At 43.0% G+C, this 103440-nt stretch overlaps 1 protein-coding gene across 4 annotated transcripts; it reads right to left on the bottom strand.

Annotated features, from left to right (window-relative positions):
- Window positions 1-9083: 9083 nt before the first annotated feature.
- Window positions 9084-103238, bottom strand: PLEKHM3 (pleckstrin homology domain containing M3). 4 transcript variants are annotated; one of them, XM_068685981.1, is made up of 10 exons: window positions 103113-103238; window positions 102034-102265; window positions 87587-88400; window positions 78306-79241; window positions 64136-64281; window positions 58188-58381; window positions 46068-46131; window positions 28966-29123; window positions 12362-15657; window positions 9084-12308 (listed from the first exon to the last, which is right to left on the bottom strand). In XM_068685981.1, the coding sequence occupies exons 3-9, from the start codon at window positions 88188-88190 to the stop codon at window positions 15480-15482; spliced, it is 2280 nt and encodes a 759-aa protein (XP_068542082.1). In that variant the 5' UTR covers window positions 88191-88400; window positions 102034-102265; window positions 103113-103238; the 3' UTR covers window positions 9084-12308; window positions 12362-15479. The 4 variants fall into 4 exon arrangements, with proteins under 4 accessions (XP_068542082.1, XP_068542084.1, XP_068542083.1 ...); XM_068685983.1 differs by lacking the exons at window positions 102034-102265; window positions 103113-103238 and adding exons at window positions 89987-90118; window positions 90698-92700; XM_068685982.1 differs by lacking the exons at window positions 102034-102265; window positions 103113-103238 and adding an exon at window positions 97388-97543.
- Window positions 103239-103440: the final 202 nt, after the last annotated feature.

The following is a 103440-nucleotide window of genomic DNA, read 5'->3' on the forward strand; positions in this document are numbered from 1 at the left end:
AACATGCAATCCGCAGATGCTGATCTTAAAAAGCAACAGCTTCAGCAGGGACTAGTGTTATGGAACTGGAGCACATCAAGAGATTTGCAGGGCGAAAAAAGGCATGTGTTATCTAAATCCTGTACCTCTCTGCAATGTGCAGTACTGCTTGGGATATATACTGGTGATACGAAAAAGTGCACCAACACATTTTCAATCCTTACACAAGTGCTGGAAAAGTGTTGCCAAAAATCTTTGATGACCAGGTTGTCTAGTCCTCTTACAGGCTTCTTTTTTTTTCTGAACAGATGCAATCAAATGGATTTTATATAAGTGACATCCTGACAAAAAAAAAGGTAGCACAAGATCTACAAAGACAGGGTTTGGTCCACACAGACCAGCACCTTTCTTATGGCATAAAACCAGTGGAGTAGCTTGGTTCAGCATTTTGCTCAGAGAGGTCTGTGTGTCTGCAGCAAAATTCACTCTGGGTGTATTTCTCTCACGGTGGTGAAATGAACTGTTCCGCTATCTAGGGCAAAGCAGTGGCTGAGCCCTTCTCCAAGCCTGCCACAGGCTGGCACTGCCAGACCCCCTGCAGTCATGCCACCACGAGGCAGACAGGACCCCGCTGGGTGCACACGGAAAAGTTACTGTGCAAGCTTCCACCACACAACTTTATTATTTGCCCCTCACAGTGCCAGGTGCTCAATGTACCTGCAGTACAAACAGCTCGCAGGCTGAGCAGCCAAGGAACAAAAAACAGGAGAAAGGACAGACAATTCTCCTGCTTTTAAAGACAGAAAAATTCTGTGATTTACCACACAGAGCTGGGAAATCAGCCGTTTGGGCCTAAGCTGGAAAAAGAAGTCTCTGGCTCCCGCTTCAGACACTGCTCTGTTTCCCTTCCCCTAGAGCACGTTACGCTGACAACCTCCGGCACCGCACCGCAGGGTTGTGAGGCTGGGTGTCCATTCGGTCAGGACAGACTGTCCTGGAGACAAAATCCCTTTCTGAAAGAATTGCGTTCTGGAGGGGAATGAGACCACCTCCTTACCTGGGCCTGCCTGGCAGCATCTCTCCAGGACTAAACATCCCCCCTTGGGTGAGGAAGGGGCAGGACAAGGTGAGAAGACAGTTTAATCCTTTCAGCTGAGACTCTGCCAGGGATGTTGCTAATTAGCAGAGTGAGGATGTGTTGTGGCTGGTGTGAGACAGACACGTTCTGCATTGCGAGACAGTGCCTTCAACCAGCCCTATCTGTGAGACACATACACTGTGAGCTCCCCGACCATGTTTACCTTGCAGGGGCCATCCTGGCAATGCCAGCCAAGTCCTTGATGCCTGCTGTGCTACCCTCAGCTTCCTGTGAAACCCATGATGGGATTTTGGATGGACAGGGAATCTTGGTTGTGAATCCTGTTTGCACTGTCCTGATACAATCAAACTGATTTTGCATAGACATACAGAGTAGCTATGGCTTCCAGCTTGTGGGAAAAAAAGACTGGTACTGGGGAAGCAGCTGCATTTCCCAGGTATGCTTGGGCATCTTAGAGAGAAGAGAGGGTCTGCCTGGTTGCATCCCTCCAAGACTAAACACTTCCCCTTAGGCAAGGAGCAGGACAAGGTGAGAAGACAGTTAGCTGCAGTTGCTGCAGATAACAGAGGAAACTGGGAGTTATTTCCAGCCTCTACATGAAGAAAAGTAGTGGACCAGAATTGTACATGTGTGCGTATCTCCCTCATGCACTGTGGTTCAGGAACATTTCCAGCAGAGACGGCTAAATTTGGTTGGTTGGTGTCTTGTCCAATTTATACTGAGCTGAATCCACAAGAGCACAGCTAAGTTTTATGGGATTGTGTGCAGCTGTGCTCAAGATCAGAACCTGCTCCAGCACTCCTACATCCAAAGAAAAATGAGATGCACTGCCATTAGCTAAACTAAGCACTGTGCCCTGCAGCTTTCTTCCATGGATTTTCCTTAGAACATAAAAGGAATAGTTCCTAATTTTGTGTCTCAGTTTAAGCTAGGATGCCCTGAATTCCTCCTCAATACTTAAGAATATTTATGTGAGGTCAAACCTGCCTTATGGATCTTTTAATTTGGAATATACCTGAGATGCAGCTAAGTGTGAGGCGTGTAAGCTCTTGACTAAAGCTAGCATGAGCAGTTCAGGGGATGAGCTGAGAATGACAACAGCAACAAGCTGATCTCTACAGAAGTAGAGATTAAATGTGTTTAGCTGTGTACTAATGCAGTTACCCAAGACAAGCTCAAGCAATGCTGGGCCAAAATGTGCTTGAAGAAATTCTGTACCAATGCAGACCTTACAGTGGCTGAGATCTGGCACAGAAATGAGGGGAAAAGGATGGATGCAGGCGTTGTTCACAATGTGCAGGCTTTCATGGAGAAGAGATGGTGAGGTCTGGTGCTCAGCCTGAACAGATTCTTCATAGCTACTAAGCCTACAGAGCTGCTTTGCCTAAATATATATGCACATCCATTAGCTGAGAACAGCAAATAAACTAATCACTGTCCTGCAGCTTTCTTCCATGGATTTTCTTTAAAAAAATAAATACAGAGATCATAAAATCATATACAGATGATTATTTTATGAGTAAAGAGGGAAATAAGAACAGTAGGCATCTCTGAGGTTTTGCTGGGGGAAGAGGACCAGGCTGTGGACAAATGCAGCGCAGCTGCAAGGTGCATTGGTGCCAGGCAGCAAAAGGGAACAGGACTGTTTTAAAGGTCCTTGAAACAGTTGTGATTCTGAAACCATTCCCTACATCCTGCTCTGCCTGCAAAACACCTCCTGCATTTGGCTGTGAGCTTTAGAATGACACTCGATTTACCTGCCACAAAGAAGCGCTGGATGGGGCCTCCCCAGAGCGTGGTGGGTAGAGGAGGACGGGGCCAGTTCCCATCCCTGAGCTGCTCCCCTCCCGGCTGGATCCGCAGGGAAGGGGGAAGGGGAAGCGGTGGCAGTAAGCAGTTCGCTGGAGAGCCACGGTGCTCTTTGCAGTTTGCCCACTAATTACTATTAAGCCCTGGTTCCTTTTTGTGTTCCAAGGGGCGTCTTCAATGTGGCACTGCTTCTTGGGCCTTTCATGCGGCTGGGCTAACCCCTGAATAGCAGACTTCCCCCCCCCCCCCCCCCCCCCTCCTCTTGCTACCTCTCTCTCCCTCTCGCTTTTTCTTTCCCCCTTTTGCTTTTCTGATAGTATTTTCTGTCCATGTTGTGTAAGGCCCTAAATGAATCTTGACTGCCCCTACGGCCGACTGGAGACGCACAAAAGCGTCCCATTCCAGTGGCCACAGCGCCATTGTGTGCCCTAACAATGCACTAATTGGCGGTGACAATTGTGCGGCCGGGGAGGAAGAGGGGGCCGTGGGGGGGACATGGGTCTTTTCCAATCAGTGAGCTGGGTCAATAAAAAGAAGAGAAGGAGTGTGAGGAGTGCGAGACACGCTCAGCTCTCTGCCTCTCCCGCATGTACGCCCCTACAGTTCGGTCCAAGGTCCCCTCCAAATTCCTACAGAGAAAAGTGAAGCTAGTAATTTTAATGGGTGGCTATGCAGAGCAAGAGATGTACAAACTAAAAGGGTCTCCTCAATCTCCGAGGCCTTCTCACCACCCCAGGGGCTGAAGAGTTCATGTGCTGAGGACACCACTGAGATATTCATGGGAAAAGATCACACACAAAGCCAGGGGGACGCCGATGCCACAGCCTGCTCCTCTGGGCACATGTGCGAGGGAGCGTTCACTTCTCAACAAACTGAGCTTAAAATCCCTCACTGCTGCCCACGTGGGAAGCAAGGGCAGGTCCTAAAGTTCTCTGCCAGGCTGCGTAGCAGACCTGTGGACTGGGAGCCTGCAGTATTGTTGGGAGTAAGGGAACGCACCTGGACCACATCTTTGGCACCAGCTGAGCCGAGAGCTGGAGAACTGAAAGGGACACCAAGTGTCACGGGACTGAGGCTATTTATTGCCACAGTGACACATTCCAGGACTCTAAGGAGAGACCAGCTCCAATCTCACAGATTCAGCTGGAGTGAGCCATGGAGTAAGCACTTTGAGAGCTGCTCCAGTGTGGTCAGCCCTAGGGTTTGGAGGCTGATATAACTGATGTATGAGAGACAAATTTCAGCCCTACTTACATGCTTTTGAGACACCATCTGGGACAGGAACTGGCATGTGTCAGGCTTCTGACACAGGCCATGACAAGAAGTATGGTCATGGAGAGGAAAGCTCATTCATCTAGTTGCCTAGGCAGAAAATTAACTCAGCAGGTGAGACACATGGGGTCAGATGTTGAAGGGCTCTACACCTACCAACCCATGTTCTACAAACTGCCTGTGCCAGCTCTCCCACAGAACAGCGGAGCACTTTGGTTTTCAGCAGGGAAAGCAAGTTTATGAAGGGCTTTGAAAGCTCCTTTTTCAACAGAGGCATTTCTCTTTTTTATAGCTGCCTGATTTTTGAGAAGCATTGTCCAGAGGAGAGTCAGGATGCAGGCTCTCCCAGCCCTTGGCAAGAGAGCTATGAGACTGCCATAGGGGAAACAATTCTGCTAAATGGTTTGGTGGAAAATAATTATTTCCTTCATTTGGAAAGAGGCAGCACAATGCCTTCCCATGCAGTAGCATCTAACCAGGAAACCACCCCTAGTAGAAGAGCAATACCTCTCTGCAGCAATAATTTTCTGCAGCAAGGCTACCAAGTCCCAGGTATCAGCATGGCTTGGAAAGTAAGTGTTACCACAACCTCACCAAGGGCAGAGGCAATGAGTAGGGCATACAAACTGGAGTAGGGCACACAAACTGCAGATATGGACCCAAGGACAGGCAGGCATTGTGACTGGATCCAAACTCCCCAGTGCTCTGACTGATTGGCACTGACATTTCAGTTTTCCACTACATATAAACACTGAGTTCAGCTGCAAAATCTGGTCCTGCAGCCAAAATGTTGAGGGGATGCCTACTGTGAGCCTACTGTGAGAAATGGAGCTGCAAAAGCCCAAAGCTGAAAGTGTGCTGAGGCCAGGATGCCTGGTGCAGAAGCCCAGGGACACGGGACTCTTCTTGCCCTTTTGGCCTCCCAGCCACATTGAGCACAGCATTTTTTTAATGTCATCTTTCAGCTTTTGTGTGTCCTTGTCAGCACTTCTATAAACACAAAAAGATAATTCAGTTCAGATACATCCCTGCTTTGAGGAGGAACCCTCATCTCCACTGACTACAAGGCAGACTCATCCTGCATCCTGAAACTGGGTGGTAGTAATATCCTCCCGGGGACAAAACCACTGGTTACCTGCTCTAAACATAGCAAACATGCCACTTCTGCTTGCCTTCCCCTAGCAGGCCTCCATGCAGCTTCTGCTGACAGCTAGGGAAACATTCCCATGGATTACCACCGGAGCTGGAGAAGGGCCTTATATAGCGAGACTTCTTTGTCTCCCCTTTGCCCTAAGCCCTTCACAGAAGTACTTTATTATTTTATGACAGCGCAGTAACACTTGACATAAATCTCTAAGCATGGCTAACAATGTCAATACTGTGTAAATACCTGCAGTAGAGACTCATGCTTTTATTATACTTTCACCCTTTTTTACCTGCTATCACCCAGGGTTAACTCTGTGCTGAATGCACGTGCAGTCACTTCATTTTCATTTTACAAGGAATCTGCCAATTTTATAAACTGCTACAGCTCATGTCTCTGAACACTGAGAGCCCAGCTCTGGTTCTTTTATGCAGCTTTCATTTAAATCAGCAGAACTTGTATCTGCTTAAAGGATCGATCATGCTGTTTGTTAAATCATAAATGAATGCGCTTCAAAAGTGCAGAGTCCAAGCTGGAACAGGACATTTTGCAATAAGTACACAAAAAACAACATCCACCAGTGTCCCAAGCAATTGCATGCCAACGCCAGCTGACAGAATGGTGCTGGGGTCTCAGTTCTTCCACCCTGACCTTGCTTCCCCAGGTGTCTGTGAACAAGGGATTCACAGAAATCAGTGGAATTACTTGCAGGGCAAGGCACAAGTCAGTAGAGAGACACTCATCTTGTTTCATGCCTTCATCACTGTATTTCAAGTACCTGCCTGTAGTGTAAGTCACAGCTCAGACTTATTTATAACCTTTCATGTTATGAATACCGTTTGGTCTGAACTGTTCTACGCACACCGAGTGCATCTATTCTTTTTGTACACAGAATCAGTAACTTGCACTTTCTTACATTTAAACAATGTTTAGCATTACTAACAATTCCTTCCTGTTCACCTCTAAATACATCATACTGTATCTATGTGATAAACACCTGAAACTTTCAAGTCAATGTAAAGTCCAGCCCTTAATGCAAGCTCTTATCTGACTTCCTTGCTTTCCAGATGAACTTGACAACTTCATTTTTAATATCTGAGGCTAACACCTCAGACTCAATTATAGAAAATCAAGAGTCACTTACTATAAACAGTGGACCAGCTTTTTAGCATGTTTGCAGCCTCAATGCCAAAGTTTATATTTGTCAATGCTTTAAATGGCTGGAATTTACTCCTACTTGCCTTGGAGACTTTGTCTGGTTTTACTTGTGACACCTGATTATCTGAGATGCTTTTCATCACCTTCTCACAGTGGTAATGCTCAGACCTTTAGATGGAACCACTACTTTGGAGAGTATTTAGTTAAATGAGAACTATTTTAAAAAGACCAGAGCTATGCACACACACTCCCAGGATATTTTCATTTGCCCTCAGCATGTCTTTCACTGAAAAGCTCTGGTGACCCTTAGACCTAGAAGGCCCCTCTCTGTCCCTAAAGAAAGGAGGAGGAAGCTAGTTCCATTTGGGTTGTTCTGTTGTTCTACTGTAATTGGGATTGTATCATACACATGCATTTAATGCAATGCATTTAATGTGCAAAGAGAACACGAAAGAACAAAATCCAAAACACTCACTGCTAGACCTAAGGGGTTATGATATTTGCCTATGATCTGACATTCCCAAGCATATAAGCTGATACAAGACACTGACTGTCCCACCAGCATAAGGGGTGTCAATCAGGAAGAAAACAAACTGGGTGGATACTCTGTGGGTGCCAATTTGTCCCCATTGCTCAGCATCAGAAGCAAACACCAGTTTTGCTACTGCTTCCCACAGGACCTGGAGGGCACGCTCCAATTCACAGTCTGACTGGTATTTTCAGTGGCCTGCTGAGCTAATGGCTAGTTGATAAATTAACACAAAAGGCTAACAGAAGGTTAACAGAACTACCCAAAAAGCTTGGCTTTTGTGGGGGAGAGGAGCGTGCAGGGGTTAAGAACAGGGCTGCCAATGTAAGGTTTTGCTGGCAGAGCTGCAGTTCACTGGAGGGCACAGCTCTCATGTAATGATAATGTACAACAGAGAGAAAAATGCCAGCATTTCAGCTCCTGACCAAAACCAAAAGCAATGATTCTTGTAACTCCAGCCCCGAGTCGTCTGCGACAGCTATTGGGGTATGTCCTTTCAGCAACACATTTCAGTGATGAGCTCATACACTGAAACAGAGCACAACAGGGAGCCTAGGAAGGGGCAAGAAGGAGAGAAGCTGTGTAAATACAACCACAGGCAGACCAAATAAAAACAAAACAAAACACCAAAAAAAAAACACAACCAAACTGCTGTGTTAAGCTGAGGGAGGGGAAGTTGAGGCTGGACATCAGAAAGATGTTCTTCACCGAGAGGGTGGTTGCACACTGGAACAGGCTCCCCAGGGACGCAGTCACTGCACCGAGCCTGTCTGAATTTAAGAAGCGATTGGACTGGGCACTTAGTCACATGGTCTAAAAATCTGGGCAGACCTGTGTGGTGCCAGGAATTGGACTTGATGATCGTTATGGGTCCCTTCCAACTCAGGATATTCCATGACTCTATGATTCTATGCTCCTTCCAGGGCTCCCTAGACCCCACGGTCTCTGCTCTATGTTGATGCTTCCTTCACAGCATCTCTGAGCGTGAAGTGAGGAGGGGACGTGGCAGTGAAAGGGGAAAGAGGCGTGTGTCATAACAGAACTGGCTCACCTTGTAAAGCAAATCAGGAGGAAGAAGGTCTTGCACATGGCTTTTCCGTGCAGCTTGTGTGGTCCTGATCAAACATTAACCCACTGCTTGCAGCCATTTCATCAAGGGGATGAAGTCCAAAGGTGCCTGCAGGAGAAAGGATTGACATTCCTGGTGGAACTCTGCTCTTTCTGAGGAATGGCAGGGGGGCAGAGAGGGAGTGGGTATGTCCTTCTTTGAAAGCCAGGAGAGATTTCCCTGGGGGCCCTCACACAGGGGACATAGGTCGGTGAGCTTCACCATAGCTCAGCACCAAATCCACAGCCCTTGGGAGCTGCTGTTCCTCACCTGGTGCACTGGGAAAAGCAGTACAGGAGAGCAGGAATCACACCTGCTCCTATGTCTGTCGGATGGAGAGCTGTCTGAGCAAGACAGCCCTTACACTGTGAGCAAAACTCGACCCTCCCAGCCCTTCAGTGGGCCTTGCAGTGAGCTAGGAGGTGCCTCCCTGACTTAGGATCCACGGTCCTTTAACCTGGAGCCTGCTGGCAGAGGTCCACATGGCAGCCATGCAGTGGGGAGCAGCCTTCCCCCAGCTCCTATGTGCCTCCCAGGAGCTCCGTACCCAAAAGTGCCTGACAACAACAGCTTCCAATAAGCTCTCCTGGGAACTGTTGGGGCTCAGCACCTTCAAAAATCTGGACATTTGTGGCTATCAAATACACCTAACAGATTTAACTGTGAATCCAAACATGCAAATCCTGATGCAGTCATTGACAGAATTTCCAAAGACCTCCTGGCTCAGAACTGAGAAAAATATCACAATTTGCTTAGATTTGAAAGACTTTCACCAACGGATTAGTATTTATAAGAAAACTAGCACTCTTTCAAAACTTGTCCTACACATGGTGCAGTATCAGCAGAAGGCAAATTCAAAAGGACGAGTAATTTTTTTGTAGTGTTTATTGACAGTTGCCTTTATACAGAAGGGACTGGTGCTCTGATGGTGTCACAAGTGAACCCAAGTAAACCCTGCTCAAGTGTCAACAGGCAATTCAACTCATTGAATTTAAATGATAAATTTATTACATATCAATAATAAATTAAGACTATTGCCTAGTAGTTGCAGATAATTTAAAAAAAATCCTTGTCAAAAGTAAAAAACAACCCCCCCAAAACAAAACAAAAAATAACACAAAACAAATACAAGAACAATGACACACACATAAGTTAACAGACAGAGTAGCACACACACATACTGGATTCCAAAAAACTCAGGGTGCGCTACCATTAATACTAAAATCCATTGCAAGTGCTGCAGGCGAGCTGGTGCTCTGCTGGGAAGGGAAGCCTGGGCTGCCAGGGACAGCACCAAACCTCGTGCTCTGCTGATCACACCCGGCTTACCCCAGCCTCAAACTGCCTCGACTCAGCTAATGTTGATTTGGAAGCTGCCTTTATCACTTCAAGCCCTTCCAACACCCATTTTGCTCATGAATTCGTACTTCTGACAAGTACAGAAGGGCCTGGTGTAAGTCAACCTGGTATCACAGGTATCAGTGCCACTCAGAATCAGTCTGAAAACACTTCAGTTAAAGCAAGATTGACTTTGCTGACAAATACATAAGCAAAACTAAAATAAATCCTTTTTCCACCAAAACAGCACTATGTACTCAAGGATTTACATTGGTTTAATGCACAGATTGGATACAAATAAGTAATTGAGCCACTGACAATTGTGTATGTAGACAGAGCCTACTACACTTTGGTCCTAGGCAGTTAATTGCCTTTCAGGCCTGAACTTCTCCATCACTGCCCACAAGTGGCATCTCTAATTTAGATCAATGCCCTAGGGGATCTGGAGGAAACTTGCATTTTAAGAAAAGACCCAAGGGAGTGTGTGCACACCAGGGCTTTCAAGTAAAGGACTTTGCGCATTATTTATTGTCCAGGCTGTCTACTCACTACACTATTAAAGTGCAGTGAAAGCTCTGCTGTTGTCAAATAGGGTTCCTACTACTTGGGGTCAAAAATGGACTTAAAAGATTCCAGTCAGCATGGACACGTGCCCAGGACTGACAGACGCAGGAAGGGTTAGCTGCAGACGTTAGCAAATAATGCTAAAAATTAAGCAGGCTAACCCTCTCTAACATAATGCCGACCAAACCCCAGTGGGTTAGCCTTCAGGGAATCAGGCTGTGTTGAAATTAAACTTTGAGGAAAAGCCATCACTGCCACAGCCCTGCATCCAGCTTTACCGTGTGGGACTCCCTCCCCACGTGGCACAGGCTGGCCACTGGTTCCAGCAGGAGCAAAGCTGCGCGTGACCTGATCCTGCTTTAATGTCCAGTGCTTGCCATTGTTACAGATCCACAGCTTCTGAAGCTCTCACTTCAGGGGAACCTCATTTCTGTCTGAAAAGAAGCTCAGCTAGTCTCCAAAATGTAGGTAATAAAAAACAAAGCCATCTCCATGCAATCTTTTCTCATATTTCCCTTTCAAAGCACAGATCGTAAACAAATTTTATGGTCATCACTCCTAGCAAGATGGAAACTGCCATGAGCAAGGGTTTAGAGCTCCAATGCCAAACACGTTGCAGCATGGCAGAGCATTCCTGACAAAACTCTTCATTTTTGAAAATTTAAGGCACCAAATTAAGCAAAAGTGAGGGATTTCCATGCACCTTGGCATCTTCAGAGCTGGTATTTGCAGCCTGTAGAGCCCACTTCATGGGGACAGAACAAGCAAACTGATTTACTAAGCTGCTCCTGCAAAAGAGCATGTGTAGCCACAGGAGACTTTCAGTTTGAGCCCACAAGTTAATCAAACAGCAGATTCAATCAGGAAATCCAAAACAGGAAGATAGACACTAATATACAGTACTGTAAGGCACTCCTACTGGGAAGGGAAAATTGGAAGGCAAATTATGAAGGAGAGAATGATCAGACTCAACTGGTTCAGAAGCAACACGATCAGCTATGAAGCTCAAAGCCTAGCTGTAGGCTCAGCACTGTGAGCCAAGACAGGGACAGAGACAGCGAGGAGAGAGAGAGGACTGGCTTGCAGCTGAGCAACAGAAAACAAGAGATAAGATTATGATGATTACTCAATTACATTTCTTTTACACAGATCAACAGTCGGCTGCAATCCAGACCATGACCTTGGAAAGCCCTGGAAACTTGATGGCTTCTGTTGCTACAGGGAAAAAGCAAAATACAACCAGGCAGCTTCCCCATTTCATTGTAATCAGACATCCTCATTTTGTTGTTGTTTTTTTGTTTGTTTTTTAAAGCTTTTCAGGACATTATCATCCACCCATAACAATGCACACAGTATCCTTGTATTAATTATTAAGAGAAGTCTTGACAAGAGAAGCTCTTGAAGTACCCTGATGATTCCCTCCTAGCAGGGCTATCAGGATATTGTGAAGAATTCCTCACCTAAAAGTGTGTTTCCTCACTTATTTAAGAAACCCTCACAACTGTCAGTTCCTATCAACCCAGCAATGAGCTCCTATGTGCATGTTGGTACGTGCCAATCCGGACATTGCATCACACTGCATGAACATTTTTCACCACCTAAGAAAGATGAAGAAAAGAGAAAGATTTCTGCCTAAGAGATCCAAATTTCTCTTTCTGTAGGTTGATAATATCAAAAAAGCTGCATTTTACATCCCCTAGGTAGGTCCTTGTCTACGTAAAAGAAAAGCTAGAGGGTTTGGGTAGAGAGGAAAAGAACTGAATTAGTTAATCTACAGTGTCCTGGGTTAAATAATCTCAGACTAACTAAACTGAGAAGTTTCTAAGTAGTTGTAAAGTCAGGCTACAGTCCCTTGCAGTGAAGCACCCTATTTCTACAGTGATTATAAGTTCTGTACAAGCTAGTAAGAGCAGTAACTGGACCTACAGATCTATTCCTCCTCCGTTAGCAAAGAAAGCACCTTCTTTGTGAAGGAGACAAACAGCGCATTTTATTTTTGATTCACAGCGAAATATTATTGTTCAAACTTACTTCATATTTATATCATGTGTGGGTAGGATGGAACCAGAAGTACTAATACACATATTCTACTTGTGGGTGTGTGTAGGGAGGAGAGATGTGCACAATCTGGAAAGACCTCAGGTACTTTTCCAGCTGATGCCCACCCAGCCATCTGCAGAGCAGAACATGTGCAGGCTCCAGGCTGCAGAATGGGAAAACAGTAGCACTGGGGACCAGTGTGCAGCACTATCTTAGTACAGCAGAGACAACCACACAAGGGTACAGTGTTGTCCAAAACCCAAATCACCTTCAGAAGTATGAGCACCTCTCATATGAGCACCTCTCTCAGAAGTAAATCACCTTCAGAAGTAGGAGAAGTATCTCCTACTAGCAGGTGGCTCTTGCATGAAAACCATCCTTTTAAAGTCAGATCTTTCGAGAGTTAGTAACATGAGCAGTAGTTTCTGTTTATTCTTCTATCTTGCAGTGCTAAAAAAATGATCAGGGCTCATTCCTACTGTATCCACAATTCTTGAGGGCAGGATCAGACCTTGAATTATATTTTTGAAAGGCAGAGATAGAAGACTGCATCCTACCCATCCATATGGAATAACTGTTTATGGACAGGAGCTAGGCATCCCTGAGAGGAAAGCATCTTCCACAATACAGCCAGCTCCTGTAGCTACAAGAATAAGCTATATTACTTTTTCAAGGTGGAAAAATCGCATCCGATTTAGGAACTGGCTTATTTACAGCTACACTGGATAAAAAAAAAAAAAAAAAAAAAAAGAATCTGATCTGTATTGTACATTATCCTTTCACAAAAAGCTTTGGGTGCTGCCAGCATATTGTAAAAACATGCTTTTGCTCTTTGCCTTTAGGAATGGCAGTGGTTCCAGACCCACCACTAATTCCAACAGGTTTGTTGACAACATATTCTTTTTTTCCTGTAAATCTCAGTTAACAAAGAAACTCTGTTCTGTAATACCTGCACAAATCTAGAGTAACTCCAAATTTGCCTGTTGTTATTCCAGAATTTAACTAGAATATCTAACCACCCACATCACTGGCACTTTGGAGATCAGGGCATCTGACAAAGTTACCAATACCTTGCAATGCCTGAACCTTGATTTCTTGATGCCTTAGGGTACTTGACAGTGCACACAAGCACCTTTCTATAAACTGGGCTGGATGTGAACTAATGCTGTAAGATATCTTAAATTCCAAAGCATTATGATATGGAAAATGTCACTTATTTTTTTCTTTCATGACCCACCCCCCATGTTTGAGCTAATTCAAAATAGTACCTGCCAGATTCTGACAGTTTCAGAGCTACTGGCTTTGCCACAGGGCTGGTTGTAGTGACACATGCTGAAAAATATGGGAGTGTACTGTTTATTCAGCCAGTACCACTGCAGTTCCTGTTTGCATGACTAATTCCACAAGACTTCCCTTGTGTTTGCATATGTGAACGTGCAGGGAGTTCTTCGCATGGGAATGGACTTTAAAGGAACATTATATCCTTAAGGATGATAGCTGAAAGCAACTGATTTCATATGAAAAACAGTGAGCTGAATGAAACATAGATGCCCCTGTGTAGGGGAAATACTAACTTTAGTGACAAAGGTGCATGATTCACCAACTTCATTAAACATGGGAATCCCTATACTACTTTGCCAAGAACATGGAAAACCCCCTACTTTCTTCCAAAAAAATCCCAATGGGAGAAGGACTTCTGGAAAAGAAAGGCACTGGTTGTCTAATGAATATAGATATAAACATGCTTCTATATATATATATACACATAAAGTTGCGCTCAAATTTGGGAAAGCTCAGATTCAGCTACTTTCTTTGACTGGAGGCTGGAAAAGCAACCATCTGTACTCCAATACAAGTCCATTGTGTGACTTTCTGCCCTTTAATGCAAGCACGATGTACCCTGTTCTTTTATTTAAAATACTTAGCAATTAGTGAGCTGCTTCAATGATCAAGACTGCTTTCTGCCTTGAATATAATAACAGCCTGCATATTATATAGAAAGCAAAGATCAGTAGTCTGCATTTTAACAAACCTACATGAGAGAAGGAAAATGCACATGCGACTGGCTTTTTTCTTCTGAAATCATATTTGCTTGCTGTATATATATATGTGTATATAAATATGAATGTATTCATATGCATGTAATACACATATTACTGCAGGGTCTGGAGAAAAAGTTTAAAATGTGGACTGGAGTGAGGAGGATCCCTAAGTGCTCACTGGAGGTAAAACCACAATGAACAGAACACTGTTAGTGATGACACACATCTCTCCAGTCATATCTTTCACAATATATGTAATTTACCATGTTTAGTACTTCCCTATGTTCCAGGTTTGAGAGGCAGAACCATACCTTGAGAAGTTTGCTCTCCACCACATGAATCACTAGAGATGTATAGAATCCTCTAGTGCTCCCAGAGAACTCAGGACACAAATTGCACATGAACACAGCAAACTAATGTTTCACAATTTTGAGGGTATTTTCTAGCGAAATTGGGCAAGATCACTTTCCCAACTATTGGTCTACCAGGATCAGGTTAGAAAAACATGTAAAGTAAACTGCACACAACAAAAACAAAACCAGTGTAGACAGTTGAAATGTCTTCAAGCCTAGCAGGAGATTTGAAAGTCATGTTACTGGAGATGAGGATGTGACCCCACATAGATCAAGTAGCGTAAAGCAGAATGGACTTTAGTGACAGAGCTTGACAGATACACCCAGCCTGAATAAGAACAGCAGCAAGTACCCTGCTTATCTGCTTATGTAATATTCCACTGGGGTGGTTATAAATAAGCACAGCTAAAGGAATTATTCTGCATCTTATGCTTGCAAACATCCTGAATAAGGTTTGATGGGAGATACTTTTCTTTCCTCGGGGAGGAGTGACATGTAAATGTGCTGATCCTTTAGAAATAGCTCTGGAAACATGAGGAAGTGAAAACATGTCCATGTCAAAAGTAGCAGGTAGGCTTAATATCATTTCTGCCTTATGAGGTTCTGTGAAACAAACACCTTACCAGAACCTTTGCCAAGGCTAATAATAAATAATACACATAAATAAGTAGATGATTCATCAATTCTAAATGAACAACATCAAAAATAGTGTGTTCATGGCAGCAAATATTTTCTGTCTTGAGGAAGTCTTCTCCAGAGGTGGAAAAGAAAAAGTTGGGTGCTCAGTTAGCTAGACCTAAAGCATTTCAAGTAAAACACATTTTGTATAAGAGCTAGCGGCTGGACTTCAATGCAAAATGCAGTTGAGCCATTGTTATTTCAAAGCCAACAAGGCTTTATGGCCACTTTGGCAGCTGCTATTCACAGATGAAGAAGATCAGATATTATTTTGCAAAAAGATTTCTGCCTGGCTAAGCTGAGAGGTTGCTTGACCTGGCAGCTGGGGAAGAGGCTCTCTTCAGGCTGGCCACTGCCTTAAGGAACTCATGTGTTCTGATATGACAACTCAAACATGTTGCAAGACTCTTCGAAGTTTTCATCCATATTCAGTCGCCTCCAGAAGGATTTCTGCTTCTTCTGCAATTCTTTACGCACGCACCTGGGGCATGGTACAGCCTTCACTTTGCATTCAGAGTGGAAGACAGCACCACAGCTTTCACACCTGCAAACACAAAGTAGTGTCAAAATTGAATGACAAAATTGGATGAGAGCATGCAATGGACTTCACATGGACTGTGGACAGTAGACAATCCTTCAAACAGTTCTGGTAGCTCAAAATGCTACATTTCAAAAGAGTGGAATATCAAAAGGCAGTGGCTTGTCCACACCTCTGCTGGTGTAAAACCACTCAGGACTAGCAAAATCTTGCATCCTTATGCACTTGCTGAGAATCTATCACAGCGCTTCTGCCTCAAAGACAGACATTGTTACAAGGATTAATAGTTATGTCTTCTTATTAATTAGCTTTAAGGTCTATCACAGAACAGATATAATTTTTGTTTTATGAAAGACAAGTTTGCTCCTTTGATCTGTAAATGAAGAATAATGGCATTCATTTCCAATAAGATATATTTCAATATTTGGAACAGTCAAGATATGACAGTTTGGGCAATGAAGTTCCAGTGTTGCGGTCAGCTGTTCTGGAAAAAGTAAAGCAGGAAAGCTCATTTCAAAAGCAGGAAAATAAGTAATTCCACAAAGTAAAAATGAAACACAGAATGGTAGACAGACATTCTGTCTGTCGCCCGTGAAAGACCAAGCTAGATGGTGATGGATGTAATGTCATAGTAGATCAAGCATCCAATTCTAGATGGTGGTGGAGCAGTGAAACATCTGGTTATGATGGAGTGGGCTAGAGCTGAACATTCAGACATTCTCAGCCTTTCAATATAAATGACTGTATAGCAGGACAGTAAGTCACTGTCTTACTGCAGTTCTGTAACCAAAAGGAAAAAAAAAAAAAAAAAGGTTGACAGTGTCAGGAATATGAGGTCTTAGATTACAGCTGTGTAATCAAATAATGAAAGCAACAAAAAAACAAACTTCAGAGCAGTTTTTAAGTATAAATGAAGAATGCTGGTCAGTTGGTGATTTTGTAGAAAGTCTTACAATGCCTCACACTTTCTTTATTTGCAGTTATTGTAGTCCCATGACCATACGAGAATCCTAGAGCCCACTGTTATCCTTACTTTTTGTTTGTTTGGGTGTTTTTCCTCCTTTCTTTCTTTCTTTCTTTTTTTTTTTTTTTTTGATTAGAAATAGGGTTGCAGTCTTCAAGATTGTGAAGAAAAATTGAAATCATGAAGCAACAAGCCCTAAACCCTGAGAAGCCATAAGGCAAATAAAAGTCACCTTTAAAACAAATTGTATATTTTGGCATGCAGTCTGGCAACACTGAGAGAAGTCCATAACACAACGTGTTTCATTAACTATGGTAGCTGCATCTGCATCTTACCTATAACTTTTAAAAAGCAGTTCTTGAGCAGGCTTTAGCTTTTATGCCTGGTTCTGAACGACCAAAGATGATCTGAATTTTAATAACTGCAGAGCTTTGAGAAGGCTATGCAGAAGTTCAGGGGCAGATTTCTAGCTGGCTGAATTTGACAGAACTCAACAAATAAAATAAGTAGGGTTAAAGAAGCTAAGTTAAGCAAAATGCTCTGTCGGCCAACTGCTATGTTCTGTAGCACCAGAACTTGACAGATTCTTTTTTTTTTTTTTTTTTATCGTCCAGCTAGTGAGTCTGAAACTGTTTTTGAATCAAGAAACTGACTCACAGAGATATTTATCATTTGTGTGCTCAAAAAAAGAATTGGTATTCTGGCCTTGATCCAGTGAAGCACATAAATACATACTTAGGACTAGTATCCCAGTGATTTCCTTGGGATTACTGATCTGCCTAAAATTAAACATGTGCTTACGTGCTTTGCTGGACTGGGATCTCTATGAACAGACGCACTAATGGATGAAGGAGAGACAGAGAAGACAGCCGTGTCTTTAAAACTTTACATCATTCTGACCTGACACTAATGGTGATTTTATCAAACTAATTCTCTCTTGTTAGTCAGCAATTTGCAGTGCCCTGGAAGTTGCTAGAGGGTAATGATTGATGAGGAGTGTAATTTTGTGCTCTCGTACTGCCACTCCCTATGCTCACTCAATATTTCTCCACAGTACTCAATGAGGTGACAAAACTTATCAAAAATTGCTGCTAAAATGGATGCCAGCAGGATGAGAGAGGAGCCAGCACACCTGTTCCTCCCAGTGAAAGGCTATCAACAGAGAAAGCAAAGATTTATTGTGATTAAATTAATATGAATTCATGTATCAGAAATAAGCTCACTGGAAAAAAAATATTTTTTCTCATATTGCTCAAATCCAAGAGAGACAAAATATGTCTGCACTGTTATTTATTAGTGGTGGTACAACAGCTGAAACTCTGACCGGGATCCCACGCTGTGAGGCTCTAACCATGGCAGTGCAAACAGCAAGCCCTGGATCTCACAGCCCCGCAGCACCGCTTCAGTACGGGAACAGCCCTGGCAAAACTTGCAGCCATCCAGACCATTCTGGGTCCATTCTGGTGCCTCAGCTACTGACTGCACCTCTGAAGGATCTGTTTTGTCCTGTGAAGGAGGATGTACTCCCAGTTCCAGCCACGGTGTGCAGATGATGACAAAACAGCAGCCTAAAGACGACTGCTCTGAGTTGGAGTGCAAAGCTGCCTCTTGCTCTCCGCAGGGACAGGCAGAGAGGATGTCGGGGTCAGCCTTCACTGCATGCTTCTATCTCCACACTGCTAAAGGAACTCAGCCACGTGTGGGCTAATGCTGATCCTGCTCTGTATTTGTGTAAATGGTAAGTTACTCCTTTCAACAGCGATGGAGCTATACTAGCTCAAGCCAGCTATGCCTTTGCTTTTCATTATATTGATACAGTCTTAACTGATCCTGAAAATGTCAACTGGTTGACCATTCCTAATCTCATTGGGAGAAATCTTCCAGTGATAACAAAGAAAAACCCACTAAAATTACATTCCATTTTAGAATATTGCAAACAGATTGCTTCTTATTTAATCCTGATGTATAATTTTATCTTCACTGTAGCATCAAAAATGGAAGGGCTGTTAGTGCTGAGAACACCGGCCTACTGTTCCTGCTTCTTCATGTGTTCTGAAGTCGTTTCCTTGTCATTAAGAACTTGGACAGACAGACATGGCTCTTCAAATAATGCATTTGTGTATTTAACAGGACAAAGATCTCTCCATATGATATGAAACAGAGACTGAAGGACAACGCAACCTAGAAAAGCTGCAATGAGGTCTCTCACCCAAATGATTTGATGTAAAATGCAAACTTGCAAGGTCAGATGGTTAAACATTGCCAGAATGTCCCTCTTGGTGCAGGAACCTGCACTCCATAAGGATTACCAGGCACTAAAGTGCACGTTAGTGCTGTGCTGTGCTTCAGGTGTTGATCCCATACTCAGTTCTGCATCACCACCTTTGTAGCTGCAGAGCTTACTCTTGAAGGCATTCTTGAGCTCTGTCTCTGTGATTAGACTGTCTTTTCCTCACTGTATTTGAAGCTCCAAGGAAGCCCCTCTTTGATGCTGTTGGTGCTATTACATATGTTAAATTCAAATAACAAGTGCAACAACTTAATTGCTTAAATTGCCTTTCTGCTAAAATGCTATCAAGAAGCCATAGGTACAACGATGGGGAGAGCAACACAACAGTGAACAGAACTGACCTGACCTTGAACTGGGTTTTAAAAGTAAAACCCAACTTATAAACATTGGAAATTACAAGGCTCTGATTGATCTGTCAAAGACAGCTGCATATATGTAACTCAGTCCATACCACAATACAGCCAAGACAATACAGTTGTCTTCCTCACCCAGTACATCTCCCTGGCAAAAATGGACATCCAGGAGCTGTATTAGCAGCAGCTGTGTTTTGTGAAGGCAACAGCAACACCTGTGTTAGGAAAAAGGGTGTTCCATGTGCACTTCTAAATTGATATTCCCTTTTGAAAACTGATCTCACAGAGCTATTTCTAAGGCTTCCTTCAGATCTTTTTGCAGAGCTTCTGACAAACAAAACAGTATGTTTTTTTGTACTGACAAACAAAAAAAAAGACAAGAACTACCTTTGCTACTTTTCAAGAAGGTAGAGCACAAAATATATATTAAAAAAAAAAAAAAGAAAAAAGTTTTTTTCAGGCTGCCAAACAGGGTATCTAAGCAACTGTGTGTACCTATATAGCTGACTGCTTTCCTGCTGAAGGATGGAGGACAATGCCAGTCTTTCTGCCTGTAACTGCTAGCCAGTTTTGTCTTCCTTGATAGGCTCCATCAAAATGCCTTACAGAGGCCACTACCAAGAACTGTTCTCTAAAACCGTCCTCCACATGTGAGTTTCAGAGTTTTCTTTACTGCTGTTTTCATGCCTCAGTATTCCCAAATGTTTTTCTTTCCATGGGAGAAAAAATTACATTTTGTAGTCTACAAAAGGCTCGTGTAAATTACTACACTTAGTCATTTTTTCCTTAATTCTCATTGTCATAGGTAATTTACAGTTCAGGTACTACTTCTGAATCCCAACTTCTTCTTTGGCTAGAGGTCAAGAAGTATCTGCATCTTTTGTGAGATTTCTATATATCATTGTTAATAAGCTCATGAGTCCATTGCCATTCAGGCTTTTCAGGTTTCCTTCTGTAATGAATGATGCTATGATACAGCATATTAACAGCACCTTGCTATTTTTCAAACCTTATTTGAAGAAGAACACCACATGTTGTTTTCCTACTGACTTTCAGCCTTCTTGGCATCTGAAATAGCATCCTCTATTTTGGTGTTTTCTCTATTTTTTCTTTCTTGACCAATTCAATTTCTCTTGAGATTAAAGAGGGTGTTTCATGTTTTAAGGATGTTTTACATGATTGAAAACTGGAGTAATAGAAATATAGAGAATTATTCAATACTCTAAATAATTTCTATTGCATTGAAAAGCGTGTGAGAGAAAGGCCAAAGCTCTCCACAGCCTGACACACTAGACAGGCATTAGAATGCTCTTATTACTTTTATTACAAATTACAAAAGAAAAGTCTTTCTACAATAAAAGCACAAAACCATTCATTATCTGCTGAAGAAATGCCAACATAACTATCTCTCACCAAGTGTGGGCATTTGAAAAATATGCATGTCAATGCTTGGTAAACTCTAAATTCTGGTAAACAGGTTGGCAGGCTGCCCAGAGTGACTGTGCTGGGATGAAGCTGCTGGGACCAGCAAGGTTTATTAGGACAGCTTCAGTACCACACACATGGGCTGCACCTGTCTGGCTTCCAAACACCAAGCTGGGAATTGAAGTGGACCATGGCTATGCCGTTCATTCCTGGAATGAACAAACAGTGGATGACAGGTATACCACAATTCCTGCTTCACAAATGGGAAACGAGGTGAACTGACTTGCCCAAGGTCAGCCAGAAGCAATGAGAAGAGATGAGAAGGGTAAAGAGCTCTCTCTTGTCTCACTGCAGTGCCATATTCACCTGCCATCATTTATTTTGTAGTTTTATAAACTTTTTTTTTTTTATACATACAGAACCACTTCCTCTGTGCCAGGCCTTGCACACATTTGCTCAAGTAAGTAATCCCTTCAAAAGGAATGTCAATAAGGATTTGATGTAGGACCTAGCCCTTCATTACCTAAAACTCTTCAGATTATTATTTTTCTTCCCTCCTGCAGAGTAAAAACAAAGGAAAACAGTGTTGTTCATTATACTTTCTTTAGATAATGCTATACATTCATTAAGCACCTGAAATACTAATCCACCTGTAACTTGGTTACTAAAAAACAGCCCAGGGAACAAACCACAGCAGCTTAAGGAAGGCTTGCCTAGGGATTTCAGCATGATCACCATCCCATGCTATGCACACGTGCATGTCTGCAAGTATTTCTGAATTACTCAGCTGTGAGTATCACAGATGTGCCCTTCAAAACTATGAGAGACTTTAGCAGAACACAAAGAAAAAAGAAAACGGACTGGCTTGTGTTCACTTACAACACAAAAAAAGCCTCAAAGGCAATCAATGCCTGACACATGCGTGCAGCAATATTATTACAGTTGCCTAGGAACCAACGCAAGGAGCCTGCCTAGGGCCGGACACTGATGTAGTAAATGAATGGAAGAAAGTTGGCACTGATATGGCATTGATTTGTCCCTACAAGGAGCTTGCTAGGATAATTCCTTTTATGACACACTTACAGTCCACCCAGCCCCTGAAATCGCTACATGTCTGGAAATTCACTCTAAACAATTAATTCAGTGCTCAGGGAGCTGGCACAAGTAGAAATGTGATTCAAAGCATAATCATAGTTTTCATTTCTAAATACCCCCTTGTCAGAGGGTTACTCTTGGCATGCTAACAGAGCTTGAAGGTGCTCCTCATTTATAAAGGAATGGCTGGGTCCTGGTCTGGCTCAGGAGCACACAGAAAGAGCATCAACAACTGTAACTGCCAACCATCAGCACAGTTTGTGTGTTGTGGGAGCCAGTGCTGGTTACAGGCAGCAGCTAGCAAGGGGTGTACAGTGATCACCAGCCTGCATGGACAGGGCTCAATGAGGACACCACGCATGTAACAGCTACACAAACAGCCCTGACCACAGCCTGACACAGTGTCTGTGCCCAAAAGTGCTGCTGCTGCTCTAGTAATGCCATGCTGGGATGGCTGAAGGACATGCTACCCAGTGTCCCTACATGAAAACTCTAAGACCAGTGTCGATGCTCCCTTATACCCAGCACGGGTCAGACTCAGCCCCTGGTGGAGTGCCCCAAGCAGGAGGGAAAGTGAATGAATGAGTCCCTGTCTGGCTCGGCTGCCCAGGGCTCACCCTGGGTATTCACATGCTGTCAGATCAGCACACACTATCAAGGACATCACCTTGGATGTCAAATACATCCAACTGATGTTCAAGATAGTCAGAAATATTAAAGCCCTATAAATTAAAAAAAGCAGACAGCTCACTGGAGGGGACAGAAGAGCACCAGTGCTCCACTGGTAGTGTGGGGAGCCTCAGCACCAACTTCTTTACCAGACCCAGAGAAATCACAGACAGAAGAGAAAATGCCAAGCAGGCCTTCATATTGGGTGCTCACAGAACAATTTGCTACAGGCCAGGTCTGAACACGAACAGTTTGATTTAACCACCTGCTATCCTCCCATGGCAGTTGTGTGCACAGGCTTACTGAAATGAAGCGCAGCAGTGGGGTCAAGCAGGAGCAAAGAGATCCTGCAGGTCTCAGACACCTCTCTGCAGAGCTCTGTCACTCCCGATTAAGGAGGGAAGTGTGTCCTCAGCTTGTCTTCAGCTGTGGCTGCAGGGATTTATACTACTTATCTATGTATATTTCCAGACTTGCGGCAAGCAGGAGAATTAAGGACTGACTGTCCACCTCAGCATCGCACTTCGTGAGTAGTCTAAGTTCAAAGATCCTAAACCAAACAATGTGGCCTGTACACAGCAATTCACTAGAAATCTGTAAAGGAACAGTAAAATCAGACATTTAATCTGAAGCCGTGATTACACTTTAGCCAGTGGAGGCAAGTAATCTTGGAAAGGAGAAAAGCCCTACGCATGCACTACTTGCAAACCACTAAAGGGGCTGAGATGCCACAGCGATTTAAGTGTTTACATTGCTCAGTCCTATATACCCTCTGCCTCTGCCAGATGCCATACCATGATCTGGAACCTCTCTACTTCTTCTATTATTAATGCATTGTATTCACAAAGTGGTGGTTGAAAGCCTAAAAGCAGAGTCAGGCAATACTATTAACAGTTGTAACACATTGCCCTCAAAGACCGTAATTTTATTGTATGACTCCTCTATTTTGCATTTTTCTGTAAGTCTTGAGTCTTGGAATCTTGTGATTAAGTTAGAACTTTTGCTGTTAATAAGAGGAAGGCAAATGCACTTAGATTTCATAGCTCTGCTGTAATGCTGAAGACATGACTGCTTGGACCCTTGAAGGAAAAAAAAAGAAAAAAAAATGAACTTAATGTTTAAAAAATAAAGTGCATAAATAACAAGGTTCTTAAGATAATCTTAGGATTTCTGACCACTTAAGAGTTGTGTTGGCTTTCAGGGACATTTGAAAAGCTGTTATCTAGTCTACAAGGAACTGCACTTGTGAGATGGTGAAGGTCCATCTTAAAAAGGGATTTTGCATGAGAAAGTAGTAGTGGGAAACTAAAAGGTCTTGACAGACAAGTGAGATACCTAGAGTGAGGAAGAAGGCACAGGAGAGAAGCCATAAAATAGAAACTGGAAGTGAGATGGCGGCCACGTTCAGCCAAGGGGAAAGAGCATGAGGCAGCACTGAAGAGACCTTCCAGCTTGAAATAAGTATCTGCCTTTATATAGAACCTTCTAATCAACACCAATCTGATATGAGGCAGGTAAAAATGATCTCTAAAGGTAATCCAGTTCCAAAATACAATGACTGATGAAAAGCCAGTATATTCTCTTTCTTTTTATGTGTTCTAGATGAAATTATTGCAATGACCTGCGCAGACAAAAATCAGATTTGGTACAGAAAATTTTGACCAGTTTTGACAGATTCAGGTGAAATTAGATCATCAAGAGAAGTTAGCTTCTACTTAGGTGTCTACATTTCTTTAAAGAAAGTGCTGAGCAGATCCCTCCAGGGTGCTTCAAATGAGCTTTTCAAACTATCAACATCCGATAAGCTTGGCTCTTTCAAAAATTAAGTACTGAAATACTAGCACAGCTCGGGGCAGCTGGATGTGGGGAAGGGCTGTCTAACACAAAACAAACCAATCAAAGTGATAGGGAAAATGATGTACTTTGAGTGATGCCTTTCACTTCTGCCAAGGTATTTTCTGGAAATGCTCTATGTTATGTATTTCAGTCTCTCCACCTAGTATCTATCTTTAACATTCTCCCAAATGCTCTGAGCTGTTTTTATCCAATGACACACCATCTATAATACAGAGAGCTGTAATTTTGCGAAGACTTTGGCATGTGCATAAAGCTAAGCACAGCCTCAGAGCCCTTAGTAAAACTTCTTGCTATGTGTAAAGTTAAGTGCATTCATAGGTCTTATCAGGATGGTGGCCAAAGATTATAGAGGCATCCAAGCTGCTTGATATAGTCAAGCCTGTTCTGTGGCATGTCTATTTTAAACGTGGGTCTTCTGGTTTGTATCTTTAAAGGTCTACATGTCTTAACTGATCTGCAGAACAAATTAACTTCACAAAGTGAAAAGAGTTTAGCCTTGATAAATGAATACAAACACAAAAGAACTACTCTCCTTGGTTCACACACAACTACAGTAACAACATAAAAGGCAAGGGATCAACTCTCCAGGTCTTAACCAAGCGCGTAAGCTTTACCAGAGAAACACAACAAATTATCTGTGAGAGTAGGTACTCAGATACCAACACTTGGGCAAGATCAAGACATTATTAACTGGGTAGCATGCAATAATCTTAACATTAACTATAATTACTTATCTAATTAAACAAAATCATTTTAATGAATAATTCCATTCTCTCTCCAATGGTATTTTTCCCAGTATTCCTTAAGATGTAAAACTTGTTAGAAATTGTTCTAAATCATAAAACAAATGGGATCATATATCATGGATGACTGTATCACTACACAGAATTTCTTTCTCTTTTTTCACTTCTGCTATTATTTTTTATTTTGGGAGAAAAAAGCAAACTTTTCACCATGTTAACGAAGAACAAGCAATGGCAGAACAACTGAAGGGGCAGTGCCTGGCTGCTAATAAGCAGGCAAGGATAGCTCTAACAAGCCAGTTTATAGCCAGAGATATTTAAGCTCATTTCACAGCACTTGTAAAAATAAAATTAGCAATATAATAGGATAATTTTATATGTTTATTTGGTAAATTTAAGCCTGAGGCAAATTTAGTTCAAGAAATTGAACAGGAGGTTGATGTGCAGGTTGTTTAAGTTGCCAGAGCTCCAGTAAAAGCAGAGCTGTGAGAGTTTACATTAGCAGGCAATTTGCTCCCTGAAATGTGTAATTAACTCAGTAGGCTTTAAAAAGAGTCTTCATGATTTAAAGACCTTCGAAAAGATGCAGAATTTGTGAAATTTAGATGAACTCATATAAATACGTGAAAGAAAGATGTAAGGGAGGAAAATGGGGGACAGAGGAATCAAATTGGGAGAGGCATCCAAAAGGATGAGCCAATTAAAAAAAAATGTTTAACTACTGAATCATGGCTTTCATTAAGCTCTGTGCAGAATAACCACCTCCCAAGAAAAGCCACAGAAAGGAAATATCATTAGAAAGCTTATGACTTTGTGAGCCCACCCTTACATTCAAGGCAGCAAACTGTTGCGCTGTATTGTTGAGCAGGATGTAAAGAGTCTGCCAAGCACAGCCCACAGACCCGCTAATTAAGTGAACTGATTGTGTTTGTTTTGGAACCGTTTGCCAACAAAGGAATGTGTCACGCTGATTAGTGAGAGAAGGGTATGTAATATATGTGTATTCAAACCCTGAGGAGCACATAACCCAGGTATTCACTCTGTTTGCTCAAGGACTGACGAAAATGACTCTTAAGCAAATAACCTGACCAAAGAGAAACTCCAGCCTTCAAGAGGGGCCCCCCTTTTCTCTCAGATAGATATATCTGAAGACCACCCATCCTTCATAAATTCCTACTGAAGACTGCTCTAGAAGCTGCTGGGAAGATTTCAGAGAGAAACGATCTCTCAAAGCTGACCTAAGAGACTGCAAGGATGGAAAGGTAACAGCCAGCTGAGAACCACCCTGGAATTGTAACGGCCTCTATGACAGATGTCACTCTTCTCTCCAAAGAGCAAGAAAGGTCAGGGAGGTAGCCAGAAAAACAAGTGCCAGCTCAACACAGACACACACACACAGCCCAAACAGACTTCACTTTTCAAACATTCAACAGAGAGGTGACGTTTGCAAAAGCTGCCATGCACCCACTTTCAAATATTCTCAACCTAAGAGCCCAGTTGGCTGGTAGAATTAATAGCATGCTCAAAAGTGAAAGAGAATGTGAGAACAAGGAAAGACAGGAAGCAGTTTTCAGAGCTCAGCTGCTTTTCTTTCTTAACTCAGCAGCTACAGTCAGGGTACTTCAATGTCTAGGCGGCCCCCAAGTACAAAATGGGAGTCCTACGTTGTAGACATCAGTTTCAGAAAACCAAGATGGAGAAATGGAGTTGTAGTCAATTCTCACCGCACTCTTGGGACTCAGAACAGTACAACTAAATCACAACTTGGAGCTAACTGTTTATCCAGAGCTCGGTACAATACTTAACTAATAGCAAAGCTGGACACATGTCATCAGAAATTTCAGATATAATTGCAAGACGTCATATAAACCTTTTGTCATTTGCCGTTCCATCTGCTACAGGTTACTCTGTACATGTGCCTACGTCTAAGCAGCCTCCTCACCTTATACCTGTCATTGTAGTGGTCAGAATACCAACTGCAGAATCCCTCAGATCTGTATTCAATAGCAACAAATGTCAAAAACCTCTACCTGGCCTTTTCCCTCAGAGTTTTGCAGCTGATGGGAGTTGCTCAGTAAAACACACAAGTTCTCCTATTGGCACGACTAGTCTCCAGCATGAAAATGGAAAAGAATAAAAATATGGAACTGGAAGAATCTGGTTAGCTTCACAGGTGCATGTGCCCACACGAGTAGTAATGAGATGAGAAAACTATCAAGAAAGGGAAATGGAAAATGCTGGTGACAAAAGCTACAATTAGTGATAAGGAGTACAAAAGGAGCAAGCATAATGACCTCTGACAAAATAAGAAAGAGAAATATTGGAGAACTATTCATGCTGATTGTGTTTTCATTAAAATTGCTAACAAAGACCACTATCTTTGGCATGACATCAACCACGACTTCACATTTGTGAAACATGAACAAAAGTCCTTTCTGGCTTCTAACTCACACAAAAACAGGAGCTAGAGCACCTTCTTTTGGCTTTCATTGAACTACTGACAAATACTATTTGATTCCAGAAGCTTTTAAACTCTGTGTAATTGCAAGGTATGTCTGATCTCAGATGAAGGGTAAGGGAACAATATACATCCAAAATGTTCTTGTGAACACATTTCCCCCAGGCAAATCAAACACACAGACCTTTAGGTAAACTTGTCTTCCCAAATGCTCTTACATTTGCTCATCAGTGTTTTGGGAAGATCTTCAATTGCCTTTTATACAATCTCAATGTATCTTAGGCTTCGTGTCATCTTTTTAACTCTGCCCACATCACCACACACCCTACATACATTCTTTCTTGAAAACTGTTTATAGATCTCAGCTGCACACTTTGTTTAGCTTATGTCCTCTGCTTTGTCAATGCACTTTCTAGAACAAGAATCTAGAGAAAGAATGTGCAAAACAGTCACTGAAAGCCAAGTTAGGCTGAAAAACCCCAAAGCGGAGTTCTTGGTTACTTGTAATTTAACATCTTTGTACACACAGGGGAATTGGATTCTTAATGAAGCTCTTTTAACAGGCTGTTCCTGGTTGTTTCTAAAGGTGGCTCTTCAATTGTTTTCCTTTCAGTGGAATTTTTTGGAGAACAAATTAAAATGACTATATTTGAAACAGCCAAAAAGTATTTATCTATGGAGGAATGCTGTGCTGTCGGATACACTGTCTTTCTGTTGAGTTTAAAAAAAAAAAATCCCCTTTATTCAAAATTCAAGACATTTTTGTAAAAGTGTATTAACACTGCTGTGTTGCCAAGTCTATTCTGGTTTCTGCATTTTGCTTTTAGGTTTTCCATGCAACTCCTATCCCTGATTTGGCACCCAGAACTCCATATCATAAGAAATAAGTGTTCTTGGGTTTAACTCAGGGCTGGTCATATATTTATTACATAGCCATGTGAGAATATCAGTCATTAAAAGAAGAAAAAAACCACCAAACTTGCCTACATATGCAGAGGAGTATGCACAGAGAAAATGGAGAATTACCCATAGCATTCCATAGGGAAAAAAAATCAGAATAGATGGTTATTGCTTTGCAATGTACTGTTCCAGTACATCAAGTGTCAAGTGACATCAGAGACTGAAAAGATGACTGTGATCACTCCAGAGAATCTGTCTGGCGTTTTAGAACACTTTGCAAACTCAGAAAAACTTTGAATAAATCACATAATGAGATTCTCCTAGGTACTTTTCCCATTTTAAGCAGCTGTTCTGAGACTTACAACTACTCTGGGAAGTAGTTCCTCTGGTTTACTTCCAAGCCTGCTCATGGTGGCCACCCTGGGCGAGGAATCTTGTGTAGCTGCCCAGGAATATGTATTAGTCAAATCCAGTCTGCAGTTATTTAAATAATAAGAGGTCGCGAGGCTGGGAATCCAGCAAGACGTTAAATGAGTCAAATGTTAATTTTATTACAGTACCTGCTTGTAGAAATGTCCTCAAAGGGATAAAGGATTTCTCCATTGTTGCAAATCTCACAGATGAAACCCTTTTGACTACAAAGACTGCAGCTATACACATGAGAAGTGGCAAACTTGATCACCTTCCCCAAGAAAGGAGCCAACTTTCCTTCAATAACCTGAAATGAGAAAATGACATGGAATGAACCCATAAAAAATTACCACTACTCCCTGCAAGACTGAAAAAATATAAATACGGATATGCAGCTATGCACAGCTGGTTAAAATAACAGGAAATTAACCTCCCAACAGTAATAGCTCCATGAAATCACAAGTGGTAATAGTGGCCATTGAACTGATAACGATCAAAATGTGGAGAAAAAAAAGTTACAATTTCTATAAATCCCTAGTGACACATAAGATTGGCGTTCATTTAAAGTAAAACAATACATTCATATATTGAGGCACAGAAGAGCAAACAGGATAAGAGTTCGGGGCATCTGTATTATCATTTAAACTAACAACCATGGATACTGCCTTACACTTACAGTTTTCATTTCTTGCTAATTTTTATGCACAAATCAGTTTTGTCTTTGTTCTTTTTCCTACAAAGCAGAGGATGTTTTATTTTTTTTTTTTGCATATTTTTCATGAACAGAATCCTGCCTTACCTGCTTTAGTAATATTGCATTTCCCATTAAAAACCATTAAAATACATTATTTCCCTCATTGCCAAAGTGAATAAATTCTCAGAAAAACTCTTGAATAGGAACTGTTTTTTTTCCTTCAGTGTCCAGCTCTCAAATCAAGAAGTCTCTCACTGCCAGACAACCCTGATAGACCATTAGAAGTGATTAGCACTGCCTGTGTTGGTGTGAAAAAACTGCCATGTAGTATAGATTAAACTGCCAGCCACAACACTCATCTAAATTTGTGATTCAGTGACAATGTCTCAATAAGGGGTGCTATTCAGGCAAAATACTTTCCATTCAGATTGAACTTTCAGAGACTTTAAGGAATTCTGCTGGGGTATGGAATAATGAAGATGGAATAAGGCCCCAAGTGTATATTCTCTCCTGGACTTCCTGTGGTCTGAATGGCAGCCTGCCAGATTAGTGATAGAAATGTGTCGTGAGATTTGATAGTGACCTCCCATAAAAAAGCAAAAAGAATGTAGTAATTGCTGTTTGAAGACTTATACAGGGCTGTGCCCTGAAACCTGAGAGTGGGGAGATTTACACTTAAATGTGTGCCAGATTCAGTTCAGGCACCCCTTCCCTCCATATCTCGCTTGTAAATGGCTTTAGTGTAAACCAATCTGGAGAAAGCAAAGGTCAAGGCAAAGAACGACCAAGGTTTCAGTTCTTCCCTGTGTAAAGCAGAAAGGAAATAAACTTGTGTTCTAGGGCAACATCCTGTCCACTAGCTGAGATACCCACTGTTAAAGAAGAGAAAAAAGGATAGGTAGCAAACACATAGGTAGCATTGATCTTGATGGCACTGAATGGCATGGGCTGAAATGGTCCTCCTCTGCTTTCAGCTCTAGCCTGCTAACAGCATCTGCAACAACAGGAAGCGGCAGTGTTATTGCTAGTACTGCAGATAGGACATCTGCTCATGTTAGAGGAAAAATGACGTTCCTATTACATCCTGGTATAGGAAGATCCCCTTCAAGCAGAATATAAACAGTGCAAAGAGGCTGCTGCAAATGAAGCCGCAGTTCAAGGTAGTGATATTTCTAACCTTCTGCCAGATGGCCAGACACTAGTTTAGCTCCCCTTGGCGGGGTTTTGTTTTTCACTGAAAAGGAAGAATTTTTTTTGCTTGCAGACTTCAGGGCTACAGAGGGTCTGAAAACCAAACAATCTGGGAGTAGGGGAAAGATACAAAAGTTGATGGTATTCAGGAGACAGATGGAAAGAAACTGTGTAGTTGCCCAGCTCGTGACACTGCTACAACACATTTAGCAGTAATGGATGAAATATGCATACAATGATAACAAGTAAATCATGATACATACATATTTTCCATAGCACTTTCATGCTATCGCAACCACCTCTGACAGGCTGCAAAAGCTCCGTTAAAATGCCAGGCTGAAGACACAGATGCAAACAAATTCTGTAAATCTGTACTATTGTCACTGTCAGCAAGGACTTAAGAGTTAAGTCTCTGAATTAAAAACACATTTTATACAATGTGATGCACAAAATTAACATAATCTATTACCATCTTAAGCACCAGGGGTGAATTTAAGTCTGTACAAGGCACAAAAGATTTCCTGTGCTGAAGAACTCGCAAACTAACCAAGACAGATTGATAGCCCCCAAGGAGATGGTGTTATTCATCCCTATTTATTTATTTGTATGGCTCACCATATCACTGTAGTGGGTTGACTTGCAACTCTGGCCACTGCAGACATACACTGAAGATTGTATCTTCAAAGAACTATGCATGCCAATTTTGCAATGTGAATTACAGGCCATTTTACTGTATTATAGGAGGAAGACGAAATGCAACATCAAACTGATGTTATCACTATTTTTAGCATCTGCAAATTTTATGTCATTTTACTTCATCAGAGACCTCAAGGCTGTGCACAGGAAACAACTTTCCTTGCAGCCTTCTCTCATTCGTGTTTCTACCTAATAAGAGTAAAATCCTCATCGCCATTTACCCCAGCAAGCAAAAAGGGATACTTCTGCTTGCTGCACACAAAAGGAATTTCATGGTAACACTTCCACAGTGATTATTTTATGGCTCTGGGAATGGGAGCTTGGGACATAACCTACAGTGTCAAAGCTTACCCTGTGACTAAACACTCGTGACAGCCGGATGTCAGTCAGTTAAGACATCCCAGAATCACAATGACAGAGTTCCATGATGTTCTCTCAGTTGATGCTAGAATCAGGTCTTGAGTTTCAAGGAAACACAAGTGATCAAAGAATAAAAATGTCTTACAACTAGCTAGGTATCAGGAAAATCAAAAGGAAAAAACCCTCAGAAGGCTGTCTTGGCACATCCATCAACGTCTATGTTATTTTTTACAGTTAAATCTGTTACCAACATCTTTCAGTGACAGATTCCACAGCCTCTTTACAGTGCGTATCTGTTCTCAGTGTTCGGTCACTCCTAAGCTTTAACCTGAACATTTCAGTTTACAGAAGAAGCTGAAATTTCAACCTACTTGTTCCATAAGCAGAGCACAGAGAAAAACCCTTCTAAATCCAAGGAAACAAGCAATGTTTTAAATGTCACATGTCAAACAAATCTCAAATCAGACCTGTGGACCTGCAGGAGGTAGGTAACATTCAGTTGTCCAGCTCTCATGCACATTCAGATAAATTGAGTCACTGGGGTGAAAACACAGGTGGCTCCCTGTAACTCAACTCAGTTCTCAGGTGGAAGCTGAGACCTGAAGACTCTTAATGCAACACGAGTCACTGGCAGGCCTAGCTGGCAGGTTCAGCAGCGGGTAAGTCTCTTAGAGTACACTAAAAGAATGAAAACTAAAAATTTCACCACTGACTTATCCTTGTATCATAGTGCAGCCTCAAGATGAACCTGTAAAGACTGAAAAGTAAATTCCCATCTATAAAAGAAAAAAAAAAAGAGCATCAAGCTTAAACCAAATTAAAATTCTGTAATCCTGAGAATCTGAGTTCAGATTCTCTTCCACCTACAGATGCTGCAGCACACATGAAGAACAAGGTCTATTTTCTAATCCTAATTCTTTATGGTGCAAGCAACTGTTTCATTGTCCAAAATTAAGGGTGAAAGAGGATGATGGCATCCTGGTCAATCAATCAATGAAGGGTACAATGCAGCTTTCCCTCCCTAAACTGGTCAAGGAACCCATCCCAGAAGGATTCTGGACACTGGGCCATACTCATACAGTTAGCTTATCACTGCTACAACTGTCATATTTCTTGGTCTGCTGCTTGGTGACAATGGGTGCAGACTACTTCTGTTTGGAGGTCTAAAGCAGGTTGTCTCTCTGAAGAGTCCCAGTATTCAGATCAGAGTTACTGTCCACCTCTGTGGATCTGGAAAAAACCTCTAAGCTATCACTGTGGCTTTGCACATTGCAGCTCCCGACTGTCTCACGTGATATGAATTGTATGAAAATACACACCCACGTGTACATAAAAGACGGGCCCTGCCCTCAAAGCACTTACAATTTAAACCAGCAAATCAGCACTGCTTTTTACACCAACTGCCACTTACTCTCACCCTAAATGGGACAATCTTCCGGGAGTAAATGGGACAACTTTCAGGAGTAGCAAGTGTTGCCCAGGTGACTCTCACCGGGATCCCTGTCCCCCACCTTCACAATACATTTCTGCGCACATGAGCCTGCCCTGCACAAGAGCAGAGGCAGTCGCCTCACCCCCAGTACGTGCTGAGCTACAACTCTGTCCTGAACACATCTCTCATCCAAGCTCTCCAGGTGGAGCACAGCACCAGTAGAAATCTATCTCTGAAGGCCCCTGCTCCCCAAACCCTAGCTTTGTCCTTAACTCTCCTGGTGCCCTGCAGTACAGTAGAGGGGAGCCAAAAGAAAAGCTCATTACACACAGCAGAGAGAAGTCAAGTCACTGTGTCTTCCCTCGTATGAGAACATACTTAGCAGCATGAAGGAGGGTTGCACAAACTAATCCTGCAGCAGAGCTATGTAGAAAGCACAATGTTGCAATATATGAATGCTTTCATAGTTAAAAAACAAACTGGAAAAGTGGATGGCTACAGTACGGTGGCAGATCTCTTCTGTGTTTAGAGTCCTTCTAACTCAGAAAGATGGCAAACTAAACTTAGTTTTTGAACTCTGAAAAACAGAACAAGATAAAAAATACATCCAAAAAGGTCTATTGCAAAATTATTTGTAAGAGTTTCTTCTACTCCATGAGTGACAGTTATTCAAATTAGAGAAGACGTAATAGCAGCCTCTGACTGGGTGTCACAGGAAAGCAATCAAACATGGATTAGATGAAATAAGGATGGAAGTCCCCTCCAAACTCAGGCTGTTTTATTCCCAAAGAGGTAATATTAGAAGGCGTTACGGGGAACTAGAGGCAGGGAGGGGAGAGAAGAAAGAAAAAGAACATAAAGAAAAATAAGTCATCTCTAAGCCACTATCGCTTCAAGTAATGCCTCCATAGCCTTCTGCCCACTTACTAGTCTAGGACCACAGAAGTACCCAACTCTTGCATCATCAACGCATAAATCTTCACTGAAATCTATCAGACATGTGATAAACCTTCCGGACAGGAGAGAAAAAAAACAGTACAGTTTTCAGACATTTCTCAGGGAAGTGTGTGTTTGCTTTGAGGGCAGGGCACCTTTCAGCTATGCTAGCTAAGAAGTAACAGGTAAGGAGGAAGACCTCCATCCCTGCAGGAGTCTGTATATCATTCATTTCTGCAAGGGTCATCAAACCTCCTACTCTGTCTGTGCATTTATCTACCATCTACTTTAAAAAAAAATGCAGTAAATGCTTACATAGCACAGAGATCATAGGAATCTTCAGTCACCTACATAAAGATTGTCAAGACAGGTGGTAGAGAGGATATAGCTTGCTGAGCTTTCAGATACACTGTTGTGCTTGGTATGTAACGCTACAAAGGCCAAGAAGTCCAAATTCTGAAAAGTGTTAGGGTTTGTTAGACCACACCAAGAGTTTCAGTATTAAAGTAACTGTTTAAATTTTTTAGTCTAAGTAGTTCCAACATATGATAATGAAATTAAAATTGTACATTGTTAAAAAAAAAAAAAAAAAAAAAAAAAAAAAAAAACTTTTGTTAATATCTAAGTTAATGGAGAATCAACAAATACAGGATATTTTAACAAAGGATTTCCACAGTGTTTGAGAAAGAAGGGAAACCACACATCTATAATATTCTGTAATATTCTGTGAGCTTGGACACAAGGATCAGCCAACGTGTCACAGCCTGTCTAGGAACAGTCACTTCACTGTGGCTTAGTGGTCAGGGAGTAAACACTGAAAAAGGAAGTAGAAATGCCCCCAACTCTCCTGAACTCTCAGAACTGGACCCGTAGTTTTCTCATGTACAAGAAGCACAGGAGGAAGCCCTGGTTATTATTCTTATAGAGGAGTATCTGCTGCTACTGTGCTGCTTAAAGAGTGCTTCCACCAGGATTAAATATTCCAAGTAAAGTGGTGAAAACACTGTAACACTCAGATCTCGCTGCCACTGTGAGACGAGCTAAATTTGCCATATGGCTTTGTGACCCCACCCTTGTAAATCAGCTCGTTAATCATTATCGTCATAGAGGTGATAAAGCTGTTTTATAAGCCTACACTGAAGCAGTAACATTAACTACTTATGTAGAGGCTGGTGTATTTCTCTGCAGATAAGATTTATTGGAAGGCCCTCTCTTTAAAGACACAGGTTTGCCTCATAACCCTCCTCTGGAGCTCCAGCAATCCGTTCCACTTCTTCCTCCAGTCTGATTTACATGTCAGACACAAGTGATGCCCGGAGGGGATGGGTTAAGTGATATGAAATCCCTAGAACACCTTGAACTATAGGTTCAAATCTCAACTGGATTGTCCCAGCCTCTTTTCCTGACAGAATAAAATTTATGATTATTTCTCAAGGCCAGACACACTTGCCTCTGTCTGAGATACAGACAAAATTTGCTAGGAGGCACTTACGCAATGCAGGAGAGACATGAAAAGGCCAAGAGGCACTGAGAAAACAGAAGGGGTAGTAGACATGAAGTTCATTCACCACTCCCAGTTGTATACATGGAGGGGTTAGAAAGTCCTTTTAATTACTGGGATTAGTGTCATAAACATGCTGGGAAGAAGGAAGCTATCTGAAGGAGCAGTCAACAACAGTACACAGCTCTCCACCATCTTCTGAATTCAAGGCTTCTGCGTCCTCCTGGTAGTTTTCTTTCTAACACTGGAAACAGCTAGTTTGAATCCAGCCAAGCCAATCACTAACAAGCTCAGAAGTAAGCTTCAGCTATGCCTGGACTTTGGAGTATCACCGAGAGTGTACTTCCTGCACTGAATGAAAAGGAAAAAAAAAATCTCCTTCTGAACAGGCTGGCTTAGCTTCATCACTGTGCCCATCACCCTCCAAGTTCCACTGATTGGAATTTTGTGGAGGAAGACCAAACACCTAGCAATCTTTCTTCACCTCCAGGACAGATGAGAAGTATTATTTTGAAAGAACTATTCATAATTTAAGAAAATTAGGCTGGATAAAACACCTCAAGAAACCTCCAGTTTATCCCTCAGCCTACAGCCCAACCGACAGACTTGCTTAAAAACTTCTTGTCACAGGGATTCCCCAACTCTCCAGTGCTCGCAACATCTAGAAAGCTTTTCCTAATACTCCTCTTAGATCTCTTTTGCTGCAGTAAACTTTGTTTCACGCTCTATCTCCTATCCTTACATTGTGCAATATGTTTCAGAAAGCATTTTCTGTTGAATTCACTTCTCTCACAAGTGATCTCTGTTGCACATGTGGAAGAGCACAAGCAGAACAGGGTGCAGGAAGGCTACAAAGGTTGCCTAATCTATCTGCTAATTGCAGAACACGCAGGTATTTTACACGTGGAGATCAGGCATTAAAATGCAAAGGGTAAAATGGAATCTCCACCCTGTGACAGATTTCAGTGGGGTCAGAATTTCTGGCGTGAAAACATTGACTTGGAGACAAGCGCTAAAATATGCTTAGCTAAGTATAATGCAAACTGCAGAGCAGAGAAAGGGAAAACACATTCCCTGGCTGGGAAGTTCCTAGTCATTTACATCTAGGGAACAGACAATGCTCCTGGACTGTTCATTTCCTTGAGGATTTTTTCCCTTCCGTTCAACAGATTCTTAACTCTGTGAATTCTTGTTACAATTTCAATGCACAATTAATCTTCAGTTCAGAGGAAAGGGAAATGGAAGGAGGAAGGATGACCATGAGGCAAAAGCCCCAGAGAAGCAGTTATCAGATCTCAGCTCTGCCCCATCTTTTATGCAATATACTGGTCTGATCTGCTTTTCCTTGCTCCACTCTGACTTCCAGTCACCTATTTCAGATTGCTTGCCTTGTTTATTTAAATTGCAGGTGACTTAAGGGAAGAATGATTTCTTAATATTTGTGTGCATGCAAACCAGAGTCACTACATGCTGCTGTAAAAGAAATAAAAACAGAACACAACAGTAACTTAGCACAGCTCTGTACTTAGGCCCTGCTTGTGTTTGTGCTGAACACAACAGGGGCTGGCCAGCTGCATGGGGAGGAGAAATGTGGTGCTTTGGTGGAGGACAGATGCAGCTTGACTGATCTGGGCTAACTGAAAGACTGAAAGCACTTTTTTTTTTTTCACTGTGGCCACACTAAGGGCCACAACCCTAGCTCCCAACACAAAGCGTGATTCCACCCTACCTTTTCTTTCCCCTTTGCAGCCTTTGCAGATCCCTGGCTGTCCCAAGGGCCTGTTTGGTCAGAGGTACAAGTGGTAGCAAGGTGGATGGGAGCAGGTGAGGCCAGGGACTCTGTTCGCCAGCTGCTGACACCAGTGAAAGGTGCTGGCTCTGACACACCTGCCGCCATTTTGCCACTGCTGGCCTTGACACAGACAAAGCGACATTGCGCAGCCACGCATTGTGCCGTGCTAACTCATCGCCCACACAGGGCAGAGAACATCCCGAAAGGAAACCTGGGGATAAACACTGCGAGGAAAAAAACAAAAAACAAAATCCAAACAAATCAAACCACAGCAGAAATGAGTGAGAATGTGAATAAACAGAAATCACTGACTCTTTTTGACCTCCCTACACTGGCAGTCCACGCTGAGGGCAGAGACATTTGCTATTCACGGTCCTTCCGAAAGGGACCATTTAAAATGCTGCACTTTAATTTTGCGTTAAAGTGATATAAGCCACTGTAACTCTTCGAGGTATGGGGAAGAGGAAAATAAAAACAAATTCAAGAGCAAATGCTGTTAATCTCTGGCAAGCACACCTAGCGACAGGGTACAAGCAAAGACGGATTTACATTGGCTGGGGGGGGAGGAACAAACTGGGTATATATTCAGGGTTTATACTTCAGTCCAAGTGAATTTATAGCAGGAGGCAGAGAGGATGACAAGGTCTCTCCAAGCCCTCTTCCATTTCTCTCATGGAAAGGAAGAAAAGCCTGAAAATTCAGTGGATCTCCCAGTTTGAGCTGACACAAGTGCGAAAGCCAGAATTGTCTCAGTATAAGCAATACACTGGAAAATCACTGGTGCCGGCTCTACAACCAGCCCTGTAAAGAAACTTTGGCCCTGCAGATTCTGCCTTTGCACTCATGGCATTTTAGTCCTCTTCCCTCCTTTCTCCTTCCCCCAAGGTTTCCAGGCAGCTACATGTCAATTGTGTCACACCCTGAGTTCTCCTAATCTTGTCGCAGGGATGAATTATAGGTTGTTTTAAGAAACAGGTATTCAAGCAAAGGTTAAAGGCTATTTTAATCAAACAAGGTTGAAAGAGTAGCAGGAATTTGGCTGGTAGAGAACAGAAAGCACTTTCCTCAGCTTAAAAACTGTATGCAACTCTGTATACTCAACACAAGTAAATATGCATTCAGGCAGAGAGTGTATGTACTCCTTTCTCTCTCTCTCTCTCTGTTTTAAGACTAAGCAGGCAATTGCATGCTGAGACATTAACTTAATCTACATGCCTCCTGAGTAAGACATTATTTCATGAGTGACATCACAAAGGTAGAAACGCTTCTGCCTTGCACAGGACTGGATCGGTGCATTTTAAGGAGGAGTCTGCTGAGGGCTTTAGAGCAAGAAAGCAACATACCAGGAAAATGGCTAGGGTTACTCTGAAAAAACTCTGTGAGAGCAAAGTATTTTTAGTTTTTTTTTTTAACCCCTTTTTGATCCAAGCAGGTAATCCTGAGACAGTATTTTGTTTCTTTGGGAAATTCTGTTTCTTGGGATGTTAAGTCCTGGGAGATGGCCAGCTGCCTCTCCTGAACAGACATTGTATGGGAAGTGCAGCAATGAGGTTAGCACCCAGCTTTTCACACAGCTAACCCTAATCTCCAGTTCTGGGCCTTTCATGATGCACAACAACAAAGAAAAAAAATCATGGTTAGCACGAAGTAGTAGAAAAGGGGTAGCTTATATTACTACTGAAGATAGTAGCAATATTAACTTGGGGGGCTCAAAAAACTTTAGATGATCTCTTCAGATCTCAGAAGCTCTTGTGACCCACTGGCACCACTGCTGAGCTGTTTTAAACAGTTTCACACTAGAAAGCTACACCCACCAGAAGTGGCCCAGGTTTCATATTCATGTGGAAAAGCACCACGTGTATTTAACAAGGCCTGTTGAAAACTCCGGTTTTGAGCAGATGCAAACCCAGTCCTGCTGTTAAAAGCATTTATTAACAAACTTGCTATATCTCCACACTTCTCCTCCAAGACTTTAACACATCTAATTAAACTCAGATGAACTTGTCTTCCTGGCTGCCACCTGCCAAAACACTCCTGGCCGGCTCTGCTGTGCTCTCCACATGACCATGAGCCATTCTCAATGACAACAACTCCTTTCCCCAGCAGAGCTGTGGTAAAAAGGAAACGCCAGTAAAATCCTTGCCATTACCACTAATTGGAAGGTGAGCTGTCAGCAGTTTGGGGAATTATACACACACCTGGAATATCAGCTAACCTGAAGAGTTTCCTGTTCTGCTGAAAGACATCTCAGTGCTAGCATACTCCAGGGAGTGACAGAAATGAGTGATAAAGGAGCCACAGCGAAGTATACAAACTGTTTAATTGCTCTTTTGGTATCAGACCTTTTAATATTTATGAAAATACATGTTGTGTATCTTTTCCCATCCTAGAATTATTTTCATAGTTTTCTGCTAATGCAACTACCATAGTTGTAAATACACAGGACTTAACAAAAGGATGTAAAGATAGCTACTAACATTATGCTGTTATAGTCCCATCATAGAATGGCCTGGGTTGGAAAGGACCTTAAAGATCATCTAGTTCCAACCCCCCTGACATAAGGGGGTCCAAGATGCATTCATTTGCACAGAACTAAGTGCTTCACAACCTTCACACATTTAAACTGCACAATGCGTTTGCTGTAATGCCAACAACTGACTCTTAAGACTTACATCTGAACTAACTGGTCACCCCCAGACCCTTCACTTGCAACAGAGAAGCAGGCTGCTTCCCTCCTAAAATACATTTAAAATAGGTGAGAAGGACTATCCAGCCAAAATGCTGCTTTCCTTACTTTGACTTTTATCATGTCCTGGATGACTGTTTTAAATATACACATAGTAAAGTGGGACCCATTTTACCTTAGTCCCATTACAAATGACTTGTCCTCTGTCTCCGAGAAAGCCTGCAGCGGAGCTGTGAAGAGAGTCCAGATCTCCTGTGCCTTAGGCTGAGAACTGGACCAATGTGCAGATGAACTTGACCCATGTGTATGTTTCTCACCTCCCCACACAGACATCTGTCTCTGTCTCCACCCCAGCAAATATTTAAGAGCAGGGGCTGTACCTGACACATCAATTAAAACCCATCACTGCTTTAAACCAGTTCTACTTTGAGGATTGTCTTCCTCCCATCCTGTGGTCAGCTGAATACTGATAGTAACGCATCTCAGGACTTGCACCTGTCCCACATGACAGCTTGCCTGGGAGGCTGGAGATGTAAATCAATGTTTTCACTACCATGCTGGATCGTGAACTGTGGCAGCTATGAAAGAGGTGCCTTGCATTTTGCTGCCCTTGCTGAGCTCAGTGAACTCCTGCAGAAAATTGTGACAGACAAATTTTCAGCCATCTCAGCAGGATTTCACAGCCAGGCCTGCCAAAACTCTAATTCTCCTTCTCATCTGCCACCTCCTGCCCCTCAAGCAAAATAAGGGCTTGTCTAAACTTAAAAGGATCTGCTAGTACAGCTACATGGGTAAACCTCTTTAGTAAATAAATGTTTAAGCTGATACAGCTTATATTGATTCACTGAATGAAACAAATGATGCCAGCAAGAGACCTTCTTATTTACGTAACTGAGTTTGCACTAATGCTTGTACAGGGACAGCTATATCCATTAAGAGTGTGTGTTGTGTTGGTTTTGTTTGTTTTTATCACGCACCTATGCCAGTAACACTTCTAACCTTAGACAAAGTCCAAAGTGTTTTAGCCAAAACCGAGCTTTGTCAGTCCATATAGCCACATGCACACCACTGGCTTTCACCAGCACAGGAACGTGGGATAGATGCCACATCCCATCACTTCCCTGACAGACACTGCTGCGTTACCAGAAGTTTGTGGCACAGACCTGGCTCCTAACAAGAAAACAAAGAGTGAGATTTTTTTTGGAAAGTATGTCCTAGCACAGTATTCTGTGATGAACTCACATCCTCAGTGAGAGTTAGTATCATTCAGAGTCCACTGAGAAAGGTCTCTGATTCTTTTATACCTCAGTACTCAAATGCAAAAGTAAAGACAGGAGGAAATTAGAAAGCCAATTATAATGCCAGCAGCACCTCCCATCAAATGAGGATCGTGCAGTTTGCATATATCTACTTGGGGGAGTGTTTTTATGAGTCAAGAAAAGAATACTGCTGAGCAAGGACAACACCACTGATAGATCTGGAAGTCATCATGCAGTATGTTTTAAATCAAAGCCAAGCACTTCCCAGTGACTGTACGAGGACCAAATGATCAGAAAACAGGTTTTAAATACGAAAAAAAAAAAAAAAAAACACCAAGCAAGTCAAGAGCAAAATTCCCGTATCTCTTCGCAGTCGTTGATATTGTCAGGACTCATGAAGCAGGTTGTCTAAATCAACCTGAACTTTTTGCACCTGCAAAAGTTTTTTGCATCAGCAAAAATGCTAGACAGACCATCTCCAATTGCCTCCATCTCAGCCTAGGAAAATACAGAGAGGACATATTTGCCACTGGAAAAGGAGGTATGAAAAAAGTACAGGAAAGATTAAAAGCTTGGAAAAGTGAACCAGCCATAACCACTTTGTTTTTCTAAGGCTTCTTAATCCTGGTCTAACGATGTAACAGGCTCAAATTAGGTGCAACTTAGGCTTCACTTGAAGTTCATTCTTCTTTCCCCCATTTCTTTTAGGGAACATTACATGTATAAATTAAGATTTTCAAATTGGGAATGCTTCTGCTAAACCAATTTTTCATGTAGTCAAAAATCCTATCAGATGCTGTAATCAGTACTAAATGTGTCAGAGGAAGATGAAATCATTGATCTGTCTGTCAATAGGGAACACATCTCCCTAATCCCCTCAGTAAGTAATGTGTCTATTCTGAAACCTTATAATCTCTTTATTTTGTGTAGTGTAACTGTGGACATTCTCATTATGGATACTTAATCCTCTCAAATATGATAAACTTCTGGCCTCAGTAATATTACTATGGCATTAAGTTCCTCACGCTCACTGTGTGTTCCTCAAAAAAGAACTTCCATTAAGGATTTTTATGCATATTTCATATTCACTATATGACCTGTGCTATAGCACCGTGAGAATGGGGCTGTCCTGTCTACCCTTTCTCTCCATGGTTCTGCACACTGTCTGTAGGTTCATCTACAGGTAGATAGTCAGGAAAGTTGATCTGAATTAAATGGATGTTTTAATTAAATGTTAATGGATTATTATCTACAATGTAAAAATGGATAAATTAAATCCATTTCATTACACCCCTGTATGGATATAAAAATTCACAATGAAAATGGCTTTAATACAAGTTAGCTCATGTTGCTTCCAAAGTAAATGGACGTAAACCAGAGAAAAACCACTTATATTTTGAACACTGTTTTGAATAACAGTGTTTACAGCGGTTAAATATAGTTCAACCGATAATTTAAAATTCCCATAGTTTGTCTCTACAAACATTTTTTCCTGAGTATTCACATGTAAACAAATCTTCAGACTGTCATCTTTTTAAATCTCCTATCTCACTCAACATTTCCATCCTTGACATCCAGTTATTTTTGCTGTTACATTGCTCCTTTTTATTTTACCGTATGTTTTCAAGGTAGTGCAACCAGGATGAAATAATTTCCATAATTAAGAGTGTTTCTACAGGAAAGAACATCACTGAATTAATCTTTGCACACTTGCATATACTGCTATTTAACATAAAATCCAGGCAAGATATTAATTGTTCTGTGTGGATTAAGCACCTGAATGTCAAGCTTGTCGCAATAGCCACTTCAAGTCTGTTACTCGTAAAGCTCCTGTTAATCTAGAATCTAGTTAAGTAGCAAGAATCATTTTTCCTACGAAATGCAAGATTCTTGTCTAAGTCAGCTTCTATACAAACCAATGTTTACCAGCGTAAAAGCTATTAGTCTCACCAAAAGCAGCTCCACAGTCACAGAAAATTAATAGCTATTTTGAACTCCAACTTGCATGACCTGTGTCCACATGTCCACAAAAACAGTGGACATGAGTAATAGCAGCAGAGAACAAGTTCACACCTCCACTAAGTTCATGGTGATGCTACCCTTGACTTTGACTGTATCATCAGGAACTATACAGCACATGAATAAGAGGAATTGCTTTTTCCAGTGCACAACGTATGCTTAAAACAGTACTTGCAAAAGTGAATACTTGCTTCCTAACAAGTAGAGGTTGTCCTTCTTAAAGCTTTAGATGCCTGGAATAGCTCTGGAGAAACTAGCTAACAGAGGAGCAACAGCATTTTAATGGAAGGCTCAATGGTGATGCAGGACACATTACTCACGTGAGCACTATTAGGAAAAGTACCTTCTCACTGAAAGTTTAGCAAGTTTCCACAACTAATGACATTTTTGTCATTTTTTTGTCTATTTTTTTCCCCCTTTGCTTTGAACCTCAATGAAGGTCTTCTCCAACAGAGCCCTCTCCAAATTGATCCAAGTGACAACCATCCCTAAGATCATCAGACACCTCAAATATCTGTTCAGCCACACCCATTAGGTCTAGGCATGGAGATTTGTTGAACTTGGAAAGAGGTTTAAATTGCATTTCTTTTTAAAATAGTATTGTATGCTGCTTCATCTTGTGGCTAACAGGCATTTTTTTTTATTTTTTTTTTCCCACCTGAGAAGAGACATTTACAGAACATTTCTAAAATCCAGTTGCTTGGTAGAAAATGATTCCTTGTTTTCTAGGATCTTTAAAGAGTACTTGGCTTGGAAACAAATCAGAATTGAGCTGTGACTAACCAGGGTAAAGGTTGCTTATATCTGCAGATTACCCCTCTCTGCTTTTCTAATTCACTCACCATGTCTTATCTTTCCATTAATCTTTAATAAACCTTTTAGTTAATTCCCCAAACACACACAATATACATGACAGCAGGATACAGTGCAAAAGCAGCCCATGGATATGAAAAAATAGGCAGTAGAAGAATCAAAAAGAGGGGAAACTTTTAGGATTAAAAAACACCCAAACTGCAGGCCAGTGGAAAATGATGAGCAATCAGGAAAAAGCAGTGGTACTGGAAAACTGGGGAGATCACCGTGCCTTTTAAGGGTGTTAGTGTTTCTCTGGCTGTGGGATACATTATCCTACCAGGGCCCTCCACCCCCTTCCAATCTGGTTACACTTTGACAAAACAGGCAATCCAGTTCAAACTTGGAGCCTCCAAAATGTGGAAAACCCTCCCTAGGCTGACAACAAGGATATGGCTAGATTAAAAGGTAAATCCAATTTAACCGACCCCAGCAGAAATGGTAATCAAATTATACTGCCTCTAAATATGATAAATTTGGGGCTGGGGCCCTCAGGGGAAGAGAAGGTGTCTTGCAAACACACAAACACAAAGAAACATGCTAAATGGAACTGCTAAATCAATGGATGAATTGTGACTTCTACCCTCCCTTCTTCCCTCCCACAGGGTGCTTGATAAGCTGCTGATTGCTTTTAAAACATCTACTACCAATGTTAGGAACTGATTATGCAGCTTACAAATCACTGGAGGCTAATAGACAGGCCCACCAGGGAGACTGCAGCTCTGGAGTTAAGTAGCTTGCTATTTCATGGCTTGATTATTAGAGATGAGATAGCAGAACATGCGGAAAAGATGTGGAAACTGTTTTAGACCTCAGATTTTTATTTTATATATGGAATCATTTCCATTCTGTCACTTCACTAGCCAACAAAAGCCATTTTTTTCTTGTGGTTCTGTAGCTTCCAGCTCTGAGAGAAATCTGAACTACCTCAGCTTAAGGTGTCAAGTGAACATCCTGAACTGACTATGCTGCCTGCTACCTTACAGAAAAGACATGGTTGGACAAGGAAAACATCAGTGGAAGAAGCTTAAAATAAAGTGTTTTACTTATTGACAATAGCATGAGAGCATGAACACAGATGGTGCCTAGGTCAGCTAGCACATCTTACCTCCTTGCTTCCTTCACTGTGCATCTAAGTACTGAAGCATGTTCACCCTGAATTCTCTTTCCTTTCTTTTCAGCTCTTTTTGCCAAATTCTTCTTGTTTAATCTTGTATGCAATAAAACTGCTGTTCAGGCAGATACATTGCAAGGTGTTCACTTAGCTCAATCAACACCAACACAAAGAGACATTTTTGCTGGCACATTCTCTCTTCCATGGCCATGTCTGTCACACCAGCATTGTGTGGCGTAACTTTGTGTAGCATGCTTGTTGAGCTTTTGCTTTTTCTTTTTTCTTTTTTTTTTTAATTTTTGTATGGCTAACAGACTTAGTTAATAAGCATGTTGCACCAGGGACTGTACAAACCCGAATTCCTGAAGAACAGTTCTTTCAAGCAAAAAAGTAAATACTGCTTGTCACTACTTGTCTAAGGTCGAGCCTTAGACAAGCCTTCACTGCTCAGATAAACATTTCTCCCAGCAATGTTCTGTTTGCAGCCCACAGTTTTCTTTCACAAGCTCTTTCCAGCCCCATTTCAACATTGCAGCTCTAGGTTCTTACTCTTTCAACACTAAGTGATGGCCCCATTAACCCATTTTTATACCAAACCATAAACCTGAGATGGCTTGGAAGTAAGGCTACTTATGTTTTGGTTAGCTAGAAGGAAGAATGTACGGTTAGCATTGAAGATATTTAGTAAGAGAAAAATAGGATTAGTTGAAGAAACTTACCTGCTGGAGGTCTGCCAGAGAATAAAGATGGATTTGCTGGAGAAGATACTCTCTGGGAAAGATCCTGAAAAAGAGAAGAGTGGATGCACTGACATGCTTCCAAAGGATGGCTTTTTGACTGGGAAACTCAAAGATTTCCTCTCTTCCCCAAAAGACTGCAGAACAATATTAGAGAAGGAGCTTGTCAGAAACTGGAATTACATTCCTTGAACCATCAGCAACTATTTAACATTCCTCAAGGACACAACAACTCCACAATTTCCACAATGAAAATGAATGTCATGCAGGGGCAACTGTAGGTAAGCACGTACCACAACATTTCCAGTTGTCAAAAGGTCGTCCAGAGCACAGAAGGTGTTTCTTTTAAAGAATTAACCCAGTAATAACAAGTAATTCAAAGTACACATCATAAGTATTTCTGATGGGTTTTAGCCAAAGATTCCTGGCCTCTTAAAAAGCTGTAACTCAGCATCAAGTGCAATTTCTGTTTTGTTTTGTGGTTTTCTTTTTTTTTTTTTTTTTTTAAACTGAAATAAATACATTGGGAAACATGTACATGCAGATTTTAGTTCAACATCTAGTTTACTGATATCAATTCCATTTTGTATACAGAAAATCTGTTTTGGTATAGATTTCATAATGCTCCGTGTGATGAATATGTATTTTCCTTACATAAAACACAGTTTCAGGCAACACCATTGATTATCTTCTGACAGACCTGTGCTGTAAAGCTAAATTACGGAAACTGGAATAAAGAAGAGATGTCCTTAGGATGATTTGCAGTACAATGAACAACAGGGTTAAAGTAAAATTATAGAGAAAAATGGACTTTGTGAAGTTAAATGGATATTAGCAAGAAAAGTTTATGAAAACCTATGCATCTGCCATAAAGATACTGGGAAGAGAGAAAGTGCATCTAACTAAAATGTCTATCTTTGTGTAAACACACAGAGACACAACCAGCCAAACAGTTTTTTGTTTGTTTGTTTGTTTTTTCTCCACCTGCATAGAACAAACTTAGCACCATGCTCTGGTATCCTACACAGAAGAGAATTACATCAGTCCTAGGGAAAAAAAAAATAACAAAAAAAATAGTATGTAAAGATGAGCAACTATTTTACAATCCATGTTGCTTAGAGGAGAAACTGTGAATTCAGTTCCTATATTACCATCATGCAGTTTCAAGGTAAAGCAAACAAAATTCATGATCTTACTAAACATATGAACAAAGCTTTGATGAACATCAGTTTGTAAAGGTAGAACTGAATGAAAAGACAGACTACTGGACAGGTACAAAAACACCTTACGATACTGAAGGGTTGATTTGAACTTATATGATGATAATATGAGATTAATGAGAAACTACAGAGGAAATCAAAAAATTTTAGAAGCTGGGACAACATTAATTAGCTAAACCACAGATCAGCAGGGCCAATAATATCAACTGCAATCTTTGACAAAACACCGAATCTAAGAAATAATGGAAGCAACCTGGTTCATTCTGCTCTTAGCAGTTTTCTTAACTATTTTAAGCTGATGCTTTCAAAGTTGTCTTGGAGGGACTTTTCACTGCTGTTAAAGTGAGTGGTGCAAAGCCCCATCCTCCTTTTTGTACTTTTGAAAAAAACTCAGCTTTATCAGGCTGGGAGAGGAAGAGTCCTGCAAGCAAGGCACTCTCAACTGGGCACTGCCAATTTCATGGCACTCTTCTGGAGCAACACTATGCCCCTGCTCCTTCTGACACACCAAGCACATCTGCCCTACCCACCCAATTCTCAGCTGCAGTCTCACTGGGATACTGCATTTTCCCCCTTCAGTTCCGTACGCTATGCCATTGCTCCATTAGAGGTGATTGTGTTGCATTAGCTCTGCTGCATCATGCCTTCACAATACATTTGGCACAATGTCAAAGACAGCTAGAAAACAGTCAAAACCCAGGTATCAGACAACATGTGACATTGAGCTTCCTCATTTGCACATAGAAAATTATTAAAATTGATTGCTAAGGAGTCAACTCTGAACAGCATTTTGAAGCTATTAGCATTTTTCAGCTGTGATAGAATTTATCTCATTAAAATTTCCCCATCATTCCCTCCTGATCACACAGGCAGGCACTAAACAGCATGGTAGCTTTGCCAGGAACTCTATTATTTGCTGACGCCCTTGCAGCACTATTAAGGAAAATAATTAGCTAATGAAAGATTTCCTTTTTCAGGCTACAGAAAGTCTGTAGCCTGAATAGCCTATAAGGCAGAAACTGTAAATGACTAATATCAATGACTAATATCACGTTCCCCTGCCTTCAAGGACTGCATTTTATTTGCCGCCAGTTCTAACTCCTAAAAAGTGCACCGATGAAGAGCAAACCCAGGACCAGGCAACCACCTTTGTCACGGAGGTCTCAGCCAGCACAGGCCCTGCTGACAGTCTTGCTCTCCCTGTATCCACCTCTCTGGCCCTGAAAGATGTTAGCTTGCAGTAGCAGTTCTGCAGACCCAGCATCCAATATTCCTCCTCCCTTCTAAATCTATTTCCAGGAAAAGAAGTCGGCACCGCCTGCCCAGGCTTATGTAAGGCACAGACACACACACGGACGGATGGCACTCCAGTGAGAGGAGCACCTATTTGTATTGCTATGGAAACTGAGGCATGAAAAGACCCTTAGTAAGTAAGGGGCTTCAGATTTGCCATCCTTTCATTGACCCAAAAATTACAATATTTTGGTTGTGGTGGGCCACAGAAAAACAGCTGAGCAGCTAGAACTTGCATCAATAACAGCGCTTGCAAAATTTGTCATGAAGCAACTGGACTAGTCCCTGTGCAGAACTTGTGAAGCCACCTTCCCAAAATGGATCTGCTTATCACCAGTGTTATCAGCCTCTAGTGGGTGGGGAGCAAGAGCACAAAAGGCAGCAGCATATCAGGCTCAAATGCATATATATTAAAAAAAAAAAAAAAAAAAAAAAAAAAAAAAGCACACTATAAACCAGAAGTAAATCAGTTGGGGCAGGAAATCCATGCAGACTAAGCAGTCCAGTGAACAAGAAAATGAACACCACCTGGTTTCTACTGCCTTGCCTGTTCATACAGGTTCTCTGAAACTCCTGCAGTGATGGTGTATATAAAATATTTTTCAGTAGGGGCACACAGGAATAATTCAATGTCTCTTGCTTCTTGATTCAAGACACCTTTTCTTATGTAGCTGGTAGGAACTTGAAGTCTTTGCCATCTCCACCCTCTGCTAATAGCGATTGAAACTGGCCATAGGAAACCAAAGACAGAGCACAACAGGTAAGACAGGGTTCTCACAACCACTGTGCTACTGCATTAGCATCTGGACAAAGTACTACACGGCAATCAAATCAACTTAAAAACACTTTTTTACCTAAAAAATATAACATAGACTGCAGAGCAGGCTGGGATAACTATACTTATAAACAATTCACTAGAAAATATATCTTTACTTTTTGCATGAGAAGGAGCTTTGAACATGCTAGTGCTAATTTAAGGCCTTTATCCAAAAAGACTAACACATGTGCTTGCATTTGGTGCTCTAAGTTTTCCCCTTGATATAAAGGTCCTTTACAAACACCAAATGGGAAACCTCTGATAAGTCATTTAAAAGCAAAATAAAAGATGTCAGTTTTGTAAATCTTTTGATTGATGCTCTATAAGGAACTGGATTTTTTTTTAAGTTGGTCAGTTAGAAGCATTCAATAAACAGTGTCCTTTCAGTCAAATCTTAAAGTACAGAAAAAAAAATGGAGTGAGCTAAGCAGAGGTCAAATGCAAGATGTTAGGACTCATCACAATAAAAACTCAAACTTGTGATGCTTCAGAATGTGACCTGTGACCCCTGAGAGGCAAATGGTATCGAGCACACGTCCCACTAAAAGCACCTCCTAAGCTTTCACGAGGTCTGGAAACTCCCAGCCCAGTTTCATCATTGATGCAGAACAGAACAGTTGTGAGTCACACAACTGCTGTGCTGTAAACCCTGGCTACCAGTCAGATTTAAGTCTGCAGTGAACAAACTAAGTTCAATGCTAACCAGCCCTTTAGCTTTGCCAACTCCCATAAACAATGAAATCCAAAGTCCTAATGGCTAAAGGTCTCTAAATTGCTTTATTGGAGTGTGCTAGAAAGACAGCAATCTATGCGAGCAGGAAAGAAACCCACCATCTGAGACTCTGGGTCCAACTAAAACAGAGAATTGAACATTCTCAGTTTGTGATTATTTTTTCTTGTTTGATATACATTGTAGTCTAAAGCACAACTTTCAGGCAAGATAGAGCCAGAAATTTCATCCGTTCCCTTTCAGAAGATCTTATCAGGTAAGTATTTGCACAAACAAAGGTTATCTTTTAGTGTCCTCCTGCAAACAGAATCACTGATAAGACTTTGCTTTTTGCATTTGGACAAAGTGTGTAGTCATGGTGCTTTGTTAGCACTAAGTAATTGCTCTGCATTTAAAACCTGTTTATCATCAGCTTGGGTAATTTTTCTCCGATGGGTTAAATACCCTGACAGCTCTGCTAAGGCTACAACCAATTAATCTGCCCGAGCCTGACACTATAACCAAAGTACAAACGTGATAAGCAAAGCGAACTCTTCTTTTTGCACCACAATCAAAAGAAATCAAGTTAGCTGGCAGGTGGGCACAATCAAGTCTCTTGTACCACAAAGCCTGTTAAAAATGGTGACGGGGGTGGGGAGGGAAGGGGAAGCTGGCACCACGATTTCATGTGCCAGCCAGGAGTGTCTTGTTTGACCAGGTTGAGAATTGTATGACTGAGCTCTGACTCATGGGAGATGCAGATGCACTGGCCTAGCACACAGCCATAGTCAGATGTCCTCTCCACCCCTTTGCAGGAAGCTGCTACACCCATAGCTGGCACAGCACCACAGATACCAAGTCCATTTCCTCAGCCAGCACAGTTCATATCTTGGCACTGCAACTTACACCACCACCAACTTACTTTTAAGCTACTGCACCAGCTGACAGGCAAGCACATGCTGCTTTCCACTGTTCCCGCTAGACTGAACACATTTTTTTTTTTACCCCTAAACGAGAGGTAACAGAACCTCTCAAATTCCTGCAGCGTGCACTGCCAACAGCTGTGGTTGTGTGTGTAGCGCACAGGAGGAGCAGCACACACTGTGATCTCGTTGACAGCATCTCAGTTTTTTCAGAGTTACTATTTGATTTTTAAGAAGTAGAGAGGGATTTAAGTGACTTGCCAGTAATCCTGAATATATGTGGCAGGGTAACAACATCTCTTGCTAGGTTTTCTCTTGCAATTCACTTGACATTAATTTCAGTTAGAGAACAGCAAAACAGATGAGGGGAAGAAGGTAGGATTCTTTTCCAGTGTTTCTAATTCATATACTTTGATTCAGGCTTTTGATATACCAAGCTCCTGAAAGGTGGGAGAGGAAAACTCCAACATTCCAGTCAAATCAAAAACTTACTCAGGGAAGTGGAGCCCTGGGAAACCTGGTGATTCAGAAGTCAAAAGGTAATAGTACATTAATAAAATTTTAAAAAGGCACCACTTATTTAATTCTTGAAGTGTTTACACCAGATGAATGATTTTTTCCCCCTAATTCTAGCCATTTGGTAAAAAAGCATTTGTGAACCATTTCACTTTTGTGAGGTATGAACACTTTTCTGGTTATGTTCTGGGAGCAGCCCTTCCCTGAATAACTTCAGCCCACACTAAGTGCTAGATTTATAACCAAGCATGTCCAGGTAAAGTACTGTTTCATGCCATTACGAAATGCCCAATGAGCATCCCTAAAACAGTTACTCTCATCATTCATCAGCAATCCTGAACCAGGATATAAACTTCCAACTAAAATACAGGGCACTAAATCTCTCTCTATTCTGAAATTACTTCTGTAAGTTTATGTAACATTGTGAAAGGCAAGAATTACTACAAATCAAACTCAGAAATCAAGTAGCACTGACACTAAAAGCAGTATGCATAAAATTAGTTAGAGACACACAGTTTCATCTTGAAATCAAAATAGCTTAGATCCCTCAATTAACTTTAAATGAAATGAAGATGAAGAAAATGTTCTCTGTTCTTGTCAGGTATACTTCTGAATCCTTGCAGTTTGCTGCTGCAAGTTCTAATATAAAAACATGGGAATAAAAATGGTAATATTTAATAGTAGCATTCATAGGTAATATTTTATGTGACATCTACAATTAATAGGAACCTTTTTAATCAGTGTACTGTTTTTAGAAGTAACCCAGCCTCAAAAAAAGACTGAAAACTACCATTTTGACAGATGTCTAATACTACTGATTTATTTGACAAGGAGGTGCAGATGTGCCCCTAGACCAAAAAATGCTAACACGAACCTGAAGACCCACTGGAAAACCTATCACATATGCCCTGGCATGCTCCTCATCTGGATGCTTCCCGTGGTAGAACACTGGCTTGTGTGCTCTAAGCTACCCTTGGCTTAAACACACTGTAGAGTACTGCCTCCACCCATGGCTGCTCTGGCACACTCGTTGCTTCAGCTGTTACCTCTAGTTGAAATGAAAGCTCAAAGAGGGCTCAGGAGCCCTCTATAGTTTTAGCCAAGTGCTTTTTATGATTTTAACTTGGAAGGAGCCTGAAAATGCAGTCACTTCTTCAAAAATACAAGAATTGAAGCAAAGAGGTGCTGTGTTTTTAAGAGCTCCACAAACAGGACATGCTTGATGTTAGCTAGCGCAATGACCACATCGATGCAGTATCAATATAAAACAACAAGTGGCACATGCATACTTTTCTGCATTTGTTTTCTCACCTTTCTTCTCTTCTAGGTGTTGTTTGGTCTTAAGACCAGATCTTCTCAGGATATCCAGATATCCTCTTTAAATGCAATTCTTTCCCTCCTTTCCAATTACCCGTGCAACACATTTTCTTTTTTGTTGTTGTTGGTCTCTCTTAACTCAAGAACCCTGTGCTATTAAATCACATCATTCTTTTCCTCTCCTGCTCTAACTTTCTTTGTACAGTCTACTGCTTTCACAAGCTGTGTCTTTGTTCTCTTGCTTTGGGATTTTCCACTCTTCAAATTGCCTACCCATTGCACAGAAAATGTAGAAAAACACTCCTTTGGCAGTCTGAATATGACTTAATGACCTTCTGTTGTCCTTGGCCTGAAAGATGACCTGCCATAGCCCCAGCTTCACATATGTGAGGTATTTGGTGGTATAGTGATTGCATAAGATCAATCGGGAATCCTGTGATGTGTTTAGACAGGTTCCCCAATTGCCACACAAATATTTTGAAAGTAATCTACCCCTGTGTCAGAAGTGATATGTCTAAGGCCACACTGTAGGAAGTGACAGGACTCTATTGTTCAGCATAACTGAATTTGGGCTTGTTCTGCTTTGTTCTGACAGACCAGCAGGCTCAGCCAGGACCACACTTCTGCAGCACTAAAAGTGTACCTTTAACTTCCTCCTGCAACAGAAAGCTCTAATTTGGTCTTTTTTTAACACACTAAGAAATGCATCCAGCACTGGAGTCCTGCTAGGCAGGACCAACACATTGCTGTTCTGGAGATGACAGGAGCCAACAAGTAACGTCTATGGGAAGTTTCTCATCACTGTACAGAATGTCTGCTTACAGAGAAAGGGCACTGTGATGAGCGCTTATGTACAGGGGAATCTGTTGCAGAGTATCTTACCTCATGCCACTGCTATCTGTCTGTAATACCTGGGCTAGCAACACTTAAACTGCAAGTTTAGGTCAGTAACTGAGAGAGCAGAGAGCCCCGACAGAGCTCCAAGGTTAACCTAAGTTACCCTACACTACAGTAGACATGGAAATACCTTGAATGTTTCCTCAAAAAAACACTCTGGCACTACTTTGACCTGAAAAGCCTTCAACCATGGCAAGAACAGATGAAGACAGACTACGGCATAGGAACACATTGTTAGTGTGTCTCATGCCTTGAGACTAAAGGGAGAGAGCAAAACCAGAGTAAGACTTGCACCATTCTTCACAGCTTCATGGAATAACCTAATCAATCATTTAGTGGACTTAGTGATTCTTGCTTCCTTTCCTAGCTATCAATTTTAATGACTCAATCTTGGTTCCTTGTGCTATTCAGTCATTAGTCTTCAATCAGCAGGCTGAGGTGGGATTTGCACAGCTCCACTTGTATTAATTCTATGTTGGCTCTAGGTTTCGGTTTTGTATGCTTCAGTCTGAACAGCATCCACATAAGCAAGACAACCAGAACAAGAGAGAACTTGTCGAGTAAAGACATTTGAGGCAAATTACATCTGTTGCAATGTTGAAGTGACAGCCACAGCAAACTAGGCATAACAACATCCCTTGTAAAACAGGGTGCTCACCAACAGGCTCAGTCTTAACTGGCCAATCTCTGTAAAATGCTGCCGATATGCACCGGTGGAGGGCCTTGTTTTTCTTCTCAGCCACCTTTATTTTTTGTAAATATGAAGAGTTTAGAATCCAGTGGAGCAGTAGGTGAAAACTAATCATTATAACTGATGAAGACCACTTTTATTGTAAGCCTTCTAGCTACTTTTAGGATTTCTTTCACTTCTTTTCTTCCTTCCTTTTTTCTTCCTTTCTTTCTAGTCACTTGCTTCTTTGAAGTTCACACTGTGGTTCAGCCCCAAGTTCCCTGCTAGATGCCAAGTTTCATGAAGTTCCCAAAGTACCTATCTGTGCACACCAGGCATTATAAATAACATTTCCACATTTAAACCAACTGGATCCTGAGCTAACCTGGTTTATAGCCATCTGGAATTCTTCAGAAAAAGGGACTTGTAAGCACTGTAAACAGTTTTGTCTTCCCAGAGGACACCAAGAGTTTCCAACTTCATTGCCATCTTCGTTTTGTGATCTGGGTTCAAGAGCAAGGTATAGATTTAAAGATGATGATAATGCAAATAGTATTAATAAAAGAAACCTCAGAGTGATCTGCTTTTCCCAAATAAGGCAGGCTCTATCAGTGTCCCAAAGGCAGCAAGGTGCCAATACAATTAATCAGTCTGTTTTTAGTTCTCCCTAGACAGCAATATTAACAGTTTGTTTCAGTCTGTTTATATGGGTCTGACAGGTCTTCAAGATGCTGTGTTCACTTGCTTGTGATTAATAGTCATTCACATACTAAGGTGAAGACCAAGCAGAAAAAGAATGTTTTTAGAGCTGGACAGATAACTGCATTCTCTCCCCCCGCCTTTCATTTCTAACTCGGAAACAGTACTAAATTTAGGAATGCTGTCTCACCATATTGTTTCTAAACTCCTCCTTCTCTTGCAACTTGCCCATGTGAGAACCGAAGGGAATTTTAGGTCCTTTATTTTCTTCATTTGTCAGTTGTGCTCTGTAAGGCCATTACATTTATAGTGAGGGTCTGAATGCTGTGATACTACACATATAAAGAGAAGCCATTGGGATCAGTCTAGAGCAAGGAATAATTGCTTCTTAGAAAAGGCCTTTTCTTCTCTTCCATCTCTGCAAACCTCTTTCAGGAGATCCGGGGAATCAACTGAGCACCAAAACTCACTCCCATAGAATTTACAGTCTGAGAATAAGCTGGACTCTAAGGTGCATTTTGTGCTTTTAAAACATTCCTTCATTGCCTTTTACAGCACTTTTAACAAGTCCAACCAATGTGAAGATGCTTTCCTTGCACAAAATCAATGCCTCAACATTCTCACCCTTCTTGAGCTGGGGTCCTTCTCTCTACCACAGAGTTTTAATTTGAGACAGCGCAAAGGAACCTTTAGATAAGAAAAGGAAGAATCATCTTGCTTCATCTCCCCTCCTGGCATTTTGGGTGTTTGTTTCTGATACAGAGAGCAAGCCTCCAGTAGCACCCAGCCAACACATCAGTAAATGCAACCACCCAGCTACAGCCACCAAACAGGAGGAAGAATTGGACTTGATGAACCTTGTTGGTCCCTTCCAACTTAGGATATTCTATGATTTTCACTCAGAGGGCGGTGAGGCACTGGAACAGCTTGTCCAGAGAGGTTGTGGATGCCCCATCCCTGGAGGTGTTCAAGACCAGGTTAGATGATCCCCTAGTGTGTGGCATCCCTGCCCATGGCAGGGGGGTTGAAACTAAATGATCTTTAGGGTCCCTTTCAACCCGAACCATTGATTCTATGATATTTGCACACACTGATACTACTTCTCTCTTTTTTTCCTAAGCAGAGGTGGTGTTAAATGCTTACCATAATATTTTAATGATTTTTCTCTCTCTCTCCACCAAGTCTACCACTTCAAGAAAAAAATCACATGCAGATTTCTCTGCTAATTTTTGTCTGTTCTCTCTTCTGTCCATTTCCTGAGCATTTGTCATCTCTCCTTTTTGGAGGGTAATTTCTGGGATCCTTCTTTGTCTTGGTTTCTTTATTAAGTCTTCATTTCTTGATATCCCTTCCCTATCATCTCCTTCCCTCAGCTCTAGCTCTTCAAGTCTCCTCCTTCTTCTGGCTTTCTGTCATCCCTTTGTCTCTAGTTCATTGATTTCTCTGTTTAGACCTCCTTTGATCTTTTTTCTTTCATTCTCATACCGAAGTCCCTTCAGTCTCTTCTGCCTCCTCCTGTCTATTTTAATCAGGGCATTCTTTTCTTCAGCCTTAATCAGAAGACTTAATTCTTTTTCTGCCACTTTTCCTGACCAGCAGCATTCACAAATCTTGTTCTCCTTTTAGTTTTATTGCAGTCAAAGAGGATGGCATAGGATAAATTATTATAGCTGAAGAGCAAGACAGCTCTGCATGATAATACTATTTTCTTCAGTAACAGAAAAAGCATCCTAATTTTTAAAATGCTGCTAGCTGCCCTGTCGAGTAATAGGAACTGAGCAGTAAGACACACAAACATATACTGACAACCCAGCAGGTCTGATACAAGAACTCAGTAGTGCTCTCTCCAGAAACCTGCTGCTACATCCTCCTCTTCGTTGTTTTTGAGGTAGTTACTCAAAGCAATGACACAGGTTATCCGCTGAATAGCAGACTTCACCTCACTCCTTACCTGGGATAATAGTTCAGTCTCCTGTTCCTCTCAGAGAATTCAGGTTCCCCAACCCTAAAACATCATGTTCAAAACACAGTCACTGATGCCACCTGCTTTCTTGTCCTTTGGCAGCTCATAATTCCAAAACACAGGCTTTCCCGTTTGTGGACTTGTCTTACAAAAGCTTACAGATGCATTAACGACTGAGTCAAATGCATGCACGTGGAAACACTCACCTCACAGCATTGTATAGGCAGAGCTATCTCCCCAACTCTTTAGCAGAACTATGCAAAAGTAACTTGGCTTTTTTTAAGGTCAGAGTCATGGCTTGATGGTCTTAAGAAGATTGTTCATTTTTATCTTGTTAGAGGAATGCTGCAGCAGCTGAACAGACTTCCAAAATGAAGTGCACTTTTTATGAAACTCTGCTTCCACTGAGGAAAACTTGTAACTCAATAGGAAACACCTTCTGTTGTGTTGTGACTGTGTATTTTCCAATAAAAAACCCACTTAGCACAGCCATGCAATGGATGGAAAAGATGGTGGCTGGGCAAGAACATGACTGCTCTAGTACCACGTAATTCACAAGTTGGGTCACTCACTAGGGGACTCCGTCACCCTCTACGTTTCTGTGACATATTATCACAGAGAAGAGCAGAATTGCTGAAAAGCTGTTTGATCCCAGCCTCTCTCATGCTTTGACATACTGTGAGCTAGTTCAAAGGTGCTGACAGCAGCTGCTATACTGTGAGTACTTGGAAGCCAGATGTTGTGGCAAGAAGCATGAGGTATCATATCTGACTAAAAATACTCAGGCACAGTCAAGAAACCTAAGCAGCAGTAAAAGATACTCTCCACAATGTATGGCCTCTGAGGTAACGGTGGTCAAGAACAACTGTATAGGCCCTATAAAATCTACTAGAACCATTTTTTTTTTTTGCAGTGGATATTTTCAGCTGCCCAGGGAAGTCCAATACAAGCCATACATGCACAACGTCTTTCTAAATGGGTAATGTCTTAAGGACTAGATATTGAGAATAAAAAAAAAAGAGTGACAAGGAAACTACATTCTTGTACTGCATGTTGTCTATGGTTCTGCGGTTCTTACCTTCTACGCAAATCTTCAGCCACTGCTGCTCTGCAGCTGAACAAATAGGCTCGCAGAGATTTTAGCTGCTGTCTCAGGCGGACAATGGTTGCCAGAGGTTCAGCGTGCTTATACAACATGGGATTTTCCTGCTGAATATCAATCAATGGCTCCTCATACACATATTCCAAGAACTCTTTGGCTTGCTTTGATACCTGAAAAACAAAACAACCAATTTAGATGGGCACTCCTCCCAAATCTTTTTAAGCGGATCTTCCCTTCTGTGATTCATCATCCACTTTCTGCATTTGCAATCTTATTCCATTACCAACTGCAGATGAAAACAGAACTGAAAGAAAGCCAACTGTCCCTGCTCATAGCCAATTCAAACTTCATCAAGCCCATCAAAGTTGAGTGCATGAGATAATTGATTACTTACCCAAAGTACAGTGATATTTGCAGCCACATATTTTCACTTCAGAGTAACATGCTTACCCGATTTTATTTTTCTATGTCTAAAAACTGTAATCATAAAGTTTCTTCCCTGTTAATATTTTTGCGTTTGTGTGCTGCTTTCTTTTTGGCAAGAAACAAGTGATTGAGTAAGTGCCAAGGCACAACACTGGAAAAGGAAACAGGTATACTGCAAATCCAGTCACTGTGCTGTCACAGGATACAGAATTCCAGTACAAAGTTCTATACCCATTTTTTCATGCTCAGCCAATATGGTTAAAATAATGAAATAATGTAAAAAGAAAATAAACAGAAACACATCTATATATCAAGGTTTTATTTGTTTGTTTGTTTGTTTTTAAATACAGATAAATACAGTTGGGTTTTACTGGCATTACTCATTTGCAATGTTTCATCTGCAAGAAATTCTTCTTATGCCATTTTCATCATAGTGCTCTGTTCTTTCTCTACCTGCAAAGAGCTACCGTAATCCTGATAAACTAGTGGGACTCTTATTCCCACTAGAAAAGATGTTCCTATTTTCTGAGGTGAGATGACCAAATTCCCTCTCATTCCTAATTTCTGCATTTCATCACAGCTGGAAAAGAGATGGTGGGATTATCTGAAATGAGCTGTAAATCACTTGAAACCATGCTATAGAAATACTGTGTGTTCCACAATTCAGTTAGTCCTGCTGGACCTGTAAGCAAGTATTTACACTGAGTTGAGGGCAAGATTAACTGGGTTAACTTTACTGCTTTTTATGAAGCTAACAAAGAGAGAAAGGGCACATCATAGCCTCTTGAGATGTAGGATGTCATTTCCTTTCTGGTGGTGTAAGGTAGGAAGTAGGCAAAAGCAATATGCATCCTTATAAATAGCACCGCTTCCAGTAACAGCACGGGTCACAGGGGAAGCTAGCCCTATATGTAACCTTTCCACAACACATAAATTAACATACAATAAATAATGTCAAGGACTGACTTACCACCAATAACTACACAGATTATAAGTTGTGTAATTTTAAATACAGCAGACCATAACACCACAGATTTCCCAGGTCCTGATGCTGTATTAAACAGCTCACTCCTTCCTATAAAACATTCCACTCATTTCTTTTTCTTTTCCCAAAACAATGCACATACAAGGAATTGTGCAGCTTGAATGGACACACAGGTGACATGCTGTGTAAGGAGTAGCACAGGCAACTTGAATTTTATAGACCCAAAACCTATAAACTCCAAATATGTCACATTTTTGAACAGTGGCAATGTTGAAGTTTTATTAGAAATGCTAATTGAAGTGCACAAGTCAAACAACTACTTTCAAACTGCTTTTATAATAATTAAAACTCTTTGGCTGCTATATCTCAGCCATCTCCTGATAACCATGGCATCTACAGTAAATATTATTCATCTTTCCCTGATTAGAAAAATTAAACTACATATCCAGTGATTCCCTAGGAGGCACATGAAAGCTCGGTACAGCAAGTACCACCTCCCACCAGGAAGAGCAGGTGCTCAGCATAGCCTGGGTAGTCTTAGAGATGGGCTCCTCAGGCACCTGCCCTGCTGCCTCAGGAAGCAGCGAGAGGGGATTACCGTCTCAGTGCTACACCCATGCCTGTGCACACTTGTACCCCTCTACAGGAGAATTCTCCTGAGGCTGCAGTGTACTGAAAAAAAACAACTAGCCAGAACTGCAGACACCTGAGTGACTCTGCAGTACATATGCACTACAATTTTTTTCCCTTCACAAGTGCTCTGCTTTATATTAGTGCAGAGGCCGGACAAAGAGCAGCTCCTCTCCATCACTCAGTGTGTAGCCCCAAGTGCTTTTTACTGGGCAAACAGAAATCCCATAGGACAAACTGTTACTGTTCAGCTCTGGTGCTGAGTAACCTGAGGGACGGGGAGAGAAGTGAACCTTTTTCCTTGTCAACACAATGTACCTGCAGAGTTTGATTACAGGAAAAGCAGCTTTGCCCAGCATCACTGGCTGACAGATAGGTGTTGGCTTCACTCTGCAGGCCTGATACAGGTACATAGCTCATGTAAAACATTAACTCACGCTACCAAGCCTAGAAAAGTTCCAAGATGCTGAAATGCAATCTTATAATGGGACTGGTCAGGCAGTCATAATAATGCAGGTTGCTATCAGCCAGTAACACTAGTATGTGTATTAGCATCCTCACACTCCCTCAGTTTTATTAGGCAGACTGACAACACTATTAAAAATGCCAACACAAATGAGAAGATGCAAACTGCAAGAGGGTTTTAGCTTTAAATGTCAAACAAGGATGGATGCTACCGTTTTCAGACCTTTCTCTTCCAGAGGCTGTGAATTTACTGCTCAGAACTCAATTTTACCAGAGTCAGCTTCCCTTGAAGCTTTTGGCACCAGGAGTTCATTTCCTGCTATGTTTGTCTGGTATTTTACACAGGCTGGAATCTACCTGAACCAAACTGCAGAACTTTCGTGTTTTTGTGTGTGCAGAACTTTTGCTGGTTTTGTGTGTGAGCAGAGAAAACAGTTGGCATAAGTAAAAGGAAGAAGGGATGTTCAAAAGATTACCTCCTTTCTTTTTTCTTCACACAAACATGAAAAACACAAATAGGAAAACAGTAGGGAGACAGGAGAAGAAAAAAAATAAGAACTACTTGGGAGTGAACAGCTGCTTTGGTTATGACAGAAGACCCACGTTTAACTGCCAAGTGCTTTCAAAGAGCTTTTATTGCAACCAAGGGGATTTTTCTTTTCTTATCCACATGCTTTCAGGTGTTAAGTGCATTGTTTTTCAACACAGTATGATAAGACAACTCTACAGATTTCTATTGCTTCTGTTTTTTCATGTCCTGTCTTGCCAAAAGCACACAAGAGCCTCTCCATTTACAAAGCTTAATTGATGCAAGATACAACTCAGGTGTGCAGGACTTCACAAAACACTGCAGAGAAACATGCCTGATTACATTATATCACCATAAAAGTCCTTGTCCCTGTGTGCTGTGGTGCTTGTTTTGCCTGAGACAGATATGACAGACCCCAGCAACCCCAGCAGAGGGGAAAGAAAAAAGCAGTGGGAAGGCATGGGAAGTAGTGCAGTTTTTCAAACTCTTCATTTACTTTCCTTCCATTTAGTGAACCAACAGGTCCATCTTAGACTGTGCAAAATACACAAGTTTTTCAAGACTGGAGGTCTCTTTCAGCTCTGACTATCGAACACAGTGCATGCTTAATGCATTCACTTCCTGCAGGCCCTCTCTGGGATATGCTACAAGAGAGGGAGAGTCACCCACTGCAGCAGCTTCACTTTCAGACATCACTGCACTGCCTGAGAGCTACAGGGCTGCGTGTTTAGGAGAAACGCTGTTGCTTAGCTTCGTTTTGGGACATTGCTGCATGGTTTTATGTGGGCACATCAGTCAATTACAGGAGATGAAATGCTGATAAATTAAGTGACCTTCCTTTGAAAACGAGCCGAAAGGAAATTAATACTACCAAGATCACCTCGAGGAAGTGGGACAAGATATCTATCTGTCTTTGCCAAATCAGCACATTTAATCAATACACTGCTAAGGAATCAAGGCAGTTTCATTACCAATATTAAATGTGGCAGCCAGCACTAAATTGCTTTTTAGACCATACAGAAGAAATGAATATCAAACCTTATCTCTGAATGGCAAAAGGAGATATGAATGTAAAAGTGCAGGTAATACATGGTCTACCTCAGAAAAGCACTGCTCAGTTGACACGGGCATAGGGCAAGGACAAAGTAAAAGCACGCATATGCAGAATTGAACAGAAAAGGAAAAAAATATTTAAAAAAAAAAAAGAAAAGATTTCATAAAAGTAACAACAACTACTTGTTACTTTAGTCCTATACATGGATGGGACAGAGTTGAGGAGATCCAACTGATGATCTCAGCTCAGTTGCGACACTGCCACTGTGGTACATGATGTCCCCTTGACCTTCCCTCCCTGTCTCAGTTCCCACTCTAATAGGCGGGGATGCTGAACTGTTTTTCAAACTGAGCAATGGTGTTCCTTACTTAAATCCACCTCTCTCAGTGCTTTGGCAGAGAGACTGGCACAGAATTTGGTGTGTTCCCATGCCACCTCACAACTGTTCTGCCTGTCAACAAAAAGTGAAAATTAATTTCTCGCTGCAAGAGTTGCAGTAGGTTAGATTTTCAATTAAAGCTTAAGCTTAAAAGTCCCGTTTCATTTTTTCGCTCAGCTGCTTATATCTAAGACCACAGGAAACAGAGCATAGAGCATTTTTTATCCTGCAGGCTTAGAAACCAAAATAGTTTATTTTCTTGGCAGTATCACTGACACCTTGATATAAAGTCTCTTCATCTTACCGTCCACTTGCTCCATATGAGGGCTACCTGTAATGCTCTGGAGTAGCAAGCTTAGTCCTTAGCAAAACCATCCAAAGAAAGAACTCTTAAATATTTATTCCTAGCTTCTAGGAAATTCTAGGAAAGGGAGTCATTTTTTGTCTCCACATGTAGGAGGTTTGTAACTCTAAAAAAACTTGCATTTCATGGCTCAAGACTATCATTTTCCTGATGGCAGGCTCTGGCTACCTTTTAATAATCTCCTCTTCTGACAAATTTTCTTCCTCAAGAGAGCTGCTTTTCCTCTAATAGGGCACTTACCAGTTATTTTTTTCCTTTTCAAATAACCCATAATAATAATATTCGCAGACACAAAACATCAAACAGCTTCTGCTAACAGTGTCTGCTAGGTCTGAAGCTATAGTATGATCTGGTTTCCTTATGAGTTCATTGTTGCTTCAGCATATGCCCTCTGTGATGGCAAAACAACAATGCTACCATGTTTGTTGGCATAACACTTCAAGGCATGTAATCCGTTTCCACTATGTAGCAACCAGCCACTGAGGTAGCAGCAACAGCAGATCGCTGAAGTTTTACAAAACTGCTTGTGTGGCAAGTGAACAATGATAGAAATTTTACTCTATGTTATTTTTGACTATCTGGCCCAAACACATGCTGTAACAATTTCCTCGTGTTCTGGAAATGTTTGTGCCAAAAGATGGGACATACTGGCCTTTTGCAAGTAACATGTTTGGGTTATGCTGGTTTCCAATGGGCATTTTCACAATTTTAGCATTCGTCGCTACACGGCATCAATCCGTGGTCCCAACTGCTCATGAAACAATCATTGTTCAAGGGACAAATAATTGCAGAAGTTAGAAGTTTCAGTGTTCTATCCCTCTATCTCTATAACAACTAGATATGCAAGGATGGAAAAAATGCCACCAAAAGGAGGATTACAGCTGCTCCTGTGGAGAAGTGCCTTAGGTGTGGCTAAGGAAATTGGGATTAGAACATCCATCTTGTTGACAGCACATGGATTCATTAGGCCAGGCTCACTCTGGCAAGAGGGACACAGCAGACAGTATTAGCAGACAGTGCCATTAACCCTGTGTTTCTATCTAAGCAGCAATTCCACTCACTTGCTAGCAAACCGACCATCAGGGAGATTACCTTGTACTTGGAAGTATCCCAGTTATGAACCAGCCGTGCAGGGATGAGGAAGCTGTCATCCACATGGCAGGTACTGCAGTAATACCATCCACTGTAGCTGCACACCTTGGCCTTCCCATTGGACAAGCCTATGGGGCGCTGACAGCCTGGAGAAGGGAGAGGAAAAAAGACTGTGTTTGTACAATATGCCAGAGATGCACACTCAGGATACAATAGGAAAAGTAATTATTCCCTCATCTGAGGTCTTCTTAAACAAACAAACAAACAAAAAACAACAAATCTCCACAGTCATTCTCTTTTCTTAAAAATAGATAAACAAATATCTTTCTTCTTGGACTAGTGCTGAAAAAAAACATACACTAACTTGGGCATCTGAGACAAGGACAGTTCAGAAAGCAGTCACAGGGTACTTAGCACCTCTTAAGAAACAAAGGCAGAAAACCAGCTGTGAGAGGATGGGCATTTAAAAGCCACCAGCATCTGAGAAACATGACCTGAAGTCCGGGCAGATAATACCAGACCACACTCCATTTCCCCCCCAGCAGAACGGCCAGCACTCACAGCCTGGGGGAGCGCAAGCCAGCCCCTGCTGACAGCCAGACGGGATGCTGACTTGGCAGGTAGGACTTCACCACAGAGCTGGCACGGACATGGCAAAGCACAGCCAGATCGTGAATATTAACTGCGAGCAACAGTCACATTGACAAGTACTCCATGACCTCTAGTAGTGGGGCAGACCAGTCCTCTGCATTAACTAAGGAAGAAGAAATAATTAAGACCTTTTCTTCAGCTAACCACCTGTTTTCAGAAAACACATATAAAGCCACTGTATTTGACACTCTACCCTTTCTCTCCACTGTCTAAAATGGGCAAACAGGCTCAAATAATAAATATTGAAGTGGAGGGCTGGAAGACAGATGGCACAGTCACATTAAACTACCTGTTCAGGAAGCGAGGCTAAAAATGTTTGCGTAAGGCATAATGAGATGTCTGTGGTTGTTATTAACACCTCTTTCACACAGCACATGATGGTATTTCTGCTTTTCCTTCACTGCTCGTGTCCTCATGTGACATTTAGAGCTCTAGGCACAATTAGCACCAGAGCCTCTCTCTGGTACATGCTGTAGGCTGAGAGTTTCTGCTGAAGCTGGTTAGTAATGCTGATTAGCAGAATCCTTGCACATTACTTTTACAGTAAAAATACTGGTTAAAGTTTCACAAGCAGAAGTAAACTGACTGGCTGCTTTTGTCACTATACCTGATTTAACGGTTGGACTTTTGGACTTGGTGATCTTAGAGGTCTTTTCCAACCTAAATGATTCTATGATTTTGTTTATTCTAATTATGCAACTTGTCTTAGAGAAAAAGCATTTATTTATTTATTTTCCCCCATAGAAGTTATTATTATTTGGGGAGAGCTTGCATCTCCAATACTCTAGGCATAAATTGAACTCCTTATCCTCATTAGCTCATGCTACCATGTCCTCTCTGCTCTAATCAAAATCATTAGAATAACCTGACCAACACAATTAGTTCACTTCCTCCACTTCCACACTCCAGAGCCATTTGGCTACTGACTCTGCAATACACACTATCAAATAAACCAGTGTGGGACATGTCCTCTCTTTCTATCCACCTCCCTTTTTTTCCCCCTGAATTGAAGGTATGCAGTTTCTTATAAAATGCAAACATGAACAGAATTCGGTTGATGACATAAATACTTGAGCTAATATTTTCTTTTTTACCATTCATAAAATGAGAGTGTTAAGCATAAGCACATATCAAGTGATATTACTCAAGATACATAATGCAAAAATGTGATCTCATCTGAGCTAATTATTAAAGAGAAAAGCCAAATATTATGACTGTAGATTGTTGTCATTATAGAAATATTTTTGCGTACAGTACAGAGTGGCAGCACTTTTTGCAAGGCAGTATTTTTTAGGGCAGAAATGTGATGCAGATGTGCCTCTACATGGGTAAAGTCAAAACAAATAATTCAGCAATGTGTTACAAAACAAGATGACCTATGATTGTGGCTTGGGATCAGAATGTAGAAGCTAACAATCTCCTAGAGAGGCAGTTAATACCCGAAGCCTGTCAGTGTTCAAGAAGTGGACAGTACTCTCATTAATATGCTTTAACTTTTAGTTAGCCCTGAGGTGATCGGGCAGTTGGACCAAATGATCTTTGAAGGTCCCTTCCAGCTGAACTATTTGATTCTTTTCTAACAACTTTGTACTTCTCTCAGTGAAAAGCAAGCATTTTTCCTGTCCTTTCTTTTCTGTTCTGTACTTTTTAAAGAAATGCAATTTCCAGACTAGTCATTTGAAAGAATTCCTGTGCAGTCCTGCTCCACAATGCTGTTATGCATAAAGTCAGCAGGCACGCCTGGTAGTAAGCTCAGTATCAGTACTCCATAGTGCATATAGAACTTTTCTTTTTATTTTTAAAATGCCTTAGTACATCAAGGCGAAGGTTTTGAACAGCTGAACAGACATGAAAAAAACAGTCCGGCTCATCTAACAAGATATTTGTCTATTAGCTCTGGAAGATGCTTGCAGAAGGTACTCACACTGTTGCTATGGAGCCCATGTTTTTAAGAGCGCAACAGAGGTAAATCCTGCTCCTCTGGAAGGGAAGCAGAAAAATATGAGCCCTCCTCTGCTCATGGAGCAAGATGAAGGAATATATAAAAGAGAGCATTCCTTGCCCTTTTGAAAGCTAAATAGGATCAAGCCCTCAGAAAGGATAATGTTTGTGTTAGCACTATCTCGGTACAGCATGCTCTTCTGTGCCAGCATGGCTGAAAGAAGTGGCGAGGGATCTAAATCCTTCTCTTCACAAGATGCCTCTGAATTTGGTATCACAGAAAAGCAATGTAGCGTCAGTTTTGATGCCTCAACTGACTCCAGTTGTAGTGTTCATTACATACAGCAATCCCGTCACACTGGATGAACGGAGGCTGCTAAATGACATGCGGAGTTTTTTTAGTTCAATGTGTTTGGGCCAGCTGATGCAGTACAAGTGGTAAAGCTGGGGATGAATGTGACTGATGTCTCCTAACTCAATGCCATTAAAACCTTTACAAACATTCCTCACTAGCCAATGCCTACCTTTCCGGGGGGCGAGGATGACAATGGGACGGGACACCCCATTCACCTAACCGCTAGTGCACTCCCTGCCACTGCACAAGCTGCTGGTTCGTCTTAGCACCCTCGCTCCCCTCAGTTAGACTGATGGCAACAATATGCTAGCTCCAATTTCTTAGCTTTGAGTTGTCACCATCCTAAATTAAAATGTTTGTAGCTGAGAAGGCCCCATTGTAAGGCCCAGTACCCTGCCATCTCCTAGAGCCAGAAACTTGTTCCAGTCTATGACGAGAGCTTCCTCCGGTCATGACTGACAAAGCGCAGAAGTGCTGGGGGCCTCCCCTCCTCCTCCTGCCCACAGAGGGCTACATGCAGCACATAACCACTGAAGGTCTCTGAGGTGAGGAGGGTCTCAGTAGGCAAGCATGGCTTTATATAGAGGAGGAAGTGGAGGAAGTTTCCACTCAAGCAGCATGCATTGCTTTCTCCCTTATTCCAGTACTTCTCTGAGACCATGCTTCTGTTTCTCAGAAATGCATTTTTACACAGAGTATGTCCCTCTGTATGAAGGATGGTGCTTCATATCCTCGAGTAAACCATATTCTGCAAAGCTGCATAACAATTGTAAAGTACGGGTATTTTAGATGGGAATGTGGCACAGGTGCCTACATTTTCCCTTAACTTAGAAGCACTGCTGTTGGAAAATCACCATCCTTTCCATCCCTATCTGTTGTGATTCATAATGATGGCTATTTCTACAATTCTTTCAAATCAAGTTATCAAAGCACTGATTTTCTTTGATGTTATGCAGTTCAAAGTGATGTAGTGTGACAAACATATTTCCATGGCATAGACCACTTATGCTACTTTGTGTTTTTTTTTTAAGATGGGTAAAAAATGAGCAAGAAGAGAAAAAGAGGAGGAGGAAGGAATAGCACATGCTTTAACATCCTTGAAAATCCTGCACCTGGCCATTCAGGTACATAAACTTGCCATCACGTTTACCAGAAGCAAAACTAGTACAGATTCCTGGCTTTAAACTCTTTAGCATCTTCCCTGCAAGGCAGTCAGATATAGCCAACCACCTCAGAGATCAGTAACACAACTCAGCTTTTCTTGGGGGGAAGGGACCATTTTGTGTTTGTAGAAAAAACACTTGCCTGTAACTAGACAAAGCAGCTTCCACAGGATGGGGGAAAAAGCAACACTACTTTCACCAATCTTCTCTCACCTATTCCTAATGCTCATACAGATTATTATCCACATAACATCTGTACAGAGGTCTGGCAAACCCCAAGCCTAGAGTGAGAAGAATACTCTAAAATTTACTATTACCCCAAAATCATCCCTACCTTAAGGATGTTATAGAGCAAGCTACAGATGGAAGAAGCGTGGCTGTCGGTATACTGTTAGCAAAGTGAGGGAAGGAATAATCCCAAACCTTTCATCACAGAAAATATAACAAAACAGCACTAGAATCAAGCAGAGAAAAGAGGGGTTAGAAAAAATAGCAGCAAGAAAGTGCTGCTGGGCACAGATGAAATCTCTCTCAACGATACATCTGTGAGCAGAGCAGGAGTATCAACACCAAGAGGCTCATCTCCAAATATTAAGACTTTAGGAAGAAAGAATTACAGGAAGACAAGCTAAAATATGTATATATATATATATATATATATATATATATATATATATATACACACACCACTTCTGCCACTTTCAGGGTGATGCAGAACTCTTACGGTCACGGCTGACGCAGAAAACTTCTTTATCCACATATCTTTTCCTTTATCTGTCTAGCAGGAAAATACTGGAGCAAGCTACAGACTGAAACAGAGAATGTGGAAGACCAAACTAGAATTAAGTACACAACTGTTTTCCTTATTCAATAAAGTTCCTTGCTTGGTATCAGGAAAAAGCAACTCCCTCATGATTGTGTACCATAATTAAATCTGTGACAGATTAGCTTAGAAGCTAATTCATTTAGAAACAACATACAATATGAAGAAAAGAAAATCACCCACGGACTTCAAAAGGCTTTCAGCTTGATTAAGCCATAGAGCAGACTAAGCAGAAGGTGCACAGCAACAAATTTTCTAAGTGTTAGAACAGACATACAACATTGCTGCTTTGCACAAACAGAAAGAGAAGGTGAGAATTATACTTTAGTTGCTGGCCTCATGTTTCTGTGCATCTGCCCTAATTCACTCCACCATGGGAACACTCAAAATCACAAGAAAGACAGAGATACAATCTTAGCTCCCCCTGTGCCTACCCAGGTTTGAATTTGCATCTACACTTTGTCCTTTTCAGAGCATTATTTTTTTTCTCACAGCAATTCTATTTCTAAAGAGATAATCAAAACTCCTAAACCTCTAAGCAAACTCTGATCTTCTATTCACCTTGCCTACTATTGTCTGATCTTACTGACTTTCTCAAAAAAAGCTGAAAGATTAAAGGCAGAAATTTTTCCCTGCTGAAGCCATGTGGGTTTGACCCTTATCCAGTTACAATTACCTAAGCAGAGTATAAATCCCACGTTATTTACTTCAGCACTATACAAACTCTGCTTTAATTATAATCCATATCAGCTTCTCCAGAAATAAGAATGGGTTCATTAGTCCCCAGTTCCCAAATTTTATTTTTTTTTAAATAGATAGACTCCAAAGGCCTCCTGAGTCTATGGAAACCCTGACCATTAGTTGGAGCTTAAAACTAAGCCCTAAATTAACAGGCTTCCCAGCTTTATCAGCGCCACTTAAAGATATAATGCATAGCTCCGTTCCCCACAATCTCCAAGACAGATGGGATGGATCAGCCTCTAGGCACTGAGACCTTCTTCCCAGCAGTGACAACTGGTTTAGGTAGTCATGCGATATTTAGACTGCTAGGGTTAGGTGTAGTAAACAACATCCTTTACGTCAGTCATGTTGAACACACAGGTCTGTGACCCTCTCCAAGAAGATGAGCAATCAAAGAAACAACCACTGGAGGAAAAAAGCCAGGTGACAGCACGCACAGGTGCACACCCAACATTCCGTACCTATCATCCTTATGCACTGCAGAAGACAGCATACAATCACACTGCAGGTTACACAGCTGAATTCCCCCTTCCCAACAAAACTAATAGTAATTAAGCCCTCCAATAAAACAGAAAAAAAAAAAAAAAAACAACCATGAATGTCAAAGCCTAAGCTCGGACTTTGCAGTATGCAAGTCAAGATTAAGACTTCAACAAACCACGACCCAAAATACCAGCTGTGTTTCTAGTGGCTGCAATGAAACTTCACTTTTAGAAACTGGCTTTTTATTTGCTTGGATCTCCCCACTTGAATCTCAAGAGAATACAGGTTTTTTCACCTTTAGCATCAAATGCTAAGGAGGGCCAAGATGCCATTTTTCCCAAATAACTTGTTCTGAGAGAATTTGAAGCAGTGATAAAGACATGCTTCACACACAGCTGTGGCTTGTGACTCCTTTAACAGATGCCCAGTTTGCATTCTCCCTGGTGCTTTGAAAAATGTCTTTCTTGTCATTCTGAGGATCACAGCACTGACGAAGAATAGCACACACCTCAAGTAATTTGGCTTCTTTCCCCGTGTCCCTACAGGATTATTCTCCGCAATATGTGGTGCTTTGCTGAGATTCTGATGCACGCCCTGACAGAAGGGGATCGGAGTACCCGTGGAGTGACTTAGTGGCAGGAGCTGGTCATTCACCAGCTCTTTAGTCAGGGATGACTCAACACACTCTCTGGGCCAGCTCTTGAAGCCTGTCAGCTAGGAGTAAGCTGATGATTTGAGGGTAATTAATAATGGTATTCCTAATCCTACAACTCATCACACTCATGCTTTGTTTTCAATGCTGAAAAAGCAGACGAGAATACAGCAAAGAGCAGGCTAGCCATTTGTGTGATCAGAGCTGGTGCCAGTGTCCACAGCTGCTGCCAGGTCATTTAGCAAAAAGAGTCTCTACTTAACTCAGTTTTCATTCCTGCTCTGCAGTTAGTTTGAATACCACTTAACCCTGCACTGTTCACTCATTTACTTGCACTGAAGTTGGTTTTGCAGAGCTCCATTTACTTGATACAGTGACTATTAACAAACCTAGAAATCATCAGCCCTGTTTCTGTTCAAATACACAGCTGCTTTTGTACCTCCTTTTAGCATGAGCAGTAGCTGTGAATTGAGTGTGGCTACATACTCTTCACCAATGTTAGCTGAATTTCTTCTTGGTTGCACATCACTACCACAGCACTACCTTGAGCACACGCAGCACGGCTCAGACTGATGCAGCTCAGGTACATGCCAGAGTGTGACAGTGCAGAAGGCCATACACAGAACCTGGAACCCTCCCAGCAGCTGGCCTCTGGTTTATTCTCTCTCTACCTTCTTTTACATTCCTTCTGATCTCATGAACATGTAATAGTTTTGCCAATAATACACTGCTTTGGCATGTGAGCTGCCTTGATTGATTTTAAAGCTGCTAACCCAACAAATGAGGTCTCTTGTGACATGATCCATATGGAACCTCTGGGATCTCCAGAGAAGAATTTGCAGAGTTTGGACCTTTCAGGGCTGAAAACACTGCCACTTGTCCGGATGTAGCTTCTACCATCCTGACACGGATGAGACTTAGACATTCAGACTTCCTGTTTTTGATATTCTCTTGTTTCAGCTTTACACTAACACATTCATCAAGACATACAGGTGGACTGCTTTCACAGGACAAATGGACCAAAAAAAAAAGTCAAAAGTTCCTTGGGGGCAGTGGAATTAATACTTAGCACCCACAAGCCTGGAGGAAACAAGGCACAGCAAAGGAGAAACACAGAGCTTATGCTAAGAGTAGGTAAATGCTCACGTACAAAAGAACTGAGCTCGTTCTCCTAGCACTATGGGTAACAGTAAAATAAAAACCCACATATTTTATGTTGGAAACAAACAAACACCACCAACAACTTGCTGAAAACCTGCAGAGTTGTTCACGGACAGATTAGATTTATAGGGTCACCTACCCCAATACTTGGAGTACCCTTTCAACTTTCCAGGACAAATACACATGTTTATCAGCCAAACCCCTGTTCCAGCTTTTCTGCCTGCAGGGCTGAGGCAAAGAAGTTAGTACAACACCAGTAGAGGACTGCAAAGTGTATGTAAGGGTGCAGGACCAGCACTAAACTGGCCAGGTACTCATCTAACCTGTCCTCGTAGGCAGCACCAGGCCAACTTCAAGCCAAGGTGCCAGGAAGGAGGTGAAGGACCTAACTGCTACAGGCTGAGACAAAAGCTAAATGTTTTCACTGCCATTTCCCCACAGGCAAGCCATTTTAAAACTGCACTGAAGAGCTCACTTACCTTACCCTCTGAAAATTAAATGGCTTCTGTGATCATAACTGATCAACAATAAGAGATCTAATCAACTCAAACAAGCAAGAGACACCATGCATCGTCTTCTGATCCCTGCCCAAATGAGCTGTCACATGATCAAAGGCACTGTGGACCAACAACTTCATGTTCTGAAACACAAAGGGTCCACTGTAAATGAGGTACTCCCTGCTACACAAATTCAAGTCACCCTTGCCTAGAAACATTCTTCCCACCCCTTCTAACAAGTCAGTGGCCTTGTTTAGACAGTGTATTTTCCAAACACTACTTTAGCCATAGACAAGGGTTTCTTTTTGCTCAGCTGGTTTTGGCGTAACTATGAAGAAAATCAGAGTTTAGAAAACACCACTGTTAGCAGTTGCAGTCTTACTTCTGAATCAATAGGAACAGGCCCTGGAAGTGACATAGAAGACCGGAAGACTGTGGTCTAAACTAAAGCTATTTAAATAATAAAACCTTTACAATACAAAACACATTCTTAGGGGACATTACAAAGTCTCAAGGCAAAGAACAGCTAAAGACTTGGAACAAAGAGATCAACTGAAATGAAAACAAGCACAATGTACTTGCAGCACTTCGAAAGCACAATCCTAAAAGCCCTGGACAGGTGAGGACAATTGTTATTTGGAACTAAACAAGTGCAGAGAGTGCTGACAGCTTTCCAAAGGACCTTCTGGTATTTTATTATTGTGCTATGTTTGCTAAGATTTGTCCCCTACTATATCTAATCTAGCAACTTGCTGCTATCTAATAGGTGCTGTGTGTGATGATGGTTCACAAGGCATCTGCTAAATTCAAGAAAGAAGCACCCTTACTTTTCAACTACTTTTTTTCTGGGGGAAGTTGAACTAAGCCAACACTGCATCTGACTATTTTTTTTTAATCACACTTGCTGGCTTGCAAACTACTAGGAAAATACTTTATTTGTATTAAGAAAAACAAAACCAAAAGAAGTTTAATTTTACCCTACTAGGAGCTGGTTTTAGACCACAAGAGTGAGCAAGAGTAGACACTGCACGATCTGGCATGATAATGTTATGTTGCACTGAGCTCTCCCCATCTACTCACAGGATCACAGCACTAGAGGCAGAGCGACTCCTTGAAAGCCAACAGCTTTCCACCTGCTGCTCAGTCTGACAGGGCTGCAAGCTCAGGAAATAGCCCATTTACTAACCTTGGCTTCTCTGCTCCTGGTATTCAGTTCAGCCAGCCAAGTCAGCGGTGCCATAATAGCAGTATTTATCCTTTTGGCAAGTGAGGAGACAGAGAGAAAGCAGGGAAAAAAAGACAGAAGGCACCCCAGAACAGGAGTGAGGAAAGCCACATAGAGAGACAAAAGAGTGTAGAGCACATTTCGCAGAAGGCAGGACTCCCGCATCCATTAGGACTTGCTGTCAAAGCAACAGGCATTCCTGGCAGACGCAACTGACCACTGAAAAAATGTTTGTTTGTTTTAATAAAGAACAGAGAGGGAAAAAATAAAAGGTGAAAAAGAGGAGAGACCTTAAAAGAACAGGAGCTATGCAAAAACAAACAAACAAACAAAAAAACAGGAGGCAGGGATAGATGCTGTTTGTCTTCCTCATCTATAGAAAAGTGAAGGCACAAGACAAGGGAGAAGCAATAGCACAGGCTGCTGGGGAAGTCTGCTCCTGACAGACCTTCAGAGAAGTTCCTCTGGGACAGACAGCTGCCCTTCCCCGGGAGCCCGTAGGTAGCCCAACAGGGAGACAGCTGCCACTGAGTACCTGCCACCTCTGCCTGCAAGATGCTGCACCTGCCAAACACATGTTTTGATGGAATCTCACCCCAAATTTGTAATGTGAAGTTTGGGGATTTCTCTTGATTCCGGTTGAAATAAAGGAATAAAAAGTAAACCCAAACAAGAGATCATCCTAACAAGATGTGTCTCATTAGCTACATTACTAAAAACCAAATCATAAAGCCTAATATTTACAAGCTTGAACGTAGAACCAACTTTGACTTCATGCCCATTTGAGGACATGAGTTAGGTCCCTCTAAAGTCTCACCTGAGCACATCAGTGCTCATAAATGTCCCTGTTGCTCAGAGCCCCTAACACTTCCCACGGGAACACTGGTAATACTCCACACAACAGCCTCAAAGCAAGATCAAGCCTGCAGTTTTGTGACCATATGAAGTACAGAGGGGGCTGCCATTCCGGTGCCAGCAGTTTCTAGCTAACTCAACTTTCCAAAACGTATTGCTGTTCAATGCCAAAAATATGAACAATCGCAGCAAAGGTAAAAGAGCCTATAAAAACACGTCTCAACGTCTCACCGCTGTTAATCAGTAGCCTGGTAGTTCATTTTCTGATATTATGAGGAATAATGTCCTGCCTTCCACAGTTAAGAGAAAATTAAAATATACAGAAAGGCTTTTGTATCTGCTGACCAAGCAAAAGACAACTTTTTCTCAGGCTACCCCGCTGACTCGTGTATCAACAGTTTGTCCCCCTGCCCCATGACTACATCTGACACCACCGCCCTGGCTTATATCACGAGTTGAAAAGTGCTAGTCAGACTCCAAGATAAACTTGTCAATAGTGAGGTGCAGACATTCTTCCCTACCTGCTTGTGAGTGTCAGCTGTTTGTCGGGGAGCAGTCCCTTGAAAAGGTTTTACTAAAGGAGAAAGGGAAAGGGGGATGCAGAGGGCAATTCAAACAGAAAAGAGAAAAAAAAAAAACGCAGAGGGGAACCCCACAAAAACTGCAAAGAGGAGAGAAAAAAAAAGAAAAAAACAACACCCTGTCCCCATCAGGTCCTCCCAACAACCTTCTTTATCAGAGGTTCATTGTCAATCAATTAGCCAAGGCAGCAGGGGTCTGTAGGAAGGGGGGTAGCTTGAGAGACAATGGTCTGCCCTGTTGTATTACTATTTAATCACTTTTCCTAAATAAATAAAGCAGCCCTGAGGCGCTGTCATGTCAAGGGAATTTATAACAAAAAACCCTTCATTTTTCATTGGTCATTACTTTTCCTTCCCTCCCACCCCTGCAGGACTAGAGAGGGTTATTACTGTAGCCTTAAGTTCCATCTTTGTGTTGCTTGCCTTTGATTCCCACTCGGACCTTGCCACTTTCTGGCACTAATTTGTCAGGCCGAACAAAGGAGGGATTTGTACCTCCTGTAAGGTCTCAATTAGGAAAGGCTTCTGCTGTATTATGTGCCATTGGGACAGGACACAAAGACGGTAATTACAGGAATTTGCACTAAATGGCTGAAGAATTCACAGCAAAACTTTTCTTCCTCCCCCCTCCTCATCCTTTTCCAAGCTTACCCCTCCCAGTAGCCCTGGGGAAAACTGCTCTCAATGCCTGCAAGATGTAATTACCAACAGCAGGCCCCTTAGGTTAAACAGCAGCCCACGCAGGGGAACAGCACAAACTGCCTGCAGGGAGCAAGGTACAAGCACAGAGCCTCAGCTTGCTGGTGTGCCTCCAACGTCTCCTCAGCACAAGCTCTTCTGAACCAGACAAGACTTCCCAGTTTCTCCCAGTTATAATTACAAGTATTCATTTCTTTGTGCTGTGGTAACAGCTAGAAGTTCCAGCTGACACTTAAAGACCAACTCTGAGGGTCTCTGGGCACACAGCAAAGGCATGCTCCCAAAATGCTGTGTATCCCGAGCCTCTGGTACAGGTAGTCCCACTGGCCTGCTTCTCACAGACTCAGCACAATGTATATTTTTCTGAACAAGCACTTTTGTTCGGTTCTGCAGACTAAAAGGAGCCCACACGAGCATTGGGAATGCCTAATGTATGTCAGGAAAAGACTCCATGCAACCCTGGCCTAGTCAGAGCACTTTATTTTTGTGGGGAACTCAAGTGTTCCATATTTGGGAGTGAAAATCCACTTTTTTCTACAGAAAAGTCTCCTCCTCTACCATATAAAGCAACACTAAAACCTATTTCACATTATAAACACAAACTGTGTTGTCATCCTGGGACCTGATCCTGTTGGAAATCATCCCTGGATCACTGGAAATGTCCATCTGAAACTCTCCTGAGCCTCAGTCAGAAGATGAAACAAAATGACAAAATCTTCCTCTACTGAGCTTTGAATGAACAGAAACAAGAAGAAAGGGGTAAAGTTTGAATATAATCTCGGAGACTGTCTTAAAAAGGAGCTGTTAATTCTGCAGTCTTCTTGGCTTTCACAAGGCCTGTCTGCTGGGTAACACAACAGGTTGGATCCATCCCAGGGATGCTTATTTGTCCCAGAACGCCCCTGCAGCTTTCATTCTCACAACTGTCTCTAAAAGGTAAAACATCTCTGTTGTCTCTATTTTAGAGGTAGTAGATTTTTTTTAAGCTCTTAGGTACCCAGTGGAGTTCAGTTATTCTAGTACCTGGGCACCTTTAGTTTCAGCAGGAGTTTGGCACATAGAACAAGGAAAACAAGACATGAAGTCAGAGAGAGAGTTTGTAGCCAAGAACAGAATTAAAATCAGACAGAAGCCCCAAAGACATGACCAAACTGGTAACTGCAGTGAGGCCTACTGGTAACTGCAGTGAGGCCTACCTTCACCATGCTCCTGCTACCAAAGAAGTAGCATACACTGTGGAGTGCTAAGCAGGAGGCACATATGCAGGTGACCACTATGGAGCTGCAAAACCAGATACACCCATAGCCAGCTCTGAGGGCACCTCCATGTTTCTGTGCCTCAGGTCTCCCTTGGCAGGGATTCAGGCCGGCCAGCTGGCCCGGGGCCTGCACAGACCCCCACCCAGAGTCATGTGTGGTTCCAGACCAACAGGAGACCCCCACATCACACAGCTCCCCACCCTGGGGCAAATGCAGCACCTTAGCAGCTTCCCTAACAAAAGAGGAAAACCCTCCTGAAAAGCTGTTTTCTGATGCAGCTGGCAGTATAACTAAACTTAGTCACAGAGCTCAATTTTGGCACAAGGTTCTCAAATTTGCTCCGCAAAGGTGCCTTTACTAAAGTAAAAGGACAATGAACTGCATTCACATGAGTTCCCTCTCTTTCCCTTTCACTCCCAAACAGGATAAAATCATGCTCTTGCCTAGGACTAGAGTCAGCATTCAGATGATCTGAGATTTACAATTAGATGAAGAGGCTTAAGGTCATGTTTTCAACTTTGCTTCAGGAGAAGAACGGAGCAGGTAAGTTCATGCCTGAACCCCAGAGTATGTGTCTATAGAACGTGTTGCTAAAAGATATGGTATGTCAGGGAAAGCACAAGCATTGCTTGGAGAAGTGTCCCCAAAAGGTTCAGAACTGAAATGGAGTTCCAAAAACAAATTGAAGGAGACACAGTAATAAAAAGAAACACAACTGCTTGATGCTGGACACGTGTTCTATCCAGAATTCTGACCCCTTTAATTCTGGACCACCTTTCCAGACTCCTGAAGCAAGAAAACAGCTCAACGGCCCTGTAAAGAAGCCCTGGCCCACCTATGTATGTCATGCGTGCATGGTCTAACACTTCAGAACTCATCAAATGCTGGTGAATCCCTGTATATCTTAGAGGTTTTTCTCCACATTTTAGAGAGCAAAGAAACATTAACACAACAAAGTGTCTATGGCTGCAGTAAGAGGCAGGAGCAGCTGTATGCTGCTAAAACAAATACAAGCTCTATCAATTGACTTTTTTTTCCCCTGCAGAAGGTGAGTGGGTGCAGATGCTGCAGTCTGGTTGCTTACCTGCACACTTGAAGCTCTGAACTGTGAGCCCTCTCTCTAGAGACAGCGTGGTCAGGATGCTCAGGAAGCTGGTGGTCACAGACTGGCGCTTACTCTTTCTAAAGTCATTTCCAAAGGGCCGACCTCCAGGTTTGTTCCGAAGCGTGACCTGCAGGTTCTGACCTAAACTTCTAGTGGCATTGGCTGCTGCTTTCAGTGCCTCCATCCACTCCAAGGCCCTCTGACGGGTCTCTGCTCGCAGGCGGAGGACATCTTGAGGAAAAATGACCTGAAAGCAAGAGTCACAGCCATCCTGAGTATCTGTCTGGACCGATAGGCACACATCGATATTGTAGCTCAGCAGAGGATCTTCATCAAGCCTACCCGGTTGGAATGCCATGAGATAAGACCTGTTCAAGACAAAAGTAAATGCCTTCCAGTTATTCTGGACGGTTAACCTGTAAAGAGTCCCTGATTTGAGAACATTTTGGTACTCTTTATTATTTTCAGTCAAATTCATGGACAGCAAAAGTTCCATGGGCTTCTCTACCAATCCATTTGTTTGAGGAAGGTCACTGCTATTGTCAGGCTTTGGCACATTCTCCAGTTTCTCCTGCTGTCTTGTGAAAGTAGACACAGACGCACGCACCGCTTCCCAGAGTTTCCGTCCCCAGTCCAAAGCCTCCCATGGGGACTCTGCCTTCAGCTGTAGCTGAGAGCTGTCTGACAGGGCAGCATCCACCACCTTGGCTTCAATGCTACCAGTAACAGTGACCCTTTGAAAATGCATGAGCGGATACATGGTGGGAAAAGTCTGGTTGCCACTGCTGTCCAGGCAATACAGGTACAGCTTGTACGGGGAGAGCTCAGCATAGCAGCTTTGCCAGTAGCTGTCATTGTTTCTTCTAATTTCTAAGTATCCCTTCTTCAGAATATTTGGAAACGTTGTCTTGTGTTCTGGAGGAAACAGAAATAGAACATTACCATTAATTCTTTCATTTCACTTTGCTTACACATCTCTCCTGTTATGAACATATTCTGAGACTAAGATCATGGAAATAGCCTTAACTCAGTAGCCTGTAATTATCAAACACAAGCACTGACTACCGAAAATACAGCATTTCCTTCCCCAGAGATGCTAAAACACTTTACAGAAAGGGGATGGGGAAACAGTGACAGACACCAAGTAATTTTCCATGTCCGGCAGGGGGCAGCCCCGGCCTCACCTCATGGCCTCACCGGGCACTCCGCACCCAGCCTCACACCAGAGACAGCCATGGACAGTGATTTTTTGGGGGCTTTTTGGCGTGACCTGGGACCAGGATGTTTTGTGTTGCTCTTTTTACCAGAAAGGAGTTATGTTGATTTATGAGAATCAGGCTTGGGGCAAGAAGTTGTGACCAAAACTGAAAAATAATAGGCTGTCCAGGCTCAAAGCCACATATATAAATGTCTTGGTACTGCTGATGTTTGGATCGGACCCTTTCAAAAATCCTGGCCCAAGGCAAAGTCAAGGGGAGCTTGCTTTATCCTGAGAAAACCAGCCAGCATGGGCACCAAAGGAATACAAATTTAGGAGTTATCTAAAGCATTGCTGAGTTTTAAAACAGGTTTCAGTGCAAAATTTGTTCCAATCTGACACACCCTGCTTCAGCCACTGTCAACACTTGTGAGCATCGTTACTTGATGGTCTATGCAAGTTTTGTTGGTTCCTGTACAAATGCAGCAGAGTTCACTGTTACATTCTAATGCCAACATTTGGCATCCTGAAGCAACACAGGGAACAAACTCTTGCTCTATTTGGCTTGTACTTCACCTTTCCAGTAACCTATGATGGGTCTTGGCTTTCAGTGGCAGAATTAAGAGACAGATGATGAGGTTTCTGCCTCCGGTTGCCCATCTCCCTTGGAGGTTTCTGTTCCCAAAGCAGGAGCAAGGAAACCACTTGGGAACAGCTGCCTGGCACAATTAGGCCAAAAAAATACCCAGCATCAATTGACCTTAATGCAAAGTGTTAGGAACCACAGTGAGAAGGAGCTCCTTCACTAGCAGTTTGTACCCTCAGGCTGTGAGCTTTCAAAGAGTGATGGGGCAGGCAGCTGGAGGCAGAAAAAATTTTCAACATCTCAGCTTAACCACTTACCACTCAAGTTAACAGCCCACACTCCAACAAGTTTTAAACGTGATCACCTGAGAGTATGCCTAGTATGTCTTCAATGCAGAGCTCAGACAGCAGAAGCACCTGGGTTTGACAGAGGCCAAGATAATCCTGTATATAAAGTACTGCATCCCCACTGTTCTGGGTTTCCCAGGATGGCTGGCAAAACAAGTTCTCAGTAAAGACCAACTTTAAATGTTTATAAGGATTCAGTAAAAAAGCTTCAACCTTAATGAATATCCATGAGAATTAATTGGCTTAATATACTTAATGTGAGTATGCAAACCTAAGACAGTTAAAAATGAGGGAAGGATGCTACCTCCTATCTACACTAACAAAATAGGACACGCTTAGGTTTTGCTTTGCCAGCTCAGCCTCAGCTTCCCCTCGTAACCCACATACTCTGAATGGAGATGGCGTTTAACACCGTGTTCAAAGCACTCTACACTTTACCTGGAAAGATTTTCTGCATATATGATAGAAGTCATAACAATTTTTAAAAAATCATTACTTTGGCACTGTCTGAAATGGTAGAAAACAATATAACTGTATCTTGCAGACATATGCTACTGGAGAATATTTCAGTTAAATATGAAAACTGAAAACCCAATCTAAAACTTAAAATGGTAGAGAAAAAGCACACTTTCATAACCCCAAATGGATACACGCGTGCACGCACACACACTAAAAGAGAACCAATTTAGTTCACCATACATCTCTGGCCCTGACATTCATTAGTATTTCTGCGCTAACTCAAAAGCCATTAATTTCTCTGAAACCCACACTAATCCCTTTGTAGTGCAGATAATGGGCAGCCATTCTAGAGTCATCTTCCCTTTCTATTAATCCAATCAGGGAAGCAGCGCTTCTGCTTCTGCAGCTCCAACTGCAATCTCTCTCGCTTCCATCAAGTACAGATGACAGTTCAAGCTTCTCTGTAATAAGACAAATCGTAACCTTCCCCCAGCCACCCCTCCTTCATCTGCACACAGGTTTGCTTGTCTTTTGTTGAGTTACAGAAAGGCTATCTCTCCCTGCCTTTCACAGAGGCACTCCCTCTCCCTCCTTCATCCCACTCTTTCCCTCAAGCCCCTGTAAATCAGCTCCACTGGCTCTTGCCCTAACTGAGACAAAATCAGCAGCCAACTTGATTAACATTCAAATGCCTCCTATAGTTAATGTTAGGGCAGTAGATGCTGGCAGAGACAGGCACACACACCCCTTAAAGCCCTCTGCTCCTTTGTCACCTCCATGCACATTGTGCTAGGTAATACCTTGCTTTTTGGAGAGCAAATGCTACCACCTCTCCATCCACCTTCCAAACAAAAACTGCATTTCTTTTCCTCCCCAAGGAGACAGGAAGAGTAAATTGAGGAAGAGTTAAAGAAAAAAAAAAAAAAAAGTGGAAATAATCACAGTAAATTGCCCATGTCTAAGCCATTTGGAGTTCCAATTTCAAGATAAGAGGGGGAAGGAGGCAGAAGGAAACAAAGAGAGACTCAGCAGCTGAGGACAGGGCAATAGGCTCCTCAGCATCTCTCCTCTTCTTTGGGAACTCCCACCTCATTCCAGCTGGGCACTCTGCGCCACGCACACATCTGCTGCTTTCCGTGTCTGGGAGCCTGAGAGGGAGCCCAAACGTTGTCTCAGCACACCCAGGAGATTTATGTTCCTGAACAACTGACCGTACTTGAGTCTCTGCTGGTAAGGCACAAAAACATGCCCTGCTCTGCACTACTGAAGCATTTCTGATTACAGCAACACCAAGGAAAAGAGCAGAAGCAGAGATGCTTGGTTTCTGAGGGACTTGCCTCTTACGTGGTACTGCTCTCTGGATTCTCTAATGCTTAGTATGAGATGAGCACAAGTTACAGAGCTTTTGTCAGTGGTCCTCCTCTCAGATTCCCATAGTACTCAGCAGATGCCTTTGTGACCTAAAATGCTCCCTCAGGTCACTGTGTTGCTGCATTACAAGCTCCATAGTTTTTAGAGATGGCACTGCCAGACATGGTTGGAGAGTACAACTGCAAAAACCTGTGGAAGACACCTTAAATATCAAAACACTTTTCTCCAACAATTTCTCAATTCAAACACAGTTTTAGCATGGCAGTCTCAGCCAGAGATACAAGCTAGGAAAGAGGCCTCCTGCAGGTGAAGTTGGCCAGCTCAGCTTACTTGTACTTTTTGTCTACCTCAATTTTGCACATCATTTCCCACACTCCCTCCTGTAAGCTGCAGCATTTCTCCCCATCAGGAAAACAATTCACTCTTTTCATCTTCCTTAGGCTTAGGGAAAGCAAAACATGCTTTGAAAATGTTGAATTTGGCAACTTCTTAATTTTAGATTTGTGCATTCGCTGGTGGGGTTGGCTTAGCTGTTCAGCAAAATACGCTGAATGAAGTGTCTAAAGATATGAATAAAGAACCTAGACAAATTATTATTTATATATTTCCTTTCGGGTGTGTTATTTTATGTTCTTTTAAACTATATGAAACTACTGAAGTGTACATGATCCCTACTGCCCAGCCACTCCATCCAAACCTTTTCGTTCCCCAGCAGCAAGTCAAACACTTGTGAAGTGCTTACTAAGTAGACCACCAGGACCCTGTGCCTACTGACACAGAGCCTGTGCTGGGGGGCAGTAAAGAAGGTGGTTGGATTCAGTCAAAGGGACAGAAAGGTGCAAGGCCAACCCTGAACAGCTCTGGAACGAACAGAAGTATATATAATGTGCAGAAAGAGATAGTTACCTACCACCAACTAGGAGATGCACAAAGCAGCAGCACTTGCAAAAGAAGTGAGAATATTAAATGAAAATGCATTTGCTGATCTTTGTATAAGTTCACTGAATTCAGCTTCAAAAAGAAGAAGGGGGATAAAGTGATTGACAAAGCCATGAAAACAGGGTCGATTCACATTAGGGGAGTTAACTGACACCACTAAAGGAGAAGTCTTATATAGTGTAATAGCAACTAACCTGAAAATTCAGTTATGAAAGTCATCGCGACATGACTGGAAGCAATCAGCACTGCCCCAGGAGATGAAAACTCAGTTCATTAGCTTTACAGAGTGCTGTAACTCCAGAGCAAGAATCTGCACAGAACATAACCCTCCCAACCAGCATGGCCTCACAACCAAACTCATTGGTGTTGCTTGCTGCAACCCTCCTGCAGTGTGAAGTTCCTGACTGTACGCGAGCCCCTCCCATTGCCTCCCACTGCACTCCCCTCACCATGCCTCTGTGCCCTCGCATGGCCTCCCAGGCAGGGCAGGGGAGCCAGGCACGCTTCCCTCCATCTGACACAGCTGCCCAGCCTGGCCCCCTCTGCCACCGCTCTCCGCCAGCCCCCTGTGGCCCTTCCAGCTCGCAGGGTGCCCGTGCCCAAGAGGCAATCAGGTGTAAGCTGGAAGGGAACAACTGCAGCACACCCCGAGATAGCTGGCGGTGTTAGAGGAGAAGTATTATCTAGCAGATGAGATGAGGTGATCCAAATTACACTCCCATGTGAACCCATTCAAAGCACCTCACCTCTCTTTGTCCCTGTCACCCTCCCTATCTTTACTGTGTGGTTTATTTAAGCTGCAACCTCCTGGGAGAAGGGGCTGTCTCTTGCTAGATGGACTGACAGTCCCTGGCACTTACGGACCCAGCTCAGTGGAGGGCATCCAACTACTTCCAACTGGCACTGGATTTCAAACAACAATTTTGCCTCCTCAAATCTTGAAAGGCTCCAAACCTCTGCAGTACAGCTAACTATTTCTCAACTACCTTTTAATGCTGAAAATAGATTGGCCACAGGGGGCACCGGCTCTCCAACTGGCTTGATACTTCTGGGATTATTTCCAAGTAGTTTGAGGCTTCCTGCTCTCCAGAGAGGAAGGTGCAGAAGTGTTGTTTCCGCACATCTGCCTCTCGGATGGCAGCACCATTATCTTCTGCACAATACCACACAGCTATAACGTTCTGCCATCCCGGTGGCAATTAGCAGCATATTGGTCTGCCCTGGCTGCGTGACTGCTACTTACCACTGACAAAAGATAGTGCTATACGAGTGGTTTTGCAAAACCACAAATGGCAATTAGACTTCAGAAACCTCCCTGAGAGACCAGTGAGGAGCTAGGCTTTACGCAGAGGGGCACTGTGAGGGCTCCGCAACTCCACAAGTCACACCTTCAACATCTCACACTGCTCAGGATCTCTGACCACTTTCGCCTCTGCAGCAGCTCCGTTACCTACCACAACACCTCACTGTTCCAAATAACTGTCTTTGCAGCTCCTTCCTGAGGAGGTGAAAAGATGTGAAGAGAGGGAAAAAATGGTAAATCAGTCAGCAGAGAGAAACAAGTGAAATCCTGGCCCCAATCGGAGTCGACTTTCGCCTTGTTAACCAGTTCTAGAGCAGTCACCTTTCTCTGACATGCCTCTTTTGCCATGCCACAGTGCTGCAACCAATCCATACATGCAGCATGCTGGCAAAGCATACTGCTGAAATCAATGGGGCTGGCTGAATATGGGCAAAGCTCCTTGTTGGTGAAAGCTCTGCAGTTCCCTGAGCTCACACGCATGGCAGGCACAACAAGCAGCTACCCAGGAAAAATACTGTAGCACCCACACTCTTAGGAGTGGTTGTGTTTGAATGAAAACATCCACATGACTGTCAAAGATAACTGCTCACACATTGTGTTTTAATGATCTAAGCAAGCTTTCGCAGGATACTACAGAAGCAGTATTCTCCCTTTGTTTGCCAGGCCACATGCCCAGAAACACAAAAGCCTGCCTTGAATTTGCTTACAACTTTCTTCTTTGCTAGCTCCACTTACTGCTTGACACTGGTCTGTAGTACAAACAGCGCTCATTTCTAGTGTACTAGCTGTTTTGCCAGCAGGCCTTAGAGATACAGACCCAAAAGGCACAGCTTCTTTTCAGAGCCTTTTCTTTCACAGCACATGGAAAGGATCCAGTTTCATTTTATTTGTATTATGAAAAAGCAAGCAGCAGGAACAGATAAGCTCATAGAAATAAATATACTATGAAGATAAAAAAAAATAATTGTGAAGAGCTAATCTATGCAGCAACTCAGCCAGCCCAGAAGGACTGGGAGACCTCTGCAGGCTCTAGAGGAAAGCCCTTTACCACAGTGAGGACTGAAAGGAGTGGCTGGAAATTGCTCTCAGTACCTCATATGCATTGGCTTAATCTGCATTAAAGCCCTGGAAAGGGATACCTCCACAGGCTGAGGCCATTAGGACTCTTTCAACTACTGCGACAGCTTTTAGCCAACCTTAAAATATATTTTTGGTCTCCTGTGGAGAATAATTACCAGTCCTGGATACAAATACCTGCAACACCTACTTTCTTGGCTTTGTTTTTCTGTTTTCAGCTCAGCTAGCAGTAGCAGCAAACTATGGCAAGCTCTCTAGTAAACACAGAGGGGAGAAATACCACAGCTACCTTCTAAACCCTGCACAGCAGCTGAACAGAACAGGTCAAGGAAAACAGACTAAAAGAGTTCATTTTCAGAGCACAGTCCTCCTTCCTCAAAGCAGGTACCACCACCCTTGAACCATCCCATGCAAAAAGGCTCTTGGAGGGAAATATAACAAGCACTGACAAATACCTTGGACCGTTGCAAACAGCAGAAAAGGGTGGGCTGAGCATCTTAGAGGTACTGAGTGCTGCTGGGCTACAGGAGGGTCCTGGCAGAAGTTCTTCAGCCACCCCTACTAATCCCTTTCCTGCCCTTGCTCAGTTCACCTCCAAGATCCCAGAACTCTACCCTACTGGGTCTCCTCTACAAAAAAAAGCCATTTTGAAGAGACCTGTGCTGCTGACAACTTTGAGCCCAGCAATGTGACTATGCAAGTCACCATGTGTACGGAGAAGGGGTGTAATTTGCTTTGCCCTGGAAAGAGGTGTCAGGGAACACATTCTGCATGCATAACAGAGCCCCCACTCTACATGAAGCAAAATCTCTCCCTAAACAAAAATAGCAGCAGGTATGCATCCCTTGCACACAAAAGCACCTACCTTCCTTTGGGTTACAGAAACTATGCCCCAACATAACACAACAACCAACAGCTTTGTGTGTGTATACATATGTACTACATATACATTTGTATTTTTATCTACAAACATATCCACAAACACCCACTTAAGCACCTGCTTTTCATGCCCCCAAACACCTGACTTACCTGGAAAACCTAACCTAAAAGCAGCCTACCTGTTCATAACCGGAGTCATTCCACCACTTGTTTCCCCCGCCCCATGCTTTCACAACCCTTTTGGTTTTAGAAATTCCTTTGTTAAGCCATGCCTTTATTTATATTATAAAACCTCTGTGGCACTGTTTTTCCTTTCTGTGCCCAATTCACTGCTAGTATCTACAAAATAAATCATAGAGACAGAGACAGTGCTTCAGTGTTTCTGAAGCTCTGAGCACAACCTCTTCCAGTGTGCTGCTTGAGAAAGGGAAAGCAAAAACTGTAACTTGGTGAAACACCACGCCATAGGGCTCACTGGAGATGCCTGCCTCAATGTGACAACAAGACTTCCTGCACCCCATACAAGCTGGCAGAGAAGCCTTAATATTGACGAGCACAAATAGCATGCTTGAGTTTTTGTTAATTGTTTATGGACTGAATAGGCTGCATTTCTTAAAGAAACACAGCAGCGATCTCAGGCCTCACAGTAAAGCTTTGTATACCCTCTTTTTAATGGCCGCTCATTGATTTCTTTATAAAAACTGACTTTGTTTGCATTTGCCATTCTCCCACTAGTTTTAGCATTCAAAGTTTTTTTAGTATAGGAAAATCAGGTAAGAAAACTATTATAAATGCAAACAAATGATTTCTTCCTGAGTCATAATAAATGAAGTAGGAGCAAAAAGTAAAACAAGCTTAGTTTTTCAAACCATCAAAGGAACAGAAGTCAAGATTGTTTTAAAAAATGATCATTAACCAGACAAATAGCTAGAACTGTATCAAAGATATGAGAGCCACGCTAATTTCTATCATTTTAAAAGCTAGCTCAGAGGGGTTTTTGTTTAGTTGCTTTTAAACAAGCAGCTTCCCTTTCAAGATAAATATTAAATCCAAATAGAGAAGCCTTCACATCGACAGAAACAATAAAGCATCTGTACAAACCTGTGTTTCCTTGGATGTCCTCTCCCTTGGTTAATGCCAGGTAAGAGAGCAGAGCACAGTTATTGTCCTGACCAGGCAGAGGTGGTTGCTGCAGAGAGGTGCCTGTGAAGACCATTCCCCAATTCACATGGCTGATATCGGAGCGCGACCTGTTGTGCCCTGGCTTGAACTTGGAGGATTCTTCATTCTGCACCAGGATGTCGTTCACTGAGCGAGGCCTGTCTCTCCTCCGCTGGCAGATATTGAAGATGTTAAAAGCTGCAGTCTCCCCTTCCCCTGCCCAAGCAAGGCTGTCAGCAACTGTTCCCCTCTGCACCAAGCGCTGCTCTTTGGCAGGGAACGCTGTCTGAGCTTTGGTTTCCAACAGGCCATTTTTGCAGTGATCCCAGATGAGGTTACTTTTGGCTAAGGAGGTGACGTTCCTCAGATTCCTGCTTTCTGTTATCTGATCAAATACCTCGTGCCCAACCAGCTCAGGAACCTCCTGCACACCGTACACCTCAGAGGGCTGAACGATCTTTTCAAGCTTAGTATCAAAACTATTGAAAAAGTCTTCAGTCACTTCCAAGGCAGGGCTAATGTCATCAACTTCAAGAGCCTCCATATCCTGGGCTGCCAAGGGGGACAAGGGAAAGAGCTGCTTCACCCCTGCCTTTGGCACACTTAGAGATTAACAAAGACATGCACCAACCACGATCCTTTGTGGTGGAACGGAACCAAACCAACCCTTGTCTTCAGATGCGAGACTTAACATCTTCTGATCGAGTTGGCTATAGTCACTCTATGAAGTAACCTCATCGTGACAGCAGGTTACCTGTAAAGCAAAGCAAAGCATCATGTCAGTACAGGCCTTTTCCCAGATAACTGTGTTTAACTGCACCACTCTTTCCAAAGTCACAGTGTTTTATGTCTTCTTGAACTGGAGCCTGCAGAGAGCAGGGTGGGGCACCAAATAAAGAAGACCCAAAGCAACACAAGTGACTAACCAAGCTGCAGAGATCTTCACTGGGAGGCAGTAGTGACTAACACTGAAAACACAACCATCTAGGGAATGCTTAGGATAGGCTGCTATGAGGCTGCAAGAAAAAGTTGATAGAAGAAGGGTAGCAAAATAAAGCAACAGATCTCAAATACTTTGCCTTTTTCTCCTAGATTGCTTGCACTCCTGATTTTAGGAGACTGGCATTAGTTTTGCAGCTGCTACTTTGCTACTTTGCTGCATGAACAGATTGATTTATTAGATATCACAATGCTAATAGGCTGCTGCAGAACAATGCGTGAGTGCTGCACATTTCTCTCTAGAATATTGCTGGGAACCTGTGTGAAATAGTGCAGCACACTAGGTCCCAGAAAGACAGTGCATCCTACGAGCAAAACAAAATACACCATAAACAATACTGTCATAAATCTGTCAATCTTTACTTCCAAGCAGCTGACTTGGCAAAACATAATAGAGAAGGGTTTTAAGGCTGGAACTATTGCAGAACTGTACTGACCCACCTGAGCTCACTCCAAGAAGGAAGGGAGGGTTATTGCACTCCCTGTGGTGCAATAAGGGGGTGTCTCATTGCCAATTTCTGTCTCACCAAGCCTGTTGCCTTTCAACCTCTCCCTCTTGAAGCTCCATCCACAGCGCTGCCATGCCCAGGGGATGTGCGGGGTAGGTGAGTTTAAACTGGGGAAACCAAATACACGCACATTCTTGGCGCCTGGGTGCCAGTGGGAGAACAGCTCTCATGGCTGTTAGAAGAAACCACAGCACCTAGAGCCTGTGCAAGCAGTGCAGTCTGAAGTCAAGGAGGTCTATGTCCCAGTTTTGACCACATCAGCTCAAGAAGCAGCAAAGCTGCATTAGCTCAGAGCTAGACGCATACACTCTTAACAGAATTAATTAGCCTGGACAGGACTGATAATTAGCAGCTCATTAGCTTGTGAATGATGCTGAAGTGTTACCAAAACCCATAAAGATTTACACCCAGCAGGAAAAAACATCTATTAAACAGCATCAAACATACATAATGCTTATTTTTTCTTTTTCCTAATACAGAACAGTCTGTTTGCTTTGCCCTAACTTAAATTAGCGAAGTTGTTTAAATAGGCACTCCTTCCTAAAGCAGGCCAGCGGGAGGAAGGAGACCAGCACTCCCAAAAAGGAGGGGCTACAGAGTCCCGGAGCACAAAACTCAAAGCCCCTCCACAATCATCTGGTGGCTTCCTCCCATCCCTGCTTCTCCTGTGGCCAGCCACAACATGCTCGTGTTCAAAAGTAGCAGCTTGCCCCCCTTTGAAATAGATCAGCAGTTCAGACCATGATCTCTCTAAATACATTCCAAGTAAATTATTCAATAAATAAATAAATAACCACATACACAACTCTGGAAGCTTGAAGGCTTTACTTACACTGGGATCTTCCTCCCTTTATCTCTTTGCAAGGATTTACATCACTAGTCTCACAGCAAACCAGGATGAGGCTCAGCTTCAACAAGCAGATGTAGAGTGAGACACACCGGAGCCAGAATTGCAATCAGAGCACTGAACAGAATGGATGTGGAGAGGTTTCAAATCAGAACAGTATGGGAACAGACTCTTTGCAAAGCTGTGCAGCTGTGCCAGTCGATGGCAGTGGGAAATAAAGTCATCCTGGGCACAGCTGCATTGTCAGCTTCATGCAGCACGATGTTCAGTCTCAAAGCTCATCCCTGCCAGCAACCCTTGAACAGCGTTCTGCTACCTGGTGCCTTACAGCTCCAACAGGCTAAGGGACATGATGCGGTACAACCTATCCACTTATCCCACAGTCTCCTATGGTATTTTGAAGTTGCAAAACCACAACAGGCATTCACTTGAACAAACCAGCACCAACATAACCAGACGCCAAGGGTGAAAGTTGTAGGCTGGCCCATACAAAGACACTGCTTCCCAGGGGTTGGCACAGAACACAGCCTTGCTCCCACACAAGAGACTGGAGCAGCAATCACTCCAGAAGGGCTTGTGACATGCCACTGAAGCATTTCAGAAGAATTTCAGTGGTAGCAGATGCAGCGTTGCTCTGTTCATTATTTTAAATCATTAGGAAAGGTGGGAAGGGAAGGGGAGAAAATTGACACTTACATTTAACAGTTTGATCTGTAAATGCTGCAAGCCGTGCTTCATGTGGCTGCATGTTTCTCTGGATGCGGTGAGACTGGAGTTACCCCGTGTCACGCAGCCACGCGTGGTGCTGAAGAACTACAAACTGACCTCACTTCCGTTGAGATGCTGAATCACAAGGTCATGAGAAGATGACAGGCCCCTGCATTATATGGTTCACAAAAGCCAACACTAACAACTTCTAACTTGGTCTGTTTGCCCTGCTCAATAACTACAAGAAATGTAACCTCAGTGGAGGCAGGCTGATCCCCTTCTACACCACCAAGAACCTTCTTAGGTCAAAGAAATAGTTGTGCCCAGTGTGCAGCAATTCCCCCTAGTACTGCAATCCTGCAAGCCTCCATAAACACAATTTGGCATTTTCTGACAGTGACAGTCAACAAAAATTTCCTTCAGACATTTGCAGGGATTTGATGCCAAATGAAGGCAAACTTTGATATGCCAGTAAACAGCTCCATCAGAATCTCCTCCAGGAGGGAAAGCAGTGGAAATCACTCCCTTCATGTGAACAAAAAAGGAAAACGGTAGGCTAGGATGAACTCATTTTAAATTACTATCAAATGTAGTGCGTGATGGATTGCTTTTTGGAAACACATGAAATTTTCCAAAGATGTTCAGCCTAAGGTAATGAATATGAGGAAGAGGGATGTATCAGCCCAGACAACTAAAGACCGCTAAAGCTACAGGCAAGCATAAGCAAAGCTTTGTTACAGGAAGCAGAAACCTAATAGCTCATCCAGACCCCTGGGAACGAGTCTGACTGAAAATAGGTGAAGGAACATGGTGCACTGTTCTTAGCAAAAACTGCTCAACATGGGGCTTGCAGCAGCTGAAAAACATGCTTTTCTACACATCTGGTGCAGGTACAGCTTTTGTCCATGAACGTGTAGCAGTCAGATAATTAAGGGTCACTTACAACATGAGTAAAGTCTTTACTATCATAAGTGTGTAATGACCACATTACTCAAACGGCTGAGGTAAACAGCAATGATTGCTGGTCATGCCACACGAGATGCAGAACCTCAGTTTAGTTAAGATTACACAAAGCCTAGAGAAGCCACGAAGGCTAACCTAGCTGACTTTCTTTACCGAAAGGGTTGTTAGACACTGGAACAGGCTGCCCAGGGAAGTGGTGGAGTCACCATCCCTGGAAGTCTTTAAAAGACGTTTAGATGAAGAGCTTAGGGATATGGTTTAGTGGGGACTGTTAGCGTTAGGTCAGAGGTTGGACTCGATGATCTTGAGGTCTCTTCCAACCTAGAAATTCTGTGTGTGTGACTGAGCAATCTGACAGCAGAGGACAATCATGGATGCCAAACGCCTAGGAAGATACACTGGAAGAGATCATTTAACTTCCTGATGGGCTTTTGCCAGGGAGAATAGCCAGGCACCACCCCACAATATAAGAAGCATGGAAGAGGCAAAAGCACAAAGCAATCTTGTGGGCAACACATACTACCCCAACAGGCACTTGCTGTGTACCCCCACCTCACACGTTATGGTCAGTAGTGTCTTCAAATACACAGTTCTTGCACTTCTTAAATAGGGACAGGAAACAGGCCCAAATTTAGCCTTCTGCTAAAGGAGAGGTAAACAAAACACAGTCACTTATCCTTTCCAGATGACCAGTGCCATGACACGGGTCTCTCCAAATTAACCACAGCACAAGTGGTTAATGTCAGACAAATCTGGAAACTGGGAAGCAGAGGGGGAGAGCAAGAAGGGGACATCACACACCTCAGTGAGAAAGCAGTCTGGTTGGTTTTAGTGCTCACAAGACCCCTACTTCAGAGAACAGGTGATAGAGATGTATAAAACAATGAGTCATACACAACTGATAAATAGGGAACCTCCCTTTTTTCTTGTATATAGAGAGAGAACGAGAAAAGAACAATCGATGATATACGCAGGCAATGTGTTCAGGAAGAAATGCATAAGCAAGAGTTGCTCCCAGCCAGCCAAAAGATAGCAAAACATGAGCAATATTGTCAGAAGTTCCCAAATTTCTCTCATTCCCAATGATTCTTAGGGTCAAATTTCTGACAGTCAATGGGGCATTCTGAAAATTCTCAAGACCACAAGAGGAGATCCACAAGTTACCTGTATGTGAACAGAGAGCAGCAGTGCCTCAGTCACTGGAGGGCTCGTCCTATCCCTGGAACCTGCTGTGGGAACCAGCTCTGCTTATCTCACGCTGCGTAGAAACTGCAGGCTGAAACTCCTACGCTAGCAAGGAAAACAGAATGGGACATTCTTCCAGTTTGGTAACAACTTGGTAGCAGAGCTAATTAAAACAGCCACAGGAACCCTTATTCCTGGTGTGTTGCAGTCCTGGACCACTAACAGTTCAGCTTATGGGCTGTGACAAGCCTGGTCTGAATAACAGGTCATCTGAAGAAAAGACAGACCTACGACCACCTTGAATACAATCCACTGGGGCTGGTGCAGCTAATACCTAATAAGCCTTCCTGTCAGTCAGACTCTGAGCAACCTCAGCCTGTGACCCGACTCTCTTCAAGTGGCACCTTGAACAATCACGGCCTACAGGTTTTGCTGCAACAAGGACAAGCCCTGTGGGTCACATCAGCCAAGTGTTGCCCAGAATCTAAATAGGATGCCTTTAGGTCAATGACAGTCCCTGAAAACCAGGCTCTGTGGTACAGAATCCATTAAAAAAAAAAAAAAAAAGACGTTATGAAGCTGAAGACGACTTAGGAGTTACCTCTTAGTTAAGAAATATTGTGTATTTGTCAGGTGGCATACCTGACTGGCTGAAAGAGAGGAGGATGATACACCAGTGGCTGTCACACAAAATCTTTATCACTGTTTACACATTTTTGTACACTGCTGGCACAGACTGCTTGCAAAAAGAAGTTGAAAAATTGAAAGTGGCAGCAGAATGCAAGGTATCGTGCAGTGCCATCTTTCCAGCATCCCCCTGCTGTAACTAGACAGCAGATGATGTTTTATTTATTTACACTATAGCAAGGCCTACTCAACAAACATTCTCAATCTTTTTCTGACCAGGAGCTTGTTTAAAGGTCTCCCACCCAGCCAAAAGCCCTCTTTCCCTCAGCTGTCCAGGAACCATAATGTTGCAGCTATTGTGGCTAAAACCTCAGCATTCAGCATCCCCAGCCATACCCACTGCACTGCATGCCACCCATACATAAACAAAACAGTTCTGGTTCAAAATGCTTGTACTCGTAGTGATTACAAATCACGTGTATGCACTGGCTACTTCTCTGAGTAGTGATTAAAAGCCACACTCCTGCTTGTCTCACATACACAATTTGGAGGTGCAACTGATTACAAGGAACTTCACAAGGGATGACTGTAGGGAGTATCAGCTGGGACACTGTCTGTGTGAAACCAGAACATTTTTTTGTACCATGGCTGTATTTTGTTCCCCAAGCACAAGGTCAGCCTTCTCCCCAGTCCTTTTAAAACCCTGGGTAACCTACTGCCTTTTTTTCTGAGTGAACAACACAAGACACAAGCTTGTTAGATTCTTCATTTAAATGTCTGAATGAAATTTACATTGCCTCACAAAGAAGAGGCATCCCCAGGCATCCTCACCCTGCATGGCAAGCTAACACATCACAACTATAAACACCTCATTCAGTGATGAGAACATTAATGAATAATAAGCAGTGCTTATAGTACACATTACTTTAATTTTAACTGCACTTTGGAAACGGTAATTAAAATTCAAACAACTGTAAGCTGAGGAGTGCAGAACACTTCTCAGCTGCACCACGGTGTTGCACTCAGTGTTGCACCACAACAAAGTAGATGTGGAATTAGAAGAGGACTGGGCAGTGGAAGAAGATGGACCACAGAAAGCTTGTCTTTCCCAGAGGCAATCCCATCACTGACTCCTTTTCCTTGCAGCCATCTGACACACACCTCTCCAGGCTGGGGAAGGATTTCAGGCCCAGGGAAACAGAGGGTCTCCTGAGACCCAGCCCCACCCCTACAGACCAAGGGGCAAACACTTGAAACCCACACTTCAGGCACAAAATCCACAGGAACAACGTGAATGAAGCAGTGCAGTGATTTGCCCTTAGGCACAAATGCGTGGTCTTAAACATACCTGTAGTCATAACTAACCCAAAGGAGGGTAAAAGATTTCTGCGCTCAGGTTCATTTGCTTTTGTGCATACAGGTTTGTTTAGAACTATGTAACTTGCACTTTACATGCTGCTCTTGACTACAAGAACTCTTGCCTGTTCCAGATACCACAAGGACAATAAAACAGGACAGCCTGTGACTTCCTGACCTCAGCACAGAGTGCAGAGGAAGTCAAGGAGCAGGGTATCCGAGAGGCAGGACACAAACCTCATCCAGTACAAGAAGAAATGTGTGAATTGCACATTGCCACCACAACACACCAGCTTGTCTCCTAGAAAGTCAAAGAAATTTGGATATAACAAGTGACATAAAACATTTTTGATAAACGTTACTGGTTAACACAACTGAAATTATCTCCCTGTTCCATATTTTCTAGAACTATGCTGAAGAGAAGAGCCAGCATTTAAAAGCTTGTCTTTTTCTTTATTTAACAAAGATCAGAAATGAAGACATTTTCTGTTTGTCCCCATGAGTTCTCAACAGAAATGAAAGGCACATTTCGCTACTCATTTACAGACTGCTGGAAATCAGGCTGCTGAGCTTTCAGCTGTTGTGTTCTGCCTGACATGCTTCCCCTGATGCCCAGAGGTGGCTGCATTTAAGTAATGAAGGATGTATATAAGGGGGGGCTGCCACATAAAGACATTTATCTCAAAAGTAGGACTCATGGACAATAAGCAGCTTTGGGACTTTTCTAGACGAAGCACTAGCTGGTATAAATAGTAATGCAATAACTGAATCTGTTGCCATCTATGCCAGCCTACACAATTAATTTTTAGTTACCTCTGCAGTGTAGTTCTTTTGAGGCACACCAAGCAGGAAGCTATAATCAGCCTCCAGTTGTGCCAGCACAGCCCAGTGCACCCGCATAACTGGGAATAGCAGCTGCCATTGCACCAGAGGCCAAGAAGGCAAGAAACAAGACCTCCCACAAGAACACGGGAGACATTTCTTCTCTGGGATTACAGCAATGCCAAAAGAAAATACAGACTTTAATTTCACATTTGTTCATCACGTGGCTTTCTGAGTAACCCTGATCTGCAACCAACTCCTCTTGCTCACCATGGTACCCAAAGAGCTTGGCTGGGACACTGCAAGCCTTTCCACAGTGAGACCCCAGATTCCCCATAACTATCAGTGGCTGAATGCTGACATTGATGAACTACACGTTTAATAACAAACTCATCTTGAACCTCAAACTAAGCCCTCTTCTTGTCTTCCAAACAGCCAGGGCCACAGTGGTTTGGCACATTCATTATAAGGGAAAAGGGGCAGGGGAAGGAAAGGAAGCAATGATCCAAATAATGCTAAATTCAGCAGACTACCACAGCAACCCAAACCCTCAGGTCCTGGCAGCCCTGCCACAACTGCTAACCCCTGCAGGCTGGTTCAGCTACACAAGCTGCTATAGAGTCATTTGACTCCTCCAGCACAAACATTTGGTGTTTTCTAAACTGGTTATTACAAACGATCTTTGCAGAAGCCCAGTAGAAACCTCAGAACATCTGATTAAACTGAAATATGAACAATGCAACAGAACTGCAGTCTGATATGGTTCTGCAGGTATGATGCACCTAGCTGCCGTAGACTGATTAGATTCTTCATTCCACTACACAGTGCTATGTTTCACATTTTAGATTTCTGATTAGTGGAGGCCTTGTTAGTGTTAGGTCAAAGGTTGGACTCGATGATCTTGAGGTCTCTTCCAACCTAGACAATTCTGTGATTTTTTTGTCTTAAATTTAATCCTTTAATTTTGTTTTCCATATAGGATGTACAAACTATGAAAGCAGTAAGAGGGCAACTCCTGTTGCTTGAAGTGTATGGGTATCTGTTCTACCAAGATTCAGATGCTCTCGTATTCTTACACACAGTGACTTGTAGTCACTCAGTGGGATGACGCAGTGCCTAAAATTAGACTTGTCCATAAATCCTCATAGGATCAGAGCTTTAAGTACATATTTACAGAGCAGAAAACAGATCAGGCACAAGCCATGATTCCTTGTGCTAACCTAATCTCGACTTTCTTCCCTTCCCTGGCAATGCCACTAACCCCAGTGTTCACATTGCTCCTCCAGCTGTCACGCACACCCATGCAGCCGATACTCTCCTGTCGGGCCTCTTTCACTCCAGCAGGTTTAATGCCACTGGCTTTGCTTGCCTGCTTGCTCCATAAGAGACCCAATTTCGCTGCAGTGCAAAGCCACTACAGCATTATGTCACTGTGCTATTAAAACAGGGAGCGATGCCTTCGCGCTGTGCACACACACACACCCTGGATGTGCCTGCACCGACTGGGAGCGGCCCAAATTCCCGCGGAGAGCTGCGGAAAGGTGCGAGGCCGAGGCCTGCCCCGCAGGCGGGGCCGGAGCCTAGCGCCGAGCCGGCCACGCTCGGGCCTCGCCCCGCTGCGGGCGGCCCGGGGGGAGCCCGACCCGGCGGGACGTGGAGGCGGTCCCGAAGGGCTCGCCCAGCGCTCGAGCCCCGCGGCGCGCCCGGCCGCCCGGGAGGGTTTACCTGGCCGCCCGTGCTCCGAGGAAGGGGCTCCCCGCTCCGAGCCCCCGGCCCGAGCCCAGCCCAGCCGAGCGGAGCGGAGCCGGCGGCGCGCAGGCACGGCCCGGCCCGGCCCGGCCCCTCCTCGGCGGGGCCGCGTCCTGCCGCAAAGCCGGCCCGGCCGCCGCGGGAAACGGCGCCGCGGCACCAAGGTTCCCCCCGCCGGGGGCCGCCCGCGTCCCCCCCCCGCCGGGAGAGGCGGCCCGGGGCCGGGACCCCCGGGCAAGGAGCCCCAGGCCGGGCGCCGGGCGCCGAGGGCGCGGAGGCTTACCCGGGAGGGAGGGAGGTGGAATCGGTGTCGCCACAGGGCAGCAACAAGATCCCCGGTGCAGCCTGTTACCAAAGAAAACCAAAAGTTGCCCGACAGTTGCAAGTTGTTTATTCCATTGGAAAGTAGCGTTGGACCCCGCCCCAAGGTAGGGGTTGTGCAAAAATAACCTCCAGGCCAGGCACACCTAGGTGCGGGTTAGGGACGTACCACAGTCTGGAAGCCCAGCGCACCCCGAGCCACCCTGTGCAGCACCCAGGGAGCTGGTGCTGGGCTGAACCAGGCTGGATCAGTGCTCAGACACTGCTGCACTAAAGGGCCACGCTGAAGCGAGTCCATAACGGGGACTCGCAGTCATCCATAAAAGAAACGTGTTTGGTTATCTTCCATAAGCAGTTTTTCTTCTCTTCATCACATACCAACAATTTCGCATATACTACAGAATGTAACCAGGTTGCGTTCGTGTGCATTACCTGATTTCAGTGACAGCAAGGATGAGTGAGCACCCGTGGTGCACAAAGGTACCAGTTTGTCTGCCTGAAAATTAGGTAATCCTGGCCTTTCCAAACAATCTGTCAGTACAGCACCACGCATTTCAAGTTCAGCTCATAAAGATGAATGGCCTGTTCACTGAGCAACAGGCAAAGAGTTTTCTTTTTATTCTAAGTAAATTTTATTCACCACAATCCCTCTGGTGCAACATCATCACATACTTCATCACTATTTATTTCCAACCACCCTTTTCTCACATGGTGCTGAGACATCTCTCTCACAAGCTCCTCTGAACAAGAGCAGCCCACTGGGTCTCCCAGGCCTACCAAGGCTTCAGAACTTCACCTCTCCGCCAGCCATGGACCCCCAGCTCCTGTTCTGGGTCCTGCAGACACCATGGGACATGCAGGCATCGCATCTGTGGGGACATCAATGCTGGGAGAGGGAACAGGCAAGTGGTATGCCCTGTGCTCAGCAGGTATGAAACCCATCTTCTCCTGGTTCTGATTGTAATGCAGTGTTGAAGAAAAATTGCTTTTGTTTAACAATATGCACATACTTAGGTAATTTTCTGGCAAGTGTCCCCTATCTCATCTTCCACCCACAATGGAAAAGTGACTTGATTGCAGGAGAGCATTGGACTTCTTGCAACAGCTGTAGGAGATCTGCTCAGGGATATGGCACAGATGTCACTTCTTTTTAGGGGAGGGAGAGGACGTTGAAGAAGGAAGCAATTGGAAGACAGCAGAGAAGCCTCACTCAAGAGTCATCATCCTTCTGCTCAAAAACAGACTGCCAGAGATGCTTGGCAGCCGTAGACCTGGAAGGACAGCAGCCATGTGCCATGAACCCAGCACAGCTTCAGCTGTCTCAGCCCCAGGTCCTCAGCATTCAATGCACTCAGCCGTGGTTCCTGCCTCCCTCTTTCCCACAGCCAAAGTATGTCCCACAGGGGCTCCTTGGGACCCAGTCTGACAAATATGTCCACTCACTCAGGCTTGCACCAGGCATCGTCTGCTGTGCAGCTGATGGGAAATGTGCCTCCTCCCAGTGCTCCGTGCCTTGGTAGATGTTTCCCGGGGGCTGGCCAGCACCACGGCACCTGCATCATCCCAGAATGGCCCCGTGCTCTGTGGAGGCTTGTAGAAAACACCATGTGTTCGCCCCAGGACAAAAGAGGCACACTTTTCAGCTCCCTGAAGAGTGCTTTTCCCAGCTCTGGATATTCCTAACTGTGCTCTCATCTGCTGGAAACCCTTTGCAAAAGGGCTGAGATGGATAGCACTTTCCCTTTTCTGTGCAAAATGCAGTTAGGATGCAACTTTCTTATGCTAGGTGTAGGGAACAGTTTGGTTTCAAGTTTTTACTTCTCTTTTGTGAGAAGCACTTTTACGAACAATGGTCATTGTTTTATTGACGGAAGGGATTCCATCCCCTTTCCTTTTTTTTTTTTTTTTTTTTTTTTTTAAATCTGTAAGCCCTCACATATTCTTCTGCCACAGGTTTAAACAACTTAGTCTTTCTGGGCAGGTGGTCTACATTTTCTTCCTTTAACTCACTGGAGATTTCTCTGCCTGCAGACTGTGTGCTATTGGAAAGAACAAATGACCAGCCTTATCCTTTGAAGCTGCAGGATGACAGGCTCAAGTTCTGAAGAAATATGAACCTTGGAAAACGATGTTGTGATAACTTCACATACTTAAGAATATAAATCCCAGATTTTGTAGTTTTCTTTGTTTAAGGGTATCACCATCCTCCAACATGTTTCAAGCAAGTTAAAGACATGGTGGTGGCTATAACAAAACCTTCCACGCAGCTTGACTTCCAGCTTTGTCCCCCTTGCTCATCAACAATCAACATATGGCCTGAAGCTGAACACAGTGCATAGAGCCATCTGGTGGTTAACTGCACAGGTAAACAAATTGTGCCCTGTATGTCCACCCGATTAAGACATAAATGAAGTCATCTTCCTTCTACCCAAATGCCTCAACTGTCAACTTTTTCTCAGCTTTTAGACTGAGATTCTGAAAGTTTAGAGTCAGCACCAGAAGAAGGAGAAAATGGCTCTATCTGCTAACACTGGAAACTTCACTTAGCTGCTTTCCTTGTGTGAGAGCTTGCAGGACTGAGTACTCCTCTTTAGATTTGAATATCTCCATGAGAATCCTTTCCCAAACCCAGATCACCGTGCCATGAATTCATGAGTTTGGCTCCTTCTGATAAGAATCCAAACTTCTTTGCCTTTAACTGGGAAACTCTCAAGAATCCTTTGGGCTGTCATGATGTGGAAGGAGGAATGGCAATTTATTGTAGCCATTGACAGACTAGCCAGTTCACACCAGCTGAGCATTAGACCCACCGTCTTTCCTCACTGCCTCTGAAGCAGGGGCCTTTTTTCACACATTTTAATTACTGACTCCCTACATAGAAGCTATTACCTCACAGAAAGGCCGTTAACTGGCACGTTCAGCACAAGATGAAACCTTTCCGATAATTGTTCCTTAAGTTCATGTTTATGAAAATAAATATCATCAGATGATTAAATTAAACACCGCAGCCAGCCCAGCTACACACTATTCTCACTTATCACGCAGAAAGTGAGATCAAAGAGAAAGGCTCAGGTAGAGTTATTCCAACTCCTCCAACTTGGGTTGATAGCTACCTATTGAACACACTAATTAGCTTCCTGCTCAGGGTGTGCAGTGCAGAATTAACTCTCCTGAAATTGGCCGGTATAGCCATTTTCATGCCTTGCAAGCAACTGGATGCAGAGGGATGACTGCCACCTCCTTTTTCTCTGCACTGTAAAGCAGGAGCATAGACAGATTCTGATTTCAGAGACTCTTGGGCCTCCATCCCCTTTGGTGTCTTGTGTGGGTGTGAGAGCTGTGCCCAGGGGACGGGAGGAAAGGGTGGACGAGGCCCTCCTCCTTGGTCTCCTCCTGCCCCCAGCTCTCCTCTGCCCTTGCTGTGACTGGACAATTCCTGTCCTGGTGCTCCAGCAGCGCCGGGCACCGCGTTGACCCTTAGCTTGGGCGCTGCTTAGCTGGGGAGATGGTTCCTGAAACGGGCTTTCTCCCAGCGCTTCCCTGCTTTGCTTTCGTGGGTCGCGGCGGGTGGAGGAGGAGGGCGCGCCCGCTGCCCTCCCCGCCGCGCCGCCCCGAAGCCCCGCTATTCTCCCGCTAATGGGATTGGCACCGCTTAAAGCGGTCTGCGCGGGTATTGTCTGCAGCCGCAGCAAGAGAAACATTATTCAAAGGCCATTCAGGCCCCAAAAGAAGCGGCAGAGCAGAGTAATTATCGGAGACTCTCCATTAACGAGGGCATCTTTGCTCTTTGTCTGTGTTGGTTTAATAAGGGCCACTAATGGGGCCGGGGGAGGGGCAGGCTAACGCTTCTAAACAAACCTCCTTCCCTCCCCCTGCCTCAGAGGACAGCCGGCCTGATGGGCGCTGACAGCCGAGCCAGGAGTTACCATATTGCGGAGTGACCTCCAGGAAACTCGGTGTGAACCCAGCCGCTTTCAGCCCCGTCCCCAGTGAGCTGCCGGGAGCATCGCTTGGCTAGCTGTTCTCTTTTTAGCCTTTCCGTAGTTCCCGGTGCTTGGCAGGCCCTTTTATACACCCCCGCCCGACCTCTCCCATGTCATCTCGTGACCCCTCATGGCTGGGCACAACGGCACTGAGTGGCAGTAATGAGGGCCGACAGTGCAGATTAAGGTCTCGCAGCAAAACCCGGGCTGCTGTCCATTACCCAGCAGCTGCAGCTGGGAGATGCTGCTGGGAAGGCAGGAGGGGAGCAGTGCTGGAGGTGGCATGCTGGGACCCAGCTAAGGCCAAGTGGCTCCTACCTTCTGGCTGCGGGTGCTTCTCTAGCGATGGAGGGAAAGCCAGCAGGAAACTCCAGCCTGAGATCCTTCAGAGCAGCTCTCTGTAGCTTGAGTTAAAATTCTTCCAAGGACCCCCATCTGTCCTCATCTTCAAATACCAGTTTTAAGGGCCACCTTCTGAAGTACTTCACAGGATGAGGCGTACACTGGTCACTTCAACAGTGAAATATGGACAAGAGGTCTCAAGACATCTCTGCAAAAGACAGCATTCAGACAGTGTGCTGTAACAATACACATATATACAAGTAATTAACCAAAGGAATTTTGGTCTTTATTAGCCTTTTCCAATTACAATATAAAAAGTGTTGTGGATATAAGGCTGACAACTGCTGGACTCATTTTTAGTCAACTATGAAACCAAATAATAAACAAAATGAATCCTACAAGTTGGTGCAGGTCTTTTACTGAAGCCAAGCACTGTTCTTTCACACTGAACTAGCTCGCCTTCAGGTGACGCCACCCTAACTGATGGTTGTACTGTACAGCTAGCCCATGGGCCACAGAGACAAGGCACTGGCTGCTCACCTGCACAGCTGCATGTATGCACGTCAGCAGCCCCAGCAACAGCACTTGAGGTCCACCTGATGTCAGTGCTGTCTGTCATTATGAGGAATGATTTCATTCAAATGAGGTATGTATGGAACATCAAACTTCTCCATACAGGCACCCACCCATCCCTCTCCACTTAGGCAAATATGCTGGCGCTAAAGGTTTATCATAAGCAGATGAGAATGATAGATGAGAAATCCTCACCGCTTAAACCAAAAAGCTTTGGTTTGAAGAAGTAAACTCCGAATGGGATTTCACCCTTGTTTCATGAGAGTTTAGTAGTTTTGAAATTGTCATGACTTTGGGCTGTTTCTTTCAACATTTCACCAGCACACGCATCTCTTGTAACAAAAGAGACTCTTCATAGATGCTCTGTGTCCTCTTGGTGGGATCAAAACATCTCAGAACAACCTTGCAAGAAATCAAAGAGAGAGCACTCACCCTTTACACAAAGAGAACTAAAAGTTACAGGGAAATTAAATTGGCAATACCTGGCATCACTCTTGCAAGATAGAGCAAGGAAGTGATTACAGATCTTTCTCCCAATTCTTAGTGCAGCGTTCTGTGCTCAGTAGTATTCTCTCTCCCTGTTTCAAACCATCTGGAGGATCACACTCCTGAAACAGAACAACAGTCCTCTTTTCAGTAATTAATTCTTCATGTTAATGACCGTTACTATTCATAATCTTTTTCTTTTTAGAAAGAACATACAGATTAACACATGCAGAGGAACTGCCTTTGCCTATGGATTCTGCAATCCATACACTGAATCAGAAAGCAGTGGGTTACTAGGAGCACATGACCTGGCCTCTGATTAGT

This window comes from Anas acuta, chromosome 6, assembly GCF_963932015.1.
Source record: "Anas acuta chromosome 6, bAnaAcu1.1, whole genome shotgun sequence".
Lineage (NCBI taxonomy): Eukaryota > Metazoa > Chordata > Aves > Anseriformes > Anatidae > Anas > Anas acuta.

Bases quoted from the DNA above. Each gene is read 5' to 3' on its own strand.
- PLEKHM3 (XM_068685981.1), bottom strand. From the start codon at position 88,190: ATGGAGGCTCTTGAAGTTGATGACATTAGCCCTGCCTTGGAAGTGACT. The intron at 79,242-87,586 runs GTTTGTACAGAT...TGTTTCCTCCAG, and splicing joins GGACATCCAAGGAAACACAG to AACACAAGACAACGTTTCCA. The intron at 58,382-64,135 runs GTAATCTCCCTG...TTTGTTTTTCAG, and splicing joins GGGATACTTCCAAGTACAAG to GTATCAAAGCAAGCCAAAGA.